Below are 126,871 nucleotides of genomic sequence, written 5' to 3'. Positions count from 1 at the left end.
AATTGTCGTTCTTGCTTGTTTAGTCCCTTGAAAAAAGTTCGTGATGAAACACTAACACATTAAACCTTGGATTCTATCACCCAAAAAAAAAAATGTGAAAATAGCAAAATCTTTGGATTCTATCACCTATTGTGCTTTTCTTCTCACCCTTTTCTGCTTTTTAACTTCTTTTCCTTCCTTTGTCATTAAGCTTTCATTGTAATGAAACCACAACTTTAACCCTCTTCCTTTCTAAGTGTAAATAACACCAACTTTAACAACAACAAAATATTTCAATTTTCCCTAATTTGAAAATGATACTACTTTTTTTTTTTTACTTTACTTATTATTCTGATAAAAAGTTATTCGTAGTTTTCTTAATTTTACGGGTTAAGTATGTTTTTAGTTATTGAACTTTGACCCAAAATTAAAATTCGTCTATGTCCGAAACTTCGATATTTTTTTGTCTTTAAATTTTACAAATAAATAAATATAGTCCTTTTAACCCAATTATATTAACTTTTTTTAGGTGTCGAACGCATTTCCTATAAAATATTGAACCAAAAATGTGTCAAACAGTGTGTAAACAACTTTAATACTAATATGAAATGCGTTCAACACGTAAAAATAAAGTTAACGTAATTGTGTTAAAAAAATTATTTTCATTCATTATTTAAGCTTAAAAACCAAAATATATCAAAGTTTCGGATATAAACGATTTCCAATTTTGGATCAAAGTTCAGGACTATTTAACCCTAATTTTAAATACAAACCAAATAATTTCTTAAAAATAACAAAACAGACAAATGCATGTGCTTTATAAATAAAAAAACGTCTATTTATGGTAATGAAAAACAAAATTTTTGTACATTACTCAAAATACTATATAATGTTGATATCTGCACATGTATGTGTCGGTCCTAATAATAAATAATAATAATAATACGTTGATATCACATGATACCCATTGGGACACAACAATTCATATTCACAGTATAATTATTTAAAACTTAAATGCTTATTTTGTTTTCTCTCTTTCAAATTGAAATATGTTTAGTTCTTCAACCCCTGGCTGTAGATCTCATTTGCTATTATAAATTTTTTAAATTTTTTTCTTTCAAGTTCAAACTAAGTTTTTTTATTTCCTAAATTTAAAAGGAATTGTTTTTAAAAATATGTAAATATTTTTTATCAAATTTCAAATAATTCATTTTAGTCGTATATAACTGTTGTTGTTAAAAATGTATTAACTTTGTTAAAAGAATATTTCAAGACATAAAAAAAAAGTTTCAAATTTGAGAACCAAAATTTAAAATTAAAGGATCAATTTAAGAAAAAAATGACGACTAGTTATTTTTAAATAAACAGGATTCTTTTTATCTGAATTTAAGGAATTAAATAACAAATTATTAACATAATACTGTCTAATTAGTGTTTAAGTGTGTTTTTATTTTTATATATTGGTACTAATCACCAAGCTTTTTCCATTTGATGATACTATATGGAAATAATAACATGTGTGACACGATAACAATACAAAAATGATGTGGTACACTTTTTAATGGGTGATAATTACATGTTAAAAATTTGCAAAAAGTCAAAGAGGGTAAAATAAAAATTTGTAAAATGTTAAAAGTTGAAACTTGAAACATAAGCCAACAAGATGGAACATTATGATAATGATGTGGCCATGATTGTTCAACAAATTATTTGTGTGCATGTCTTGTGGGGACATTTTTTTTTTAAATTATTTTTTCTGCTCACCACATCAAAGATTATGATATAAAGATAATTGTTTTCACGAAAAACAAAAACATAAAAACATCATTAGAATAAAATAACCTTTTCTTCAACAATTAGTTTGTCTAAAAATCAACGTTTTTCATTTTTATTATAAAAAATGTAAATAAACTCATTCACTCCATTACACTTTTGTTTTAATAATTCAAATATTATAATTATTAAAATACAAATTTATTTACATTCTATTAACACGAAAATTCAAATTAATTAGTCTCAAATGTTATAAATAGGATTTTAAGTTAAACTTTTATTACTATCGGAATAAAAAACACATTAAATATTATTAAATATTATGTGGAATTTCTTCACCCACTAATCACTATCACTTTCATATCCAACTACCCAATCTCCATCAATAAAATATAATTATAGTTATAACTTTACTTTGTCTTAGCCATGTACAAACAAAGTGGGTAACACATATATTCTCCCTCACTTTAACTTTTATCATCATAATCAATATATAATCAAATTAATTAACTATTGTTTCACTATTGATGTACTTCTTTTTTTTTTGGTCATTGTGCTTAGTATTCCAATAATTGATGTAACGGAAGTGATCTATGATTTGTACGAGTTAATATTGTGTTTGTTTTATATGTATGTATTCTTCATGCTAAACAATTATTCCAAAGATGGACACAACTATACACGTGAAACTTTATCCCTTTCTCTCTCTAAATGTTTAATTAACATAATAAATAGAAAATAATATAATTGTAACAATAATATATTAATTCAAACTTAAAATAAAACAAACAAACATTAATTTAAATATCGTGATACTATTGTATTCGTAATATCAATAATAATTAACAAAATTTATTTAAAAAATCAAAACAAAAATAAATTGTCTCATTAAAATAATAATTAATTATTATAATAACTAATTTAGATACAAATTTATAAAATAGTTTCTGTAAGCTCTTTCTATTATGAATTGATATATGAATTTGTTATAAATATAAATTATAAAAAATTTAACTATAAAAAAAATTAATTAAAAAGTTAGTTTCGAAATAGATTTTTAAATAGATTTTTTATTATTAAAATTGATCATTGTTTTTTTTTTGTAATGATAAAGAATATTTCATTGAAATTTAGATTAAACAATGTACTTGTTGTAAAAAATTATCAAATATGTAAATCTCAATCAAAGTCACCTTCTTAAAGCTTTTCAACGTAAAAAAAATAAAATAAAAAGATAATATGCATCGTTTTTATACAAAACTTTGAAGACAGTAGATAAATTAAAGAAAAGTAGGTAGCAAGTTTATGATTCAAAAGGAAACTATCTCAAAATTTATAAATTATTTGTTATTACATAAAAATTTATTAAAATGAAAACAAATATTTAAAACACAGATAATTATACTGGTAAAAAATAACCCTTCACACGAATAATTGAACTTCACATACTTACGAAAATATACATTACAAAGATGTAAACATTCAAGTTATGTCCCGATAAAAAAACCACTTATTATTTAATTTCTCACTGTCAACATAATTTATCCCTTAATTTTCATAATCGGTACAATACTTTGTTCATTAAATTATGAAAAATTGTATATATATCAACATCTATACCAAATAAAAAGAAAGTACAACGCTGTAATAATTTTGAAAATCAACGATAAAATTACCATTTCTAGGTTTAACAGAATTTTATTTCCTTTATCACTTTCTATAATTTCATCATCATGAAACACCTCTAAATTAAAAAAAGATAAGCGCAATTTAGCAAACCCTTTAATGATTAAAAAACACAATCAAAATAAATAACTTCAAAAAACCTACATCCAACACACTGTTTTTGTAATTAAGCATAGAAGTTATCTCAACTATTAAAATTTTCTAAACTAATAGAAAAATCCTGGTTGACAATCTTTAATAAGATAGATTCTTTTTCATAAAACTCCAACTCAAAATATTGTTTGAGGAATTAAAATTGAGTTTTGGATCCACTTGTACATGTGGGCTAGTTTTAATTTTGTAATGTCTATATCTAAATTCAATTTTAATAAACTCTGACAACAAATAATCAGTAATTAAATCAACTTTATGTCATAATTTAAATTATAATCTATATAACTATTTACTTATTATAATACTTAATTATACTATTTTTTTCTTACCCAGTGGAAGCATCTATTTATTATAATATTGGTATCAACAAAAATAAATTTATTTATATATATAAATAGTAATACTTAAAAATGGTAATTAATAGTAGCAACATTTTTTTTGCTAAATAATTAATAGTAATAAATAATAAATAATAACAAATAATAGTGAAACGTGGGTTTGTAAATTGGAGGTTAACTAGGGTGTATTTTACGTACTCTTCTCCCGCTCTTACCAAATCTTTGCTTCTGCAACTTTTTCACCGTCTTCTCTCTGCTCCTAAACCCTAGAAAAGGCCGTTACCACAATTCAACCCTGCCCCCACCTGCACTCTTCCTCTTTCCAAACGTTTTCCTGTCGCCTCGGGATTCTCTAACTCCCTCTTTTGTCCGCTAATTCAGCCTCGTACGCCTGCAAGATTGCTCTTTTATTCTCCCCTGTAAGTTTCTCACTACCTTTCTTCTTCTTTTTTTCTTTCTCTCTGTTTTCGACTGTTTCTACGCCCTTCCACCTGCATTGGAGCTCCTGTTAAGTGCCACTGGACGTTGAAGTTTTTCGTGTCACTTGAATTTCAACTCGTGGGTCGTTTTTTGGTTCAGAAAATTATGCTGGTAAAAGAATTTTGACTTTGCTTCGCTGTATTGATTGTTGAATTTTGTCTTAATGATTTTGGAAGTGATCGCAGTGAAAGGGTGTGAGTGAAGTTTTTTTTTTTTTTGGAGGGGGCTGGGGTCATAGCGACTGAACTTTTGTTCAATTTGAATAATTGTAATTATAATTGTAAATTACATGACGGCCATGGTATTTTAAAGATTGCGCTCTACTTTCCTGTTTTGTAAAGTTTTACAACAACCAACCTCATAGGATACCCCAATGTTTTTTAATTGTTAAGGGATTGCAATGCATAAGAGGTGTCACTGTCATGTTTTACAATCAGTTAAGGGGATTTGTGTACGATTTGAAAAAAAAGAGAGAAAGATAGAAATTAGAGGAAGTCTTAAGGAATTTACTCTAAATAGTTATTGTTGAGGTTTGTATTACTAACCTTTTTTTTATGGCTCAGTTTGTAAAGTTTACTAATTGTTATGCATGTGTTTCCTACATTGGCAGGCGGTGTGTTACATTTGAGGGTTTGCCTTGAGTTTGTGTTTCAAATGGCCCCAAATTGTTGATTCCTGTTTATAGAGGAAAAAAAGTGGCAGTGGCGAGCGTCGCAGTTATGAAGGGTGGTGAAAATATTTATGATTATGGTAAAGAAAGGATTTACGATAATGGTAAAGAGGATGAGAGTGTGGACGACCACACTGGTATAGTTGAAGAAATGGATTCCTTTCTGGAGGATCTTGACGAGCGGCTGATAATATCTAGGATGGTGAGTGACTCAGTCATAAAGGGCATGGTTAATGCTGTTGAGGAACAGGCAGCGGAGCGAATCACTGAGAAAGAATTGGAGGTGATCGGGCTAAAGAAAGTTCTACATGGACTTCATGTGGGTTCAGGTGAAACTAAGACATTCTGCTCTTCATTGCATCATCATGAATCCCACGAAGCTGCTGCACATCAGTTTCCAGATAATCTTGTAGAGCCCGATAGATATGTAATGTCTGTAGACAGTCTTCAAATTGCAGTACATGAGGACTTAAGTCAACTAAAGAAAGAAATAAATAAAATTAAGGGGGCTAGTCCCATCAGAACAATTTGTTCAGGTTCTGATTTGGTGGGTTTAAGTGGTATTCTGCAAGAGAATATGCCAGAAAAATGGATTTGTGTTGATAATAAAGCTTTCGAAAATCTAAAGGATGCTGTAGACACTGTCAGAATGAAAGTCACGGATCGGTTATCAAAAGCATCACTTTCTGAATGGCAGCAGGAGCAGGACTTTCAATCAGAAATTGAACGAATGGTGATCAGCAACGGTATCTGGGGTTTGCAACAGGAGTTTGAACAGAAACTGTGGGATCTTTCTGACTCAGAAAGTAGAAATTGTTTTAACCAATATAAAGAGATCTCAAGTTTGCGTGAGGAATTGGATTCAATTTTTAAAACACTCTCTGTTTCTGAAACCGGACACCTTCTTTCTCATGGATCTTTGGAGAATGCTGAGGAATGGTGTCATAATAAGAAGGTTGATCATTTCCATGTGAAGCTTTCCACTGATGATTTGTCGCCCTCAGCTATGGAAGAAAATGGCAAACAGGAGTCAAAGATTAACAAGCCTGAGAATTTGGATTCAGCCTCACTAAAGCACATGTCTAAAGAAGATTTAATTGCTTATATTACCAAAATGAGAAGAAACCATGAATCACAGGTGCAAGAGAAGACTGAAGAGAATTTTCGCTTGAGACGGGAGCTTTTGAAAGAAAGAGGTTCTTCTTTTCCACTGAAGAAGGACAAGGAGTTTGAGCTGTTGAAGAAAAAAATCCCTGATGCCATCGCAAAATTGAATGAAATCCTTGATGGAAATGAGAAAGTACATCAATTCAGTGAAAACATTGAATGTCTTAGCAGTTTAAAGGATAGATTGGATTTCTTAGAATCTGAGAATCATCAACTGAAGGAGACTCTATCGGATAAGAAAAGAGAATTTAGGAGTCTTTCTTCCCAGGTTTCTGCTGCAGAGGAAAAATTGTCACAGGAGCAAGTGGTGGAGAAAAAATTGTTACAAACCATTCAGAAGCTTGAGGATGATATAGAGGATGCACATTCTCAAGTTTCAGTTATTCAAGATGTATATAAATGTTTATTTGAAGGTATTGTTAGTGAGTTTAGATGCTGCTCTGAAGAATTACATCTGAAGAGTAGTTTCATGCAAGAAATGTATGAAGTATTACTCCAAGAAGCTTCCCACAGTGCTCAAGCTTCTAGTGGGTTGGGAATTGAGGAAGCAGAAATGGAGTCAACTATGATGCAAGGGTTATTGGATATTAATCATATTATATTTAAAGAAACTTTGGTGAATGCAGATGAAGCTTTAAAATTGGAAGTTTCTGAAAAGGAGAAACTAAAATATGAAGTGCATACAATTAAATCAGTTGTGGAAGAAAAGGAGAAGTTAATCAAAGGAGCAGCAGATGCTTTGGTTCAAGAGAAACAAAAAGTGCAGTTTACCTCTGAACAACTTGACAGTTTAAGAGCTCAGATTGCCCAACAACATAAATTAATAGAAGAGAAAAGTGAAGAATTGGATGTCACTAATGGCAACCTGGTTGCAGCTTTGAAAGAAATTAAACAATATGATGAGCAAATGCATCAGCTGCATAAAAATCTTGAACAAAGAACGAACAAACTTAGAGAAATTGAAGAAGAAAGAAGAGTACATTTTGCTCTTACACAAAAACAACAAGAAGCACTGAATTTGTTTGAGGCTAAAGAAAGGGAAACTAGGAAGCAAATGGAATCTACCATTAATCTCATGCATAAATTGTTGACGATGATTACTGATTTTGAAGCTAGAGTAAACAAAGATATTTCAAGAAATCATTTGAGGTATGCATTAATTGTGTCAAGGTCTTTTTATTTATTATCACATTAATTTATCATAAACTTATGTTTCTATGACTGCGTCTATTGATTAAAGGAATAATTGGGAATTAACTTAGTATTAAGACATATATTTAATAATCTTTTCAGGCTTGAAAACATAAGATCTGAGTTTCATTGGATCAATAACCAAGCCAACGTACTTAAAACCATGGGTTTGGTGTACAAGCAACGTCTAGAAACAAGATCTTCTGATCTCGCGAAGGCTGAAACAGAGGTATCTCATCCAAAACATTATGTTGTCTTTTTTCACTTTTGTCATGATGGTGTTGGAGACATTGGATTAGGTTTATGTGTTTCTGAATTTTACTTTATTTTATAAGTGTAACCTATATTGCTCCAATGGAGGCTGATATTTGAATATCATTATTAGATAGTACTAGTGGACCCTGCAAGGTATTGGTTTAAGTGGAAACTCTCACTGACCACTTGGGATGAGAATGTGTGATTCACATATCAGGGAAGCACAAGCACCTGTTGGAGAGGTCAAGCAATTGTTGTGCTCTCACGGAAAAAAGAGAAGTCCCATGGGTGGTTCATGAGTTGTACTTGTGGCTTGTGATGATACCTAGTAGTATCACCCTAGGGGAGAGAAAAAGTGTGTGTGTGTGTGTGTGTGTGTGTGTGTGAGAGAGAGAGAGAGAGAGAGAGAGAGAGAGAGAGAGAGAGAGAGAACATGTGCAAAATAAACTAGATTGCAATCAAGGCCTGTATGTGAGTGAATCAGCCTATAAGGTATATGCTGTAAAATTCTGGAGAACCAAGATACAGCTAATTCTCAACTTGAAAAGATATCTAAGTTTCATCTAGAAAACATTATTTTCTGAACTATGATGTATGAGATGCCTAAACTCCACCTTGAGCAAGTTGTATTAGATATTCAGTGGAGTATTTAAGTGTGTTAGTTCTCTCCCCTTAAAACTAGCTTTTAAGGAAAGGGTTCCGCAAGTACTCTGGTGTTATCAATTGGTATCATAGTTGGTTGTTTGTGCCTCAGAGCACGCTACTCACGAAGGGGCTTACCAGAAAGGCTAAGTTAAGTGTCGTAGTGTGTTAGCCACCAAGATGCTGGTTCTTTCTTAGGAACGGTGTAATGGCAGGGATTTGGGTATTATGGGTTTTTAAGTCCCACATCAAGTAGTATAAGATACTTTGTGGAGTTTTTAAGTGGCTTGGTTCTCTAAGCTAGCTTTTATGGAAGAGTTTCCTAAGTTTTTGGGGTTCTTATGTTAACTTTCTATTTTAATCCTCAAATCCTGTAATTGGTCCACCCACCCACCTATATTTGATGTACAGTTACTTGTTGTTTCAGGTTGATCTTTTGGGGGACGAGGTAGATACTCTTCTTAGGCTCCTTGAAAAAATATACATTGCACTTGATCATTATTCACCCATACTACAGCATTACCCTGGGGTAAGAACCTTTTGCTTTCTGCACATCTTTTTAATGTTTGTACTTTCGTCATGATTGAAGTGTTGTATTGAGTCTATCTATCTTCCTGATTATTTCTCCATATCAATGTCTATTTTGAGGATCTTAAAATAAACTGTACCATTCTGTGTTGAGTCAAGACAATAACTACGTAATGTTAACTGTTGTTAAAGGAAAATCCCTGAAGTTTGTCTTTAGGTTCGAGAATTGAATATCTAGCAAATTTTGTGTGTTTAATATGCTATTTTTTGTCATATTTATCTTGGTTATATTTGTTAGAAAAATGGCCAAGAATAATCCCTCCATGACTTGCCAACCTCTTAACTAGCTTTTGTGATTTAGTTAGGTATGATAAAAAAAATGTTCAGTCCTAAACATGAAGGTTGGTTTATGACGACCTACATTGACTACGAGTACAATCAAATCACTTCTGTAGGTCTCCATTTCTGATAACCCGCATTTAAACTCATGTTCACTGGCTTGCTCCCCCCACCCCACACACACAGAGAATATCACTCTTCACTTCATATAATTGTACGATAGGGAGAGATGAAGAGGGTTGAGAGTTGGGCTCTTTATTGATGTTTGGCTCCGGCACATAGCAGAGTGGACATGACTAGTGTAACCAACTGCCAGAATGGCAACCATGAAACTCGAAGGAAATTCTATTGTGGTTTGTGATTATATACAAGGGAAGGGGAGTAGATAGAGGAAGTGGAAGAAGGTGTGAGTAAAAATTAGTGGGAGATTGCAAAGCATCTCAATTGCCCTGGTATTCTGTTCTGAGGTCATTTCCATATTTTCCAAATAAAATTCATCTTAGTTACTAACTAATATCACGCAGTTCTTTAATACATCATTTTCACTTAATCTAATCCAGTTTTTATCTCTTTGCTACTTTAGTTTGGACCTGGAGTGGAGGTTTTTTTTTGTTTCTAACATAATGGGAATCCCTCCCTCCATGGAATGAACATGGATTTGGATCAGAAATAGGCTTAGGATAACCTGTTAGTGTATATCACCGCCACGGGTGAACAAGCTTCTTTTTTAGCATTGGTAAACTGGAACTATGTACAGCTGGCATACTAATTCAACCCCTTCATTCAACTAAGAATTGTGTATTATTAGATAGATAACTATTATGAAGCTCCAAGCAGAAGTTTTTATTGGTCTTCAAAGAAACATAGGGGCATATAATTTTCTTTTCAGTTTGTGTCTGTCCTGTCCAATAATAGTCTTTCTTTGTGAAGAAAGTTTAGAGGTTTTCCGTTCATATGAATAGAATAGTGTGTAGTGTGTGCCGCCTGGTCTTCAGAAGTCCCAACATATAACTATTTAATAATTATCTGTTCATTTTGCAGATTATTGAGATTTTGGAGCTTGTAAGAAGAGAACTGAGTGGAGACTGTAGAAAACTTGTTTAATTGTACTGTTTGGCCAGGTAAATTGACAGACACTGTTGATACAAACTGTATCTTTCCGCGCTCTGGATTGGTAAGACCCAGAGTCGTGATAAGCAAATCACGCAAGCCCCCACATGATCATATTGATCAACCACGCAGGATGTGGAGATTGCAAGTAACTTTTCACGGAGCGCCACTACAGTGTTAATTGGTTCATTTTTTTTCTTCTTTCTATTAGCTTCGTCTATACAGAGATCAGAAGAGATGCTAGAGTTATGATAGTTCCATTTCTTTTTCATTTTTTTGGGTTCACTTCTCATGTCTATAACTGAAGCAATGGCAATGCTATTGCATAAATTATTTTAGTTCATGCTGTCTTATGTTAAATTACTACATTGAGGAGCTATGTGCAAATCTTCCACTAGATACAGGTAACGAGTTGTACAGTTGTTCACATAATATAGCAGCTGGCTGATGTGTAGCTGCTGGGTTTTTGTTCTCCTTAACGCATTTTTGAGGAAAACAGCACCACAAAAGAACCAACAACTTGTGCAGTTGATAACACCGATTTTTCCGTACACGAATTCTGTATCATACTAGGAGACATGCTTAGGCTGGTTGACTAGTATCTCACAAATTTGCTTCCTCTCTTTGTAATTCTTACTTTGCCTTCCATGTGGGCTAATTTATTAGCTTTTGTACATTTTTTTTAATGAATTTCTACATGGCTTATTGATACTTTTGGGTTATAGGCACAAGTGTATGATATTCTTTGGCATTCAATGATTTGTGTTTAAAATGGTTATTACCGTTATTGTGTATTGTTCATTCACATGCACTTCTTGAGATGCTTCTCAAAATGGGACATGTGAGCTAGGTATGGCTAAGTGTAGGTTGTAGCTACCTGTCTTATATGTAGAAAAATTCACTTGCATCTGTTTTGTGATGGAGGGGTAGACAGAAACATGTACCTTGGTATTTAGTAGGGAGAAAAGAAACAGAGGCTATGAAAATAAGGTAGGTAGCAAAAGAAAAGAAGAAAATGGATAAAAATATTAATTATATTTTTAAAAAGTGGAAATTAAAGAGGATGAAAGAAAAAGTCTTGATTATGTTGTAATGATAGTTGGTTATGTTATGACTTGATTCATTATGTAAAATAAATCCGAATGTTATCAAGTTTGCATTTTTTGTACAGTTTTGGACTCCTGTAAAATCAATTTCTATTAGATGTCAAACACAGTATCTTCCATTCATTTTCATGTTTACCAGAAAAAGTAATAAAAGGGGTTGCATTCTTGTGCTATCAAACGAGTGAACTTCTCTAATTTCCTCTGATATCAAAATAAAAAGTACATCTTTTCCACGTAATTTTGGGACACTCAAACATAGCAGTAATTTATGTTCTATGCAACAGTTTGTGGGTTTCTAAATAAAAAAATTTAGTTCAATTTTCGTATTTAATATGTAAAATATGTAGGATATGTACAAGCAGTTGTGTAGCAGTGGTTGGAAGTGGTTATGACTAATCTTCTCATGACATATAATTTATATTTTTTAATCTAATAATTTCTCATATTAGAGATAGTGTTGGCAATACTTCTCATTTACAATAATATAATAAATACTTTTGTCTTTTACTGTATTTTTTTATATTGTGAACGCTTTATTAAATCTTTGACATTGTATGTAATCGTTAGCATATTGGTAATAAATCAAATCAATCGTTTTGTCTTTGAAATAGACTAATCCCTTATTATTATTGATCAAAACACATTTTAGTGTATTAAAAAAAGTCACCGACAAGTTTTATTATGGATTGAGATGTTTCATTCAACATCAAACACTGTTTATTAATGATTGATGATATAATTAGCATATTTTCGATCCTTAGACCAGTTAAACCTTGTCCTTCTCAGAATTGAAATGTAATTGAATACATGTACATGGATTCCCTCGTATTTTTCATGCAACTTTTCTTATAAAAATATTATCATATTGATTATTGTATTGTGGAGTTTTGTTTTTAATTATCAAAGTTTTGTAATTAATGTCACGTCATCAAAATATATTACAACAATATTACGTTGTATTATGTGTCAGGGTGATTTAACATTTTGTAAAATAGGTTATCATTTAATGGCGAAAAGAAAAATAGTAAAATATTACATTAAAGAAAACTAAGATTGTGTTCTCTTGTGTGGATGGAGATGAAAGAGTGTGTGAAGATGAATTTGTGTGAATTTGAGTGGATAAATATGTATGTTTTTTTGAGTGAATTTAGAGGATGAAGTGAATAGATTTGGAAATAAATTTTATGAGATTTAGTGAATGATTTAAGTGATAAGATAAATAAAATAAAAAGTTATAATAGATAAAAATTAAAAATTACTAAAATAACCATATAAATATATGAAGTAATTTTTAAATTAGACAAAATATTAAAATTTAAAAACTATTATTTGATAAATTTAAAAAAATTAAAAAATTTAAATATATTAAATTAGTGTTATTAATTTTATAATAATTATATTATTTAAAATTATTATTAATAATTTATTTTATTATTATTAATTATTATATAGACAAATTTTATTGTTTATTATTATATCTAATTACTTTATATTATTTATTATCATTATATATATATATATATATATATATATATATATTAATAATAATAACATTTATTATATACATAATTAATTATTACATATTATTATTATTGATTATTATATTATATATGTTATTAATTAATAATTATTACATTACTATGTAACCTTACGGAACCGGTTACTAATATATATATATATATATATATATATTTAAAAAGAAAAATAAAATATGTATATTATGACTAATATTTGAAACATCACGGATAGAAATAAAACACAAAAAAATAACACTGTAAAAATATCATTTATTGTTGTAAATCTTCGCAGATCAGGAGGGATGAATTTTGTACACTGTTTCACAAATTCATTCCTTCATTTCCTTTAAATCACTGCAAAGAAACATAAGAAAAAGTTATTTATCCGTCCACCCAAATCAGTATATTTAATCGACTCCCTCAAACAAACACACGGTAAAAGATCAAGATATTTTTATAAAGACCTAGATAATAAATTGAATATTCTATAATGTTTATTCATATATTTCATATAAAATATTTTTACTAATTGATACTCCTATGTTACAAGCTTGGATACCAAAACAAATTAATTATTATATTTAACTTATTGGGAAAAGTATGTGAAGTGTTAGTATTAAGTTACCTTCAGTTAAAGCGAAGACGGATCAGATAATATTTCATGTGTTTGTTTTGCAAGTTTTAAGAGGAAGGCAGTGGAGTGATTAACGAGATGTAGTAAGATTACAATCTCGTCTAGTATGCAGGGATTTGAGTGAATTCACTTAGTAAATGTCAATTTTATCCTCTTTTTTCACGTGCATGTTGGTAAGGTAGCATGGTATGTAATGGAAGATCTGTGGGGTTTGTTTATGAGAGATCTGATCTCCATTGTAATGGAACAGATATATGGGTCCTTAGTTGGGAGAGATCTGATCTCCATGTCATGGAACGGATATGGGTTAAAAAAAAAATCTTTCATAATTTTTTGTTTAAATTTTAGTAGTTAAAAAAATTATGAAAATAAATTTATTCATATAAATATTAATTTATACTACTTATTAAATTAAGGGCAAAATGGTAATCTCACTGATACTTCTATTAAAACATATTTTTTAATTTATCACATCAATCAAATCTCTTACAAATTTTCACAAAATTACTTCTAAATTTACTTACAATCATCTCCAAATTCTTTAAAAAAAAATAACACATAATTCACTCTTAAATTCTCTCAAATCCATCCAATCACTCTCTCCTGTACTTTCCTTGAAGTGAACAGAACTTATAGGAATAATATTTATGTTAGCTCACCTACAATATTATGATATTCTAACTCAAACGTTCATAATAGTCTTGTTTCTTAATGTATACACAATGCCATGAATAAAATGTTAAAAAATATATAATTAACAATACACACAGACTTTAATTAATAATATTTTATCAGTGTCTCGGGTGCCAAAGATTAAACTAAGGTGGCATTTTCATTATCGTATAAAAATACTTTGAACAAAAATAGAATAAATTGAAAATTGAAGAGTGGTGGTAGAGTGAATGTATCTGGATAGCAATGATGATTTTTTTATTGGTACGAACTATTCGAGTTTAGTCTAACCCTAGTAATAGCAATATATTGGTAAGTGTGAAATAATTGAAGTGAAGGGCATATAAAATATGTAGGGTATAGTATAGTAGTGTAAGGGTAGTGTGGAAGCAAAATAGAAGGACCCTTAAAGGGGTACTCCCCGTACGGAATAATAACATGAGACACCGCATTCGGTGCACCGCACTCTTTTACATAACATTATTAAATTTATTCTTAAAATTTCCATGTAAATAAATATATCTCCAAATTTTTAGACTTTCAAAATTAAAGCATTCAATGCTGGTTAGATATCTAAATAAAAATTTCACAATAAGTTCAAATAATTATTTTTTTTTCTGGGTTTTATTTTATTAAATAAGATATTATTTATTCTTTGGATTTGACCATTAAATTGGCTTATGTAAGTGAAACCTCATGAAAACATATCTATTGATTAATACAATTCTTTGGGATAAATATGTTTTTAGTTTCATCATTTCAAATAAATTTTAGAATTAATCTATTTTAAAATTTTAAATCGATTTAATCTTTCATTTTTTAAAATGTGTGGATTTAGTCTTTTTAATCAAATTTTGATAGATTTATTTGATGTTTTGTACGCATTTTAGGATTGTATTTGAGTTGTTTATATTATTTGATACATTTTTTCTTTAATGTTAAGTCAAATACTATTATGAAACGTGTTTGAAATGTTAAATAAACTTAACAAAATTTAATTAAAATGACTAAATCTACATATTTCAAAAAATAATTAACAAAATTGGTCCAAAATTTTAAAATAAACTAATTTTAAAATTTATCAAAAATTAATAGACTAGTTATTTTTAAATAATAGTTATTGAAAAAGAAAAAGTGAGTTATGGGCATGAGGAAGATAATTGCACAATTGATGATGTGGAGGACAATGGCATGTGACCCATCCCATCTCACTATCATCACAAATTATGGATTATGGAACCACCCTTCCCATCAATCATTGCCTTCCCTATTCCCTTATTAATTTTCTCAATCAAGTACTAACCATTTTCTTCAAATTACCTTCTTTTGCATTTTTCATTTAAAACCACTTTTCAAATAAAGAAAAGAAGAAATAGTACTTTCATCCTTTTAATTTTTTAGATATCTTACTTTCTTTCTCTTCCCAAAAAAGCCAGTATCTTAAGAGTTTTAAAATTCCATTAACGGTTTTATTCAAATGCACTCTTTTTACTATCTTACCACTAATTGTGCATGAATCAAGAATTATGATATTAGATATGGACAGTTTAGTTTAAATTTATATTTCATGCGCATTAATTCTAGTTAAAAAACGTGTCTTTATAACAAAACCGTGAGTTTGAAATCCGATTATCAATGTAACTTTTGTATTTAATATCTTAAAATCATGAAATTAGTTTTTCAAATTATCATTAACTGAGTGTAATTTTGTATGCATCTCTGCAGTCATTCAACATGTTGATATCAGGATAATAAATATCTGAAAATAAACCAATGCAAAATTGGTTCGTTACATAAAAAGTTTCCCTTAAACTTTTTTATATGTCAAATCAAATCAAGGGAAACTTTGCTACTGTTACCAACAATTATGACACATCAGTTAGAAGAAGAGAAAAAAAGATAAAGTACCTATTAAATAGTCTCCGATTCTTGGCTTATTGTAAAAGATACAAAACCAAGCACAGATGAATTGCAACTTTTCCAATCTGTTTCCAACCACACCCATGTTCTGATTTTCTTTGTTTGTTTATTCAGGAAAGAGCCCATTTTGGGTGACATCTTTGTTTTTCTAGTATTTTTCTCTGGATTCCTTATCACAACTTAGCTAAGTTGTTGTCTTTCTTTGTCATTCATAGTGCATTGCCACTCCTTGCATTGCTCTTTTGCCCTTTCAATTTCAGATCTGTGAATTGCTGTTTCTGTTTGTTGAGGATTCATTGTGTTCAGCTAAAGCTGGAGGTGGGTTTTTCTTTTCCTCTCTTTGTATTGTAGTGTCTCCCATGGTGTGGAAAACGGACATCCATAAAGGCTTCAACTTTCGTGCTTCCATATTCAAGATCTTGGGAAATACGAGATTGTTTCTTTGATTGGGTAGTGTTGGCTTTCTGGGTCTATATTGTTTTTTCTCTGTATCTGATTTGTTTTGTTAGCTTTCCCTTTCCAAACTCTGCTTCTTTTACTAAAAATAAATAAAAGGTCTTATCGGGGGAATTGTTACAATGGTGAATGTCCTTGGGGAGGGACTCTATTTTGTTCTGATTCTTGTGGTAGTGTCTGTGACAGTGAACACTGTTGATGCTCAAACAAAGTCTATTCTCTTAAATTGTGGTTCAAACTCTTCTTTGAATGTGGATGGTAGAAGATGGGTGGGGGACTTGGCCACCGATAACAATGTCACCCTAAGCACCCCCAGTGTTGTTGCCAACACTTCTACGTTAAGTGGCAGTTCAATCTATGATCCTCTCTATAAGACAGCCAGAATTTTCACTGTTCCTTTGAATTACACAATCAAAGATGTTAAAGGAAACTACTTTGTTAGGTTCCATTTCTACCCCTTTGCGATTGACGACTTCAATGTGAACGAGTCTTCATTTGGTGTTGTGGTCAATGGTCTGAAATTGTTATCAGAGTTTGATGTTCCTGGTAAGATATCCCACAAGAATATGAACTTGCTGAATTCTGGAAGAAATGCCACTTCATTCTTCTTGGTAAAAGAATATATTCTGACTGTGAATGGGGATATGCTTGTGATTGAGTTCGTTCCAGCCAGCAGCTCCTTTGGCTTCATCAATGCCATTGAGATTGTCCCAGTTGTGGGTGAGCTTTTTGCTGGCTCAGTTAGTAAAGTTGGTGGTGGAAACTTCAATTTGTCCGGACATGGGATGGAGACCATGTATAGGCTGAATGTCGGTGGTCCTGAGGTTCAGTCCAACGAGGATCGTGATCTTTGGAGAACATGGGAAGTGGATTCTGGTTATATGATCATAGAAAATGCTGGGTCTGGAATTAAGAACAGTTCTAACATTACATATTCTTCCGTGAATGATACTTCGGTGGCTCCTCTCCTGGTGTATGAAACTGCGAGGGCAATGTCCAACACTGAAGTCTTGGACAAAAGGTTCAACATGTCATGGAAATTTGAAGTAGATCCCGACTTTGATTATCTGATCCGTTTGCATTTCTGTGAGCTGGTTTATGACAGGGCAAATGAGAGAATATTTAGGATCTACATAAACAATAGGACAGCTGCGGATAATTTTGATGTGTTTGTGCGTGCTGGAGGGATGAATAGAGCATATCACTTGGACTATTTTGATCCTGTGTCATCAAAGATTGACACGGTTTGGGTTCAACTGGGTCCTGACACAGCTGCTGGTGCTGCAGGAACCGATGCTCTCTTGAATGGTCTGGAGGTTTTCAAGCTTAGTCGAAATGGAAATCTTGCCCGTGTTGAGAGGTTTGACATAGGTGGAAATCCAGGGAGCAAATCAAAAGCAATGGTTGTTTGGGTGGGAGTTGGAGCAGGTGTAGCTTTATTAGCCATAGTTGCACTTATAGTTCTTGTGTTCTGTTTCTGTAAAAGCAGGAAGAAGGAATCAAGTGACACCAAAAACAACCCTCAGGGTTGGAGGCCATTGTTTCTCTATGGAGGAGCTGCTGTTAACAACTCTGTGGGTGGGAAGGGATCAGCAGGAACCCAGAAGCTATATGGATCCGTGGCCTCAGTCAGAGTTGGGAAGAGGTTTACATTGGCAGAAATCAATGCTGCAACAAACAACTTTGATGAAAGTTTGGTGATTGGAGTTGGAGGCTTTGGAAAGGTGTATAAGGGGGAGATTGAAGATGGTGTTCTGGCTGCAATTAAGCGAGCCAACCCTCAGTCTGAACAAGGGCTCGCTGAATTTGAGACAGAAATTGAGATGCTGTCAAAACTCAGACACAGGCATCTGGTGTCCTTAATTGGTTTCTGTGAAGAGAATAATGAAATGATCTTGGTTTATGAGTACATGGCCAATGGAACTCTCAGAAGCCACCTATTTGGGAGTGATCTCCCTCCATTGCCTTGGAAGCAGCGCTTAGAAGTGTGCATTGGTGCTGCAAGGGGATTGCACTACCTTCACACAGGTGCTGACCGAGGAATCATTCACAGGGATGTCAAGACAACAAATATTCTGCTAGATGAGAACTTTGTGGCCAAAATGGCTGATTTTGGCTTGTCAAAAGATGGTCCAGCTTTTGAACATACCCATGTTAGCACAGCTGTGAAAGGAAGTTTTGGCTATCTTGATCCTGAGTACTTCAGAAGGCAGCAATTGACTGAGAAATCAGATGTATACTCTTTTGGAGTTGTGTTGTTTGAAGTTGTTTGTGCTAGAGCTGTGATAAACCCCACCTTGCCTAAAGATCAGATCAATCTTGCAGAATGGGCAATGAGATGGCAAAGGCAAAGATCACTTGACACGATCATTGACCCTCATCTCAGAGGAAACTATTGTCCTGAATCATTGTCCAAGTTTGGAGAGATTGCAGAAAAATGTCTTGCTGATGATGGAAAGAGCCGTCCCACCATGGGGGAGGTGTTGTGGCATTTGGAGTATGTGTTGCAACTACATGAAGCATGGCTGAACAGGGACACCACAGAAAGTTCCTTCTCTGGTAGTAATAATTCTTTGAGAGGTCCAAAAGATGAAGGACTAGAAATGGTGCAAGAATCTTCAAGCCAAGATGAAGTTGGTTTTGATCACAAACACAAAGCTGAATCTGATTGAGTCCACACAACAAGAGAATGAGTAAGAGAAGTGAGTGCTGCAATTTGAGTTCAGTGATTTCTGAATGCTAGTGAGTAACTGCACTGGAGAACCATGAATGAATTAATGACCTTATAGCAAATATATGCTTTACATATTCTTTCAATTTGTTTTATTGAATTCAACTATTCATGTTTACTGTTACTATTTTTCATCTTATTTTTGTATACATGGTAGTGCAATGGGCAAGTTATTATTGGCATTTTGCCTAAAACAGGTACCAAAGTTTGTTATATGCTCTCCTTTTTATTGAGTATGCAATGAAATTGTATTCTTGGGATCTTGCTCCTTCAAAGCTTAGCAGAATGTTACTGTTTCTCGATGCTTTTTGTCACTGAAATCAGAATGCAGAACCTTTTGTCTGCATCAATTTAGTGCATGCTTTCAAAGGAAAAAAAAAATGTATGTATTAAGATTCTGGTAACTGATTCTGAAGTAATGTAATTTATAAATAATGTTAAGGATACAATCACACTTGACATGCACACTTGCTAATATAAACAATAATATAATCATTGATATGATACTCCAATGACTTATCACCAATTTTATTGTTTTAGTTCTTCCTTGTATTAAGATTGTTATTGTTATGATTACTATTATTATTTTCAGGATTAGTAATTTTGTTAATATTACAATCTTTACTACGTTAATATTATGTGTGTGTGTGTGTTTTTTTTTTTGTTATTATTAAGCTAAACAATGTCGTCACTTGAGTTTGTTCTTTATTAATCTCATAAAAGTTCTCCTACACTCTTTTAAGTTTAAAAAATACTAATAAATTCAAAAAATTGTGTGCATCTCATTTTACATAAGGTATTTTTTATATTCCAGAATGTCAATATTAAAATATATTTTTTAAAGCTCGAAATGATTATTTTGAAACGTAATTTTTCAATAATTCAAAATAGTCATTTTGAAATATACTTTTATATTAAGAATGTCCATTCCAAGACACATTTATACAAATTAGAATATATTTTAAGACGTAAATGATGTACTATATTCCGGAATATAAATAATAAGTTTTCCATTTCTAAATATATATAATATGCACTCAATTTTTTAACATAGCTATTCTAAAAAGTAAAACAAAAAAAAACTTTAGAATAATCGTTACTGAACATAAAAATTTATTCCATTTTTGGAATGGTTATATATATATATATATATATATATATATATATATATATATATATATATATATATATATATATATATTTTTTTTTTTTTTTTTTCAATAATAATTCCAAATGAAAAAAAATATGTATTTTGAAAATTTTAATTCGAAAATGACAACAAATAAAAAAAAATAAAAGGCGATACAATTTTTGTCTCACTTTATTTAGAGAGTAGGAAAACAATGTGGAGAAGAGGAAGAACGGGCCAGAACTGGCCTATGATGCCCACAACAACAAATTTGGATTTCAAATCCATAAATATAAAGCTCTTACTTTTTGCACTTTTATTATTTCTTTTTTCACCCATTATTGTGAAATAACACAAGTAACTTTTTAAAATGTTATTTTAGTCTGGATTAATTATTCTAAAATCAGAGATTTGTTTTGAAAAATATTTTTCACAAAAATGTTTTTTAGAATGTATAATTCGCAAACATTTTAATGTCATGAAATAGTAAAGATTGTAAGAAATAAATTTCATCATTCCATCATCGGAGACGTTGAGAGATTGATCCGTGTACAATAGTAATTTTTTTTCATATATTCGAGACAAAAATCTTGATAAATTTATTGAATTCAGTAATAATGATAATTTAAAATTCATGATTTTTGGAGTAGTTATAATCTATTTTTTTCACTAATAATACATAAAATTATTAATTAAAATATAATTTTCTTAGTTCAATCGATAACATTATCTCGTATATATATGTATATATATATATATATATATATATATATATATATATATATATATATATATATGTATGTATATATATATATGCCCGTATGTGTAAAACTATTTAAATTTATTTATTACCTTTTAATCCATACGAGTGTCCCCAAATACTTGTTTTTATTTTTCATCCCTTTTCATTAATCCAAAAAAAAAAGGAAAACATAAAAATGGGATTCGAAAGTATAGTGAGTTGCTTTCCCTAGTACAAAACCCTACAAGCCACGAACCTGAGATTCGAAGACGCTCTTATTGTTCTTCAGTTCATCGTTGGAATCAAACCAAAGCCCTTCGCCGCTAAAAATGCCTCCCAAATCTGCCAAATCCAAGGAAGCCCCAGCTGAGCGACCCATCCTCGGTCGATTCTCTTCTCACCTCAAAATTGGCATTGTATGCTTCTTAGTTCTCTCGCCAAATCCACTAATTTTCGATTTTGATAGTATTCTCAGCTACCCTTTTCCAATAAAAAATATGGGTCTTCTTCCTTTCAGCATCATATTCTGGTTTTGTTGATTTTGTTTCCATCTTGCTGATTTTTATGTGGGAGTTAGATAATAGTTGTTATGCATTGGGACTGAACTGGTGAACTGTGAAAGCTTAGTTGCTGTTTAGTTGTTTCTAAATGCTCGAACGAGTTAGTGAAATGAGAACTTTGTATGATAAGACTTTATACATTTTTTTTATGCTAGTTATTGTTCCTTGTTCAGGTTGGCTTGCCAAATGTTGGAAAATCTACTCTTTTTAATACTCTCACCAAATTGGCAATACCTGCTGAGAACTTCCCATTTTGTACCATTGAGCCTAATGAGGCGCGGGTCAATATACCCGACGAACGGTTTGAGTGGCTTTGCCAATTATACAAGCCAAAAAGTGAGGTATGTGATGGAACTCGTATCATCTTTATTGAATCTGTTTTGGCCTTGTTAATTGTAGTTCAATTTTGTAAATAATCTGTGAGCTTATGCTCGAGCTGTACCCAACTTACAAGTCTGTCCGTTTCTCCTGACATTCTGTTATTGATGGATTGGTCTATTTATTTATTTTTTCTGTGTTATGACGTGTTTGTTCAACTTGAAACTCAGGTCTCAGCTTTCTTAGAAATCCATGACATAGCTGGATTGGTCCGAGGTGCTCATCAGGGGCAAGGATTGGGGAATAGTTTTTTATCTCACATTCGTGCTGTAGATGGAATTTTCCATGTTTTACGTAAGATGATGCCTACTTTTCTCTGAGGACCTCTTTTGTTATCATTGCGTTTTGAATTTATGACATTTTGATTTCAATTGGTAATTAACCTAGAGACCTGCTTCTTGTTAGGTGCATTTGAGGATCCGGACATTATTCATGTAGATGATACTGTTGACCCAGTTAGGGATTTGGAGATCATTACTGAAGAATTGAGGCTGAAGGTATAATTAGCAACTTTCTTAATTGTAATAAACTGACTTTTGGACCATTAATTTTATTCACAGTTTGCAAAGTATACACCTTTTTAAGGAGCTTTTCCATACATATATGTGGAGCAATTGGGCTGCTTTGCTCCATTGGATATTTTTTCGTCTTTGTGTTATCTTTTTCTCTACCATCAAGGAGGATCCCTCATCCTCCGTTTATCTGTAATTTCTGCTTTTTCATCATTATGAATTTAGTCTTTTGTGCAAATATGAAGTTTATAACCCTCTGCGAGATTTGTTTGTATACTGTAGTATAACTGCTTCCACCTTTTGCATAAAATTCTAGGATGTTGAATTCATGGAAAGAAAGATAGAAGATGTTGAGAAAAGCATGAAGAGGAGCAATGACAAACAGTTAAAAATTGAGCTTGAATGTTGTCAAAGGGTATGGTATCTTCTGAGAATTTATATGATTTATTTTATTCCCCCAATGATGAAATGGCCATCCCTTGTATTATATATCTTATATTGTATATAGTTTGAAGTTTGGTGCATACGTGCTGTATTTATTAAAATAAACTGGCACAAATTTCTTACTTGTATCTCGTATCTGTTTTTTGTTTTGGTGGTATGCACAATGCTTTCTGTGACAGGGTTCTCTTTGGGGTTCCATAGTGTATTATGCATAAAAAAACAGTAGAACCTTCTACCAAATTCTCAAACATAAGGTTTATACTTTGGACATATTTTGGCATTCATTGTTGCTGTTAATTTCTTACAATTGCAGTGTAAAATGTTACTTTTTTTCTGATCAAGAGAAAATGTATTTCACTTTTGTGGTTATTGTTGATAAAAAGACTTTCATCAAATGGTTTCATGGAACTAGTCGTATGATTTGGTGTCTAGAGATTTTCTTGATTTTTATTTGGAGTTACGATACTTTCTGCTTATTTCACATTTCATTTGTTGTTCATGATTGGAATTGAATTTTTCATAATATCCTGTTTATGAGCATTTCTCATGGTACTGTATGAATGAGAATGTAAGTAGTCAAATGACTCAAATTAAAGTTGGTCATAAATGTCTTGGCTCATGTCAAAAAGCACAGTTTTTTTGGTGTCTGTGGATGCATTTATCGATGTAAAATCGATGCTATCACTTAATTGCCACTGTCACATTTCATACTCTTATTTGTTCAATTGTATACATACCAAAAATGTGTGGATACATGGTGGATGAAAATTATGGGGCCAATTTCATGTCTTCAGGTTAAGGCATTGCTTCAGGAAGGAAAAGATGTACGTCTAGGTGAATGGAAGGCTGCTGATATTGAGATTTTGAATTCCTTTCAGTTACTTACTGCCAAGCCTGTTATATACTTGGTAACATTCTCTCTCAGTAGAAAATTTGTTTGGCTTTGGAGTACAAAGGCCTTATTGTTTACGATGTATGCTGGATACTATTTAATACCTCGTCTTATGTTAACTTTAGTACTTTATTTTTGCTTTGAGGTTCATATTAGTGGGAATGAAAATTGAATAATGAGACAAGGTAGTTGATATTGATCTGTTTTTTTTTTTTTAAACCTGGGCATCGCTTCTCTGCTCTGCATGTTTTTATTTACACATATGCAGCACCATAGTATATAAAACCATCCGTGCCCTTGTGATGAGACTAACAATAAGTTTTTAATCGAGAAACATTAGGTAGGTAAATCATTTGTGTTTCTTTTGAGAATATATAAACTGTAATATGTATGTCTTTTGATACTATACTTTACTACTAATTATTTTTAGGAATATAAAATACTTAGTAATGCTGTATAACTTTGAGATATGTTTAGATATATGATGGAGATGTCTCCATTATGCTTGGATACAATTTGACGCTGTTTGACAATGTATGGTCAACTATAGCCAGATGGCTTGGAAATAATATTAATGATGTAATTGCTTATTGTGATTTACTCCAAATTATAGTTTGGTTAAAATTAAAATATGGATATAAGTGTTAATTATTATGTATCAAAGGCATTTCGACCATACATGTTGGCAAATCATGCACTCAGGTCCCATATGTCTCATGTGGGTTATGATCCTATCATTCAAAATCCAGACATACCTTTTATTTGTGAAGACTGCCTGTTGTGCACACTTGCAGTAGTCGTTTTCAAGTTATATTGCACATTTGGTCTCATGTATTACAATTGTGCAATATTGATCTCTCAGGTTTTGTTTGTGCCAATTGGGTCCTCTGTATTGAAAATGTGTGATTTTGATCTCCTAAATTTTAATTGTTCCTATTCAGTCCTTTGGGTATCACAATTATGTGATATTAGTCTCTTTATTAGTTGAAATTTGCTACCGTGATATTAATTGATGCCTAATCACAGTTTTTTTTTTTTGTTTCATACTCATCAATTACAACATTTCTATGTTTGTGCTTTTGTAAACTATTTCCCTAGCAAAGTGACGTGTTACATCATGACATGACACATCATTATTTAGTGTCATGTACTTCAAATCAATTTATATGAAATTTCTAACTCTGTACGTACTTAAATTTATTTCACAGGTTAATATGACTGAAAAGGATTACCAAAGAAAAAAGAACAAGTTTCTGCCCAAAATTCATGCTTGGTATGTATTTTTTTTTTTTTGAATCACTTTACTTTCATGAATTATTGAGCGTTGTCTATCTGTGTGACTACCTTTGTATGAGTTTAAAAGATGTCAAAAGTGGGTACTAAGTATCCTACATATTTATGTGTTAGAAGTGAATTTTATACCTAATTCAACCCCACAAAACCGACTTTTAAGGTGAGGTTTGCACCTACATATATACTCTAAATTGACATTTATTTTTAGTTGTTGTGAGACTTTCAACACACCTCCCCATGCCGAGGTATATACATCTTGTGCGTGAGACTAAACATTATTGGGTGGTCTGATAGCGGCCTTATAGTGAGTGGAGCAATGGACCCAACAAACATCAAATTTCGTTAGGTTAGGCTCTAACTCATGTTAAGAAGTGAATTTTAAACCTAACTCAACTCCACAAAACCAGCTTGTAAAGTGAAGTTTGCACCCACATATATACTCTAAATTGACCTTATTTCTGGTCAGGGTGGGACTTTTAACAATGTGCAAGGTATACACATATTGTGCATGTTTAGTGGCCTTTGTTTTGAAATTTTTGTTACTTGGATGTCATTTCAAAGATATGTGTAAAAGATGGTGCTATGTTCTTAAGGGATAGAAAAATGTATCTATGTGTGGTCTATAATTATGCCTTGATGCACAAAGGATATGGGTTTTCTTCCCTTACATTCCATTCCTGGCTTTGATTTAGGCTCATATCAGTTATACCCTAGGTAACAAGCACAATGCCGGAGTGGGTTTAAGTAAGAATGTGACTGCAAATAGTGAAGGCGTTCTCTGATAATTACAATACAGGTGCTGCATCTCAAGTGCGCCTATGTAATTTATTTTAAAATTCTGCCTAAACAATTTATTATTATTAGAAAAGTTGAACTGAAACTATGAGCTCTTCAACACACATAAAATCTGTTATTTGTGCAGTGTTTGCAGTAAATGAATAAGAGTAATTACCGTCTTGATTGAGTTAGTTACATCCTAATAATTACATATAAAGATAACTGACTTGTATTTTACATATTTTGCATATGCTAAATCTAACATTATTAACAAAGCCTTGAATAATTTCACTATCATTTTATGAAATTACCAATTCTCAAGTTTTAACTATTATGATGTTTTCTATAAAAGAAAAATGAAACTTTGCAAACTAATAGGAAAATTATATTCGATTTTTTTTGTTATATACTGTAATACAATTTTTGTGGCTTCAAAGAAGACAAGTACTACAGGCGAGTGCACAAGTTTGAAGGGATGACTGCTGTAAAGTAAGGATCCACACTAGGTCATGAATGGGTTGTTTATCAATCAGAATACTGACAGGGAACACCTTTAACTGCCTGCTTTCTTCACCCACATAATTTGGCCACATGACAATGGTTTTCAATTCTTGTGGTTGTTAAATTGAAAAGATATTATTAGAATGAAGATTATAGTGTTTTTTCTGTCTGAGATTTGAATAGTAATTTCATACTGGTTTTCCATTAAAAGCAGTGTACCCATTCCATTCAGGAAGAAATGTTAACTAATTATTCACATATTGTTTTCCTTAAGTAATAGTATTTTCTTTTAATTTATTTTCATATGGAGCCTTATTTTTTTGTTTATCCTTATTATTCTCTCAATGCTTGCTATTTTGTAATGTTCAAAATAAATTTAATTAAATTTGACACCTTTGGTCTCCAGGGTCCAGGAGCATGGTGGTGAGCAAATAATTCCTTTCAGCTGTGCCTTCGAGAGGAATCTTTCAGATCTGCCACCAGATGAAGCGGCTAAGTATTGTGAGGAGAACAAAATTCAAAGGTTTGTTCAATATATGTGTTGTGCTGCTGTTAAATGTTTGATTGCAGAATTAGGAACACCTGTCTCTTTGATATGGTTGTTGTGCAATTTTTATATCCTGAAATCTTTATCCAAAAATTTAATCCCCCAAATTTGTTTAATTGTAATAATAAAGTCTTTGTAAGTTCTTCTATACCTAAATCCCGTATATCCTTTTTTTTACTGAAAATATTTACAACTAGATCACTTGGAATCCTTTTCCATGCAAAGCCCGCTGATCAAAGCATTAAATTTTGCTACTATTCTTTTTATCCCTTTCACTACAAACTTTAGTTGAATGCTTGTTAAGATTGAAGAGTTGGTATGTACTTATATTTTATACGCTTCATACTGACTGTTATATTCTTCATTTCAACAGTGCTCTTCCCAAAATAATAAAGACTGGGTTTTCGGCTATTAATCTCATTTATTTTTTCACAGCTGGACCTGATGAGGTAATATATCCACATACCTACTTTCATAGTGATAATAATGGCTGTCTTATGTTTTATAAATCTGCTGTGGGATTTGTGCATCAACCCCGTCGAATTAATAACTTTTAGTTTCTCTGCTGTTAACTGTTGAGATGATCGTGCCATGTGTAAACAAACCTCTTCCTGAGTCCTGACCATTGTGTGATATTCAAGTGCATCTGTCATTTTTCTAAAAATTTTATCATGTAAAAAGACTATTCATTATTGGAATTACTGAATTCTGTTTTGTAAACATAAGTAAAGCTTCCGTACTGTCTCAGAAATACTGTTTCAGCTTAATGTCTTTTCTTTGCTATTGTATAAACAATATTTATGTATCATATTACACCAAACTGCTAGTTATGCGAAGTTAACAGGAACTCATCTTAAAATTATAGGTACACCCACCAAATTGGACTCTTTTAACCACTTCATAAGAATTAAGTAATTTAGTTTAGTTAGTGGCATTAAAATTGTCAACAGTTTGTACAACTTTTCCAAAGTTATCTTTTAAATTTTTGCAACCCTACTCTCTTAATCTCTTTCTACCTAACTAATTGTTTCTTTCTTTACTTAATCCCTTTCCAGAATTTTTCTCTGCTAATTAATATTTTTTAGTGGAATTTTTTGGAGTGAGAACTCAAGAAATTAGTTTACTGTACTTGTTATTTATTGAATAGATTATTTTTAGTAGTTGTTGTGGCCATTTTTGTGACAAAACACGCTGCAATAGACAATTTGGAGGGAGACTAAGACAAATTTTCCGGAAGGTTCTTATAAAAAGTTGTAGAGGGGAGTACTTAGCTTTTATTGTGCAGAGGAAGTAAACAGACTTCCATATATAATTTCGTCGAAGATGCAGTAAGATAGTAACTAATATGCAGAATATTTGTTATTTTAACTTTGAACTAGTGTAACTGACTTCAATTTTTTTTTAACTGTTGACATGTTTCTCTGTTGGGTTACCTTGGTGGTACTTCTTTTACTTATCTGATCATTGCTATTTATGTTGCTGTTTGTCTCACAATATGACATCAGGCGTACTTGGGTTGCTTATGAAAACTTTTTTACTGGCATTTTACTCTGCCAGTTCGCATAAATTTCCTGTGTCTGGGTGCTGTTTCTTTTTTATGTGTATGATAACCATCGTTGGGATGTCTGCAATAATTCTCTTAAACAATTCTCCCCATTGGTTTTCCGTGTCTAACACCGTGTTTTGTGTTGCCTTTCGATGTTAAATAATCCTTTTGGTTATGATTCACTTCTTGCAGGTTAAGTGCTGGCAAATTAGACGCCAAACAAAAGCTCCTCAAGCTGCAGGGACTATCCATACTGATTTTGAAAGAGGATTTATTTGTGCTGAGGTGAGTTGAGTTCATGAACTGCAATTATGGGTTTGGTATTATAATTCTATAACTAAACATCATACAGTCAAATTATCTGTAAAGGCTCAATCGCACCCCCCTGTATAACTAAAGATTATACACCAAACATAACACAATAATTACTCTACGTTTGGAAAAGTAATATTCATTAGAAGCTCCTATATCCAACATTGAAAATAGGATTCCATGAACTTTTGGATGAGATTCAGAATAGGAGTGACATTCCTTTTTTGTAATAAACATAGGAATGTTGGATTCCAAAATTGAATACAAATAGCATTATTCCTTCACACCAAGCTGGCTCCCCGTATGAATTTACTGAAGGTTTAGAATCAATATGAATCATGCTATTTCGAATATTGGGTCCATTGTGTAACCTTCACTGTTCAATTATATTATGCATTGATATTTTTCATAAATCATCTCTCAGGTTTTAATTTCTAATTAGGAAGGGCACAACACAATTCTGTTATTTGAAATTGCAAATTGAATAAATGACTTGCCACTGTTTTCATGACCGATTTGGTATAACCATTCTACTTGAGAATTTATTTGTTCTCTTAACTGGTTAAGTAGTTTAATTTGTCGTGATCGATCCATATAAGCATTTCCATTTTTGGCTAGAGCTACTTTTGATCTTACAATGATTATATTTACAAAGATGTTCAATCTTGCAACAACTGATCTGAGTGCTTGACTGATCAGGTGATGAAGTTTGAGGATCTTAAGGAACTCGGTAGTGAGTCAGCTGTGAAGGTATGAACTCAGTATTTCTTAACAATATAACTGTTTCGATAAACTTCATCATAAACATTTACAAGGAAAAAAAAAAACGTTTTTTCAGAAACTAAAATTACATTAGTTAAAAAAAAAAAACTGTTTTTTGAGATGCTAATATCTATAAATTACGAAGTTTATTTTTCTTGTGTCAAATGTGCTTGGGAAGAAATTTATCCAAACATGTCTTTTTATTGTTGGGTTTCTGACTCTTGATGCTGAATTGGGGTTGAATGTTATACATGTGCATCCGTTGCTTTCAGCATATGAAACTTTTTCATGTGTTTTGTTCTACCATGTGCCACCAAAGATCTAGCATCCCCATTGCCCCCTCTTTATCCTTATTTATATATGTAGATATTGTTGGCTTCTTTTTGGGACCTAACCACTTCTCTGTTTCTTTTAATGTATTATCTGTTAGGCTGCTGGAAAGTATAAACAAGAGGGTAAAACGTATGTGGTCCAAGATGGGGACATCATATTCTTCAAGTTTAACGTTTCTGGTGGAGGGAAGAAGTAAAACCACATTTTCCTTTATATGCAGTTGCCTGCTTTGCATGGAATTTGTGTTTTATGATAGGTGTCATCCATGTTGCACAATTTTTAGAAGTTTTTTTATGATGTAATTTTGGACCCACTTCCAAGTTATTTACTTATTTATATTTAGGCTTAATCTTTGTAGTGGATTTTGACTTCTCAGCCATTTCCATAATTTATTTATGCTGTGCTACTACACCTTATAGCAGTTTTGAATACAAGAGTGTTGATGAGTTTATGTCATTATTATTCTATGCTGGGTCAATTAATTTAATATTAGATAGGTCCATTCTGGTAAATTCTTTTAAACTAGGAATTTAATATTATTTGGAAACGCATTCGATTCAATGTAAAGAACTTTGTTCTTGGAAATATTAATTAATGTGATTTTACAGAAACATTTACATGTTTGGTCAAATATGAAGGCATTGATTTTAGATTAAAAGTTTTAGACATTTTTTCCCGACATTTTTACTTTATTCTTTGAGTTTTATTTTTTATATTTATTTGTAAATTAAATTTCAACATTTTAAAGTAATTATTATTAGACATTATTTCAATTTAAATTGTATACTGCAGATTTAAAATATAATTTATACATTCAAAAATGTTTATTTTATCATAATACGTAGAAATGTATTAAGAGTGATAAAATGGGTTAGGGCGAGCTGAATCACCATTTTTATTATTTTTAATTTTTTTAAATAATTTTTAAAAGGCAATTATTAAAATTTTGTTTAATATAAAAAGTAAATAAATATTAAAATATATTTAATTGTATAAATAATTTTTAAGTTTTAATTGATTAACTAATATTTTTAATTTAATAAATTAAAATAATTATTATATATATATATATTAAAGTACTCTTATAACTAATAATTAAAATTTAATTTGTAAATATTAATTATTTAAGTTTCAAATATTTATATCCTAACAAAATATATAATATAGAAAGTTGTTTTTTAAAATTATTTTTAATTAAAAAAGAGAGTCAACATCTTTAACAGAAGATGTAATATAGAAAATTGATTTTTAAAATTATTTTTAATCTAAAAAAGAGAATCAACGGATCAGAGCATTTTATAGCTGGTTAATTTGTGGGGCTAAATTAAGTTGGTGACCTGAAAATATCAATTCAACGCATTCCATTTTAAGCATGTAGGTGGATCAATCCATAGACTCTAACCCACTTTGTTATCATTAAAAAATACATATCCATGTATGTTTACTTTTTATATGATAACAAAAAACAATAAAATTATTATAATTATAAAAATAAAAAATATAATTTTTTTGTTAAATTTTTTTATTTTAGGTAGCTATTTTTGTTTTAAAAAATTATTAAAATTTTTAAAATAGATAAATAAAAAAGATAAAATTATTATCTCAATTTTAAAAAATAGTCATTTAAGGATAAATTTGAAAAAAAAAATTATGTAGACAATTTATTTTATATAATGATGATATTTAGGTAATCTATGGAATATTCATTTATTATAAATTAATTGTTTAATGCATAAGTTAAAATACAAATTAAAAAAAGGCTCAATGGGTGGATGCGAGTGGTTTTTCCTAAAAGATGGATTTTCAACAGTAAATTAGTAATTGTTTTAGCATATTTTTCCGGATTCAACAGAAATAGACAAATTCATATTTTACTACGAAAAAATTCGTACAGTATTTTCCATGTTTGATACTCATTTTGTTTATTCAATACTCTTCTGTAAGTCTAGGGTTCACAATTCAACAGTAATTATTAACTAATTTGAATTTTTTTTTCTTTTCATCTTCTGTCCATCCCTTCCTTTACCTCTTATTTTAATCAGTCACATAATATATTTATTACTTTTCTCTCTCTTTTCTTATGGGAATACTTTCTTCGTCTATAAGGACAAATTTATGGAGAAAATTGTGAGAGTCTAGCCACTTTTCAAAACTTCTCATGTGGTATATTATAGTAAAAGATATCACCGACACATTGTAATATTATTAAAGTTATGATAGGTTAACAAAATGTTTTTGAAAAAGTTTTGACAAATTTTATTATTCAGGTTAAAAAGTATTATTTTATTATTTTATTTTAATTAAAAATAAAAATTTAATCTACTTTAATTCCATTTTTGGAATCTTTGTTAAGTTTATCAAAAAATTTATTGTCAAAAAAGATAATTTTCAACGCTTCTCATGTTGTAATATTATGTAATGAGATAAAAAGTAAGAAAAACAAAAAGAGTATATTTTGGATTATTAACAACTATAGAAGAACTATTTTAGAAATTGACGAAATATTTTATTTTATTACTACTTTAAATTTAATTCAATCATATAAAATAAATTTATAATATAAAGTTTTTATTTACTTATATATTATAAAATTATATTATTTTAATCGATATTTAAACGTAAGACTAAATATCAATAAATAATTCAATAGTTGGTAATTAACAAATTATAAATTTTTCGATAACAGATGATATAATAAATTCAAAAATATCATTATGATGAATTATAACTCAATTATGATATAATGTTAAAATATTAAACTTTAAATTTAATTCAATTCTATAAAATTAACTTATAAAATAATTTTATTACTAACTATTTTTGACAATGGTTAATTTAATTTTGGTAGCCGATTACTTTGGAAATGATTTTACAATTTCTAAAATAATATTACATCCCAAGTAAAATGTCTACAAGTGAAAAACATGGAAATCTAAAAGCAATTTTATTTTGGCATCAAAAATAAATTATTCGATAATTTTTTTAAAAGCTTTCATTTTATTCCATCAATTTATTACACTTTTTATTTGCATCAACTTTATTTATTATTTTTTTCCTTTTAAGGAACGTAGTATATGGTTTAAAATGTTCACACGGTAGTCCTGCGACAAAGTTTTCTCAAGTGAAAATCAGAACCGTTGGATTTTGTATTATAATTAACGAAGAGCTGTGATACGTAGGGAGGTGGCCAGTGGCGGACCACGGGTCTCCTAATTTTTTTCATTTAATTTTTCATATGTATTTAAATTATTTATTTATATATTATTATATTATTTTTAAGGTTTTTCTTAAATCTCATACATGCATTTTTATTATTATTTTTTATTTTGTATATTTATCTCTCTTTCATCTTTTTCTTTTCACTTTAGTAAAATTGATGAGTTAAAAAAGAATTATTTATTTATTATTTTGAATTGATTTATTTTATATTATTTTAGTATATTTTTTCTTACATGTGAAAAATTTGTTTACTGTATATTATTAGGTGGTAACAAATTCATATTTTTTAAATAAGCAAAAAATGATAAATTTGTATTAGAAAAATTATGATAAAAAATAAAATAAATATTTTTTTTTCAATAAAAAACTTATGATAAATGTACATTAATTAAATTTAAAAAATTGAATGAAGATCCAAAAATTAAAAATTATAACAAAAAAACTATTTAAAACTCTTAAAATTATATATAAAAAATTTAAAAAATTTAATTTTGACACTCTAAATTTTTTTTCAATGCCGCCACTGGAGGTGGCCGGTGAAAAAAAAAAAGTTGCTACAAAGGATTGCGTCCAACGTTTTAATGTTTATCACATTTTGTGTGATCCTGCATTTATTATGAGTTTGTACTACTTTGTACTAACTTAATAAAAACATCATTATTGTTCTGTGGTGCTCTCAAATTCATATGTATAATGGGTACACAGTTCAAAGAGGAAGAACTGAATGGTTAATTTATTTATATATAGCATTTAGTAACACAGTAACACTTTTTAATACTTTTTCTGTCTTTAATATATTAGAATAAGGAGTCCAAATTTTTTACTTAAATTTTTAGTTTTATGAATATTAAAAATACATTACATTAATAAGTTACATTTTTTTAATATAATTTAAAGTTTTAAAATCAGTGACTATAAACGTATTTTAAAGATATAGCTAAAGAATAATACATAATACTCAAAGAATCAAAATTCAATAATAAGTTATTTAAATTAGGTAACTTATAAGTTAATAATCCTAAATTTTACATGAACCAAAACCTTAAGTTTTTAAATTGATTTGAGGGTGTAATTGTTGTGTACTAATTGATATTTATGAGAATTTAATTTTAAGTTATTATAAAGTATTATAATTACTACTAATGATTCTTTATTCGTTATTCATCAATGATATTTATTAATTAAAATTTGCAAAAAAAAAAAAAAGAGAAGTCAATTAATATTTATAAAGCATTTTGTCCTCTAACATAAGAGATTGTTTCTTTAATTGATGTTAACCACAACTATTTAGATAATAATATTATTAATTAAAGTTTTTATATATTTCTTTTATAAATATTGATTAAAAAGCTTATAGAAAACAAAATTTCAACAAGGTTTTGTTGAAAAAATATTCGATTAACAATAAATGAAAAATTATAACAAATTATTGGTAAAATAAATATTAATTAAAATAATAATTGCACTTAACAAAAAAGTATAATTATAATAAATATTAATTAGAAAAATCTAAATCATATGTTCTAAAGGACTATCTTTCTCATGTTGAATGAGAAAAGCAAAAATAAAAATACTGATCAAAATAATAATAATTACATATAACAACAAAAATACAATCGCAATAACTATCAATAAAAAAGTGCTCTAAAGAGTATCTTTTCCATATTGAATGAGAAACCTAACAAAATATTATTAGTCAAAGTAAAAATAATTACATATAACAATAAAAATATAATCACAATAAATATTAATAACAAATGTTTTAAAGATTTATCTTTTCCATAAAGAAAAAAAATCCTAATTAACATTGAGAAAAAATATTAATAGTATACATAACAAGTAAATAAAAATGGCAATAGGTTAAAAAAAAAATTCCTATTAATATTAATAAAAAAAGTAGCCATTTTAAAATTATTTTTGTCTTAACCAAATAATAAAAATACTTCAATCAAAATTGAGTTAAGAATATATATATATATATATATATATATATATATATATATATATATGTGTGTGTGTGTGTAAAATTTAAAATTTTACATTTTAAATAAAATCTAAAATTATTTAATTTTAATTTAATATTTTTTAGGCCATTAGCTAGTGGAATCATGATACCTTTTAATTGCATTATCCTATGGCGATAGTATAATTTTCCCATTTAGAGTGTAAAATATTTTTTTATAGTTATATAAATAAAAATCACATATGTGATACGTTTATTAATTTTATTATCGTCATTTTATAAATTACATAACAATCAATATCTAATTGATTCTTGGAATAAAAGTTTGTTGCGCTAACAACAGGCCATTGAAATAATTATATACCACACAATTTTAAGACTTACTTGTATTCTGTCTATTTGAACACAAGTACAGTTTTGGTTTTGATTTTTTTGAAATAAACTTGCATTTTCAGATTTTAATGAAATAATTATATTTGTCATTTTTAATTTACATAAACATATTGTATTTACTGTTATAAACGAAATAGATATGATCATTTAAAGAAAGTTATTTAAATAAAGAATATATTTATGATAAGGTCAAAACATCTTAAAACTGAAGTAATTGATTTGATACCATAGATATAAAAAGGTACTTGAATGAAATAAATGAAGTATTTGAAATAATGCGTGGAAGTATAAGTAGATAAATATTTATTGAAATTTGAGGGCCCTTCCCCAAAATAAAGGTCACCAATCCCACTTACATTATAAAACTCCACACTTCAAATTACCCAATCATTTGGGCAAACACATTGCCCTCCCAATGTTCTGGGATACCAATTTGGATAACCGATTTAATTAAGTTTCAGCTCAAACTAATATTCGATTTAGAGATTATTCATCTCAAGAGAAGTTGAAGGGGAGTTTTCGACCTTATGATGGATGTTAATGTTCTTATTTCGAATCAAGTTTGTTTAAGTGTCATCGTTAGGAATAATAAGTATGGTCTGTTTTAGAACGTTTAAGTTCTGTCACAGTTTTATTTTTAAAAGACATCTTGAAGATGGAAGGAAATATTAATATTTAAACTTCAATTGACTTTGACTCCCAAATGATATATAATTTGTTAGATGTACTGGAACAATTCTAAACTAATTTGTCTCAACATGAAGTAAAAAACAAACTATTTTGACCATACGTCTGAATCGATTGTGATATAAATATTTTAAATCAGTTTAATAATAATAATAATAATAATAAAATTATAATTATTGTTTTGATTACAATTTTATTTATATAATATTCAATATCGATAAGTCAATCATTTGTTTTTATTTGAAGTTAAAAATATTACCAGTTTTTTATTGAAATTAATTTTGTTGAGTTAAGGTTTGCGTAAAACAAAATAAAAATTAACGGACCGAATTGGTGAGAAAGAAAAATAGATGCACGGTTGATCTCATTTGGATGCGAGTAATAATGGATGAATGCAGTTGAATGAAGTGATATAAAGATTGAGTTATAAGTTTGTGGTAGCCGATTCGATTTGATATTAATATTTTAATATTATAACTTCTTAAGTATAAGAAAGAAAGTTAGAAACCAAACCATACTTCCCTTTCCACAGTTGGATTTAGCAAAAAAGAGCTAAAATTAATTTTATTTAAAAATTTGAAACTTAATTAAGTAAAAAAATAATAAAAAACCAAAATAAGTCATAAACCTAAATATAAAAATCAAATCACAAATTAATTTTTAATATTATTATTCAAACTAACATAATTTTTATAATAATTATCCTTAAAAAGTATACTACACGATTTATAGTTTTGTAACAGTATAAACACTCAGATAAATTTTTACTGATTGATAATATAAGTTTTTTACCTGTAACTGAAGATGAAATATGAAAATCCAGCAGAAAATGAATGAAAAGAAAATGGGCCACATTATAGGCATAGGGGTAATCCATGGTCCTATCTCCTTAACATATCTCCATTATTCTCTCACCAACTTCACCTCTGCTGTGCTGTGCCTGTGACTCTGTCTTAATTGAATTATGTTGGAAACATTGATCAAAACAAAGAAACCCTAGTCAAAGGGGCAGTGGTGGGGTCACCCCTCACTCCTACATGGCACTGTTCACACACTCTCCAACCTTTAACCCATAAATCTTAAACTCTATTTCATAAAATCTTTTCACGTCCACTAGGAAAGTAGTGAGAGACATTGAGATTCCCTCTTTTTTTGGCGGGTAAATCTTAATATTAACACCCCAAAATGGGGGCAAATATATAAATTAAAAAGATCCTAACTTTTCTTCCCGCTTTGCCTTTTTCCCCTTGCCTTGCCTCCATGCTAGCTAAAATTGCAATGCTGAATGCAGATACTACTGAAAACCTCAAAAGGATGAAGTGTATAAGCTGCTTTATCTTAAGGCCTTTTTCATAAACTAACAATTAGGGTTCCATTTTAAGTTGCACCTATAGTCTGTTGTCACATGCATGCCAAAAGACACAGGTTAAAAAGGACAAAGGCATTCTCTTTTTAATGTTTTGTTGTCACAATTCATTAAAGAATATTTTGGGGTCATTTACTGCCCATAAAATTTTAACACTTTGTTATCGGGTTTTAAAAAGATTTCTACCCATCAATTAAAAGCTTTTAGCACCAAAAAAAATTTCTGGGTCCCTTCACCTTTATTGCTGCATGGAGTGTCAACCGGTACTCATTCTCCCTTTTCTCTTTACTCGGTTGTGGCTACAATGCTGATGTACTGTACTTAATTTCTGAATTTTAAACTTTAAAGGTCTAATCTTTGTGCTAACCTCTCCTGTCTGCTTCAAAAGATTGATACTTGAGGGGAGGGATTTCTACTGTAGTCCACATCTTGCTCAAAGGAGGCGTTTTTGGTAAGAAGCATCGTGTTTTGTGTGTCAGATCTCTCAACGTCCACACATTCTGTTTGGCTCATTTCAGTGCATTTTATATTTACTTACTCTATGCAGCTTATGGAGGTCTCTGGTGAAGAAGCTACACTGCAGTTGTAAATTTTTTATTTTTTTGTTGAAGGGCAATGCTTCTCTTGTAACTTCTGGTTTTCATCTGTTGGTGGTCTTTGAGCAAGTAAAGCTTACGACTTTTGGTAGCATTTTTCTTTTCTGTTTTAGTATTTTTGTTCTGGGTTAATTGTTTCTTACTGAATGCTGTCTATTTTTGCTTGCTGAAGGTCAGGACTCTTGTGGTTTTGAAAAATCCCTCCTTTGGGTTTGTCGGTAAATAAGTCCTTCAACAGTGTTGATTGAGAAGCTTGTGAATCCACTCTCTATTTTTGGGACTGTGCTTCTTCGGTTCTTTCTAAAGTTGTGTTTTCTTTCTTCTAGAACCTAAGAAGGGTATCTTGGAACTCTATTTGTACCTTTTGTTGGTGGGGTGAACGGTAGTTGCTTATCCTTTTGAGCTACAAGGGTGAAAGTTCTCTTTCTGTGTTCACTCGAGTGTGAGCCACACAAAAGTAAATATTCTGGAGTCTATAGACTATGAAGTCATTTAGCTTTTTAGTGTTGTTATCTTTGTATTTCTTCTCCGTGGTGGGGCAGCTTCCTTCTCAGGATATTTTAGCATTGCTGGAGTTCAAGAAAGGCATCAAACACGACCCCAGTGGCTATGTGCTCAATTCCTGGAATGAGGAATCCATTGATTTTGATGGATGCCCTTCTTCATGGAATGGAGTTTTGTGCAATGGTGGTAATGTTGCTGGGGTTGTCCTTGATAACTTGGGTCTCTCTGCTGACACAGACTTGAGTGCGTTTTCAAATCTCACTAAGCTTGTGAAACTCTCCATGTCCAACAATTCCATAACAGGAAATCTACATGGCAGCATTGCTGAGTTCAAAAGCCTTGAATTCCTGGATATTTCCAATAACCTCTTTTCTTCATCTTTGCCATTGGAAATTGGTAAAGTAAGCAGTTTGCAGAATCTGTCTTTGGCTGGAAATAATTTCTCCGGTCCAATTCCCGATTCAATGTCAGAAATGGCTTCCATGAAGTCCCTGGATTTGAGCCGCAACTCTTTCTCTGGAAAGCTGCCAGTGTCGTTGACTAAGGTGACCAGCCTTGTATCGCTTAACTTGTCCCATAACAGCTTCACTGGAAAAATTCCCAAAGGTTTTGAGCTGATTCCTGCTCTTGAAAAGCTTGACTTGCATGGTAATATGCTTGAAGGTAATTTGGATGTTGATTTTATGCTTTTCTCGAGTGCCAGCTATGTTGATTTAAGTGAGAACATGCTGTCTAGTTCTGATTCCAAGCAGAAGTTTCTACCGCGACTATCTGAAAGTATTAAGCATCTGAATTTAAGCCACAACCAGCTTACTGGATCATTGGCCAGTGGAGTTGCAGAACCGGTTTTTGAAAACTTGAAAGTGTTAGACCTCAGTTACAATCAGTTGGATGGAGAATTGCCTGGATTTGATTTTGTCTATGATCTTCAGGTCCTCAGGCTTAGTAACAACAGGTTTTCAGGATTTATTCCTAATGGCCTACTGAAAGGAGACTCTTTGGTTTTAACTGAACTGGATTTGAGTGCCAACAATCTCTCTGGTAAATTAGCAGTTCCAATTTTTTCTTTTCTCAATAAAGAATCTGTCATTTTGTTAATGGAGTTAGTTGCTTGTGAATTTACACTTATCATATTTTACTTGTAGAATTGGTTGTTTATGGTGTTGAATGAGAGTCCTTAGCTTTCATTGTAATTGATCTAATGTTCAATTTGTTTTCCAGGGCCACTAAGTATAATTACATCAACAACACTTCACTCTCTTAACCTCTCATCAAATCAGTTCACTGGCGAACTACCACTGCTGACTGGAAGCTGTGCTGTACTTGATCTGTCAAACAACAAATTAGAGGGAAATTTAACTAGGATTTTGAAATGGGGGAATATAGAATTTCTTGATCTCAGTGGCAATCATTTGATCGGAACCATTCCAGAGGAAACTCCTCAATTTTTGCGTCTAAATTATTTGAATTTATCCCATAATTCTCTCAGCAGCTCCCTTCCAAAAGTCTTGACACAGTATCCAAAGCTGATAGTGCTTGACATTAGTTTCAACCAATTAGATGGACGGTTTCTATCCGGTCTGCTCACAATGCCCTCTTTGCAAGAGCTGCATCTTGAAAATAATGTGATCTCTGGTGGCATCAATTTCTCATCTTCTCCTGACCAATCCGATCTTCAGATTCTTGATCTTTCTCACAACCAGCTTAATGGCTATTTTCCTGATGAGTTTGGGTCATTAACTGGCCTTAAAGTGCTAAATATTGCTGGAAATAATTTTTCTGGCTCTCTTCCAACCACCATTGCTGACATGAATTCACTTGACTCAATGGATATATCAGATAATCATTTTACTGGCCCTCTACCAAATAACATGCCAAAGGGGCTCCAAAACTTCAATGCTTCCGGAAATGATCTATCTGGACTCGTCCCAGAAGTTTTTAGGAAGTTTCCTAGTTCTTCTTTCTTTCCTGGTAATTCTAAGTTACATTTTCCAAATGGTCCTCCAGGATCAACTGCTTCACCTGCTGAAAGTTCCAAGAAGAAGCATTTGAACACCATTGTTAAAGTAATAATCATAGTGTCATGTGTGGTTGCGTTCTTCATATTAATCCTGCTCGCAGTCTTCATACACTATATACGTATATCAAGATCTCCACCAGAATATGATACAAGTAAGGATATCCACAGGCATCCTCAACCAATTATCTCGGCTCCTGTTCGAACTACTGATAGGGGTGGTGCTTTGGTTGTTTCAGCCGAGGACCTTGTGGCCACACGCAAAGAGTCGCCATCAGAGGTAATCAGCTCTGATGAAAAAATGGCAGCTGTAACGGGGTTCTCTCCATCAAAACAAAGCCACTTTTCATGGTCACCAGAATCTGGTGATTCATTCACCGGTGAAAATCTTGCAAGACTAGACACGAGGTCACCGGATCGGTTGATTGGAGAGCTGCATTTTCTTGATGATTCGATAACATTGACACCTGAGGAGCTCTCAAGAGCCCCAGCTGAAGTTTTGGGAAGAAGTAGTCATGGTACTTCCTACAAGGCCACTCTGGAGAATGGTTTGTTGTTGAGAGTGAAGTGGTTGAGAGAAGGAGTAGCAAAACAGAGAAAAGAATTTGTCAAGGAAACCAAAAAATTTGCGAACATCAGACATCCAAATGTTGTGGGATTGAGAGGCTATTATTGGGGCCCTACACAGCACGAGAAGCTCATCCTTTCAGATTACATCTCACCAGGAAGTCTTGCAAGCTTTCTTTATGGTAATATGTTTGCTTTTCTTATTTTAAATTTGGACCATACATATTATATTACCATCCTTTCAATCCTGTGTATCTTGTATCTGTAGTTGCATGGTTTCTACTCTGCATTGGATGCTAGAATAAGTTTTGGTTGCAAGTAGCTTTTTAACACAAGATTGTCACTCAATTACATTATTTGTCTTCCGTTTGTGCCTATGTATGCTCTAATTCTGCTGCCTATCATATTTCGTTTTAGCAACTGATCAAAGTTTCTTGGTGTTGTCTATCATTCTAAATATCTCTAGTTTGAACTTAATTATAAATTTCAATTGTCAGATCGACCAGGAAGAAAAGGTCCACCTTTAACTTGGATGCAGAGACTCAAAATAGCAGTTGATGTAGCACGTGGCCTGAACTATCTCCATTTTGATCGTGCCATCCCTCATGGGAACCTCAAAGCCACAAATGTGTTGTTAGACACAACTGATATGAATGCACGAGTCGCCGATTACTGTCTTCACCGGCTCATGACTCAAGCAGGTACTATCGAACAGATTCTTGATGCCGGTGTCTTAGGTTATCGTGCACCGGAGTTAGCTGCCTCGAAGAAGCCAATGCCCTCCTTCAAGTCAGATGTTTATGCTTTTGGAGTGATACTTTTGGAACTTCTAACCGGAAGGTGTGCTGGTGATGTGATATCTAGTGAGGAGGGAGGTGTTGATCTCACAGATTGGGTGAGGTTGCGTGTGGCAGAAGGTAGAGGCTCAGAATGTTTTGATGCTACCTTGATGCCAGAAATGAGTAATCCTGTTGTAGAAAAGGGAATGAAGGAGGTCCTGGGAATAGCCATGCGATGCATTCGATCAGTTTCTGAAAGGCCTGGCATCAAAACTATATATGAAGATCTCTCTTCTATATAGTCTTCTCATGCTAACTGTTTCAACTTTGGCATGTTGTGGGGATTAATGTCTCATTAGTGTCCCATATTTGTTCAAAGCTTGGCCTTTTAACATGTTTGTATTAACCATTTTTTAGCTGTAAAAATGGGGCATGTGCATGGATTTTACTTGATGGTTCTGGCCATCTAATTTTGTCTTGAAATGGATTGTGTTATGAATGATCATTTGTCTTGAAATGGTTAATACTCTGTAGTTAGTATGTACAAACAATTCACGTTTTAGTGGATTTACCTGGTCATTCAGGAGTTGATTGCCAAAGATGTTGGCATGGTTTTCTGCAAGCTCTATTGCTTTTCACTTTCAGGAAGTTGAGAGCCACAAACAGTAATAGTAGCATAGCATGATGCTGATTACTTGAAGCTGTATTGTCATGTAATCACTATGGTTGTGGAAGCCATGGTTTGGCAAATTCAAGCTTTGCTTGTGTTGATTATTGGCAAATTCAAGCTTTGCTAGTGTTGATCTTTTAACCCGTTATCATTTTTTATAATTTTTTTTAAAATTTGTTATAATTATTTATTATTTTTAATTATGCAGGTTAACAATTTTATATTTTTAAATATTAAAATATTAATTTAATAATATTTGAATAATTTGAATGTTTAATTAATTTGTTTATTAAATTATATATTTTGATATTTTAATTTTTAACTATTATTTTTATAATAATATTTAAAGGATTAGATGAACATTTTGATCCTATTATTATAAGAAATAAATCAAGTTAATTCACTAATAAATATATAAAATAAATTATTAACAAATATTTGTAAGTAAGTTAATTTACTTAGTTATGATGAGTTGAATTAGATTTTATTGAACTGATATTTATTTGATGTTATTTTAAAAACTTATTTGAATTGTAAAATTGAAATTTAATTAAAACGATGTTTGAAATTTTATTTTCGTAAATTTAGTTTATTATGTCCAATTAACTTCTTTTGAATGTTATTTCGTTTTATTATTTTAACATACAAGAAAATGTCATTTTATTTTACAAATTAATTCTAAAATTGTAAATTACAATCGTGTTTTTGTTCAATGTTTCATTTGTTTGTTTAATCTATTTATTATCGTATTTATTTTTTCAAATTAATCCTAATATAAAAAAAACAATTAGACGAGTTGTGGGGAAAATGTATTCTAAGGATTTCAAGAATAAAATCTCATATTTCATAAAAACATAACTTTTATATCTATTATTTATGTGAAATATTTTATTACTGGATAACTGTTACATACCTCTATGTAAAAAAGTTTGAGTCTCGATACTTAACCTAACTTCTCAAATCTGACACAGCTAAACTTTTTATTTTACTGTAAAGAATATCTATAATATAATAATATTTTAATCTATTTATTTTACTAATTTTAATCTATTATTTTAATTATCATTGAATATCTATTTCGATTCTTTTTAATAATGTAATATGATAGTTTAATGATAATATACCGTAAATGAAAGATAGAAGATAATTTTTTCCCTTGAATAACGAATTTTTTTAAATAAAATGATGCATCATTAGGAACTTAATTCGTTAATCATTTATTTATTGGATCGGGTGGGTGGGTGGAATCGGGTCGGGTAAGACCAGTTTAGATTAAATAAATAAAAAACCAATTAGGGTTTGGTGGGGCATGAGAAATTCAGAAGAAGCGAGTCTGTCTATTTAGAACACCTCTCCGCAGTGTTGGCTCCGTTCCCGGCGTCTCAAGTTAGCCATCTACGGTGCGTCCATTGTCAACGCACAGTAAGCCTTTTTTTTTTTTCTTATTAGGATTATGTTAATCAAATTATCGTTTATTACAATTCAAACTTTTAATGCATTTTCTGTATGTTGTTCTTTGCTTTGTATTGTATTGTATGTATTCCCTGTCATGTGACTTCAATGAGAATAAACTTCATACCGTTATCCTGTGTTCTGTACTCAATTATGTAGTCCCCAAACCACACCTTTATTGGATTTGTGTTCGTTATGTTGCTAATCTGTATTTTATGTCTTGGGTAATTCGTTTCTTCTAGTCTATGTTCTGCATTCTAGCTGTTTGATGATGTTCCTTACACTTAACAGGTTAATTGTTTAATACTAACAAAAATGAAACATAAAATCAAAGACATCTTTTAAAAAAAGGGTTATGTTCCTAAACTTGAAACAATGTTCTACTGTATGAGAGGATTATAGTTCTATTTCTTTCGGGTTCTTGTTTGACCCCCTACAAGTTCTGTTGCCGGATTTTTCCAAATTTCCTGTATTGACGCAATGCTTGTTTGGTATTTATATATGTATGGAAATTTCAGATTCTATGCTGGGCATATCTTTGGAGGATCTGTGTTTTTGGTGAGATTAATTTTGTAGTGATTAGCCTTGTCAAGCTGTGTAGAGAATGCCTCTTCAACTTTTTGAGGGCAGTGATTCCGAAAATGATGACATTTCAAAAATCAATATCGACGAGGGGTATGCTCGTAAATTTGAGCACAACAAGAAGCGGGAGGACCTCCAGCGGTTTGAGGAATTAAAAAAGAAGGGTGTTATTGATTCACCTTCATCCTCCCATTCTGGAGGTGAGGAGGACTCCGAGTCTGAGCCATTAGATGATGATGATGACGAAGAGAAACTTCGTAATTCTACAAAGTTTGACAAGGAGCTCTTTGGTGCCTTAATTAGGGTGAAGAAACAAGATCCTATTCTTAAGCAAAAGGATGTTGAGCTTTTTGATACGGATGATAGCAGAGATGATGAAAGTAACGAGGAGGGGAATCTTAAATCAAAAGACCAAAGGGTTGAAAAGCCAATGTATTTGAAGGATGTGATGGCAAAGCATTTGATTGAGGAGGGGGCAGATTTTGGCCATGAAGAGGAAATAGATGAAAGGGTAAAGCAAAAGGCTAAGAAGGTAATGCCTTCCAAAGATGAGCATTTTGTTAATAAAGATGGGAAGAAAACTTATGGTGATGAGCAGGAGGAATTGAAAAGGGCTTTTCTGAGAGCTGTAGAAAAGGAGGGTTTGGAGGATGGTGAAGAAGAGTTTTTCACTGTAAAGGGGAAAGAGGGCGAAGAGGATAAAGTAGATAGTGATCACAAAGAGCTTGAGGAGAAGCTGGATGAATATTTTGGTGGAGATGTAGAATCAAATGAAGAATCCAAGTTTCTGAGAAGCTTTTTCAGTAACAAGATGTGGGTTGACAAGGATCTGGATGTTGGAGTGGACACAGATCTTTCTGAGGATGACATAGATCTCGAAAGAATGGAAGAATATGAATATAGGTATCAGGAAAATCCAGGAGATAGGGTGTTGGGTCATGCTCGGAAAGTGGAGGGATCAGTGAGGAAGAAGACAAATACAAGGAAAGAGCAGAGAAAGAGCAAGGAGGAGAGAATGGCTATAGCACAAAAGGAGAGGGAGGAGGAGTTGAAGCATTTAAAGAATTTGAAGAAGCAGGAGATACAGGAGAAGGTTAAAAAGATAATGGAGACTGCAGGGATTAATGATGATGATCTAATCCCATTGTCTATGGCAGAAATTGAAGAGGAATTTAACCCGGAGGAGTATGATAGAATGATGAAGAAGGCATTTGATGATAAATATTACAATGCAGAGGATGCTGACCCGGACTTTTGTAGTGACAACGATGACATTGAGAAGCCGGATTTTGAAAAGGAGGATGAATTGCTTGGGCTTCCTAAAGGCTGGGATGCTAGTGGATCTAATGGTGGGTTTTTAGCTGCAAGGGAAAAAGTGTTGAAAGAAAAGATTGAGAATACTAGTGATGATGATCTCCCAGAAGGAGGAGATGAAGGAGATGAGGAAGAAGAGAAGATTCCCGAGGAAGGTAGTCGGAAGAGGAAGCGCAAAACAGCACTTTTGGAGAAAGCAAGACAGGCAATGATGGATGAGTACTATAAATTAGATTATGAGGACACAATAGGGGACCTGAAGACAAGATTCAAGTATGCGAAAACAAAACCAAATAGATTTGGCATGAGTGCCTCAGAGATACTACTGATGGATGACAAGGAATTGGGTCAATATGTTTCCTTGAAAAAGCTTGCTCCCTACCGCGATGAAGAATGGAAACTAAGCAAACAAAAAAGATACGCGCTGAAGATGAGGGCTAAGGAGCTTCTACGTGCAAGTTTGGATAAGAAGAAAAGGAAGAAGTCAAAGGTTGATTCTGGCAAGAAAACTTCGTCAAAAAGTGTCGTGGAGGAAGAAAAAGCAAGCCCTGGAGAATCAAGTGTTAATACGGATAATTTGTCAAGGAAAGCCAAGAGAAGGCGGCAAGGGGCTAATTTGAAGTTATCACAGTTGAGGCTTAAGGCTTATGGTAAAATCCCCTCAAAATCCAAGCATGGAGGAAAGCACTAAAAGTTATCAATAATTTTTGCAGGTAATGATTTGTCAAGCACTAGAATTCAATGGTTTAGTGAAACATTTCCTTTCTGTTTAACAAGAAATTTTATTTAAAAGTAGTTTGATTAATTATATTCAGTCACAATTGAAGTTAAATGGTATCGAGTTTATTTATTTTATTCTTGAAAAAGATTTGTCCCTCCTTCCACAACCTCGCCCGTTAGTAACTTTTGGGTGTTTTGCAGAAGGAACCAACTAACCGAGGAATTTATGATTTAGAAGAGAATTGGAGCTTAAGTTACAAAATACTGTGTGGTGGATGTGTTGGCCAAAGTGTTTATGGAGAGAAGTTTTGTCTGTCGTTATATTTTCTCCGAATGATTAGAGTAAATGGAATTTGTCAGTAAACTGTCAATTGGACCAGCAATTCGTTTTGACCAAACGATGGTGCTCGTTTCTGTATTTTTTAACATAGCATTTGGAATTTTTGCTTTAATATATGTTTTTTTCTCGTGGATTCATAAGTTCTTTCTGATTTAAGTGAAGTTGCAACCGATTCTACAACTTAAGTGAACCCAAATTTTACCACAACTACAGTTTTATGTAATACAAGTACACAACCAACGAATTAATTTACTGATCGCGGGGCTCATCCAGGCCAGAGTAGTAATGACGAAAAGCACACGAAAAGTCCTTGGCTTCATGGCCATTGCTGCAGAGCTCAGTATATCTGCACAAAACAAAGTTCATTAGTAAATAAACTGCTTCATATTATAATTTGCACTCAAGTAAGATGCCAAAGAAAACCTGTTCCCATTGCTCTTTAAAGAAGTTAAAGCTATATTGTTCAAACAGGAAATTATATATTTTGGTTCTACTAAAAATCCAAATTATATTATACTTTGACACCAGTAAAACGTGTGATTTTTTTGCAGTGGAAATGCGTTTATACGAAATTAATGAATTGAAATTTTTGGATATTAATTTGATAGTAAAATAGTAATTGGTATTGCAGTGATAATGGCATGTCATTGCATAACTCGAAAGTGTTAGTTCAAGCTCAACTAGTATACAAGGTATATAAAGCACATCTGATAAATTTTCCCATTCATTCCTGATAAACTATTGACATATGAGGACCAAACATTCATGAATTTGGGAAATTCATCCAACATTTTCGTGTCTAATTATTTACCAAAATAATTAGTTAAAAAATGTACACTGATAGAGCTGTGTCCGTATATGGCCCTCATATTCAACATAAATTGATTTATCCAGTTGGTAGTTTGCATAATTTGTTTTGCTTTAATAAAAGCACTGTTTGCACCTTAATGCACCTTCATATTATGTTTTAAGGTACAAAAAACATAAAATGCAAAGAGTTGTACATGAAATGCAAACTCTGTGCATGCAAAAGAGGGACTTACATCTTTTGAGCTTGTGATGTTAGTGGGAATTTGCATCCAGCCAGTTTTGCTGATTCTACTGCTAGGTTCAAGTCTTTTGCCTGGAACACACACAATTAATTTGGCTTACTTTTAAGAACCTAAAATTCAAACTTCAGCAAACACTTACAAACTTGTTTATAGAACTTCAAATTAAATAAATAATAAAATTGATCACAGAAAGAAAAAGAAAAGAAACCACAATAGACTTCGCATTCAGTCTAGAAACAATTTTTTTGTTATAAAAATCTATACTAGCAAGTTCTACATATTTTTGAATATGGAATCCAACATGAGGTTTCACAAAACAAAAAAGGAAGAAAGGATCCCGAAAAAGGTATAATAGATCGCCAGGAGCGAAGTGAAAATAGTAAAGGAAAAGAGAAGCAGCATAATTCAAACATCATTCATACAAGACATGCAAAAGCTCTAAAAAATAAATTTTTGCAATGAAAAAAAATAAAAATAGCTGGTAGTTCCTAGGAAGTAGCCTAATAAAACAGAGTAGAACATAGATTTGTCACAAACCAAGTTTACAGAGTAGAACATTGAGTTTTGTCATAAACCAAGTTTTCAAAATGGCATTTGATTAAGGTAATTTTACTAGTTTCACTTGGAGCTGTTCTAGGTCTACAATCTAAAGGCATCTACTAAGTTCATTTTTTTTTCTGTTTTTCTGGACAAAAATCGCAAATTCTTACTTACTAATTAATAATTTAACATGTATTGTGTTGCTAAAGGGAGCATGTAAATTTCAGAAAGAACATGACCCAAGGTAGGGAGGGGTTTTTCAGAGAGAAAATAAAAGATTGGTAACTTATGCCAATGAGTGGCTATTCACTAACCACTCATCCTTTGAATATGACCAACTAATTGAGTACTTGATCATTCTGAATTGAAAACGATTTCAACAAGAATAATTTGTAATTCTCCCAAATAAATTTCAGAATAAATAAAAAATTGATCATTATTATTCTTGTAATTATGTGTCCTTGCTCTGGGTTGAGCTTATCCCTCCTAGCAATACATTTTGCGAGTTTGTACTGTCGGAATATATTAGTAGGTCTAAATGACCGCTCTGTCATACTAAAGATTTCCAAATGGTACAATTAGCCTAATTAAACATGTGCAGGTAGAGTTAAAGGTTAGTTACTTACCATAAGCTTGGAAGCAAATCCTCCTATATAATCCCTTGACGAAGGCACCCCTTCCATCAGCCCAGGAACTGGGTTGTAAGCATCACTGTAATTCATGCAACTAAAACCTATTAATTTGATACTATAAAAACCAAAACATTAACTTCTAAGAAATTCCTTAAAGGTTGTGAACTAATCTATATATGAAAAATTTATTGCTGAAAAAGGAAGCATAATTTTGTTTTCGGGAGAAAACTACAAGCAAAGGGTCTCAACGAATATAACAAGACAACAGATACGAGGACAGTCTTTTATAGGAAAAAAATACCAAGAACGAGTTTGGAATGTGTCCTTTGCAGTGAAGCTGAGTAAAGACAACTAGTTATGTGTCTCTCAGATGATGTACTTCAACATTACAGCCTTTTGAATTTCATGTTACTTTCATTTGTATTAGGGGAACAATACTCCTTACCGATTAATTTATATTTACAGTATGACAGTTACTAACTCTAAGGCCTTCAAGAGTCTTTGCTACCACATTTTGTCAATGATGGTGGTGATTATAGTTCCGTAGACAATTGACTCTTTGAGTAGAGAGAGAAAAGAACCACATACCTACTCCAACATCGAGCACTGGAGCAGTTAAATATATTTGTCAACGTGCTAGCAGAAACACCTAGAGATTGGCCTAGAGCAAGAGCTTCTGATATTCCAAGCATGCTCACAGCCAAAGCCAAATTATTGCAGATTTTTGCTGCCTAATAACAAAACCCAAGACTAATACGTGACTTACAGTTAAACAGGCATTTGGGAGTACCAATAAGTAATGTGTAACTTACGGAACCACTTCCTGCTCCACCACAATATATTGCACTTTTACCCATTGAAAAGAGTACGGGTTTTGCAGCAAGAAATGCTTCCTCAGAACCACCAACCTGGGGAAGGTCCATTACATGTTCATTACTCAATTTTTTCCAAAACCTTACAACTTTTTTCTATGACTGTTTTAGCAGTGTTACCTCATTCCCAGGGGCAATTCATAACATTACAACCTTTTTCAATTAGCCAATAGTACTTTTGATGCATTATATATAATATTGCGGCAGGATTATGATCAAAATTTAACATCAAATTTTGAACGAACACACTAAACTTCAGTGAACTCCTAGTTTGGTCACCTGAGCAACAAGTTGGTACTTGAATGATACTCTTTTGACACCAGAATAGTCCAACAGTTATTGCAAACTTAGAACAGATTGAGACTACAATTAATGACCCTACTTTTTCAAACACCAAATTGGGAGTATACTCTAAAAATTAACATCTTCAATGGGAATTGGAAAAGTTAGTGATACAATGTTCGTTTGGTTTCTGGCATCAAACAATTAAGCCACAATTATATTGTAGTTTTATGTAGATTCTTAGCATGTTAGAATAAAACATAACAATACCATAAAAGTAAGCGTCCCAGCTTCAGCTGCAGTTACACTTCCGGAAACCGGAGCATCTAACTTGAAAGGTCTTTCCCAATCACCTGCACAATATATAATCATTGAGTACCACAACACTAAAGGAGTAAATTGTTCAACAACCTAGTGATTGATTGAAACGCTAGAAGAGGAGGATGTTAGGACAGCCCCTCTGTACATTAATAAAGAATAATATAACAAGACAACTTATACTCTAGAAGACTCTGTCTAACACCTACACATTTATATTTTCAAAATGAATACAGATTTCATTCTATTTGCGAGGCAACAACTGGTGATAAAATGTGAAAATCTACTCATGCTAAAAGCTAGACAACTGAACACAACAGAAAGTGGTAGGCAATTTTCAGTTTGGGATCAGTTAGGTTATCGTAGTTCTATGCTTATTTCACACATTCCTTAACTGCAGATCTGTTAATAACTTCAAAATCAATTAAAAAGTTGAAGGAACATGATGCAACATAATGACTGAAATTAGATTCATCCTTATGAGAAAGACAGTTGAGACTGATTGGAATAACGTTAGAAACATTTGCCACGTGTGATTGATCAAAGAAACAAACTCTGAGGTGACAACTGTTAAGAGCTTCAGAAAATAAATTACAGAATCTTTATTAAATATCTGAATGGTAATATGACAATCGAAAGATTTGCCACATATGATTTACAAAGAAAATAAACTCAAAGGTAGAAAGTGTTAAGAGCTTCATAAAATAAATCAAAGGATCTTTATAAAATATTTGAATGGCAAGATATATATAATGCAGAACCCCAGCTTTGTGATTTTAACAATAGACATGATACTCTGGGTTTCTGTGTAGACCAAAATGAACAAACACAATGAGATAAGTGTTCAACACATTCCATGAGGAGGATAAAAGTTCCAATCAAGTTTTAGACAAATACCAGAATTTTTGTGAATTGGATACCATAGCCATATACACAAGTGAAAGACATTTTCATAAAATGGTCAAGGATTTTCCATTAGCAACAAATTATCATGAATTAGTATGATAAAAATAACTCTATGGTGCTAAAAGGAGTAAGAAATTCATACATTCGAAATTTAAGTTACAACAATTTACTTGGTTAACATTTCACTTCATGTTACCTTTCTTTTCTTTTAGAATATAATTAGAAACTGTGGCAGAAAGACTTCTTGATGTTTCTGGATCAATAGTGGATGAATCTAACAACAACCATGGCCTTAGGAGTTTTCCACCATGAAGCAAACCATTTGTTCCAGTGTAAACATCAATCACCTACTTAAATTAAATATGGATGTTATTTTGGTATCAGAACAAAGTCATATAATAATATTGGGAGCATTAAGACAATTCATTGAAACCTGAAATATGCTAAATGAGATATTCAAGTGCACACCTTAGAAAACTGTTCAGCTAAATAACAGTTTACAATTCAAGGAAGTCTGCTTTAAATATTGATGCCACCATTTATGTAAAGCTAAAGCTAAATGGCAGAAAGGATACAATCAGACTATACAATAATTTGACACAAGAATTGACTATTAAATAAGTTCATTTATATGCCTCCAAATATACATTACAAATCCAATGTTATTTCAGTTAATGTGCTACACTAGGTTAAATAGCAAGGAATTGATGACAAAAATGAGAAAATATTAGGTTTCATCATGTTACAGAATCAAAAGCCACTTTTTCTGTATATATGACAGCATTATAGGTTACATCAAACATTTTTTAAATTCTTTTTACCAAAGAAACTATATGGAGAAGTTGACAATCTTATAATCTGAGCCAGTTTACAAAATATTTGAAATCATAATTCAAATAATAAGTGGTTGAAGAACGATCCAAGAACATGAAGCCATGAAAGATGTAATGCATTTACATGTAAAGGAGTGCCTTTTGAAACTAATGACCGTACTCACGTGGGCAGAAGTAGGTAACATTGTGATTACAACATCACTTGCTTCTGAAACTTCATAAGGTGTTTTCTTTGTGGGGATTCCCATCTGAGAGAACATGTCGAGAACATCAGAGTTTCTGCCAATTTTTAACAAATTCAATTAACAACACTACAAGCATTCTGTCAAAATAAGTAAAATTTGAAACAACTGAAAGGCTGAGATGGAGGCCCAAATAGAAAATGAGTAAGCAGTTTAAGGATTTACAGGATGATCTTAGAATATTAGAATGTATTATAAGTTTATATTTTAATTTCCCTACATATAGTGACACTTGTGGGTCATTTTTCAGTTATTGACATCTTTCAGGTGATATAAGTGTATTCTTCGTATACCAACAATAAAAAATATTAATCTTTAACTATTATCTTCTCAATAGTTCTTTAATGGATGATAATTAGTTTTACAGTAGTGTAACTCTCAGCTTTCTAACAAAAACCCAATTATATTAGCAGTGCCATTAACTCAGACTCCCTCTGAATCATACTCTCAAATCCATGTCCCAAATATCTATATTTTATAAATTGCCTCTACAAATGAAATGAAAAAAAACATAGTACTCTCCGAGGACAAATTTAAGAACAAGGGCATGATAAGATCAGGAAATTGGAAATGCTTAAAAGATTACAGGTCATGAACTGTAAGACTGAATCCAGCTTTGATCAGATTATTTGCCATTCGGGACCCCATATTTCCAAGCCCAATGAATCCAATATTCTGCAGTGCATCAGCGAAGAGAAAAGGTGAAAATTTAGAAACCAAGCATCAACTTAGCAAGTAACAAGTCAAACAAAAGGGTACATACTCATGCCCACATTCAGTGTTTTTGCATACTCAATTTCAGCTTAGAAAGGCAAAAATTAATGACAAAATTAGAGAAAAACCTGCAAGTGAGGAGGGGGACCCTGTGCCGAAGAGAAAGTGCGTAATGAAAAACATTTCGAAAGAGAAAGCAAAGATTTCACCCTGCAAATCGCCATAGATACCCTTTCTATCTGTGTTCTTTTAGTTCAATTTCCTATAATGACACTTTTTTTCTTCGCAAAATCAAATGAGACACTCACAGTGGAACGAAGGAACCACATGCTTTAATATAAGATCAATTTAAGTACGAAACAAACTTCAGTGTCAGCATGGATTTGTTGAGATTGACATCTGAATTTTGTGTCAATTTCTACGTTAAAGTTTAAATCCATTACTAATTAATAAAGGCAAGTGCGACAAATACACTTTTTTTTTTTATTAAATTGAGGATATGATGTATTCGAAGCATAGTATTTATTTATTTTTATTCGACATTCTATGCTATGATTTATCATTATTAATAATATCCTTCCATTTACAATCACATTTTCTTAGTGTTGAAGACAAGGTTTTAACGAATTAAAAATTTATAATATTTGTACAGATTATCCAATTTGATATTAATAATAAGATTAAGTATATGTTTCTATACACTATTCTTTCTAATCCCCTTTACAAAAAACAAATGATCATTTAAAACGATTTTTATTTAATTTTTTGTAAAAAAGATATGGGATAGTATTTTAAATATACTCTTTATACAATTTACGAATTTTTATCCTTATTTAATTATTTATTTTAATTTATAAATTTTAATATGAAAAAAAAGATAAAACAAAACTTATGGATAAGTATGAATCATTCACGCCGCATGACGATAATCTCGTCCACCTTTCAGACCATCATATTATAATCTTGTTTGCATATTTCTTTAATATTCAATTCTTTTATTTATTCCTTCCAAAAAAAATATTTTATTTATAAATTGCGTTGGGACAAAGAAAAGCGAGACCAGAAAAATGAATCACATCAAATAACTTAAATATTAATGCCTAAAAATGAAGCATTGAAAGTAAATTATAAGAAAAAGTTAAAACAATTACCTAAGTATGGAAAACGTTAATAAACTTGCTAATTTTTTATAGTTATATGCTTAAGATCTCTAACTATGTTAATTATTATTTTTATGATGAATAATGTGTAGTGTAATGATTAAGACAAACTTATCTCTCTACTCTTCTTTATACTTCATTTTTTTTACAAAATACGAGGTTGGCTCGTAATTAATTGTAGTAATTTAGTATCAATTTAATCTGAAGATGTACTTGCTATCAATTTAGGTTTGTAAACTTTATCGATAAAAGCAAACCAGTTCTCAGTATGTACAAGTTCATTGATTATATTTGCATGGGTTTTAAGTAAAATAAAATAGAAAAAGACTACGTGAATAAAATAAATCAAGATAGTAAAATGAATATATCTAATAATTTATTTAACAAAAGAACGTGAAAGAACAAACATTTACCGTAATTCCTAGTTTTAGTAATATAATTAAATTTAAGGGTTAAATATGTTTTTAGTCTATTTTAAAATTTTGAACTAATTTAGTCATTCATCTATCAAAATATGTGAATTTAATTATTTTAATTAAATTTTGTTAAGTTTATTTGATATTTCAAACGCGTTTCATACTAGTATTTAACTTAACATTAAAGCAAAAATATGTCAAACAGTATAAACAACTCAAATACAATCATAAAATACGTACGAAACATCAAATAAACCTAATATAATCTGATTAAAAAAATTAAATCTACGTATTTCGAAAAATGAAAGAATAAACTGGTCCAAAATTTTGAAATAGACTAATTCTAAAATTCATTGAAAATTAAGAGAGAAAAAACATATTTAACCCCAATTTTAATAATGTGTATATGGAGTGGTAGATTTTAATAGAGATTACTCGTTGTTGATCTTCTATTCTATTGTTTAATCTAGTGTTTTCATTTTTTAATATTTATTTTTTCTGGGTAAGGAAAGTTTTATTGGTAATTAAAAATAATGCAGTTGTTCTGTATTATTTATCTATATAGCAGGAGGAAAATAAATTCATTCATAACCTCTTATTTTATACGAAAAAAATATTTGAATAACTTTATATAATTAGAAGTACCTGGAGCCAATCTTATATATTGAATTTCAGTACTTGATCAAGTTTTAAGGGGTTGTATCGAAACCACCACCACCAGAAGAATGTAAAGAAAGTGTTTGATAGGATATTTAAGTTGAAATTGAAGGTCGTGAAGTAAAGTGTTTTCTAGGTATCAAAGAATACGCTTTAATGGTGTCATCCAACTTGACTTCAGAGGTTCATTCATAAGTTGACATACAACTCTATTCTTGTGGAAGGCTTTCAAGAATCACATCTTTGTGTTCTTGAATTGACACCAGATCTCTGTTCTAAGTTGCCATGCCTATGATCGAGTTTGTTTGTGGAAGTATTCATGAATTTTGTTTCAAACTTCAAAATTAAGAAGTTACTCTATGATCAATGTTTTAAAATAGGTATAATTACTGATTTGATATTCTAACTTGTTGGTAAAGTTCAATTTGGTACCCATACTTTTGGTTTGTTCAATTTAGTACTCAATTATTTAAAGAGATTCAATTTGGTCCTTTATGTTAAATTGGAATTAACACAGTGTCTGTATAGGACACGTATCAAACCATGAAATTTTGAATTTTTTTTTTAAAATTTTTTTTAACTCCAATTAAAAATAATTTAACATAAGAGTTTTGGTACAAACAAAAAATGCAAAAGGTTTCTCAATATTTTCTTGAGATGCAATCCAGTGTAAGCAATATTTGACCAGAAGTTAATCCATGATAGATAGATAGATATATGATATAAAATATAAGGTGATGCATGTGTTGTTCATAAAATATAGCAAATATATAAAAGATTGAATGAGTCCATAGTCAAGACCATTGCAATTGAATTAACAGAAAACATATCGATGAGGTGTTTGCTACAAATACAATATCTGTCGTTGAACAGTCAAAACAAAAAATAAAAGAAAGTGACGCAAAGGAAAACGGAGTAAAAATAAGAGAACAACATGACAAATATTTATCGATGTTCATTTATAATTAAGTTTTCTTTAGAGTATATTAATTGTGTATAAATTATAAAATAATAAGTATTTCATTGGATAACTCTCACAAATTGCTGAATCATACTGACTGAAACTTTGTATTTTGCATGCAAATATTACAAAGAGTTAAATATTTTCATAATTCATAAATCGAAGACAAAATTAAAATTTGTCTTTATTTTAAACTTTGATACATTTTTAATCTCAAATTTTAATTTTATGAATAATAAAAAAGTAAATTCAAGAAGATTATGAAAAAAAAAAACTGAATTAGAACATAAAAATTGTGTATAATGCATCAACAACGTTGATGGTGGACTTAAAGATGCACTTCAAGGTGTTGAAAATAAAGAATGTTTTTTCCAATGTGAATGATCTTTGACATGATAAAAGGTTGATGAGATGCAAGTGATCAAGATCATTGGTGATGAGGAGAGTGCCTCTAGATTAAGATTAATATTTTAAGCTTTTTAGAAGATGAAATCAAATATATTTTTATAAGAATTGTTATTTTTTATATAAATCACCATATAATAACCTTTTTCAATTACTTAATAATGTGATATTATATCTAGATGTGATGATTCCCAAAAGTTGTAAAAGTTAAAGGGTAAGAGTAAACATATTTTTGATGATTAAAATTTAAGTTTCGTAAATATATAGACAAAAACATGTTAAACTTTTAATAATATTGAGGATGTTTAATAATTTATTTTTTTACAGATATTAGCTAATATTGATTATCAAATAAATATTTGCTAAAGTTGAAATTAACCGTAATATTATATAATTACAATTTTCTTTAATACAAATAAAGTATTTTTATAGTTGTGCATCTTCTAGAGTTATTTTTATCCACAGGAAATTGCATTCAGATTAGAATATATTAAATAGGTTTAGTTGACTGAATATGAGGGGTGACTTACAATAAATAAATCTCTCATTAATGTTGGATAGTTACTTTACCATGATAAAAATGTTCAAAATGTCAATGCTTTTTCGTTTTTCTTGCTGTGTTGCTACTAAATTCGCACTCAATCAATTTGGTTTACTTAATGAAAATCATTCAAACATAAACTATCAAAATTCATTATCCATGCTTTTGGCAAACGTCATGGCTTAGAGCATAAGAAAGCAAAACTCTGCATCTATTGCTATATAAATCTTTGTTCAAGGTTCACAATTGAACCACTGTAGCTGAATAATCATTTCCTAGTTACCCTATTCTTTCAGGTATGTCCCTTCATCTCCCACTGCCACTATTTTCCACTTCTTGCAACATACTTTACATTCATCTGTCACAAAAAGTTCTCAGAAACTTGAATCTCACTACCCCTGGTTTACTTCTGTTTGTTCATTAATTTTGTCTTTTTATTATAATAACTCTTTTGTTCTAAGATTTAATACAGAAGAAATATAATTTATGCATGATCTTTATTTTAGTTTTCTACTGTGGTTAGTGGTTTTCTGAAGATGAGACACAGTTTCCTTAACTTTACTTACAGTTAACTATATATAGCTGATAAAGATTATGCAAATGCTAACAGATATTCGACATGAGATTGGTTTCATGGGGACTATTATTACTCTTGGTTTCATGCACAACATACTCATCAACCGCTCTGGGGAAACCTGAGAACAACATAAAAACATCTGTTTTTTTATCACCCAAGTTTGAGCTAGGTCCAGGGTCAGTTGCAAACAAATTTTATTTTGATGTTGATTTTCCAAGAGGCCATATTGCACTCAAAAGTTTCAATGCTGAAGTGGTTGATGAGGCAGGGAAATCAGTACCTCTGCAAGAAACATATCTCCATCACTGGATTGTAGTAAAGTACCACCAACCTAAGAATGTGTCACACAATAACAACCAAACAGATATTGTTGAACTGAGAAACAGTGGGTTGTGCCAGGAAGATGTTCTTGGGCAGTATTTTGGGCTTGGATCTGAAACAAGAGGAACTGCCACTGATATTCCAGACCCTTTTGGGATAGAAATTGGAAACCCTTCAGAAATTCCATATGGTTATGAGGAGAAGTGGTTCTTCAATGTGCATGCCATTGACACAAGGGGTGTGGAAGATAGGATGGGGTGCACTGAGTGCAGGTGTGACCTATATAATGTTACAAAGGATGGGAATGGAAAACCTTTGAGTCCATATTACAAAGGAGGTTTGGATTGTTGCCCTGATAATTCCCACTGCAGGTTGAAGAAAGGCTTCAAGGGTCCAAAGAGAAGCCTATATCTGAGATACACAGTGAAGTGGATCAACTGGGATAACTATGTGGTGCCCCTTAAGATTTATATACTTGATGTGACTGATATTTTGAATGTGTCCAAAGGAATGAGTCCAAAGCATACTTGCAAGGTAAGTGAATCATTTCTCTAGAAACATATTCTAAAGGATTACTTTACTCTGCAAGTTAGGTTCAATAATTGTATTAACACCTCATGCTTTGCTTTTTATAAACTACACCTATTTTTTCTCTCTCTGTATACTGTTTTTACACATTGACTTTATTAGATGTAAGTAACAAAGGATTTATATATTTGGTTCAGATTGAGTATCAGGTTGAAGCTTGCAGCAAAGGCTACAACAGTAGTAGTGCTTGCATTGATGTAAGGAAAACAAGCCTCCCAATGCAAACTGGTGGTTATGTAATCTATGGTGTTGGTCATGTACACTCAGGTGCAACTGCTTCAACTCTATATGGACAGGTGCTGTTCAATAATTATAATTTTTCATTCTAAACAGATCAATATTTTTTATATTAGTCAAATTAGTAATAAGAAAAATGATATAAGCATAGAAAATGGTGCTGCGTATACTTTTACCCTTAAAACTAGTACTTCTGATAAAAATGCAGAAAATCATTTTAGGATTTAGTTCATTTACTAGTAGTAGCTCTCTCTTTTTCAATCTCTTTTATTGTTATACACTTCTTTTGCTTGTCCTGATGCACTATTCCAACATTCTCCAGCAAATTTAATTAAAGGAAGAAAGTATTTACATTCTTTGAGCCCGTGTCATTGTAACATGATTTGTAAGATGTTTGTTTATACCCCAATGGAAAGAAATTGTGAGATGTTAACTAAGTCATTGAAATTTTGCTGTGAAAATAATTCAGGATGGGGGAGTGATTTGTTCTTCAATACCAAAATATGGAAATGGAAATGAAGCAGGAAATGAGAAAGGGTATGTTGTAGGAATGTCCACATGTTATCCTAAACCAGGTTCTATCAAAATAAAAGATGGTGAAACCGTAACTCTAGAGGTTAGATACAGCAACAGCCAAATGCACTCTGGAGTAATGGGGCTTTTCTACATCTTGGTGGCAGAACAACTTTCATATTAACACAACCTTTGAAATTTCTGTGTCTTAATGATACCTGTGATATCATTTTGGAAGTGGATCCAAGACACTATTCTATCATATCTATATGAATAAGTGGAATAAAATAAAGGTAGCACTGTGATTTGTAATATAATAGGTAAGTACTAATGTATTAAGTTTATATATATATATATATATATATATATATATATATATATATATATATATATATATATATATATATATATATATATATATATATATCAGCTGGTTCTTTTGTAACATGTGATTGTGTTGTGTGTCGATTTTACCTTGTAAATTATATATAAACAGCAAGTCAAAGTAAAATTTAAAGTTCTTTCAAGATTAAAAGGTAATATGATGATAAATTAATTTAAAATAAAAAATATACATATTGGAAAGCGTAAATAAAAAATCTCCTCTGCATATTTCATATCATCCAGATATAATTGTTATGGAGCTGTAAATAATCTGAATTATTTGTGAATTACACACAAAAGACTCAAGTTTGATTTAGATTAATTTTTAAAATAAGTCAAAAATTTAAATTTTATAATTTCGACAATTATAAATCATGAATATCATTAATAGATAGGAAAATTAAACTTACAGGCTTAATAGCATATCACATTTATATTTCTAATTGTAGATTGTTATCCAGTTAAATATCTTATAATGTAGTAAATTGATAAAGTTAATTAAAAAAAAAAAACTCAAGCTAAAGGAATTAAATTGTAAATTACATATGCAAATTAAACTTTCACGTTTCCAAAAAGTTCATCTTTTCGTAATTATGTAAAAATGAATTAAGCTTAACTAACTAAGTGAAGCTTGACTAATTATTTATTTTGATAAATCAATCCTAAATTTCTAGTATTTCACTTTACCCATTCGTAATTGTTATGATATCATGTACTCATATTTTCCAATGTTTTTCTTGGCACTGTCGCAGTTCTCTTACCACTAACAACGCAGCATTTCAAGTGACTGGTATACTTGTCCATTAATTCTTTAGTTGTTTCTATTTCTTGTGGAAATGGTATTTTATGAAAAGGGTGAAAATGTTCTGAGAGATAAGTTGTGTTATTTTGGTGGTAGAGTGTCAGGTTTTGCAGTGATCATATTCAAACTACTCAAAATGAGTTTATTGGCCCAATATCATCATACTAACATGCCTATTTTACCCTTGCACACAACAAAAGACTAAAGAATTATAAACAAATATTACAACCTACAGTGCCCCCCTAACCTCCTTCAAGGAATTCAAGATTTCCTTGCAAACTATCTTCTTGGCTGTGCCCTGAAGAGCAGAACCAGTATATTCATGTTGGTGAATAACCCCATCTGCTTCTACTTCCATCTTAAATCTGGTTACACCATCCTTACGGGACACAACCTCTTGTATAATATTATAACTTCTTTTTTGGCATAGTTCATTCAACTCTCGGACGGGATGGAGCTTCAATGTTTCAGGTGTGACAAGGGGTTCTAAAAGTGGCCTTATGCTTTGCCACACAACCTCCATATTGTACCCTGAATCAACTAGTATTGCTCCAGCCAGGGACTCTATAATGTCTCCAAGTACCTATCAAACAGTAGGAACAAACTTATGAGTTTTGTAATGGCTATTGCATTGCAGCAGAACATCTAGGACAGAAAATGGAATGCGCTGCAAAACTCACAGAAAGCATATACCAACTGTGGGAAGATTTTTTCATAAACCCATAATGCAGGTAATTTTTCCTACCATCACTTAGACTTTCTCTAAAAAGTTTATCCACCACAATAATCAGAATTTATTTAGTTCAACATTGTCAAGGATACTCTGAAGTGAACTTGTCTATAAAATGCAGGAGTAAGCATTATTCACCCTGGAATTTATGGTAGATACACCAGATAAGGCGTGCATATTTTAAAGTCAAGTGCACTTTCAAGGAACTTTTTTCTCTATTCAAAACACCGATGACAATGTATGTTAGCATTCACTTTACTAAACAATAATAACCAAGTGGATCTATGAGCCAAATTTTAACAACTAACCTTAGGGAGTGATGTCTCTGACCCGTATCCAAAAGTTGATGACGAAGACAACTTATCAAAATTGACAAGTGTAACAGCAATATGCTTATGCAGTTCTTGTGAGGCATGAAGTACATGCTTGTGTAACCCATGGTTAATAGCGGACCACGCATAACAATCATTATTCACAGAAGCTGACCTCATGTCAGTTAACTGCCCAGGTGACATGCCAGGATATTTATTGTACAAATGCCAAGTAATGAGATAATCCAACACTGAATCTCCGAGAAATTCTAGTCGCTGCAGGAAGAGGAGCATATTATTCATGAATTGCGATAAAAGAATCAAAAGTAAGAAGAATATGAGAAAAACATTGATTTATCAAGAAGGATGTGTACAATTACTATTTATTGGGTCCCACCAGGCCAGTCTGTATGGAGTTGGTGAAAGTTCATTCATGCATAATAAATACATGCTAACGTCCCTATCTTGTTCCCATATAATGAACAATAACTACAGTACATACCTGATAACATCTAGGAATTTCAGGAAGCATGTAGGAACCATGGGTCAAAGCTTCCACTAAAAGAGTACGGTCATGGAATGAGTACTTCAATTGTGATTCTAAATGACTGACATGCACCAGTTTCTCTGGTTGAATGTCAAAGTGTCTCTCATAGGGCATTTTATTAAAGCTAACTTTAATACCAACCCAGTCCATAAACAACAGAGCAGCCTTTTCACCACCACTGCTGAGGAAGGCACCAATTAGTGCCTCAACAACATCAGCAATGATCTTTCGATTTAATTTCCTTTCTCCCATAACATAAACCTTTTTCCCCCCACTAACCAACTCTTTCAATTTAAAATCTTCAGATTTATCACCTGGAATGGTCCAGGTATGAGGATCAAAAGGTTCATTTTGTATGAAGCCCTGCAAATCAAAATAGTGCAGAATTAAGAATTCTGAAGTTTCAAGATGATAATGCAGTCCTCATGATAACAATGCAGAATTCTACAACCATATGAACTCATTCGAGAATGGATCAAAGAACATCTAAGCAATAAAATCAACTCCTCATGGCACAAGCTACAGATTAGAGAGAAAATTACTTGTAGAAATTATTAAAATATTAATTTAATCTTTGATAAATTCTGGAAATCAATGTTTATTCCATTGAAAAGCTCTTAGATCTTACAAAGAAAAAGACTAACACCAGCCCACAGCCTAGCTCTCTTTACACCCTCAAGCTTACACTCCATGCCAGTTTCTTCCAAAAACCTGTACCATTTCCATCTGCTTACTCAGCATACTCACATGCCTGCACCATTAGGGAGCAGATTTCTCTGCTCTCCTTTCTTTTTCAATAGACTATCCAAGTCTTGGGCCCACTTGGACTGTGGTCCAAAACCTTATCAGCTTGGGTTTCCTCAATTTTAGAGCTCACAATGCTCACTGCTAAAGAAGCAAATAACATACAAAATCTCGTTCAAACAAACATGATAATCATCCAAACAATTGCAACCAGTTAATTAATTTAAAATTATAATATATTATTAAACTTAAAAATCAATCAATCAAACGTTGAAGAGAATAAAAGCATACAATAAAACCATAATATAAGTTAAAAAAATGCTGAAAGGAAGCATCACAACAAATGTACAGCACAAAAAGTGGAACAACAAAATCAGAGAGAATGAGAGAGAGTACCGGAAGTCCAGACCTACACCCTAACTTACATAGGGCAGCGTTAGAAATTATTTTTTTCCTTTTTACACTAAGGAGACCTTCGTGGTGATTTTGATAAGTGTTAAAAAGATGTTGGCTGGCAGCATATTTTAAAAAAGAATCTCCAAGAGTCTCAAGAGACTCATAATGAAAGGCCTCCTTGCAGCTTGTAGCAGTTATTGCTTCTAAGACCTACAATGCAAGTCACAGATACAATTGGTTTTAAAATGTTAGACAACTGGACACATAGCAATAACAAATATAATCGACATTCAGAGAACACCAGTACAAAATAACCAAAAGATACTAACAGAATATTTTACACTGACAAGTTTCTTCTCAATCTCTTCATTGTGTATTGATTGATGTAACATAGGCTTAAAAGAAGGACGGTGCAGAAGATATTACTTAGTTACCTTTAAGAATGCCTTGCTTTCTACGCCAGCTTTTTACACAACAGCTATATATATATATATATATATAGTACATTTTTTGTCTATTAAGAACAGTTAGCAGACAAATATAAAATTTCCTATTCTGGATAAAAAGGACAAATAAACTACTAGTCTAGATTGTATTGACAAACAGTTCTAACACACCTTGATTGTAGGAATTTCATTTTGTGCGCAATGATCCAAATGCATCTTTTTCAAATTGAAGGCTCCAAGCAATGATTCAAGCCGATGCATGATTGAAGGAATAAACGAGAAGGTATAAATGATACTATCTTTTATTGGTGACATGACTATAGAGCACAGTTCAGGGGGTAATTCAACAGAGGCTTTGCTTGCTTCTGAAATGGAAAACATGAAGTTAAGATTCAGATTAGATCACGCATTGTCAGAGCTTGAGTTGAGACAAGCACTAAACACAGCCACAACTTTTTTGAACACATAATACATACAGCTATAGTTTGGAAATGAATAAATTTAGGCATTATGACATGGATAACTAAGTTATTGCTAATAGAAGCAGTAACTGCAGATACAAATTTGGTTCATATTAAGAACATAATATTAGCTTTTTAAAAAATCAAGCCAATACAAAGGTAACAACTAAGAATAATAGACTCACGAAAAGAAGCAGAGGCCGTTTTAATCCCAAAAAACTGTTCAGAAGAAATAAGCAAACTAACAAGCCAGCCAGATTTCCTTTCAATTATAATCAGAAGGCATACAGTGGCAGATACATGGAAATCGACTTCAATAGATTTTGGTTACACATGTAACCCTATTTTTAAGATTATTGGCATAATCAACCTCCTATATATCCACTAGAAGCAAAACTGTTGTATTTATTGAAAAAAAAAATGCATTTCTGGGCAACAAAGACTGGTCATCATTGGTCAAATCCCACAATGGAGAGAACCAGAAAAAAAAATTATTAAAAATACAAGGTCCAACCTCCTTCCTTCCCTTGTTTGTATCCATGAATATAGTTTTTAACTGGAAATTTGTGTCTTGCTTTAATGAGTTTTTGATCTTCAAATTGCAATTGAACGTGATGTCTGAAAAATTGGAAAAAGAATAAGAATAACACACTCGAGTAGATAGAGTAACCTGATAATACACATAAATCACAAATTTACTTACTTTTGTTTGTAGTACTTCTTGTATGTAGTAACTCCACCATCCCTTAGCTTCATAGGCGAGTTTCCATTCAATTCTGTCGTACCAGTTGTGATATAAAAATGAATCTTATCACCAGCATGTGAAGTAAACACCAAAGCATCTTGTAGTCTACAAGGGCAAACTATACCACTTTTTGTCCTTATGCGGAGTGGATGATACTCACACATAATACTAGATGGATTTACCGCACTGATAGCCAACCAATTAACAATTGATTTTTCCCCTTTGCCAATAGCCGGAAGCAAGAGATAATCAATCTCAACAGCACCTTCCAAACAGCATTTGTCTAAACCCATTGCAAAATTATTCATACTATTATCTATCAAAATTCTAAGCAAAGTGACCTGAAATTTCTTACATAAAAGAACCTGGAAAACAAAAAACAGACAATAAATACAATGACTTTTCTTAACACAATTATTGAGGAAACATTAAAGGACAACTAAACAGCATACCAGATCTGGCGAAAGATCAATGGTTCCTTTGTATATCAACTTCACCGACAAGCTACCTCTGTCAAAACCCATATCGAATTGTGTGCATCCAATTTCTGGATCAAGCTCAATTCTTGTGGCAAGAAAAATATCTTGAACAGAGATATCATAGCTAAAATTTTGACTGAACTCCATCAAATAACAATGGTATGTTGTCTGACTATTATTTGACACGGAATTTACCAATCCAAATGGCACATAAGCTGGTTGGTTATCATCATAAGGTTCATTCCCTGAAAGAAATTGTTTGATGTGGAATTCATTCAAAGAATTACATGGACAGATAGAATTTTATGATCATGAATCAATATTTAAAAACCAAGGTATCAGGAACAAGATAAAAGGTTTGTAAACTACCAAATTCCTCCATCTCTGCTTCTTCAATGAAGATATCAGGAACAAGATAATCTGTTAGAGCTCCAATCTTATGCAGTTGTTTGCATGCTTCAAGGCATGCAATATTCTTTAAGAGTTTTTTGTTGCCTTCAACTCGAATAGGCTGCAGAGGGCAGCTCTTGGGAAGATACAATGTGTTAGTCTCTCTGTCCCACCTTGGAGTTGGTTTGAAGTACCTGACAGTTTAATCTAGATGGGTTAAATGATGGGCAGGATAAAAACAAAGCAGAACAATCAGAAATATAAAAAAGAAAGCATATCTTAGGTACATTAAACTGAAGGAAGAAAGCACGTGTAATAACAGCAGAAAATGAACCAACTAACCCATCTGCAGGGAGTCGTGAGCAATACAAGTATATTAAACTTATGCTAGAACTAAGATTTGCAATTGCTCCGGTGCTTGCAACACGATAATACTCTTTATCATATTCTTCACCTTCAAAAGGATCACAAGGAAGGGAAGAATGGCGCAAAGACTCCTTCCTCATAATATCTGCACTAGCAAGATATTTCTCTAGCCGAGAACGAGTAACTGAATCTCCACTGTAATTTCAGAAAAAAATCAAGGTTGTTTAGGGATAATTTGTTTCAATTAGTAAATTACACAGAATTAACACTATGACTGTCTCATGCAAAGTGCCAGAGTAGTGATGATACTGAGGAAGGAATAATGTAAGAAACAAATACCTCTTAACAATTAATATGTAATCTGAATTTCTCATCCTGGCACGGCCTCTGGACTGTATGAAACTGCACACTGTGGGAGATGGATCAAATCTAATGACTAAATTACAACTTTGTACGTCTAAACCCTCTTCAAGAATTGATGTTGCAACAATGATGTTGACCTGCACATTACTATGTTTTATTGACAAGACACTGCATATGGTTATTACAATACAGTGGATTGTTTAAGAAAGCAACATACCAATCCCATTCGAAATTCTTCCACAATTTCATTTTGTTTTCTCCTCGACTGATTTTGCAATCCAAAATTATGTCCTGCAATGAATTTAATTTTCCAGCTACTGTATTTTGGAAGAAGGGTATTCAATAGATCCTGAAGGACAACAGCTGTAATGATCCTTTCCACAAAAATTATGCATCTCATGTCAGTCAAAGCCCTGCAATTGTAGAAAAACAGTAGATCCTTCAAATAAATTTAACAATAATATCAAAATGGCATAACAAATATCACTACATAAAATCAAATCAATTTAACAGTAATAAACTATGATCACTACATACAATCAAACACCAATATCCTCATCCCACAGTAACCACATATAATCAGTCAATCAAAATAGTGGACTGTAGATCAACTGATTAGGATAGAGTATAATAAAGATTAAAAAATAATAGGTCACAATACAAGAACTTCATAAATAAATCAATGAGGCAGAATTTTTTAGCATCCATTCGTTAGAACTTACGCACAAGAGGATAGTCCACCTAAATAGACTAGTCCATAAGGTAGAGGAATCTCAAGGCTTTTAGTTTAAGTAAAATATCAAGTTTTTAATCAGCTAAATTTTAGAGTCCTAACAATGTCACTCCCTTTAAGGGTTGTTGTCCACAATGACTTTTACTCATTCGACATCGACCCATCCAATTTAAACAACTTAAACAAGGAGAGTCTACAAACCAGAATATCCACAATAATAGCCCACATTACATGAATTTATAACGTGGTAATTATTAAAGAAGAATCTTTATCCATGATTATAACCTGTACTCAAGTAGAGAGTCAATAAGGCAACAAACTTTGGAGGTCAACAGCCCCATCTCCACATCGGAATCAACATTGTCACCAATGGACCACTGAGGATCTGAGCAAGACGAAAACATTGGTAAAAGTTAATTAACACCATGAATGCAAGAAAAATATTTATCATTAAAATTTCACCATTAGTCTCCATGATTTTTGAATCATTACCACATTGCAAGTAACTTTTCAGTGTATGTACAACAGCCAAAATAAAGTTTTTAACAACTTTATCCCCAGAGTGTCCCCATGAAAATGAATCAAATTCATTGGAAGATAAAAATTCTGCTGCCTGTCACACAAAAAAAAATTGACAATTATGATTTATGAAACCTTGATCAGTCCAGAGTCAGAAAATCTGTGCAGGAAAAAGGTGAGAACCTTCAAAGCCAGCCAAACACCAAGCTCATCCAGGCAAAACATTAAAGCACAAAAAATCTTTGTTATTCTTTTTTGTGCAGACTCAGCAACTGATTTAGTGAAATCTGAACTTTGTAGAGTGAGTTCATGCTGAGAAACAGGATATCCATTGTCAGTTACCCAAAAAGAAATAAACTTAGTACCGGCTACAAATAAAAATGTGATTCTGACTAATAACTAAATATAGGAAGATGATCCGGCTAGAAATTGGGAATTGATTCAAACACAACTTGTCATAGGATGGAACAGATAACTAAGGGGCAACTCGTATTTCCACTTGCAAAGCGTGGGGAATTTTTCTTTTCCTTAGTTGTTTCAGAGCATGTTTAGAAACTGATGTCATTAAAAGTACACACCTGTTCTTTTAACATCTTGAGTTTAATTTCCAAATCTTCAAATAATACAAATTGAATTCCACTGTCCCTGTAAAACTTGAATATTGGCGTTGATGTTGGTATGAACTCTGTGATGACAGCTTCACTACATGTATATACCTTCATTTCAAAATGTTTTAGCAAAACCAAGTGGTTTCCATATAAGCACAAACGAACATTAATCACATGAAAATAAATTATTCCAACCATATTGTCTCATTTCTTGAAATAAATAAAGAAACAACTTTCTAGCATAGGTATTGGTTACAATACCACTAGACTTGTTAAGATAGAACTGTTTTCTAAAATCTAAGAAAATAACTACCGCAAGAAATAAGTATATAAAGTATCAACAAAATAACACAAGTTAATATAAATGTCCTTATGATACTTCTTGCAATAAAACTTGTCATGGAGACCATATGGATAATCTTTACAATGTATCTACATGTGATTATCTTTAAATTACACCAATTTAAACAATTATATCAAGAAGATAGCAGACAACACTCAAACAACAGAATAACAAGCAGAAAGAAAGCAAGAAAAACTGCTTGAAAGAGGGAAAGAATAAAAAAACAACCTTTGAATGCATTAGAGTCATTAGTTTCCGTACATTCTCTGACCAGGATGAATCAGAATTGCCAACTGATAAAGAAATAAAATAAAAAGGGAATTCAACATTACAGAGAAAAAACTAGTAATGCAAGGAGCAATGTACTTTCTCTGGGCTGTGTACCTTTTGACTTAATTGGAGAAGCAGTCATCCCAAAAATTCGAGGAAGGTCAAAGATACCAGACTTTAATCGACGATGATAAAATTCCTGCATGAAATCAAATCTTACAAAGGTAACAAACTAACTCAACAGAAACTAGAACCTCATGATGCTGACACAAAACAGGGGAACAGCAACGTACAATACAAGTTTACATTGAACTAATTGTCTGCAAACCTAACAAAACAAAATAAAAATAGAAAAGCACAATACTACAGGGCAAAATCAGCAACTCAAATTAGTATCTGGTCATAGAGTAAGCCCCTGTTTAGGATAGCCTTCAGTTTTCAAATTTTTAAAACTGTATCCAGTTTCAGTTGAGTTTTTAATTTTACTTTTTTTAATTTTTGAAATTTAAGAACTTGTAGAATCAGAGATGGATAAAATGAGTGCAACAATTCTATCCTACCCATTATGAACTCCCTCAAAATAGACAATGTTTTATATAATAAAAATTAAAAGAAATCCTTGCAGGCTCAATTCATAAATTGCAAACTCTTGTTTTTAGGTTCACAGGAATAGCAAAGGCCAATTGAAAAATCCCAAAAATTTCCAGCAAAAACGCACAAAAAAGGAAAATGTAAAACAAAAATCTTTCCTTTCCATGTTTTTCAAATTTTTTACTTGGGGAAGGGATGGGCGGTGACCACCATTGATGAAAGGGAACTTGCTCATTGTTCCTTTAATAACAAAAGGGTACAAATTAAAATCAAATTCTTGTATAAATTTCTGAATTGATGAATATATAATGTAGTACATACAGAAGCAACACAATTCAATAATTTCTGTTCCTCTTAGTCATTGCCATTACCAAAACCTGCCAGAGCAAAGGAGAACAATAGCAAAACAGAACCAAGAAATAAGATGATTCACAACACCCATTCTTAGCCGTTCAAAACGACTACAGAGTGCCTCAACGAAATGGTGATTTTGGTGGAGGCTCCACACATTCTAGTTGATAAAATTAGAGAATGATATGAAACTTAAAACAAGAAAGAAAAAACTTTATTATTTTCAAAATTAGGTAAAAAAAAACAATTCAGCTCTATTTCATCCAAACAGATTTTACTTTCAGAAATATAACAGAGCTAAGATGGCCAGTGGTACAACAAATTTTACGAAACCATGCATCAGATCAAACAACCTTGTTACAGTTGCAGAATTCATGTTAAATATCAAGTCCTTTTAAATAGTACCTTTGGAAAATGCTGTAGTTCAGAGTCCAAACCAGTTGCAAGCACAAAGCGAACACAAGTTTAATGCACTTTATATGATAATGTATAGCAACCAATATCATGCTTGGGGAAATAGTTCAATCAAGTGGTTATTAATAACAGCTTATGACATTGGCTTATTTTGATAAGATTCACGGTGAGGAATATTCAAATAAGCCAGTAAAAACTATAATGAAGCTATAAGTTACTTCCATAGGCTTGACAAAACACCTGCGTTACTGTTTTGATTTAATGACCAAAGAAGCCCAATTTATTTTTATTAAACAGTTTCTAAGGATGTGTGCACCTACATGCTTGGGGAAATAGTTCAATTAAGTGGTTATTATTAATAAAAGCTTATCACATAAGCTTATTTTTATAAGATTCAGTGTGAGGATTATTCAAATAAGTAAAAGCTATAAGAAGGTTATAAGCTACTTTCATAGGCTCAAAACAAAATGCATACATTACGGTTTGATTTAATGCCAAAGAATCTTAGGTAAAAACTCATTCAAATGGCAAATCCATGAGTGGACCTAGATGTCATTTTTATTAAACAGTTTCTAGAGATGTTTGAACATTGCAGATATTACTGTAAAACCTTCTTAAGAGTTGTTCACAGGCCTAGTAGCAGACCCACATAATGATGGACAGTCTTTTGTCTGCAACTATGCACAGCAAAGTAGAAAAATATTTGAATGCCACCAACCAACCACAGCTCATACACCGGTGCATGGTGAAAGAATGTTTAGTTTCCCCCCTTTACACTTGTCCACTGATCTTTATCACTCATATTTGTAATCTTTAAGGTCAAAGACTTAGTAAGGTAGAAGGTATATAACAACATATTAATGAAGAAGTCACAACTCAAACATATTGTAACAAGAATTAGAAATAAATTCAACAACACAACCAGTTAAGAGAGAAGACGGAAAAGATATAACACTTACAGTCATGATGCACGCATAAGGGTGTTTACCCCTAGCATGATGGCATTCATCCATTATTAAAACCTTAATCATGTTCAGTTTGAAGAAGCTATGCCTCAAGCAATTCAACAATATCACAGGAGTCATGACAAGCACCTGCATTCAAAAGAATTAGTGATAGTAATTACCAATTATCCATGCAGCACACAAAAAATAAATGACATGGACATCATACTAAAAGTAAGAAATGAAGCAATGTGCTTCATATTAAAGCCAATAGAATTCTTTAAAAAAGAAAACTTTTGTCTTCTTTTACATTTAATTCAAACATAAAGAGAGAAGACAAAATTATCTTTAAGCATACTATAAGCTTTAATCCAGTACAGACCTCAAAAATAAAGAGGAAAATGTAAAAATTAGATGACATACAAACATGAATTCCAAAACTGGCAAAAAAAATAGCATGCCAGATGGAAAAATGAGTATCATATTCAAGCCGATAGAATATTGGAAGTAAGTTAAGAAAACAATTTTACTATTTTCCATTTCTCTCAAACATAAAAATAAAGACAAAACTATGTTTAAGTACACCATAAGCTTTAACCACGAACAAACCTCTAAAATAAATAGAAAAATGTTAAATTATACAACATGCAAGAAAGAATTCCACAATGACCAATGAAAAGAGTGTGACCAATGGCCACCAATTTACCAATTTAAGCAATGAAGAAAGTTGAGTATTTCATATTCTCTTCAATAGTGGCAGGTGCACACTAAGTTCAAAAACTGAAAACAACAGGCACCAAAATGGGGGGTGTTGTGGAGTATTACCATTATTATTTAACTTCATGATTAGGAAAGGTTTATTTGGACATGATTTATACAATTCCTTATTTAGTTTAGTCGTACTTTATCAGTTTTAAATAGCATGCCACTATAGCACTGGAGTGGAGCAGCCCCTATCCGACACAAGGGGTGCCATGGTGGAATGGTTTAGTGTAGGAGCTGGAGCAGACCAAATATCTGGCTAAGAAACAGCTGTAGGAGAGCTAAATATTGATTCCAAAAAAACCCTTTTCAACAATGGCATTAGGGCTTTTTGGGAGGTTATTTTTGGTATTTATTTAAAGCGGAAATAAAAATCTATGTCTAAAAAGAATTATAAATTACCTTAGTCATTGATAATTGATAAATCATACCTAGGTAAAGAAACTTGTATTTGATTTGTGTTCAGTATTTACTTGTATATTTTGTTCAAAACACCAATGACTTCTAATTGTTATTCCTGAATGCCACTAATTTTGACTAATATTTGTCAGTTTTGAGAATTTATAAGTATATATTATACATTATTTAGATTATATAAAAAAATTCAAAATATATCCCACTTTTTTGGACTGGCAATGTCTGCATGGTGCATGGCTTTTGTTTTATTGTGAGCTATTTTTTTTAATTTTCTTATGTTTAATGTATCTGCAGGTCTATAAATACAATTTCCCACATATGCATGAGTCTTACAAGTCGAGTTACAATCTTTGACAACCCCCTCCAATCCTTGAGTTTTACAAAACTGTGCAAGCATTAAATGATTGAGTGACAACTAAAGTAGTGGAACAGTCAAACAATAATTTCAAACATGTTTCATCAAATCATTTCATTTACATTTAACAATTTAAAATTGTTTGAATTTTCAATGGAAATGATGAAAGACAATAATATATATAACGAATCACTGAATCACGTGACTTGTATCAATACAAAATAGCACAAATTCGTTCATGTATTGTACGATGCGAAGGCATTGATGATTCATCTTATAATATAAATCAGTTGGTAGCTAAATTATTTTGAAACTAGAGATTAAAATCAAGAATCATAAAATTCAGATAACTACTGAAATAAACATTCAGCTACCTTTTTAAATGGGGGCAAAACAGGAGTACACCATGCATGACACAAATAAATGGGTTATGATCAAGCAAAAAAGAATCTGTAAAAACGAAAAGGCAACTTTCAGTTTGGATAAAAATGCAAAAACCCACCTCATGTTTCTCCGTTTCTTGTTTCCAGGTAGCACCATCCCAATAGTCAACTCCCATATCACCCCAATACATTCCCACTTTCAAGTCAGTATGCATTTTCACAGCTTCAGCTTGCTAAATTTACAAGTGAACAACAATAAGTCAAAAGATAACATAGAAAAAAAAGCACAGTGAAAGTAGTGGCCCATTCCATAGCTCCTCAACCAGCACATTGCAATCAAATAATGAATCTCAAATTTGAAACAGGCCTCATAAGATAGGGACTGACATACTTGAGAGACCAACACAACTTGGGGAACCAAGAACACTGCGATGAAAGGAGAAGGCTTTCGTAGATGATGAGCATAGCTACGAAGAAGCATGATGGCTATCAAAGTCTTGCCTGAACCAGTCTCCATGTACACTATAGTATTCTCACGAATAGCTTTGTCCAATGCTTCAAGTTGATAGCTACAGGAAAAAACAAAAAAAAAATCAATCAAACATAAGTGAACAAAGAGATTATTACAACATAATATATTCAACAATGCAAACACTCAACACTAAATGTGTTAACAATAAGTCTGCGTATTAAACTTACCTTCTAGCAAACGGAAGAACATCACCAGTAATCTGTCCCTGCTGAGAATGGGTATTTGTTCCCATTGAGATAACCTCTTTCATGGCTTTCTTTTGCTCTTTGATCAACCTACATTCAAATTCCAACGAAAGAAAAACACCCAGTCACAAAAAATTATCCCTCTCCAAGTCAAAGAAGATGCAAAACAGCAAAACAAATATAAAACCATAATTCAGAGACACAAAACAAACATAGGGTAGTGCAAAAAGGCTCAAGCTTTCCCCTTTTAGAAGGGAGAGTAAGTTGGTTAGTGTATATGCTTATTTAATATATTTTCAAAATCAAACAATACACTATAAACATTCTCATTGGACCATTTGATGTACAAAAAGAACAAAATTCGGAAAAAATGAACTGGGCGAGAAAAACGATAAAACAGATAAATGTACCGCTGCTTCTGTTTTTCTTTTCTCTACCGCGTGCTCTGGGAATGACCTGTGGAGTCCATACTTCACTGTGAAAAGGGTTTATGCCAAAGAAAAAGGTGGTCAGATGAACGAAGAACACGCATCAGGAGAATCTTTAAAATTTAACAACAAAATAAAAACTAAAACACTATTTTGGAATATTATAAATGAGTGAACATTAATTTAGGTATCTGGATATATTTTTATTTTCTTTATACATTTGAAATTATAATTATTATTTGAAATTTTAATTTATTTAAAAATGCAGAGGAAATAACATTTTTGACAGGAAAATCGATAAAAAGTTTAAAATGTGACACAACTGCAAATAATGATATACATTACTTGGAATACTTATTTTTCATCTTCCTAGTTACAGCGTGTTTCTCTATACTTTTTTAAAGTAAACAATAAATATATAATACTAATATGTAGTGTAGCATGTCACCGGAGGATGTAAATAATTTGAAAGATAGATAGATAAAAGGGTGAGAAAAAAAAAAGAATGACCAAAGTTGCAATATAAAAAATAAATAAATCGTGGATACTAGATTAACGTATTTAATTAATATGGCATATATGATGATAAAGATAAGGTGTCCGTTTAATTTTTCATGATAAGAAAACTTATAAAAAACTATTATTTTACAAAAACCAAAAGTATATTTAAACTTAGAAAGTATATTTTTTATCAAAATTAAATTATATATTATTCAATATAAAAAATAAAATGTGTGTATCATCTCTTTTAATAGATAAACTCTAATAAACAAAACATCACATGATAATAATATAAAATAAAGCATGCTACATAAAGTATATAAAAGTTAATCTTTTACGATCATTCAAAATATGCTAAAACAGAAGTATCATATGTACATAACAATGTCATAATCCTATCTCAAAATATAAAACAATTTGGCAAAAAGAATGCTCCATTGAGCAAGGAATTACAAATAACACGGTTCATCAAAAAATGCTCAAAAGAGCAATAACAAATCTACCTAAACTAAACAGTCACATCCTCATCCGCACCAGGAGTTTCTACATCTGCTCACACCAACATAGGTGATCATTGCAAAAGGGAAAATCAAACAAGAAAACAAACACAGAGAGAAAGAGTAAGCTAGGAAAAAATATTTTTTTTAACACAAATAAATAAGCAGATTTTACGCAAATTGTTAATGGCAATGAGTTTCACCCTACCACACACAAGATTGGTCCATGGTCATAGAATGCAACCTTGCTTGAATCCTCAAGTCAATACATACACTACTTTATCATCAAAAAGGATTCCTCCATGAAATTTTCGCACCAAATCCACATGCTATCTCATAATATTATCATCTCTTGCCCAACATATGAAATACAATTTCAAATATCACATTATACATGCACAACATCATTTAGCATGCCTTTAAGGAGTAAAACACCCAATCATGAAAGAGAACAAGTAATAAAAACACATATCTACACCGGTTTCGCTCAAGCGGGAAGGTCTCATTTAAGCGAAAACTCGTAGAAAACTCATAGTGCCATTTCTCGAGCTCTCGCTTAGGCGATAGTTGCTCGCTTGGAGGAGAATAACAAGTTTATCACCTGCTCACACATGCACAATCAGAATCTCAAATCAAACCACATACAGTTCATTTTCATACACTTACAAGTATCTTTCAAGCATTTTAAATAAGAAACAGAACCAAAAACAGGCAAGATATTTCAAAAACATTAAAAACCCTAGTTTTTCTTACCTTGACTGAGAGTAGTTAAACTTGAGGAGGAGTAAACCCTTAGTAAAAAAAAGCAGACTTAGAACAACTTAAGGAGCTAAAAATATAAGCAAAAACAAATGAAATGAGGCTCTGAGAAAGACCCCAAAGCTGAACCAACACCATCAAATTGAAAAAGAAGGAAAAACACAAAGTTTTGGTGTTCAACTTACATGGAAGAAGGAACGTCTCGTTAGCTCGGAAGAGAGTTTCACACCTGCCCTAGCTCAACTTCTGCTTCAAACAAGAGAGAGAATATGAGTTGTTTTAAAAGAAGGAGACAAAATGGAAGCACGTGAGTAACTGGAAAGGGTCCTAAGAAGACAAATGGGGTCCTAAGAAGACAAATGGGTTGACCTTGGACTTTCTAATTAAACCAGGCCCAAAAGAATTTTAAAACAGAAGTAGACTTCACATCGTGCATCCTAAATTTATGTAATTAATTAATATGACATATGATGATAAAGATAAAGTGTCATTGTATTTTTCACTATAAGAAAACTTATAAAAAACCATTTCTTTATAAAAAACTAAAAATATATTTAAACTTAAGTGTTTTTCTTTTTCAAAATTAAATTATATCTTTTACTTTTAAACCATCCAACAAAGTAATAATTAATTATGTATACTTAGAGTATTTTATTTTTTTAATGTACACATTTATTTTCCAATTTACTCTTTAAAAATATTGTTTAAATTAAAATAATTATTTTGTTAATTTTACTTGTTTAAGTAATTGTTTCTTTAAATTTGAATTACATAATACAAAATCTATAGTGCAGATTATATGTAAGCCTTTTTTTCAGTTTCCTGTTTTGGGCCTGGCCTTTTCGGAGGCCCAAGGCCCTGTCCTACAGAAGGACCCCATACCCTACCATTTCTCTCATTCTGGTTTTTGTTCCCTACGCAGAAGCAGGTCCCCTCCATCCCACAAACTCTAACAGAGGTCCTCTGCTAGGGCACAGCGAATCCCCTTTCGAACTAACTAAGTTCGTTTTGGCTTCCAAGTAAGTAAACATCTGGGAACTCTCTCGGTCTTTCCTTTTTCCGTTTTGGACACCTGAGTTGGGTTGGGATCTAACCCCGTACCTTTGTTTGGTCATGGTTTCGTGGTTGCAGCTCCTTGTAGTAGTTTCCGAAGCTGTGGTGTTCCGTGGTGTGGACCTTTTTGTTTGCTAGCTCTTAAAAAGGTAAGGGAAACTAGTTTTAACCGTTCAAAGTTGTTTTCGGGTGTCTTTTGGTCGTTGTCTGTTTGTATGCGTGTAAAATGTGTTTCTGATGGATTATATGGAGTTGCATGTGTGTTTGGGGGCGGATCTGAGTGGTTTCCGCCACTGCATGTGGGTGGACAGGGGGGAGCTCTGCGATTCTCGCCCAAGCGAGCTCGCCTCGCCTAGGCGAGAGTTGCAGGACGTTCACCCTGGTTCTCCCTCGAGCACTCGCCCAGGCGAGATGCTGCACTTTTGGGCGACAGGTTAGCTCGCTCAGGCGAGACAGCGTCGCCTGAGCGAGAAATCGTGAAATCATTTAAGGCTCAACGTGGTAGGCTCGCCTAAGCGAGAGCCAGTCGCCTGAGCGAGACAACTTCTCTCGCCTGGGCGACTGCTCCTAGCTTGAGCGAGGCTGCGACGGCGGAGGGCTCCAATTCTGTTTTCTCTCGTTGTTTGATGGGTGAAGTTGTGATTTATTTAATTACCCCTTCGCTTCAAATCTTAAGGCATGTGAATATATGTATATACATGGTTGCTTGAATCTTATGAACTAAAAGTGGGTATGTTGGCATGAATAATACATGGATTTTGTTTGGTTGGTTGGTTGGTTCAGAACTTGCATGAGAATTTAATGGATGACCAAAATGAGGTGGGAATTGTATGAGAAATATGATTATGATGGTGTGATTGGCGTAATTCCATGAGTCGCCGTGGGGAGGCTCTATGGTGGCGTGTGGTAGGCGTAATTCCATGAGTCTCGTGGGGAGACTTCATGGTGGCGTGTAGTGTATATATTAGGATAAGGATTCAAGTAAGGATCGCATCCCGAAACTCTAAAGGGTCAGTGAGTCTCAAGTAGAGCAAACTGACCCAAGTGGTGAGAGTAGCGGGAGGCCCTAGTCTTTGGCAGGATAATGGCCTTAGACGTTTGAAGGCTAACCTCGTGAGTGGTAGGGTGAAACCCATTGGCAATGGCTCTGCAGAGCAGTAGAGGCCACCACGAGTGCAGGCATCCAGTGAATCTGATCTTAATATATGTATCCGGATAATTGAGTCATAGTGTCCTGTTTGTCTGCTATAACATGATATTCTGTGTTGTGTGCTGCATGTTAAGGAATGTTTAAATACTTGCCTGTAGTAGCATGATGAGACTGATTTACACTAGCTTACCCTTGCTTTTCTTGTGTGTGTTTCCGTTGTATGTTCTCTTTTGCGATGATCACCTTCTGGTGGGAGCAGATGGGAAGAAAGATCGGGATGGATCTGAGAGAAGCAGTGGTGCGGCCTAGATTCTTTGTCAGGACGTATTAAGAGTAGTTCCATGGCCATGTGGCCTTTTGTATCAGTTGCCAGTGGCAACTCCTTTTGCAAAACTGTTGGAGTATGTTAATTTTCCTTAATTGTGGCATGGTTGTATGCCTAGGTTTTTTTTTCTAAGTACTCCTATGGATGACTGTAATAGTTGTTTCTCGTTCGTTTCATGTTCATCTGAATGCTTCTCGTTATTATAACTGTGTGATATTCTATTCGGTAGATTAGTCTATTAAAATGGGACGTCACACTTTTATGGTATCAGAGCCTTCGTTCTTAAGTGTCTGTGGGCTATGTGTTTGCTTAGCTTTCGTTGTGTCTTTCCTGTCGTGTTTAGATGAGTTTCCAGTCTAACCCAGTTTCTAATGGTTCTTTCTGTGTGTCCAGTGATATGGCACCCCCTCGTGTAGCTCCTCCTCAACCTTCTCAGGGCGACGGGCAAGATCTGGCTAGGGCGATCGAGGCTATGGCTGCAGCCTTGACGCAACAGAGTAATGCTATGATGCAACAGCATGAGGCGGCGATGCAGCGCCAGGAAGCCTCTCTTGAGTAGCAGCACTTCATGATGCAGCAGATGGAAGCTGCTAGGCAGGCTGCAGAGGACGCTCAGAGGCAGCATGTGGATGCTCTCCGTCAGTTAGGGGAGAATGCTGCTGGTGCTCAGATGTATGGTCCTCATCCCCAACCTCCACCCCCGGAATGGAGTTTGGAAGATTTCCTGAAGCACCAACCTGCCAAGTTTGATGGCAAGAAGAGTCCTGACCAGGCGGACCAGTGGATGAAAGATATGGAGCGCATCTTCGATGCTAAGAGGTGCCCCGATGAGAGCAGGCTTGCTTTCGCTGTTTACATGCTCACCGGAGAGGCTGAGCACTGGTGGGCCAGCATGAAGCTGGTGATGGAAGAGAAGCATGAGGATATCACGTGGAGAGCCTTCAAGAAGAGGTTCTTATCGGAGTATTTCCCTGATAGCGTGAGGTACGCTAAGGAGGTAGAGTTCCTCCAGCTGACACAAGGGAACAAGTCAGTAGCTGAGTACGCCGAACAGTTCAAGCACCTGGGGCGCTTCTACACCATGCCACTAGATGAAGAGTGGCGATGCAGAAAATTTGAGAATGGTCTCAGAGGAGACATCCGCCTGATGGTAGCTCCACTGTCCATCAAGGACTTTGCGGCCTTAGTGGAAAAGGCCAGGGTCATGGAGCGGATGAAGGTAGAGGTAGAGGCTCAGCAGCAGCCACAGCAGAAGGTTAGCGGACCATCTGGGTCCAGGCCACGAGTCGAAGAGAAGAGGAAGCCATATACTAGGCCTCATCCACAGCCGCAAGGGTCTAGAGGTTTTTCTTCCCCACCCAGCAGGATCCAGTGCCACCACTGCGGAGGACCGCATGTGAAGAGTTTCTGCCCACAGCTATCCGGGTTCCGCAGGTGCAACCATTGTGGCATGGAGGGCCACTTTGGTAGAGATTGTCCCACTCTGAGGAGAACAGTGGCACGACCTTCATCACAGACTCAGAGCCAGACTTCTAGTCAGACTCAGCTGAGGAGGGGAGGCAGCAGGCCTCAGGCTACCGGCAGGGTCTTTGCGATGACCGGGTCAGAGGCGGCAGGTTCAGGTAACCTAGTTATTGGTTGTTGTGTGATATCTGGAAAACCATGTTGCGTGCTTTTTGATTCTGGAGCGACACACTCTTTTGTGTCAGAGTCTTGTGTGCGGGAGTTGGGTCTGCCGGTGTGTGAGCTGCCGTTTGATCTTGTGGTATCGACTCCGGCATCTGGGTTAGTTAGGACTTCCTCTGTGTGTACTAGATGTCCAGTTGAGGTAGAGGGGTGCATATACAAAGTCAATCTTATATGCCTCCCTCTGCAAGGGTTAGACGTGATCTTGGGAATGGATTGGCTCTCTGCCAATCATGTTCTCATAGACTGTCGGGAGAAGAAGTTGTTGTTCTCAAACTCAGAGGAGCCCGAGTTCTTGTCTTCTAATGAGGTTATGAAGGAAATCCGGGATGGTGCGCAGTGTTTTATGGTCTTTGCCAGGATGGATGTTGAGAGAGAGGAACGGATAACAGTGATACCAGTGGTCAGAGAGTTTGAGGATGTGTTCCCAGAAGAGGTACCAGGTTTACCCCCTAGGAGAGAAGTTGAGTTCTCCATAGACTTGGTACCAGGAGCCGGTCCTGTGTCGATAGCTCCTTACCGTATGGCGCCAGCAGAGTTGGTGGAGTTAAAGAAGCAGATAGAGGAACTGCTTGAGAAACAGTTTATACGGCCGAGTGCTTCGCCGTGGGGAGCGCCTGTCTTGTTGGTAAAGAAGAAAGACGGTGGCGTAAGGTTGTGTGTGGACTATAGGCAGCTGAACAAGCTGACTATCAAGAACAAGTACCCCTTGCCGAGGATAGATGATTTGATGGATCAGCTTCATGGGGCGTCGGTATTCTCCAAGATTGATCTCCGATCAGGGTATCATCAGATTCTGGTGAAGGCAGAAGATGTTGAGAAGACTGCTTTCAGGTCCAGATACGGGCATTACGAGTACGTTGTCATGCCATTCGGTGTGACTAATGCTCCAGCTTTGTTCATGGATTACATGAACCGGATCTTCCGCCCGTTTTTAGATAAGTTTGTCGTGGTCTTCATAGACGACATTCTCATCTACTCCAGAACGCATGAGGAACATGCCGAGCATCTGAGGATAGTGCTTGGTATTTTGAGAGAGAAACAATTGTTTGCCAAGTTATCGAAGTGCGACTTCTGGATGAGAGAGGTGCAGTTCTTGGGGCACGTTATATCAGCTCAGGGTATAGCCGTGGATCCAGCTAAGGTAGAGGCAGTGATACAGTGGGAATGTCCCAAGTCAGTGACTGAGATTCGAAGCTTCGTGGGTTTAGCTGGCTACTATAGGAGATTTATAGAGGGGTTCTCCAAGATAGTGGCACCCTTGACACAGCTAACCAGGAAGGATCAACCGTTTGCATGGACTGATAGGTGTGAAGGGAGCTTCAGAGAGCTCAAGCGGAGGTTGACGAGTGCTCCGGTGTTGGTAATTCCGGATGTGAGTAAACCCTTTGAGGTTTTTTGTGATGCCTCTCATCAGGGCCTTGGGTGTGTCTTGATGCAGGAGAGGAAGGTGGTGGCTTATGCTTCAAGGCAGTTGAAGGTTCATGAGAAGAACTACCCTACTCATGATCTCGAGTTGGCAGCAGTGGTGTTTGCTTTGAAGATATGGAGGCACTACTTGTATGGTGCACAGTTTCGTGTGTTTAGTGACCACAAGAGCTTGAAGTACCTCTTCGATCAAAAAGAACTGAATATGAGGCAGAGACGGTGGATAGAGTTTCTAAAGGACTACGACTTCGAGCTTCTCTATCATCCGGGGAAGGCGAATGTGGTGGCAGACGCACTGAGTAGGAAGACAGTGCATGTGGCGCACTTGATGATAAAAGAGATGGAGTTGCTTGAGAGTTTCAGAGACATGAAGCTACAGTTTGAGTTGGAACCGGAGTTCATTAGATGTAGCACCTTGATTATATCTAGTGACTTCTTGGGCTTAATCAGGGAGAGACAGGCAACGGATGTTAGTCTACAGAAGGTGAAAGAACTACTGGGGACGGATCAGGCCAAGGAGTTTGCCTTGGGCAGTGATGGTGTGTTGAGGTTCAGAGGCAGAGTTTGCGTACCAGAGGATGTTGAGTTGAGGAAGTTGATCCTTGAGGAAGGACACAGGAGTCGTCTTAGTCTGCACCCTGGCATGACTAAGATGTACCAAGACCTCAAGGAGAACTTTTGGTGGCAGGGCATGAAAAAGGAAGTGGCACAGTTTGTATCGGCCTGTTTGACTTGTCAAAAGGCGAAGGTGGAGCACCAGAAACCCGGTGGAACGCTTCAACCTTTGGATATTCCGGTATGGAAGTGGGATAGCATAGCCATGGATTTTGTTACCCACTTGCCTCGCACCGTGAGAGGACATGATGCTATATGGGTGGTGGTGGATCGGCTAACGAAGAGTGCTCACTTCTTGGCTGTGAATCTCAGGATGTCTATGACCAAGTTGGCTCAGCTCTACATCCGAGAGATAGTGAGACTTCATGGAGTGCCTAGTAGCATAGTGTCTGACAGAGACCCTCGGTTCACTTCCAGGTTCTGGCAGGCACTGCAGGAGGCTATGGGTAGCAGGTTGAGGATGAGTTCTGCTTATCATCCTCAGACGGATGGCCAGTCAGAGAGAGTGATTCAGTCCTTGGAAGATTTGCTGAGGACTTGTATCTTGGATCACCTTGGCGTTTGGGACGAGGTGTTACCGCTGGTGGAGTTTACCTACAACAACAGTTACCAAGCGAGTATAGGGATGGCACCTTATGAGGCTTTGTATGGGAGGAGGTGTAGGACTCCTTTGTGTTGGTACCAGGACGGTGAGTCGGTTTTGGTTGGACCAGAGTTGTTGCAACAGACTACAGAAAAGGTGCAGTTAGTGAGAGACAGGTTGCAAGCATCTCAGAGTCGGCAGAAAGCTTACGCAGACAGGAGGAGAAGACCCTTAGAGTTTGAGGCTGGGGAGCATGTATTCTTGAGGGTGACCCGAACCACTGGTGTGGGGAGGGCTATCCGCTCAAGGAAGTTGTCTCCTAAGTTTTTGGGCCCGTATCAGATCTTGAGGAGGATAGGGCCCGTGGCTTATGAGATTGCATTGCCACCCCAGTTGGCTAATCTACACCCAGTCTTTCATGTCTCACAGCTACGGAAGTATGTTTTTGACCCATCGCATATCTTGGAGGCTGAAGATGTGGAAGTCAGGGAGAATCTCCAGGTAGTGGTACAGCCCGTGGCTATAGAGGATCGCCAAGTTAAGGAGCAAAAGGGAAGAGCCACCAGTCTAGTGAAGGTCATCTGGGACCGGAGGACAGGTGACGCTACTTGGGAGCTAGAGGAGGACATGAGGAGTTCATACCCACATTTGTTCGGGTAAGTCTAATTTTTCGAGGACGAAAAATTTTGTTGTTGGGGAGATATTGTAAGCCTTTTTTTCAGTTTCCTGTTTTGGGCCTGGCCTTTTCGGAGGCCCAAGGCCCTGTCCTACAGAAGGACCCCATACCCTACCATTTCTCTCATTCTGGTTTTTGTTCCCTACGCAGAAGCAGGTCCCCTCCATCCCACAAACTCTAACAGAGGTCCTCTGCTAGGGCACAGCGAATCCCCTTTCGAACTAACTAAGTTCGTTTTGGCTTCCAAGTAAGTAAACATCTGGGAACTCTCTCGGTCTTTCCTTTTTCCGTTTTGGACACCTGAGTTGGGTTGGGATCTAACCCCGTACCTTTGTTTGGTCATGGTTTCGTGGTTGCAGCTCCTTGTAGTAGTTTCCGAAGCTGTGGTGTTCCGTGGTGTGGACCTTTTTGTTTGCTAGCTCTTAAAAAGGTAAGGGAAGCTAGTTTTAACCGTTCAAAGTTGTTTTCGGGTGTCTTTTGGTCGTTGTCTGTTTGTATGCGTGTAAAATGTGTTTCTGATGGATTATATGGAGTTGCATGTGTGTTTGGGGGCGGATCTGAGTGGTTTCCGCCACTGCATGTGGGTGGACAGGGGGGAGCTCTGCGATTCTCGCCCAAGCGAGCTCGCCTCGCCTAGGCGAGAGTTGCAGGACGTTCACCCTGGTTCTCCCTCGAGCACTCGCCCAGGCGAGATGCTGCACTTTTGGGCGACAGGTTAGCTCGCTCAGGCGAGACAGCGTCGCCTGAGCGAGAAATCGTGAAATCATTTAAGGCTCAACGTGGTAGGCTCGCCTAAGCGAGAGCCAGTCGCCTGAGCGAGACAACTTCTCTCGCCTGGGCGACTGCTCCTAGCTTGAGCGAGGCTGCGACGGCGGAGGGCTCCAATTCTGTTTTCTCTCGTTGTTTGATGGGTGAAGTTGTGATTTATTTAATTACCCCTTCGCTTCAAATCTTAAGGCATGTGAATATATGTATATACATGGTTGCTTGAATCTTATGAACTAAAAGTGGGTATGTTGGCATGAATAATACATGGATTTTGTTTGGTTGGTTGGTTGGTTCAGAACTTGCATGAGAATTTAATGGATGACCAAAATGAGGTGGGAATTGTATGAGAAATATGATTATGATGGTGTGATTGGCGTAATTCCATGAGTCGCCGTGGGGAGGCTCTATGGTGGCGTGTGGTAGGCGTAATTCCATGAGTCTCGTGGGGAGACTTCATGGTGGCGTGTAGTGTATATATTAGGATAAGGATTCAAGTAAGGATCGCATCCCGAAACTCTAAAGGGTCAGTGAGTCTCAAGTAGAGCAAACTGACCCAAGTGGTGAGAGTAGCGGGAGGCCCTAGTCTTTGGCAGGATAATGGCCTTAGACGTTTGAAGGCTAACCTCGTGAGTGGTAGGGTGAAACCCATTGGCAATGGCTCTGCAGAGCAGTAGAGGCCACCACGAGTGCAGGCATCCAGTGAATCTGATCTTAATATATGTATCCGGATAATTGAGTCATAGTGTCCTGTTTGTCTGCTATAACATGATATTCTGTGTTGTGTGCTGCATGTTAAGGAATGTTTAAATACTTGCCTGTAGTAGCATGATGAGACTGATTTACACTAGCTTACCCTTGCTTTTCTTGTGTGTGTTTCCGTTGTATGTTCTCTTTTGCGATGATCACCTTCTGGTGGGAGCAGATGGGAAGAAAGATCGGGATGGATCTGAGAGAAGCAGTGGTGCGGCCTAGATTCTTTGTCAGGACGTATTAAGAGTAGTTCCATGGCCATGTGGCCTTTTGTATCAGTTGCCAGTGGCAACTCCTTTTGCAAAACTGTTGGAGTATGTTAATTTTCCTTAATTGTGGCATGGTTGTATGCCTAGGTTTTTTTTCTAAGTACTCCTATGGATGACTGTAATAGTTGTTTCTCGTTCGTTTCATGTTCATCTGAATGCTTCTCGTTATTATAACTGTGTGATATTCTATTCGGTAGATTAGTCTATTAAAATGGGACGTCACATTATACACGCAAATTTATATTTTAGATTTTACAATGTGTAAAACTAATATTTTAAATTCTGATTGAGTAATCTAAAATATTTATGGATAGCACAATCCAAACCTATAATTAAAATAAGAAAAGAAAAATTACGCTGTACTTGTCTATTAATTTAAATAGAAAATAATTGAAGTTATAAAAAAATATTTGATACAAAAAGAAAAAATAAAGGTGTTGGAAAAATGATCATATTTTTGAAATTCGTTACCTGTTTTAAACTTAAGAATTTTTTCCTATATTCCGATTTTTTCTTCCTGTGTCCGGATAAGTAAGTTAAAAAATCAAGGGTTAAATATGTTTTTAGTCCCTTAACTTTTAGTGAATTTTGGAATCAGTCCATTTTGAAATTTTAAACCAATTTAGTCCTTCATATTTTGAAATACGTGGATTTAGTCCTTTTAATCAAATTTTGGTAAATTTATTTGACATTTCAAGCACGTTTCACAATAGTATTTGACTTAACATTAAAGCAAAAATGTGTCAAATAGTATAAACAACTCAAATACAATCCTAAAATGCGTACGAAACATCAAGTAAACCTAACAAAATTTGATTAAAAGGACTAAATCCACGTATTTCGAAAGATGAAGGACTAAATTAGTCCAAAGTTTCAAAATGGACTAATTCCAAAATTCACTAAAAGTTAAGGGACCGAAAACATATTTAACCCAAAAATCAAATTTGTTTTGCTCTTCTTTTCCTTTCTTTTCCAGATACACCTCCATACTTTCATCCACTTCCACCTTATCTTTTTTCTTTTGCCTTCACTCACCCTTTATTTTCTTCTTTCACCTCCAACTCCACCCCATCATTTCTTTTACCTCAACCCGAAAAAACATTCTCAAGTATGAATTAAAACAAATAAAAATATTACAATAGTACAAGATGTAAGGAAAAAGATGAGAATCAATAATAAAAGAATATAAATTTTAAATTTTATAATCTGAAACTTGGAATTGCATTGGTATAATTAGAATTTTAAAATATATGAAGATGCAAAAAGAAATTATCATTGAAACTTTGAAATGTATTAGACCTCAAACTTTCAAAATAAATAATATAGTCTTTTTAATTCAACTTTCATTTGAATTCAAACATGTTAAAGTTGTATAAACAATTTAAATGCAACTTCATAGTTAAAAAAATTGACACAATTTGGTATGTTATGTAATATAATAATTTAACAACTTAAAGGATTATTTTTTATCCACGTTTATTTTTCCAAATTTGTCCTCTAGATTAAAGTTCTTTTAAATTAAAATACTTATTTTATCATTTTTTAAAATTTAATAATTTTTTAAATTTAACCATTTTTTAATTACAAAAGTGCTTATAAAATAAATAAAAATATTAAAAATAAAAATATTAAAAATTACTCATATTTAATTTTATAATATATAAATGTATGTAAAGGATTTTTTGTGTCCACTTTGGTTTTTTCACTTTTATCTTTCAGATTACTTTTTTATTTAAATAAACAAAAATCGTCTGCTAAATAAATAAATATCATCAACACAATAAAAAAGAATTATCTATAATTAAATTGTAAAATTTATTTATAATTATTTTTATGATTATAATTTTATTATTCTTGGTTATCACATACAAAATAGCACATAAACATATATTTTCACTAGTTATAATAATAATAATAATAATTTTTTTATTTTTTTATTATCATTTAGAAAATGAAGACACTTACATTTACGTTTTTTTTTGTGTTTTCACTGATAAAAGTAAATTTAATCTATTTTATATTAAAAAAAACTCTAAATATGTTTTTCTAAAACTATGATAAGACATTTTCCGAACCTAAATTTAATAGCAGATAACGACTTTTTAATAAAAAAATTCTTTCTGTATAATAAATACAAATAATAATTTCCCAATTTTTATTTACGGTCGCAACAATATTTTTTATTTTGCAAACAAATATAAAAGTATATTAAATTAAAAAAAAAAAGTCACTTCTCCATTTTTAATGAATGTTTTATCACCAAATCATTTTCACTTCTTGTTTTCTCAAACCTTTCACTCTCTTCTTCTCCTCTCATTATCACGTGCTAAAGCAGGACAATGGAGTGTATCAAATCAAAGGCCTAATGGACAAATCAAAGACCTAATGGACAACCACCACACCTTCACTTACAACCTCCTTTTTTTTTCCTTGGCTATGTCAATGCCAAACCTCGTACAAAATCATAGGTTTTATTCGAAACCAGATGAAACCTTGGTCCAAGGTTTCACCGGATTGAGGATGTGCTTCAACGTTGAGTATGTCATGGTTTTCACTGAGGATCAACTTTTGATGTTAGAGAAGGACCACATGGCAGGGCTTTACGACATCACTGTGATAATATGGCTCGAAGACACACACTTCATTTTTATTAGTTTTATTTGGTTCATGCATTAAAGTTTTTATTTTGAAGTTTTGGGGTTTTTTAGAATGTAAATTAATTCCTATTAGCATGCAATGTAAACGAATTATTTTTCTTGTTTTTCGGTACAAGAATCTGGAAATCATGTGTTACTGCATTTATTTGTTCATGAACACGATAACAAGTTTTTAGGTTAATTAGGATGTGAGATTTAGTGAAGATAAGCTATTACTGGTATGATTAGGGTTGTATGAGTTTCAATGTTGTTTAAGATTTCTTTATTACGTTATATTCCGACTAAATTTTTCAACCCTCAGCACCAAAAGCACGTTGACAATTTGAAAAGGGTTTTTTCGAATTTGGATTCTTTTATGAAATTTTACTGTTTTTTAGTTTGTGTTTTCAAAATACATCGATAATCGTTAATTTTAAAATTTTAAAATATATTAAAATATTAAAATAGTATTTCTTTTTAATATACGACCGTAAAAAAAAAATTCAACAGAAAAAACTGAACTCGGTTTTTTCTTGTGAAAGTACCTTCAAATGCTTTAAATTTATTTAGGCAATATAATAGAATTCGAAGACTAACAAATATGATTCCAAATTTTATTTTAATTGTAACATTAAACATGAAGAGCATTGATAATATACTCTTAATTTCTTTCTAGATCCAAATGCCACTTCAAGAAAAAATTTAGGGTTTAAAATGGCATAATGGTATCAATACCCATTATAACATGCTCTGTTACGAATTAAAGTGAAATATAAAGACAAATTATGTACTTACAATCACAGTTCTTTCTATCCTTGTTACAAAATGATCAACTAACGATATGAGAAATACACTATATTGAAGGACGGGTTTTACGTAAACTTGGTCAAATCATCTAAAAAAAAGAACAAATTTTAGAATCATATCAGATAACAGATTCAATCCACATTTTAATAAGTTGTGAGAGATAGAGTTTTCACTTTACTTAAAATAGGATATTGACACTAAAAAAAAATTTAAATAATAACTAATTTTAATGATAAAAAAAATTAGATAAATTTAAATATTAATTTATAAATTAAAAATATTTATAATTAAAATAGTTTTTATTATGAATAATTGATGTTAAATTGGTAATTAAATAATTTTTATTATAATTTTATTTTTAAATTGGTCATTAATATTAATTATAAAGATTATAGTTATCAAACAAATTGATTTTCAAATAACTGTGATCATTTTTTTCATTGATAGTCAAAATCTTGATAATTAATATTAGTGATCAATTCATAATAAAACCTATTCTAATTACTATTTTAAAAATTAATTATAAATTTTTATTCAAAATAAAAAAATTTAATTATCAATAATTTGTAATTTATAAATTAATATTAAAATTATAGTGATTAATTATTTTTTATCATTAAAATTAGTCATTAATTATTTAAAAATTTTCGAGTAATGTTATAACCGGAACATTAAAATCAAACTATCTACACTCATGTAAAAAATTTCATCTACCAAATGTTAACCTTGCATTCCAGAATACTCATTACAAAACCAAAATAAAAAAAGAGGAGAGAAAGATTTCTTTTGGAGAAGAAGAGAATTACTGCATAAAGTGTATATTAGATTAATAATTAGATTAATCTACAATATGTGTTGTTAAATAATTCTCACTACTTGAATCAAAATATTATATTAATATTACAACACTTGCATAAAACCAATAAATTTTAGCAAGTCTTTTTACAACCGACAATAACTGGTTAAACCTTGTGTATACACAGTAACAACTTTATCAAACTTATCTACCCAAATGTTATCCTTCCTTCAGGGAATTCAAAAGTTCCTTGCAGACTATTTTTTTGGCCGTGTCCCTAAGTGCAGGACCGGTATATTCATACTGATGAATGTCCCCATCAGCTTCTACCTCCATTCTGTAATTAGTCACACCATCTTTGCGAGACACCACATCATATACAATTCTATAGCCTCTTTTCTGACAAACTTCATAAAATTCTCTGATCGGATGGAGCTTCAATGTTTCAGGTGTTACAAGGGGTTCCAAAAGTGGCCTTATGCTTTGCCACACAACCTCCTTATCATATCCTGAATCAACAAGAATTGCTCCAGCTACAGACTCTAAAATGTCTCCAAGTACCTACCACACCACAGAAAAAATCTCATGAGTTTTTGCAATGATCAACACATTGTAGCTCATCATCTGAGTTAAGAGAAATGTGCTGCAAATACAAGTTCACTTTGATGGTGATGATATATGCTATGCTAGCATAAACTCATGCTTAGACAACTAACCTTAGGGAGCGATGTCTCGGACTCGTATCCAAAAGTTGATGACGAAGACAAGTTCTCAAAATTGTCAAGTGTGACAGCAATATGCATATGCAGTTCTTGTGACGCATGGAGTACATGTTTGTGCAATCCATGCTTTATGATAGACCATGCATAACAATCATTATTCACAGAAGCTGATCTCATGTCAGTTAACTGACCAGGGACATGCCAGGATATTTATTGTACAAATGCCATGTTATCAAATAATCAAGCACTGAATCTCCCAGAAATTCTAATCGCTGCAAGGAAGGGAGCATATCATTCACAAATTGCAACAAGAGAAAAAAAAATTTGTAAGAATACTAGGAAACAAGATTGATCATGAGGAATGTGTAGAATTATACCATTTATGAGGTCACAATAGAATTCATGAAAGTTCATTCATACATAATAGATACATACTAAAGTCACTGTCTTGTTTCGGTATAATGAATAATAAGCACAGTAAGTAAGTACCTGATAACATCTAGGAACTTCAGGCAGCATGTAGGAACCATGGGTTAGAGCTTCCACTAAAAGAGAACGGTCACGAAATGAGTACTTTAATTTAGATTCTAGAAATTCCACATTTACCAGCTTCTCTGGTTGAATGTCAAAGTGCCTCTCATAGGCTATTTGATCAAAACTCACTTTAATCCCAACCCAATCCATAAACAACAATGCAGCTTTTTCACCACCAGTGCTGAGGAAGGCACCAATTAGTGCCTCAACAACATCAGCAATGATCTTCCGTCTTAATTTTCTTTTGCCATAAACATAATTCTTTTTCCCCTTGGTAACCAACTCTGTGAATTTAAAACTTCTAGAATTATCACCAGGAATAATCCAGACATGAGGATCAAAAGGCTCATTTCGTATGAAGCCCTGCCAATCAAAAGAATGAGGAATTCAGAATTCTGAATTTTGGATTTGATCTTTGATAGCATTCATAACATAACAGATGCAGAGGATAAAAAATGGAATAGAGAGAAAGTACCGGAAGTCCAGAACTGCACCCTAACTTGCAGAGAGCAGCATTGGATATGATCTTTTCCCGTTTCAAACTAAGGAGACCTTCATGGTGATTTTGATAGGTTTTAAACAGCTGTTGACTGGCAGCATATTTTAAAAATGAATCACCAAGAGTCTCTAGAGACTCATAATGAAAGGCCTCTTTGCACCTTTTCGTAGTGATTGCTTCCAACACCTACAATTTAAAATGCAAGCACCATTTGTGTAAACATCTTTAAAATACTTGACAGCTAGAAAAGAAAAACAAGAAACAGAATCATACATACATATTTTATTAAGGACAAATGACAGAAAGACATAAAATTGTCAATTCTGGAGAAAAACATCGAAATATAATAATTTCTAAATATAACAATGAGCAGTTATAACACACCTTGGTTGTTTGAATTTCATTCTCCGTGCAATGATCCAAGTGCATCTTTTTTAAGTTCAAAGCTCCAAGCAATGATTCAAGCCGATGCATGATTGATGGAACAAATGAGAAGGAATAAATTACACTATCTGTTATCGGTGACATTACTACAGAGCACAGTTCTGGGGGTAATTCAACAAAAGCATGGCTTGCTTCTGAAACAGAAAACACAAAGTTAGGAGTCAGATTGGATAATATATGGGTAGTGTTTGAAGACAAGTACTAGATGTAGCTGCAACTGTTGGGGTACATAATACAAGTATAATTCGGCATCATGATATTGATAAATAAATACAAGTATAATAGAAGCAGTGTGATACAAACCATATTCATATTAAGTTTATAACAATATTTCTGTGTGTATTAAAAAAGAAAATCAAAAGACATTTCATTCATATGTGGACAGCAAAGACATATAATTGGTCCAATCTCACCAAGGAGAGATTAAGGAACAAAATAAAACAAGCAAATTGAAAAATCAAGGGTCAGACCTTTTTCCTTTCGCTGTCTGAGTCCATGACAGTAATTTTTAACTTGAAAACTGTGTTTTGCTTTGAGAAGCCGCTGATGTTCAAATTGCAATTGAATACCATGACTGAAAATTGGGGAAAAGAAAAAAATAACCACTCTAGTGGATTAAGCAACAAGAGAATAAGCATCAATCACAAATAAGCACTTACTATTGTTCAAAGTACTTCTTGTATGTAGTAACTTCACCATTCCTTAGGATCATAGGCGAGTTTGTGTCCAATTCCGTTATACCAGTAGTGATATAGAAATAAATCTTACCAGCAGCATGCGAAGTACATACCAATGCATTATGTAGCTTGCAAGTGCAAACTAGACCACTTTTTGTACTTATGTGGGGTTGATGATACTTACACGTAATACTAGATGGATTTACAGAATTAATAACTAACCAATCAATGGTTGAATTTGGACGTTTACCATTAGCTGGAAGCAGAAGATAATCAATCTCAAGATCATCTTTCAAAAAGCTTTTGTCTAAACCATTTGTGAACTTATCCATACAATTGCCTATCAGAATTCTAAGCAAAGTGACCTGGAATTTCTTACACAAAAGAACCTGGAAAGAAAAAAACAATAAATACAGACTTTTCTTAACACTTCCAAATATGCCAAATACGATTAAAGGACAACAAGACAACATACCTGATTCAAGGAAAGACTAATGGTTCCTTGGTAACTTAACTTTACCGAGACACTACCTCTGTCAAAATCCATATCAAATTGCATGCATTCAATTTCTGGATCAAGCTTAATTCTTAAGGCAAGAAAAAGATCTTGCACACATGTATGATAGCAAAAATTTTGACTGAACTCCATCAAATAACAATGGTAAGTTGTGTGGCTACTATTTGACACACAATTGACCAATTCAAATGGAGCATAAATCGGTTGGTTTTCGTCATAAGGTTCATTCCCTGAAATAATGTTTTCATTAGGAATGCATTCAAAATGAACAAATAAGTTTAAAGGAAGGCAGTAATATAAGGAGGAGAATGAATAAGTCATGCAAGTTACCAAATTCCTCCACCTCTGCTTCTTCAATGACAATATCAGGAACAAGATTATCTGTCAGAGCTCCAATCTTGTGAAGTTGTTTGCATGCTTCAAGGCATGCATTACTCTTTAAGAGATTTTTATCACCTACATGAATAGGTTTTAGCGGGCAGCTCTTGGGCAGATACAACGTTCCCGTCTCTTTGTCCCACCTTGGAGCTGGTTTAAAGTACCTGAGAGTTCAACCCAGATGAGATAAATGATGAAAAACAAGATAAAAACAAAACAACCAGAATGAAGCAAAGAAATCATATCCGAGGTTCCTAAAATAAAAGAGATCAAACATTTGATAAGGGAAAAAAATGAAATAACTAACCCATCTGCAGGGAGCCGTGAGCAATACAAGTGAATCAAACTAATGCTAGAACTAAGATTTGCAAAGGCATCAGTGCTTGCAACGCGATAAGTTTCCTCATCAAATTGATCACTTTCTAAAGGATCACATGGAAGTGAAGAATGACGTAACGCCTCCTTCCTCATAATATCCCCACTTGCAAGGTATTTCTCTAGTCGAGAACATGTAGCTGAATCCCCACTACAATGTCAGAATAAATTAAAGGAGTTTAGGGAAATTTTACTTTAACTATGTATAGCTTGATAATTAGCACATGTGTAAGTACTACAGCAATAATGATACTGAGAATTGTAAAAAAGGAACTATACCTCTTAACTATTAATAAGTAATCTGAATTTTTCATTCTGGCTCGTCCTCTGGACTGTATAAAACTACACACTGTAGGAGATGGATCAAATCTAATAACTAGATTGCAAGTTTGAACATCTAAACCCTCTTCAAGAATTGATGTTGCAACAATGATGTTAACCTGCACATTCAATTTTGTTGTAGTTAAGACCTGCATTTGGTTATTATAATACAGTGGATTGATTGCTTAAGAAATCATCATACCAAACCCATTTGAAATTCTTCCACAATTTTATTTTGTTTTTTTCTTGACTGATTTTGCAATCCAAATTTGTGTCCAGCAATGAATTTGGTCTTCCAGCTGTTGATTGTTGGAAGTAATGTATTCAATAGATCTTGAAGGACAATGGCTGTAACGACCCTTTGCACAAAAATTATGCATCTTATGTCAGTCAAATCCCTGCAATTGTAGCATAGAAAGTAGATCCATAAAAGAGATTTAATCATCACGATAGCATAAAAAAGCTTACAACATTCAATCAGACAAAAACAATAGCATTATCTATGCCACTGGAACTGAATATACAATCAAAAGGTAAACTAGTTAGAGTAATGAATCTAAAAAAGATTAATAAAGAATGGGGTTAAATATATTATGCCACAGTGCAAAATCTCGGGTACAATAAGATCTTTGTGACAAAATTAATATAGGGTAAAGTGTTCAACGCCCATCCCAATCTGAAGCTAGCACTAACAGGCTTAGATTCCTAAATCTATGCTCGTTTAAGACTCACGTTATATCCCAAACTCTACCTGGTGTCACACAACATTTTAAAACCCAACATTATTTCAACTTTATACACTTTACCCTATATTAATTGAGTCAACATAGTATTGATTGGGACATAATTGAGCTGAAGAATGAATATTGGTGACAGGTAAATATTAGGTTAAATCCATCCAATGAACACCCCTATCCAGAGCTGAAGAATAAAGGAGAAATATGAGACTTCACACTATCTAACCAAGTGACCAATAAGAAACTTAAACCATCTTAACAAGGACAAGGAGAGCTTAGAGGCCAGAACATCCATAAAAATAACCCATATTACATGATTTCAGAACCACATCATAAATCTTTAAAAAGAAACCTGTTCATGATTATAACCTGTACTCAAGGAGAGAGTCAATAAGACAGCAAACTTTGGTGGTCAATAGCCCCATCTCCACATCAGATTTAATATCGTTGCCAATAGACCACTGAGGACCTTAGCAAGAAGAAAGCATTGTGTACAAATTAATTAATGCTAGAAATACAAGTAAAAGAGTTATACTTGAAATTTCACTATTTTTCTCAATGGTTGTAGAATAATTACCGAATGGTAAGTAAGTTTTAAGTGTCTGCACACAAGCCAGAATAAAGTTTTTAACGACTGTATCACCAGAATGTCCCCATGAAAATGATTCGTATTCATTGGATGACAAAGATTCTGCAGCCTGTCACATAAACAAACAGCTGTCGTCAATTATATTGATGAAACCTTGAAGAATCATGAGTCATGAAGTCTGTGCAGAAGAAAGGAGAGAACCTTGAAAGTCAACCAAACACCAAGCTCATCCAGGCAAAACATTAAAGCGCAAAAAATCTTTTCTATTCTTTTTTCTGCAGATTCAGCAGCTGATTTAGTGAAATCTGAACTTCTTAGAGTGAATCCATGCTGAGAAGCAGAATATCCATTGTTAGTAAACTCAAGAAATAATAAACTATGACATAAAGAGAGTAGCACCACAGAAACTCATAGTTCCATTTTTGACACATGGGGATGTTTCTTTTTATTAATTTTTCGAGTTTATATCAAAAGCTGATATCCTTAAATGTACACACCTGCTCTTTTAACATCTTGAGTTTCGATGCTAAGTCTTCAAATAAAGCAAATTGACTTCCACTGTCCCTATAAAACTTGAATTTTGGTGTTGATGATGGTATGAACTCTGCGAGGACATCTTCATTTACACACGTATACACCTTCATTACAAAATAGATGTCATACATAGCAGGACTATATGGTAGCACATCAACAAAAACGAGTAGTAAGCACATGAGAATAAATTATTCCAACCATATAGTCTCATTTCTTCAAATAATTAAAGAAATAACTTTCAAATATAGGTACAGGTTCAAATACCTCTAGGCATGTAAATACATTGGGTCACGAATTGTCACATCTGTTTCCTAAAAACTAGGAAAATAACTGCTAAAAATAACAAGAAAGTATAAAACAAGTTGACATAAATTTAATCTTTTTGTTACTTTCTCACAAAATCTATCACTTGGAGGCTCAATCAATGATAGTCTCTGTACTGTATCTATATACACATGGTTATCTTTAATTACAACAATTATTTATAATTTACACCAAGAATATAGTGGATAACACTCAAACAACACGATAACATGAACAGAAAGAAGAAAGTAAATAAAATTTTACAGCAGAGGGAGAAAAAAAAGGGCAACCTTAGAATGCATTAGTGTAATTAGACTCCGAATATTCTCTGACCAGGATAATTCCGAATTTCCAACTGGATTAAAAAAGAAAAAGAGAAAGGAACTCAACATCAGAGAAAGAAAAAAAATCTGGCAATTCAAGGAGGTACAAATTTTCTCTAAACTGAATACCTTTCGACTTAATTGGAGATGCAGTCATCCCAAAAATTCGAGGGAGATCAGAGACACCTAACTTTAATTGGTGATGATAGAACTCCTGCAAGAGATCAAATCTTACAAAGGTAACTAACAAACTCATGATGCAGATGAATAACAAGCAAAGATCAACTTACAATACATGGTTGTAATTGTCCTCCAAAAAAAAAGTTACAACTCTTATAGAACAAAATAAAATCAGAAAAATCATGATAGTATTGAATAAAGTCAACAATTTAAACTATAGTCTCAAGTAATAAAGTAACACGATCAATGATACATCAAATTTTCAGAAGCCATGCAACAGGTCACACCACCTCACTACATCCATTGAATTTGCTATGATGGGTTTTTTGGTATTACTCTTGGTAGACACACGGCTTTTTGATGCAGAGCATTTAGCTATTATGAATGTTATTGAAATTGTTCATTGAAAGAAACAGTTAAATTTGACGAATGAGAGTGATAGTACAAACCTAGTCCATCATGCATTCACTACTTCTAATATTGTTTCATTAAGACAACCTAGATGGGATTGTGAATAGCACAGTGATGCTAGTGCATACTTGTTTTTAAAAACAACATCAAGTCCTTCTTCAAATTATCTTGGAAAATGCAGTAGTTCAGAGTGCAGATCAATTACTGACTCGGTAAGTTTACTACAATTTATGACAACGACGTATTGAAACCAATGAGATATTTGGAAAAACACAAATATTCAACAAGAGTCACAGTGAAGATGATTCAAAATAAGCCAAAAAGATAACATATATTATCATGATAAAAATTAGTAAGAAATTCAATGACGCAAAACCAGTGAAGAGGAAAGAAGGAGACATATAACACTCACAGTCATGATGCAGGCGTAAGGGTGTTTACCCCTAGCATGATGGCACTCGTCCATTATTAAAACCTTAATCGTGTTCAGTTTGATGAAGCTATGCCTCAGGCAATTCAGCAATATTGCAGGAGTCATGACAAACACCTAAACATTGAAAAGAATTTCTTACAGTAATTACCAACTATCCATGCCGCATATAAAAATAAATTTCAGAAACAGCATACTAAAAGTAACAAATGACTCAATGAATATCATATTCAAGTCGACTGAATAATAGAAAAAAAGAAAGCATTTGTCTTCATACAGCTAAGAACAGCATCTTTCAGTCTTGATAGAAATGCAAAAATCCTCACCTCATGTTTTTCCATTTCTTGTTTCCACGTAGCAGCGTCCCAGAAGTCAACTCCAATGGCTCCATAATACGTTCCCACTTTTAAATCGGTGTGCTTTTTCACGACTTCAGATTGCTAAAGTGAATCAATAACAACAAGTTAAAAAGGCAATGAATACAAAAGGCTAAGAAGCAAAAGTAATGATCCATCACAACACAAGACAATCAAATAATGTATCTCAAATTTGCAAAAGGCATCATCATCACCAGAGAAAAAGTGACATACTTGAGAAACCAACACAACTTGGGGAACCAAGAACACAGCAATAGAAGAAGAAGGCTTTCTCAGATGATGAGCATAGCTGCGAAGAAGCATGATTGCTATCAAAGTCTTGCCGGAACCAGTCTCCAGGTACACTATGGTATTCTCACGCAAAGCATTATCCAATGCTTCAAGTTGATAGCTATCAAAAAACAAAAACCAATCAAAATAAATGAGAAAGAGATTATAAAAACAATAATAATACATCGCACTCAACACTAGAAAAGTTAACAGCAAGATCTGTGTATTAAACTCACCTTCTAGCAAAAGGAAGAACATCACGTGTATTGTTCTGCTGCTGTGTGTTGTCATATATTTCCCCCGCGAGTGCTTCTTCCATGGTCTGTTTGTCTCCTTGATCACCCTGCATTCAAATTCCAGTGAAAGAAAAACACCCCATTAGAGAAACGATCTTCTCCACATCATGGAAGATGCAAAACGGCATAAAAAGTTAAACCCATTACTCAACGAACTGATTAGAATATGGGTAGTGCAAAAGACTCAAGCTTTCCCTCTTAGAAGTTTGAGTGTGTATTTAACAGGTTTTTGGAAACAAATGCAGATACTACTTCTTCCACAAGCAGCTTGGGAGAGAAGGAATGCACACGTTGCAAAAAAAGAAAGGCATGGGGTCGCTTTGACTCTGACTTTAAACCAGTTTGGGAAACAAAAAGCGTCGTAGGACAATAATGAGAAGGGTAATGTGCCACTGTTTTCACTGACACGTCAGAGAGCAATATTTGGTTTAGCATTTTTTTTACTGTTTGGTATAAATAATGGTCGTGTCTTGACCACAACAGAGAGAAATATTTCTTCTTTGACAGTTTTCAGAAATTCAAAGTTGAATAATGACTACCTCTCTATTTTCGTCACTGTCTTCTCTTTTTCTTTTTTCCCGTCGTGATGGTATCGAGTGTGGATTCATGATTAAATGGTTAAATGAGAATTGTATCTGAAGACAAAATTTGGAAAAATAGAATAAACACAGAGAGTATGATGAGAAAACTTTGAAATTTAAGCACGAGAAATAAAATACATGATAAATTAAATTTATGTTTTTAGCAATTCAAATTCATATCTCAATCTTTAGAAAATAAGATAAAATATATTGTCACTTGTGTTTTTTTATCTAGTCATGTCTTGTTTTATTATTTTCTCTTTTTTCTTCTATACCAAGTCAAAAACAAATCTATTTATTGATTATCTATTTCTTTTATTCATCATTAAATTTATCTAATTTATTCATTACAAAAGATATATATAAAATAATATCAGATCCACAAATAAACAATTAATCATCCATTTATTATCTATCAAGGTTTTTTTCTATTAATAAGTAGTGAGCGAAAATTAATTTAACCAAATTTTTTTCCTTCTTAAAAATTCAAAAACTATTTTCTAAAGTATTAGTTCAAAATATATTTTTCACTTTCTTAAAATATTTTTTTTATGTATAGATTAGATATCCATCCAACAGAATCTGTTAGTGGACGGATTGGATCGCATCTTTATTAATAAAAAAATTGAATTGAATTGAATTGAATATTTAAGTGATCAAAATAGATAAATAAAAAATTTATTCAAATTATTATAATTGGGAATAAAATCTATCATGTTAAGTTTTTTATCTTTAATCTATATTTATATATAAAAATATAAAAAAAAATTTCCTCTTTTATGTCCACATTTCATAATTTTAACTTTACCCTTTACAATATAATTATTTGTTAAATTTTTAAAAATTAAGGGTTACTTTTATAAATATTTATAAAATTATTTACTACTTTTATAAATTTTTATAAAATTATTTACTTATCTCATTCTTTTTTTTTCCTATTCATCAACAATTATTTTTTCATATTTTTTACTTTATTTTCGGTATATAATTTTATTTTGTTTATTAACTTAATAACATTACAATATCATTTATTACTAATGTAATATCATGCATATTAGAAAAATGTATACACAAGCGCGCACATGTGTTTACGCTAGTTAGCGCTTAATATATATATATATATATATATATATATATATATATATATATATATATATGTGATTATTGTATTACAAATTTTGTAAATTAGTTGTTAAAGTTATTAGGGTAAATTTGGAAACAAAATCGAGTTTTGACACATTTTTTTATTGTTGATTGAAAATTACAAAGATATATAGGAGACTCGTTTCTTGAACCACAAAACAAGAACTGTTATGTTTTCTAGTCAATCAATCTTCAAAACAGTGAGTTAAGAAACATGTTATTGTCATTTTTCTGATTACAATACTATATACAATACTATAGATCCATTTTTCTACTTTTATAATTATTCTTAACTTTAACCCTAATTAACGAAAAAAAATTTCCTTACCAATGAGAAGTTGCAAATCTTCGATGTTGAGTCTTAAAAAGAGTAATTGACGACTTTGTCCCTCCACGATGAATGTGAATTGTGAATGAATAAGGTGAATCACACTAAAACACCCCGACAGTAGTTCTTAGATAGATATAAAATCTAATCTATGATTTTCGGAATAATCAACTCTTCACAACAATCACTGTTTTTGAAGACATAAAAAAGAAAAAGAACTATGATAATAGATCTAATTTGCAAGCGGCGAACTAGGTTTAGAAGAAAGTATTGTTAGATAATTCTTCATATATATATATATATATATATATATATATATATATATATATTTGTTTATTTATTTATTGTTTTATTGTAACTTACACTTAGGATAAAAATATTATAATATGTCAGAGAGTTTTCAATTAAATAAATGATATATCATAAAAGAATAAAAATATAATGAAAAAATATGATTAAAATATCTTAATGAAAATAATAAATCACATGACTTGATTATATCTAGTTTATATATCAATTTTATAAGATTAAGTTAGAAATTTATTTATTTAAAATCATATTACAAAATTTATTCTAACAAATGTCAGGTTTTACAGAGAGAGTTTCATTAGGGAGAACAACACCAATGAGATCTGAGCATAACCACATAGGACACTGAAACCACTCTCAACCCAAAACCTTAAAGCAATGGGTTGATGGGTCTTGATTCTTATATAGTGTTCTACTTTTTCATTTTTGGTCAATGTGGGACTTAGATTCACACTTGAATTTCTAAGAACAAAATGGTTAATGTTATTCTATCATCCTATCATACTTGAATTAAATCACTTTTAAATATTTAATCATATACATGAAGTATTTATTGTAAATTTAAAATTTCATATCTATAAAAAAGATTACGATATATTTTTTCTTCATAAACTCTTAACACATGCCTTAAATTTAAAGTCAAATTCAAGAAAATAGTGTATCATTCAACACAAATGAAATCACATCACCTCTTATTAATATCATAAACAACATTAAAAATATAATCATAATATATATAACATGTTAATAATATTAGGATGATTGAGTCAATTAATCTAACTCCATCAAATAAATAAATAACTTAAACACTATAAATATATTAACATTTTTATGTATGTTTTCTTCATTAATTATGAACCTATTACATTATTAATATTGTATAAGTTGTTTTATTTCTTAATTACATATTTATTACATTATCAAATTGCACATACCCCCACCCATCCACTCAACAAAGAGGCAATAGAAGTAGGTATGAATTTTATTAGAAGATAAAAATAAATTAACATTTTTATGTATATTTTTGTTCATTAGTTATGATTTTAATACATTATTAATAAGTTGTTTTATTCATTAATTACATACTTATTACATTATTAAGTTGCACATACCCCACCCACCCACTAGACAAGGTGGCAATAAAAGTAGCTATGGATTCTATTAGAAGATCAAAAGCATGAAAATGTATAAAAAGACACATGATAACATACTGAAGAAAATAATTGGGTCATATAAAATCCTCTGGCCTCATGTAAAAATATGTAGTCATATATAAATAAGATGCAATTAATACGAATATCATTTCAAAAAACAATCTCTTGAGATTCTATCACTAATAACTATTTATCATTATTGATATCGAGTTATGATGCAAACATTACAAAAAAGAAAAAATATTTTAAAAACTTTGATTCGTAAAATAAAATAATATTATTTGATTTTCTTAATTATCATAATAATTAGTTAAATTTATTTATATTTGAGTTAGAAAAAAATACACTATGGGGATGCTTGTTATGGGATAATTTTGTTTTATAGCAATGATTGTGATTTTCTGAAAAATTATTAAATTTATTTGATATAATTGTTTTGCTGCTATGAAGAAAAAGAAAAAAAGAACTCTTTCCGAATAAAAAATAACTCATATTGTATAATTATTTTTAAAAGATATCTTAGATGAAGTAAAGAGAAAAAAAAAAGAGAGAGAATGAATAATGATCTGTGAGATTGATTCGAGTTTATTTCTTAACAAAATATTATATATTTTCAATATTCTATTTGAAATAAATTTAAAGAAATTATTCTAAAAATTATATTTTGAAATTTCTATCATGAAAATAATTTTTTGAAAATTCTTAAATAGTTTTCATCGAAATCACTTCTAAAAAAGTAAAATAAAATATCATTTTAAAAATTGTGGAGATGCAATTAAAAATTATAGGGGTACAGAAATAAAAAGACTCTGAAGGTATAATAAAGAGTAATATAGGCCCAATTTTTGAAGCCCAAATATAAAAGATGTCACAAGTGAAAAACGCCGGCCCAATAACCCCAACGGCTAGTAATTATAAAACGGCTACTTTCTTTTACAAATTTTTCTTTCACCTTTCTTTTCTTGTTTCATTTTCTTTTCACTTTCTATCGTTGAAGCACTCATTGCCGGTGTGCTTTTCCCACTCTGTTAAATTGGTTCTCTTTCTCTCTTTCGCCTTCAAACCCTTCAACTAGAAGGAAGAAGAAGAATAAGAAGTGGGGTTCTCTTCTGTTGAAGAATTCAATCTTAGTCATCTGGTTAAGAAAGCTCTTGTCACCATGCTGTTTGAAAGAGGCTCGCCGGCGAGGTGCTTCATGACGCCGCCGCCGCAGCCGCCTACGCCATGGAAGACAATACGTTCACGCTCTCCCAGTGTGCCATTTTCAGAGAGAAAGAAATCACCAAACTCTGTGAATAAAAGTGATCTTTTTCATATAATTCACAAGGTCCCTTCTGGGGACTCACCTTATGTTAAAGCCAAGCAAGTTCAGGTAACGTGTTCTTTTCTTCCTTTCTGTTGTTGAATTTGGCTGCTACTTCTTTTGGGGGTACATGCTGTTCTTGCATGTTCCTTCACTTCTTGGTCTCGAGGTTATTTTCGCGGGAAAGAAAGATTTTGTAACGTTCATTTTCTTTTGTTCTTTGGTGTTTCTTTTTTGTTAAAGAATGTGATGTGATAGAATCCAAGGGTCTAAGTAATTAAGACCCGCAGTGTTTTGCCATTGTAGAATTCAGGTTTTGGGTGTGAATAGGAACTTGAATTGTTAAGGGATTCATTGGTTTATTTTCTTTCTTTCATTGGTTTTATTAAGGGATCTGAAAACTTGACTGTTAATCTGATTTTTCATTTACAGTTAGTAGATAAGGATCCGGGAAGAGCAATTTCCTTGTTTTGGGCTGCCATCAATGCTGGAGATCGTGTTGAAAGTGCCTTGAAGGATATGGCCTTGGTGATGAAGCAACTGAATAGGTCCGATGAGGCAATTGAAGCCATCAGATCTTTCCGTCATCTTTGTCCTTCAGAATCTCAGGATTCTCTTGACAACATTTTGGTTGAACTGTTTAAGGTAAAAGTTGGTGGATCCTCTTTTGTTTGTTGCTGTTTTTTGTATCCTTAAATGAATTAAACTTTAAACCGCTTATGTCTGTTTTTACAATCTTGCACAGTGGGGTAATGCCAATGTTGCTGCATGTATGTTGGTATACCTAACATAGTGGGATAAGATTACTATTGTTGACTTGTTGAATGTATGTTGGTGTATATTTGTATATTGATACACCTCAACTAGTGGGATATGACTGTTGTTGTAAGTTTTTATATATGTTGGTACACCTCGCCACATAGTGAGACAAGACTAAAATTGTTGTATGGTATGTTGTTGATACAGAGATCGGGCAGGGTTGATGAGGAGATCGCCATGCTTCATCACAAGTTGAAGCTAATTGAAGATGGCATAACCTTTGTGGGAAGGACTACAAAACAAGCAAGGTCTCAAGGGAAGAAGATTCAAATAACTGCTGAGCAAGAGATATCAAGGTTTTTCTTTAACATCCGTTCTCTTTTTTCATTTTTCATTTTAACTTTATGGACCTTGCACCTTTTACTTGACTTTGAATTTTTCTGTACTCTTGCAGGATACTGGGTAATTTGGCCTGGGCTTACTTGCAAAAAGAAGACTATAAAACTGCTGAAGAACATTACCGGTGAGCCTTTAAGATGCAATGAAAATGGAGTTTATTTTTTATCTTTTTCACTTTGAAGAGAAACCTAACAGTTCCTTGTTTGTCTTTACAGGAAAGCATTGTCTTTTGAGGTTGATAGGAACAAGCAGTGCAATTTGGCAATATGTTTGATGCATATGAACAAGATCAAAGAAGCAAAGTTTCTACTCCAGGCAGTACGCACCGCTACAAAAAATAGAAAGATGGATGAATCGTTTGCTAAATCCTTTGAACGCGCTTCTCAGATGCTGATTGAGATAGAGACATCATCATCATCAGAGAATGCATCATCTTTAACTAGAAAGAGCTCTGATAGAGTTAAGAGTAGGACAGAAAACCAGTCTGACACATCTGAGGGGGATGTATCTCATGCCAGGAGGAGATTGTACCAATCCCCTGATCCTGGTAGAAGAGACCTGAATTTGTATGTTCCTTGCACAAAGCCAAAAAGATGTTCATGGGGCTTCAACCATGGACATCGAAGGGAAGCTTGGGGAGATGTCCATTCAGATTCTAAATCTTCATTTGGGACTCCTTCTACAGATAAGCATGTCACAAAGATGCTGAACTCAAGAGAAAATGGTTTTTCTTCACCTGCCAGTGAAAAGTGGAGGGCAAGTACACTGGAAGATCCTGCTATACTAAAGCATGAAGATACAACAGTAACAAGTTCTGATTTGTTACACACTTTGAATACAGAAGCAGCAGTGGAGTTTAAATCTTCTGCAGGAGACAGTGGCCATAGATCTTTGATGTCAGAATCTTCACACGCCATGGTTGAGAATGATATCGATGACTTTGCTTCTGGAAATGGAAAACCACATGAGAAGAAGAGTTGGGCAGACATAGTAGAAGAAGAACAAAACCAGGAGAATGACTTGTTCAGTTACATCAATTTTGATGGTGAGGACGGTGTAGAAGTGTTTAATGATGAAAATGAAGACTCCAACATAATCTTTCAAAGTCCTTGGCCACAGAATCAGCCTGAATGGTCAAGCAAAAAGCTTGAATCTTTGGAACAGAAAGATGGATACTGTGCATCTGGGAGTGCCGTTTCGTCAAGGAATCCAACAGCAAGGCGTTCTCTGTGTTTCAACCCGGAACTGAGTTCAGAATCAGCATATTCCATTTGCACATCAAAATCACCAAAAAAAGCTTCAGACTTGGAAATCAGGGAGTCATTGGTTGGGGAGAAGAAGCTAACAAGGAGAAGCAGGTTACAGGTGTTTCAGGATATTACTCTTCTCCCTGAAACCCCCCGATTTGTCTAAGATTTATTTGTCTCTACACAAGTATCCTCATGGATGGGGAAGGATCACATTGTTGGCTTAAATAAGGATCTTATGGATGGAGAAGGATCACATTGGTAAGAGTTATTGGTTTAATTACAGGATCATGGATCACATTTATTGAAAGAAGTTGTCCATTATGGTAGCTTATTCTTTCATTCATACTTTTTTTTTATTTGTAACAAGTTCTGCAGATTCATGTTCATCTGCCACAATTCCGGGTTGTATTGAAACTGGTAGAGTGCCAATATTTCTTGTACACTCACAGATTGTTCTTCAATTTTCTAGTTTCATTACTGACATTATGCACTGCTCCTTCTACAATGAATAGAAAAAAATGTGCTTCTCTTTGTTCTATATTAGGATTTGGAAATTATTTTCATCTTTATCGAAGTGTACAAGTTTCTGCAGTGGGATTGAGACTGGAAATGGCTACTTCTGGTACACTCAATATTTGCTTGCTTTTCAATTTAAGTTTATCATAGACACCACTTGCACCAATTTTCTCACAATCAATGAAAGAAAACTAGTATGCATTGATCATTCTACAATCAATCTCTGAAAATCCCCTTTTTTTTGCCTTTTATAATTCAGATAACCAGTTAGTGAGACATGCAATTTTGGTAGAGGTGTCAAACTACGGGTTATCTCATTACATAGAGTTAAAACGAATTAAGTTAACTCTAGAAATTTAGTAATCTGACTGAAACACCATAAATTGATAGATTAAGTGAATTTAATTATTTAAGCAAAATTTATTCTGTGAACTTATTGTGGAAATTACCTTTAAAGATGACTACTACTAAATACATGAACACTTTAACAATAGATTAAAAATAATATTAAAAGAATAATTAGAAGTTAATATAAATGTAAAAGAAACTATTAAATCACGGAATACTTGCCATGGATAAATTATTTTAGGATATAATTTTTGACATTATTTATCATTGAATGATATTAAAATAATAGTTTCAGACTCCAAACGTATTTTAATTAAATTATATAAAAACCACCTATTTCATTGAGTAAACTTGAAATAATGAAAATCTTTTTTTTTTATAAAAAATGATCGTGCAATACTAATTAATATTATTTTACAATCAATCAAAACGTTTTTATGTGGAGATCATGCCCAATTTTTACACTTGGATAGCAAATTCAAGTTCTTATTCCTTTAAGTGAAAGTTTAATTTTGATATGTTTTTTCCTGTAAAATTTTTTACAATGTAAAAAACTTTAGAAATCATTCCACCATCATTTTGAAAAGTATATTTAAAGTGTTTTTCCATTAATTAACAGTATAATTTTTCATATTAGCAATATATTAAAATTAAACCCTTACAACGACTATTATAACATTAATAGTTTTAATTATACATCATTCTATAAGTGAATAAGAGAACAATTGTTTATGCTATCAGTATATTTTAATTAACTTAAACAGCTTTTACACATTCTTTGATTTTCATATCAAATAAAATTAGCACAATCTTTTTTATTTTTCTAAACTTTCCGAGTGATGACAAAAACTTCAATACTTGAAAAATCAATCATCAACTCGTAACCTTAAATCGAAGCGAAGCGAACGTAGCAGAGTGGTCTCTCTCAGTCAGTCCAACTCCGACCACAGAAACATTTCAACAACGTTGTCTACCACCATGGAATTTGCACTTACAGCTTCTAACTGGAACCGTTCTTTGATTCGAATCCAAAACACTAGGCCACGCTTCGGTGCCACGCGCCCCACTGTAGTACGGTGTTCTATCAACTCGTATCGTTTGTCCAAACTCACTCCCTCTGAGCTTCAGAGTCTCAAGAGCCGACCCCGCATCGATTTCTCTTCAATTTTCGGTGTGGTGAGTAATGGGCTTTTCTCTTTCCCTTTCCTTTCAGATGGGTCATGCTCAAAATTTTTCCTTTTCTTGCCCCTTTCCAGGTTAACCCCATTGTCGATGATGTTCACAAAAGGGGGGACGTTGCAGTTAAAGAGTTCGACTCTTCTTCTTTGAATGCCATCTATGATCTTGTTATTGTTTGTGTGTGGTTTCTTACCTTCTTTGCTTATGTAACTTCTTCACCTTTGTGTTTTGTAGGTATACTTCAAAGTTTGACAAAGTTGAACTTGAAAAGATTGTTGAGGTTGTCTCGGATCTCCCTGACCCCGTGGTATGTTTGTTCAATTTGCATACCTTGTCAAGGCATGTTTGATTGAAAAAGAAGTATTTGTTTTAATTATTTTGCTTTTACTTTCAATTATAAAAATGTCGCCTTATTGTATTTCTTATATTCAACTGTTTGTATATCAAATACTGTCAACCAATTAGAAATTGTCATGCATGATAAGTTTATTGAGTTTTTGTAAAAACTACTTTAAAACTCTACCTAGATTGGTTGACATTATAAAAATATCTCAGTGCATAGGAATTGATCTTTAACTATCTTAAATACAAATTTTTGAAAAGAAATGAACAAAGTAAAAATAGAAACTCTCTCAGTGCATAGAAATTGATCTTCAACTATTTATTAGTTTTTTGGTTGAAGGATGTTCCTCTTATTTCTATCCACTTTCTGTTTTAGTGATGTTGGTTTGGGTGCAATTATTATAATTTTGGTTTTGTGCCTTTTCTTTTGCAGCTTGATCCTCCAATTAAGGAAGCTTTTGATGTCGCCTACAACAATATTTATGCATTTCATTCTGCTCAGAAGTCGCCTGAGAAAAGTGTTGAGAACATGAAAGTATGTCTATGCTCTTGCTTATACGCTGGCTGGCTAGGTTGGGTGGACGACCAGGGGCTTAATGATTTAAGGCTGCATTGACACTGAGCATAATTAAACTTATTCTTCTGTGTTATTAAGTCAAAATAAGAAATATTTGGTGGTAGGATATAATTAATGTAGCTAAGCCTTGCAGCATTATCTAGGAATAGTTAAATAATACTAGTACTGGGAAGATAGAATGCATATAGTATCTTTTTCAGTTGTAATTATGTACTTTTTCTGTCCTTTGTAAGTCTCTATCTTTTAATTTTTTTTAAAATTGTTTTTATGTCATGTCATGTCATTTGGTTATTAGGCCTACATGTTTGTTTGTTCTCGGGTTCTTCTTATTACCCAATTTATGTGAATCTTGAGTTTTCTGAAAATCCCAGGGAGTCCAATGCAAAAGAGTTGCAAGAAGTATTAACTCCGTGGGTCTTTATGTTCCAGGGGGAACTGCTGTATTACCTTCAACAGCTTTGATGCTTGCAGTTGTATGTTGAATAATATTTCAGTACCTCTTATGTCTTTGAATATTGTATAATTTTGATATTTACCTTGCCCGATTTAGCTGATGGTTAATTATTTTGTATACCAGCCTGCACAAATTGCAGGATGTAAAACCATTGTTCTTGCAAATCCTCCAACTCGGGATGGCACTACATGCAAGGTGTTTATCTATTTTGTATGAAAGTTGTAGTTATGATGTTCTTCTTGTTCTGACCACTGTTTTTCTGCAGGAGGTATTATATTGTGCAAAGAAGGCCGGGGTAACTCACATTCTCAAAGCTGGAGGAGCACAGGTTCGAAGCATGATAGTATAAGATAACATTTATCTGGTTTTGTCATCTGAATCTACTATTCGTTATATTTATCTTTATTCTATATGTTTGTATCATTCTTTATAAATTAAACCGTGATTCATATGCCATTTCTCTTCATTGTAGGCCATATCTGCTATGGCTTGGGGAACAGAAACTTGTCCAAAGGTGGCTAGCCTCTCCTTTAACCAATCTTTGTTGTTTGCTTCTCCATGATAGTTAATGGATTCAACTTTATTTCGTACTATTTGTTTTCTCTGTATTAGTAATTTAGTATATCATATTCAAATAGCATTCTATTCACGATTTGATATAGTGAATCTCATGCCATGATAGAATATCAAACTTATCATAACACCCCTTCGTACTTGTTTGATCATTTTAATTTTAATTATGAATGTGATGAAATTTGCAGGTTGAAAAGATTTTTGGCCCTGGAAACCAATATGTCACTGCTGCAAAAATGATACTTCAAGTAACCATGATTTTATTACATTACAATATACGATCTATTTTCTCTAATACATTTTGTTTGTTGAATCTTAAATCTTCTTCATCTCTTTACCTTTTGAAAGTCTTCTGCAGAACAGTGAAGCCATGATTTCCATCGATATGCCGGCTGGCCCATCTGAAGTTTTGGTCATTGCAGACGAGCATGCAGTTCCTTCTCATGTGGCTGCTGATTTGCTTTCGCAGGTTCAATAAGTTTTAATAATACCTCCTATTTGTTTTACTTGCAAAACATTATTCATCAATTCACATTCATTATGAAAATTTGTAATCTTTCATTGTCATCAGCTTAGATACAAAAGTCATGTTCTAAAGTAATTTGCATGTTATTCTTAAAAGCTTTTATTTCTAGTTTCTACAGAATGATGTTAGTTTCCAAAATTCAATATAGCGTGAACTCATAATACGTGTGACATATAGGAAATAATAATTAATTGAAGATTAATCACCATGTTGGAAAACAACCAAATTATAAACTATGGAGATGGGGTATAGAAGCATTTTCTTGTTTGTTTGTTAAGAATCTGATTATGATTTAGGGTTCTCTTAGTAGCCATTGAAGGTGCAAATACACTACACTAGAGTAAACATCTTGAACACTTTTCTTCGATTAAATGTCAATCTGCACAAACTTAAAATCGTACATAAACCTTAAACAAGACCCAAACCTCCTAAAAATCCAGCTCTGATTAGAAACAGTATATAAAAAATGAATATGATGTTCAAAGTCACAAACGGGCATGCTTCTCCATCATCCAGCCAAGATATGACTTGAGGTTGATAAATCATCCCTTTTTGTCTGCATGCATTCTTTGAAGATGATTCGTAACCTTGTAAGCTTCTTGTATACTGCCAATGTATATACTTCTAATTACAATTTTCAGGCTGAGCATGGCCCAGACAGTCAAGTGGTTCTTGTGATTGCTGGAGATGGTGTGGATCTGAATGCAATACAGGAGGAACTCAGCAAGCAGTGCCAGAGTCTTCCTAGAGGCGAGTTTGCCTCTAAAGCTCTGAGCCACAGTTTTATTGTGTATGCGCGTGATATGCTTGAGGTCAGTCCTGTTATCTTGTTTCTTTGTTGACCTACTAAAAGCAGAGTGACTTGATCAAGATTAAGAAGTATCAAGGTAGAGAGAAGAGAGAAGAGAGGAGAACAATTTCTTTGGAATAACTAGACCAGGCTGTTAGGTTTATGTGCCTGTATTTACTCATTGTATAACCAACGTGATTATGCATAATATTGATTATACTTTTGTCGAGGAGCAACATAAGCCAGTCAAATTATCTTATTAACCCTACAGTGGTTTCCAAAAACACTCTCCTTGTTAAGAGAAAATCAAGAGAAGAATAAGTAAGATAGGTCCACCCTAAAAATACAAAGTAGCTTATTATGCACCTCTTTAAATGTGAAGACGCTCTCTTGATAGGTCATAACTTTCTCTGAATATATTTTATTTATTTTTCAATCAACTAATAGTTATTGTTAGAGTTCCGAAAGTAAAAGTTAGCTTAGCATCTTTCAGGCTATCAATTTCTCAAACTTATATGCACCTGAGCATCTAATTATCAACGTGAAGGATGCAGAGAAGTGGGAGAGTTTTATTGAGAATGCAGGTAATGCTGCCTATAGATTTCCCTTTTATTGTTGTGTTTTTTTTATTATTGAGGGATGATGGGCTTTTATTCCTTGTCAAAGATACTTGTGTCTGCAATCTCTTAGAGGATCAAATTCCTTTCTGATAACCTTATTTTGTATCGTTCTAATGGCATGACAGATCCTAGATCTAAATGTTTGTTGCTGCCTCTGTAGGTTCTGTGTTTTTAGGGCCTTGGACTCCTGAAAGTGTTGGTGATTATGCAAGTGGCACAAACCATGTCCTTCCTACTTATGGGTATGCGAGGATGTATGGTGGTGTGTCATTGGACTCCTTCATGAAGTACATAACTGTGCAGTCTCTCACAGAGGAGGGTCTAAGAAAACTTGGGCCATATGTAGCTACCATGGCTGAAGTTGAAGGCCTTGAAGCCCACAAGCGGGCAGTCACCTTGAGACTTCAGGACATAGAAGCCAAGAAGGTTTCAAGATGAGTAATGCTTCAATCCATTGTTCTCTTTATCTCCTGTAAGCTACCAACTTAGTTTTTGCAAAGCCTAGGGCAATTTGCATGATGAGATTACCTAGATTTAGGTGGTATTAATAGCTAGAGGTTATCATTTCAAGTTCATGTAACTATTATTGGATTCATATTACAAATACCACTGCCTAATTAGGTGATCTTAGCTTTTGATCAATCAATAAATGAATCCTATATATTTGCTGGACCATTATTTTCCTGATAAACCTCTATGCCAAGAGTGAAGTGAACTCTTATAAGACTAAGGAAAATATTTTCTTAATGAGTGTCTTTAACACATGTTAAAACATTTGTTACCATTTATTAGATTTTTCTATTACATAGAACTTAAATTTGTACGATTTTATAAGTTAATCTGACTAATCTAATTACTGTGTTACCAATGATTAGCCGAAAAGGGGTGTATTAATTTCTTTTGAATGATTAGTACGAGGGACATTTCTTCCCCTATCTTAAATATTTAATCAGCACTTACCCTCATTCTCAAATGGATAATATGGAATGTAATTGATATTCTTTTTTGAAATGAAAAAAGTATTGGATATATTTTTTTTTAATACAGTTCAACTTGGTATGCGTTCATTTACATGGTAAAAACCGAAAATCACCTTAAAAAAATGCAATGCAGAGATATTTTACTTCTAAAGGGAAGCATTAATTATCTTTACTGATCACTTCACATGTGCTCGTCCAAACAGGCTGTTAGTCAAGTATTTTGGATTTGTTGGATTTGTCATCTGTTGCAATGCTTGAATTGCCGTATGTTTAAATGTTTGGATAAGTTTTGAAACATAATAAGCATAGAAGCAAAACTACTTTTCCAAGCTCAAGAGAACATACTTTTTAAAGATGGACTAGCAGAAAATAATAAGAGAATGTGTAAAATGGAAGAACATTTCATTTCAATTCCGGTGGTTTACACTATACAATAACATCCTCACTCAAAAAAGAAGAAAAGTATACTAGAAGGAAGCAAGCTATTGTCTTTTGATATAAATAAATAATCGGTTAGTAAATGGGTAGAAGCACAAGAATCACCAATATAAAACCTAGGAAAATTAGTGATGGTTCATCCACCAAGTTTTCTCTCACTATTTATGTAATGGATAAATCTATGTAAGTCTTTTCCCCACAATTTTTCTTTTATTTTTACGAGGTCAGATAATGGGAAACCCTGCCTAAGATGATGGCTCTGTTATTATATGAACTTGAAACAGACCCTATCACAAAGAATGATACCCTTCTTTATTGAACTCCCAAGCGCAAAGTCCAAAATCCCCAATGAAGGATGAATGCTTGAGTGTGTTACCCAACAAACATGCTAGTCTACCGAATCTCGACCATGCTGCAACCAAGTTCATCGATGGCCATAATCATAAAATGGTTGGCCTCAACCAAACCGCTATCGAAGATTAAATAGCATTAGAAAAAACCTGTGTACGCAAAATGAACAACAAAAACTTTGTTCCTCTATCATCTTAAAGGGCTAACAACCCAGCCTGTAATAGGATTCTGCCGCCGAAATCTCAACTTCCCATGTCCACCACTTTGCAATCGCTCGAGCACTGTATACGTAATTGAATCTGGGGTCAGCCCTTGCTGCTTAAGTTTTGAATAAAGGTCCACTGCCTCAGCAGTTCTTCCACACCTTTCAAGACAGTCAAGCAAAATATTATACGTGATCAAGTTAGGAGTGCATTCTTCAGCAAGCATTTCATCAAACAACCTACATGCCATCTCAACTTTATCCGTCTTGCCAAAGCACTCAATAAGTGTGCTATAGGTCACCACATCAGGATTTAATCCTTTCTCTTGCATCTCTTTAAATCTCATGTGAGCTTCATCAATATCCCCATTCTTTCCAAGACAATTGATCAAAGAGTTATAGGAAATGACATCAGGCCTACAATTGCTATTCTCTAGTTCTTCAAAAATTTTAACAGCAAGGTCTACTCTTCCAGCCCTACCAAAGCTGGAGATCAAAATATTGTATGTAAATATATCTGGTGGGGGGCCATCCAGTTTCATCTTTTCATAAAGATCATGAATATGAGATATTTGTTTCAACCTGCCAAGAGCTGTGAATGCCGTGTTATACATGATAGTATCAGTGGTTATACCCTTTTCATGAATTTTATTCAGAAGGTCTATGGCTTCTGTCATTTTGCCAGCACTGCATAAACTCTCCAACATGGACATACAAGCATCTTTGTCACCTTTGTCATGAAAGTTCCACATGTTGCAAAATAACCTATGTGCTTCCGAAGCATGACCCAATTTGCTTAAAGTCCTAACAAAGTATGAATATATCTGCTTGTTTATATATTTCTTCGATATATCCACAATATTGTCTAGCTCATTAAGCTTCCCTTCAGCAACCAGAAGATTCAAAATCACACTGTACGTGAACTCATTAGGCTGACAATCGTTCTCCACCATCTTAGAGAAAAGCAGAATGGCCTTGTCAACCATTCGCCCTTTGGCAAGCGCCTCAATCATAGTATTATAACCAATCAAATTAGGAATACAGCCTTTTGCTAGCATTGCCTGGAAAAACGCCAGTGACTCCTCAGTTTTGCCTGCTTTCCCAGTCATTCTGATCATAATAGTGTAAGTGAACACATCTGGCTCACAATATCTCCGCTTCATATCCTCAAAAACTTTATATGCTTTATCCACCTGCCAAAACAATGCATACACATGATAACTGACGAACAGGAGCAACAGATGTAAAATGTACTTCTAAAAACAGTTTACAACACTAGTGGAACTCAATTAGATGTTCATCTATCTATTTATACAAACCTAACTTAGAGCCCGCAGAGCAACATCTCAATTGCAAACTTCAGACAAAAAAGAGCACATATGGCAAGTCCAGAAGCACTTATTTACAACTTATTTGAGTTAGTATTATGATATAAACAGTTGTGTAATACTCAATTTGAATAAAGTTTACATAACATAAGCACTTGTAGGAGAACAAAAATTAGGTAGAACGAATTGAGTTTATCCCTAAAAGCTAAATTCATCTGCACGCTTAACTTTTTATAAGTTTTTACAGTGTCTTAATCAACAAAAAAAAACAGAAAGAAGGGAGAACAGAAAGCAAGTGCAAACCTTTTCATCCTTGGCCAAAGCATCCAAAAGCATGTTGTAGCCAAAAATGTCCAACTTATACCCACGCCTAACCATATCCCGATAAACCTGAAAAGCAGTAGAAGAATCCCGGGACCTCAAGTAGGCCTGGAGCAAGCACTTGTAGGTGTAAGCGTTGAGTCTGAGGTCCCACTTCTTGACGAGTGCAACGCAGCGTTCCAAGTCCTCGCCGGAGCCGAAGAAGCCGACGAGGATGTTGACAGTGGAGATGCAGCCGCGGACGGCATGGCGGTGCATGTGGCAGAGGAGGTCGCGGGCCTGGTCGAAGCGCGCTGGGTTGGTGGACTTGGAGAGAATGAGGAAGAGGCGGTTGTAGGTGAAGGACTCGTGACGGAAATTGGGGGAGAGGGAGGGGCAGAAGTGGAAGAATTTAAGGGCGAGCGAAGGGTTCTTCAGGTTTTTCAGTATTTCGGAGGCTTCGAGGGGGGAGAGAGAGAGGGAGAGAGACTGGAGGTAGTCGGAGAGGTCGGAGAAGGGGTCGGAGAACGATGACGGCGGAGGGGAGAGGAGGATTTGGGTGGCTTTGCAGATGAGGTCACGGCGGGGGAGGAGGTAGCCTCGCGGGTCGGAGGGGAGCGGTGGTGGCGGAGTAACCTCCGCCGCAACGGAGCGGCCAGTGGGGGCGGTGGAGGTGATTCTGGCGGTGTACTTTGTGGCGAAGCAGCGACGGAGATGGAAGATGTGTGGGCTTTTCATTTGCGGTTGTGTTTGGTGGGATTATTGGGACAGTGTTGGGTTCTACTTCTTCACCATGCTTGCTTGCTTCCTCTTCCAAAATTCAAGCTTTTGCAATTTGCACAAGAGGAATATTTTAAAATCAACGAAAAGAAAAAAAATTTAGAAAAAAAGATGCAATATTTTTTGTATTGTTGTTTATATTAATTCTTCAAAAATCTATGTTATCACATTTGTTTTTGTAACTTTTCTGTCCTAAAATCTTAAAGATGCATACATTGTTACATTTATATTTGTTTATTATTTTACTTTTTTAAATTTGTTTATTTGGAACTAGTGTAGAATTTATGCTCTCGAACGAATTAATGTACGTATTAAAATTAGAATTATTAATGTTATTGCAGTATTTTACTTAAAAAGTTTGAAGAGATTTTAATTGTGAAATAAATCATATTATAATAGATAATTTAAATACTGGCATCCATACAGAAAAGTTGCATGTTGTTTTTGAAATACAAGTGAGATGACTTTAACGTGGGATGTTTCGGCCATGTTATCAAAAAATTTAAATTTTCTTTTGGAAATAAAAATAAGTATATACTATACAATAAGCAAATATACACATTTTTTAATACGAGAAAATGTAATAATTTCAAATGCAATCATTTGTTAATTTCTTTTTGCAGCATTGTTATAAGTCGCTAACAATATAAGTTATCCTTACAAATTAAAAAAAAAAAGATTTTTTTCAACTCGAGCAGTATCACTGAAACATAGGTACAATTTAAATTATTTCATTTTACGGATATTATTAAGCAAAACTAAGTTAATTAATTTTATCGGGCACTAGTAAAAGTTTGTTTCTTATATATAAAACGTGTGGCAGTATAATTTTTTAGATAAATTGGATACCCATCCACAAAATATTTGTTGGCTCAATGAATTCTTATAATAATGAAATAAAATAATTTTAGATATATTTTACTAGATATTAGTGAATTAATGCGTTACTTTTATGAATCTATTATAGTCGAAATGAAAGGTTATCAAATCAATTTCATCATCCATAAAATCAATTGCCAACCGTATAGAAGTGGAACTGTATGCCAGTAAATGGTGGGCTCGTGTTATATGAAAATATGAAAATAATGCTGTGCTTGTTATTTAGAAAGGAGAAGATAAAAATGTCTCTCTGAAAATTCATTATTTTACAATAAAATTGAAATTATTTGGACCAAAATGTCAATCACAGGTTACACCCATTATTGTAATGGCTGGAATAATCACACATCTATGACTATCTACGCCCTGACTAAACACGGGGTACAGTGCTTCACATTCAAACAATAATACAATAATCCCCTATTCTCTAATACCCAAATCCTGACTGATTGGACGAGTTTCCAATGATTCATGAATATAATTTGCTACACCGGTGGTCCATTAAACACAAGTAACTAATGGTTTAACATTAATATAATCACGCACACAGATTAGAGGCATCAAGAAAAAGACCCCCAATTACAAGGTTTAACGGCACCCGGGTTCTCCGTTGGTTGAAAAGATCGGTCTTGGTTCGCGTCCATGCCTAATCAAGCTTGACGTTAGAATATAGAAGCGTGTCCCTTGTGAGCGGCATATTCAGGAGGTAGCATATCTGCCAGCAAACAAATTAGTAAAATATTATACACCAGTTTTAAAAATACTCATCCACCTTTGTATTGTTAATGACAGATTCTTTTAAGCATCAATCTCAAATCCACCATTGTGTCGTATCTAATTAAAAGGTGTTTCTTTCACTTTTCCATGTTTGTATCTAATTATATTATTATAGGATTACTCTTTATTTTATCTAATACTTACCCCCATAAGTGTTGAAACGAGCAATAGAATTCCTGTTACCCAAGCAAGGGTTCTCCTAACCAGCACCACTTCTGGCAATGTTGCATTGGGTGCACTTGTTTCGGCCAACCATCGAGCAGTGTGGTGAGGAGTAAAGATTACATCAAACTTCTTTTCCAACTCTTCTGTAGTAGCCACATGACAGTAGATTATTCCAACAATTTGACCTGCTCAGTAATTGATCATTAAGAGGTTAAAATAAAGTAAATGAACTTTTTAGATCAATATTGCTGACATCTGAAGATCAGAAGAATGAATGATTAGCTAAGAGGTTGCTAGTTATTTGACTAGGTTTTCTATATTAAAGCAAATCATTGCCAATATTGCAAGGCTTTAATGTAAAATCAAAATCATACACTGGCAAAATTCACCTTTATATGCTTCCTGCAATGAACTAACTATCTTTGACAAAGTCGCATATAGCACTTCAATTCCATGCTCAGCAATACTTTCAGTTTCATATTGCTCTTGCAAAACCTGGCCCATGTTAGTCAACAAAAAAAAATTAAATTTCATCTCAATAGCAATAACAGTCAACACATATCGCAGATAGATATGAAGAAAACATTATGCCATAGACTGAAGAATAAAGTGGAAACGTAAGTGTATATTTTATTGATTATCAGTTATGTTCACAAACTTAACAGCAAAAGGAATGTTCACTGTCTCAAGTATGCAATATTACTTTTGTTTTCTTTTTACATATAGACATAGATAAAGAAATAAAAGTAATAATATGTAATCAAGGGTCCTTTTATCATGGTAATGAAATTAGGAATTAAAAATTTACTATGCGGGGAGACCCTAAGTATTGGAGAAATATGCCTCGAAGGCATGTGATACATGTAAATTGAGAAAAAGTATTAGGAGGAAAATTGACTCTAATACCGTGTATTGAAAGAACTGTTTCTCTTTCAGAGTTGCATTCATATACATATAACTTATCATGTCGCTAAGTTATCAACCAAATAGAAACAAAATGTTAATTAAGTATGGGGAAAAATGTGTAGCTTGGCAGGATACAAATTTTCCCAGTTAGCATAATTTATGTTAGGAACAAGTGCATTGGATAATGCCCAGTTCGGGGGTGAATGCGAGGGTGGGAGGGAGACCTTAAGATGTCTCCCACCATGGGAAACTGTTTTAATGCCATTACATTTATTCCTTTGTAATGAAGGGTTGTACTTTTTCTTTTTTTCTTCAACTTTCCCAATCTCCCCTTGAGCAGCCCCTTTTCTCTCATCAATCATCCAACTTCTGTCCTGGTGGTGATATCAACACCAAAGTGGCAACCAACAACAGCAGGAATGACACCAAAGCCCACAAACCTTGACCACAAAAGGTTGCTTTTGTCCATTAGCGCCACAATGGCTGTTTTGTGTACCACCCCACTGATTCTCAACACACTTTCTCAGCCATAGCCTGCCTTTCTAATCAGATCAGACTCGACACATATTTTCCCTAACCACAATCACCAGCCTGGCAATCTCGGATAAGATAAAAAAAAATAAAAATTCCCATCCGGAAGAAAAATAGACCTCAGATCTAATAGGAAAAGTTAGATTGGAATTGGGATGTTGACATTGTGCTCGTTCATGAAGGATTCCATCACCACTGCATCGAGAGCGTGAAGGGAATGCCACCACCACTGTCTTTGTACTCCAAAGTACATCACCTCTTGTCGATGGAAGACTAAATTAGGGATTCCAACACACATGAAGTTTGTGTTTCAGGGTTGATGGATTTGGTGAAGTACGAGTGGGAAAAAAAATAATTGAATTGAAATAGTTAAGAACTGTATTGAATTAAACTTGAAAAAACTAAGTTGTTTTCAATAAAAATCTGAACTAAAACACTTTGTTAGTTTAGTTTTAAATACTAAAATAGCAGTTAAATAGGAGTTTAATGCACAGCTGAACCGAATTGTTTTATGGTAGTTAAAAAATGAAAACAAACGAACAAAAAAGTGTTATTGTGTTTTAGTTGTACAATATCAAATAACAAAACAAGATAAACAACATCAAACAAGATAAACAAATTCTTTCTATTTGGAAAAGTTCAAGTCACATAACCGACATCCTACAGTTATACAGAACTAATTACTGCCAGTTATCTTCTACACATAATTCTAGAGTTTCTAATACAGATTTGTTTTCTGTAGCGATTAATTTCTACACAACTATCATAACTGCCCCTAACTCAGTTTCTGGGAAAATAGTGCAAGTTGCATGTCAGTTATTCCAGAAATTCAAAGGAAAAAATGGTTAAAAACAAGAAAGCGAGTGAAGAAGAACATGGCATACCTTAATGCCATTGAAGCATCCCATTAACAGCTCGGCTGGACTCTTTGTACTCTGTGATAAATCACCATGCCATTGAATTGCTCTTTGGACGTCATGCATAAGAGACATAAGACCAAAAACAAACATCCTTTCAGCTTTCTGCAAACGCACATGTGGAAACCCCCAAAGTCAGTCTTAACAACTTCACATTTAAGCAGAAAATATACCTTAAAATCTTCATCATACCTCTGACATACGGAAATTCACTGAGGCACCATTTGCCAATGGAATAGAAAGCACTCCATTTAATGGCACAAAGGCATCAGGAACATACGATCCATCTATCAAAGATGACTAAGAAAACAAGACAAAGTCACTTTCACATATAACATGACGATCAAATAATATGGAAATAGCTGATAGACATAGATAATATAAATCAAAACTAACAAAATCTCTGATTTCTTTGTCAGTCCAGTTTTCCCGTTGATCATCCAAAGAAACAACAGAAACATGGCTTTCATCTGCATAAATTAAAACAACAATGAAAATGAAATGCTTCTTACAAAAAAATATTAAATGCCTAACACCATTTTCATCATATTCTATTTCTTTTCAAAAATGTACTTTTTAAAGCCTCACCTGGGAGTTGAATGTCAACTTTATCTGAATTTATACTCCAAAATGAATTGCTGAATATTGGACTATCCTGGGCCATTTTCCCAAGACCTGCATGCATAATTCACTACAGTTATCTTTTTATGAAGGAGAGAACATAATATAGAAATTGATTATTGTAGTTAATCCATGGCCAGAGACCATTGATTCCATTCACTTCCAGCAAAAATACAGCACGAGGCCTCTTGAATGGGTTAGGACTCAGAACGTTGTTCAACTGCAGAAAGACATAATATTATCATCAATCAAACCTAATATAAGTATGATGTAACATGACTAATGTGGTGAAAACAGAACACCACTAATGATTTCAAATGACCTTGGATGAGCTGGCAGCTGAAAGGGTGGAAGGAGGAGCAAAACCAAGCAAAACTGACACAGCAGCGCTGACATCCTGAAGCAACAATGAAGGTCGCTGCAAAGTGGAATTGTACCACTCAGTGAGATCACCATTATTGATTTAAGCGTTGAACAGAATGCAGTAATATCAATCGTGAAACTAGGGGGAACACGGAAAAGATGAAAGTGAAGAGAATATTCACCTTTAAATTCAACGAAAATCAATGTCCCCCAAAATGAACAAACGTGTAGATAAAATTCTAATATAAGTTGCAGTAATACAATTAAAACTGTCATTATAAATATTATTTGGAAAAATTTAAATAGGACGCCCACTCATACAATATAAACAAGAGAAGATGTTGCAATTCAGTTCTCACATCTAACGAGAGTTCGTATTCATTCGTCAAGTGTCACTTCCCCCAACGTTGCCAACACTAACAATTAGGCGGAAGGCTCATATTACATGATTTATTCATAAGACTCCAAAATGGATTTTAATTTTTTTTTTGTTTAATTTGTACGCACCTAAATTTTTAAATCTACTCGAAATCGAAGTTCGGTAGAACCGTATTCAATTAAACAACTGATGTTCGCATCGATCAGCGAGATGAATCGGAATGTAACATAAAATGCAGAAACAAGACAAAAGAAGAATCTGAACCTCGTCATCTGATGATCTGGCGCGAAGGAATTGATGACTGGAGCTATCAACGAAGGTGAGTGAACCAGAAGCCTCACCCTGCGATAACACAAACAACCGAATAAAAGAAAGAGGAAATCGTTAGATCAAAACCGCCGTCGAGTGCGTACGGGCTTGCCAGATTGAAGAGATTACAGAGAAAGAGAAACTAACCCTGATTTGAGGAGAGAATAAGGAAACAATGAGGAAGACGCTCAAAATAACGGAAACGCGAAACTCCATCGCAGAGAGAAAGATAGAGAGATCCAGAGGTTCTACTTCAGCAACGTGCTTATTGTTTCTTGCAATAATGAAACAGCCAATCGTACTCAGAAGAGACACAGGCTCGTTTGGGCTTTCTCACATCGAGTTCGAGTTTCTTTTAGCACCCATCGTTTCTTTTCTAATCTCCACATCAGAAAAGTTTCAATATTTTCTTGGGTCAAATTTATTTTAAATTCATAAGTTGAAAATATTTTATGAATTATGTATTTTGAAATTTAAAATATTTTATTAAATTTTAAGATTTTTATAAATTTAAATATTTTGAATCGAGTTTTTTTAAAATATTTTTAGTCTGTTCAACATTCAAAATTTTTATTTAAGTAGAAATTTTAAAATTAATATAAGATGAAATTACTGTTAATATAAAATAACAATAAAAAAATACTTCTATTGATTTTATTAAAATTGTGTTAGATAATAAAAAAAATTGTAATGCCGGTGACAACAATTCTTTAATTTGTGATTTTGTGTTTGAATTGGAAAGATAATTTTATGAAGAGCGAGAGGATGAATTTGAGATAATGGAGAGTGAAGTGTGTTGTTATTTGGATTAAAGAGAAGATTATATGATTTGAGTGTATTTAAGATGAAATTTTGTCTATAATATGATGTGTACGATAAATTAAAAAAATTAATAGATAAAATTATATTATTACCATTTTATCTTGAAGATAATGATGATATAAATTTAAATATACATAGTGAAAATTATATTAAAATAAAATTGAAATTGTTATTTAAAAGTGCAAAAATATAATTTTATTATTATTATTATTTATTGTTATTATTATTATTACATGAGTTATTGATTAAATATATTTTTTTATTGAAAAATTATAATATAATTCTCATACGTTGACTTACATCCTTTACTCTTGACGTGACTTAATGTAGATCATTGATTCTTTTAAAAGAAAAGATAATAATACATTGATCAATATTTGACACTGAGCCATGTCAAGATGTCAACTATAAGAATAAAAAAAGAGAGTCATAGTATCATTGTTATTTTTTATTTTATTTGAAGAAATGGTGAGAAAGTTTGCCATGTGTGTTATTTCCATAAAATAAGTATTGAAATTGGAGGGTAAATTGATGAAGTCATGTTGCAGAAGAGTAAATCAGCTTATTACCGTGTTGCAAGGATGCAAATGTATGCATCAATGGGTTTATATATATGGGTTATGGTTATAGTCATTCAGAGATTGTGGTTCCATATGATTATGTGACATTAGTCTTATACATATAAGGCATTTGACACCACTTTCACGCCAAAATCTTAAGACAATGGTGTTATGAGTATTTATTCTTATATAGTGTTTAACTTTGTTCATTCTATCCAATGTAATACTTTGACTCACATTTGGACTATTCCCAACATGCATAAATACTAAATCCACTCATTCATTTCCACTTAAAACTATTGAAACAAATACCTTAAGCATTTGTATATCTATGTGCATATCCAATAAACAAGTGAAAACAACTCCTTCATTTTCACTTAAAACTATTGAAACAAATACTTTAAGCATTGTATATCTATGTGCATATTCAATAAACAAGTGAAAACAAATGGACACTAAATAATGACATAAAAGTCACATAATAGTGATCTTAACTCTTATATCTTTTAAAAAGATAAGCAGTGACGGACCTTCATGGTGACTAAGGGGAGTCATGGCCCTTCAATTTTTTTTCTTTTATGTTTATATATATATATATATATATATATATATATATATATATATATATATATATATATTAATATATAATTTTAAATATAATTTTTAAAAAATTAATATTTGTAATATATATGATATTTTGTATACAATCTATATTTATATATAATGAAATGTTTTTTTAAGCTATCCACATTTATTTTTCAATTTTGTATTTTAAATAAAAATAATTTTTATTTAAAAATATAAGTTTCCACACCTAAAATATATATATACTCCATTGGTTCCACACCTAAAATATAAGTTTCTTCCTATGTTTATCCCCTCTTTTGTAAACTACAAATTACTCATTGCGATTACTCTATTTTGTAATATCTTCCATACAAAATAACATATAAATGATGGTAAAGCCTTAGTTTTTCAAAATAAATCAAGCAATTCAATGTCTTTCCTTTTGTTACCATTTGTTATTTTCTTGTATTTTCTAGATTATGTTCCCTTGAAATTAGTATCTTCATTGTCCTTCTTTAGATATTTTACTTATATCCCTCCAGAATGAATCATGTCTATTGTCACTCTTATTATTTAGACTTCTCCACATCCATATTTCGGTTCCAAAACATATGACCTCACTTTTCGGTTCTTAATCTCTACACCCATTTTCTTAATAAAGTTATATTAAAAAGTTTAATGTCTTTCTCTCCAAGTCCTCATTTTTCCTTAGTTTACATATATTTTTCCACTTAATCCATATTATTTTCCTACCTCCACTCTTCCATCCTTATAAAGAATGACTCTGAAATCTTATAATCTCATTCCTCACTTCTAAGTGCATTTTAAATAAATGATAAGTAGAATATAGGTAAGACAATTATGATTGATTTTAGGTTTAAATATTCTTTTGGTCCCTGTTTTGATTTAGTTTGTTCAATTTGATCCTTGTTTTGTGCGTTCAATTTGGTTCCTGATTTGTTAAATTATGTTTAATTTCGTCCTTTTGTTCATACCATTTAAATTGATAACGACATAGTGTACACACTGACATTATTCACATGATGTGACATTGTTCACATTATGACTGGTTGTGTTTTGTTCAAAATAAGTTCCTATTTTAGTTTAATTTGTTCAATTTATTCCTTATTTTAGTTAAATTGATTCAATTTAGTTTCACTTTTTATTTCATGATCTTTCGTCACTAACACCACCACCACCATTACCACCCTACAACCACGAATCCAAACCACCCTAAAACATATAAAAAAGTGAATGAAAGATTTATAACATCCATGAACAAGAGATGAAAGCAAAAATGGAAACTCAAAAACGAAAATCAACACAAAAATATATACCTTTATATTGATATAGGCTCAAACTACCAAAAACTTAATCAGAAATTAGGATAAAAAATATCAAACTTTTCCAAACTTACAAAAATCAGAAATAAGGATCGAAATAGTATTTAAACCTTGATTTTATTATGCAAATCCTCCTTACAAACGATAAATGCTTTCCTTTTTCCATTTTAAAAGATTTTTCTTTATTTTTTTCTCTATCATACCTTTTTCAAAACATGGTGGTTTCTCCCAACCCACATTTCCATATATACAAACCAATAATTTGGATTCTTTGCTGATTTTTATGTGTTATTTATCTATTGTGCCTTCAAAATACACTGATGATCATTAATTTTGAAATTTTACAATATATTAAAAATATTTTTAAAATACCAAAGTAGTATATTTTTAATGCTTAGCGATAGATAATACTAAAAGCTCACTAAAAAAATTGGACTCACGAACCAATCATCGATCATTATGGTCTAATCTAAGATTGCTTAAATCCTAATTCTTATTATTTAAGTCCATTAATCTATTTTATAATACACGGATAACCACATACTTAGTTATCTATTGCATTAGCACAATTTGTTATCTAAATATAATTTTATTAAGTTAAAAGGACACTAAGATATTACAAATAAGATAAATACAAAATATTTGTTGTTAATTAATTGTATACTTTTATATGCTTAATTAAGTAATTAACTAATTCTAGTCTTAAAGTTTATAATTACACCTGGTCGACAAACAAGATTGGAAAAATACATCCAAACTAAAAGAGGACAAAAAATATATTAAAAACAAAAATACATAACTGAGAAAGATAATATCAATGTTCTGGCGTCATTAACACTTTTAATGAATTATGTGGTTTCGATAAGAGTACGGATAGACACACACCAAAAAAGTTTCGTACATCAATTTGACATTAATCGGACTCTTTTATATGTTATAATTGATAAATAAGTTTAAAGATTAATTTAATTTATAA

General features: G+C 32.9%; 12 protein-coding genes and 1 pseudogene across 20 annotated transcripts; 8 read left to right on the top strand and 5 right to left on the bottom strand.

The window, feature by feature from the left end:
- The first annotated feature begins 4,130 nt into the window (after window positions 1–4,130).
- LOC114187841 (WPP domain-associated protein) lies at window positions 4,131–11,033 on the top strand. 2 transcript variants are annotated; one of them, XM_028076221.1, is made up of 5 exons: window positions 4,131–4,348; window positions 5,020–7,395; window positions 7,540–7,666; window positions 8,762–8,863; window positions 10,243–11,033. In XM_028076221.1, the coding sequence occupies exons 2-5, from the start codon at window positions 5,129–5,131 to the stop codon at window positions 10,303–10,305; spliced, it is 2,559 nt and encodes an 852-aa protein (XP_027932022.1). In that variant the 5' UTR covers window positions 4,131–4,348; window positions 5,020–5,128; the 3' UTR covers window positions 10,306–11,033. The 2 variants fall into 2 exon arrangements, with proteins under 2 accessions (XP_027932022.1, XP_027932023.1); XM_028076222.1 differs by having other exon boundaries at window positions 4,131–4,520.
- A 5,140-nt stretch (window positions 11,034–16,173) lies between these two features.
- Window positions 16,174–19,588, top strand: LOC114188395 (probable receptor-like protein kinase At1g30570). Its single transcript, XM_028076981.1, has one exon. It carries the CDS (start codon window positions 16,739–16,741, stop codon window positions 19,286–19,288), a length of 2,550 nt encoding a protein of 849 aa, XP_027932782.1. The 5' UTR covers window positions 16,174–16,738; the 3' UTR covers window positions 19,289–19,588.
- Window positions 19,589–21,389: 1,801 nt separating this feature from the next.
- On the top strand, window positions 21,390–30,534 carry LOC114188730 (obg-like ATPase 1). The gene is made up of 12 exons (XM_028077359.1): window positions 21,390–21,634; window positions 21,952–22,119; window positions 22,327–22,450; window positions 22,562–22,653; window positions 22,985–23,083; window positions 23,907–24,020; window positions 25,213–25,277; window positions 26,982–27,098; window positions 27,496–27,571; window positions 28,861–28,953; window positions 29,680–29,730; window positions 30,173–30,534. Exons 1-12 carry the CDS (start codon window positions 21,548–21,550, stop codon window positions 30,269–30,271), a joined length of 1,185 nt encoding a protein of 394 aa, XP_027933160.1. The 5' UTR covers window positions 21,390–21,547; the 3' UTR covers window positions 30,272–30,534.
- A 7,279-nt stretch (window positions 30,535–37,813) lies between these two features.
- LOC114187983 (probable LRR receptor-like serine/threonine-protein kinase At4g20940) lies at window positions 37,814–42,710 on the top strand. Of its 4 annotated transcripts, none has more exons than XM_028076449.1 (6): window positions 37,814–37,966; window positions 38,092–38,154; window positions 38,251–38,368; window positions 38,472–39,844; window positions 40,025–41,569; window positions 41,885–42,710. In XM_028076449.1, the coding sequence occupies exons 4-6, from the start codon at window positions 38,782–38,784 to the stop codon at window positions 42,466–42,468; spliced, it is 3,192 nt and encodes a 1,063-aa protein (XP_027932250.1). In that variant the 5' UTR covers window positions 37,814–37,966; window positions 38,092–38,154; window positions 38,251–38,368; window positions 38,472–38,781; the 3' UTR covers window positions 42,469–42,710. The 4 variants fall into 4 exon arrangements, with proteins under 4 accessions (XP_027932250.1, XP_027932249.1, XP_027932252.1 ...); XM_028076448.1 differs by having other exon boundaries at window positions 37,836–37,966; window positions 38,052–38,154; XM_028076451.1 differs by lacking the exon at window positions 37,814–37,966 and having other exon boundaries at window positions 37,977–38,154; window positions 38,477–39,844.
- A 1,430-nt stretch (window positions 42,711–44,140) lies between these two features.
- On the top strand, window positions 44,141–47,379 carry LOC114188960 (protein KRI1 homolog). Of its 2 annotated transcripts, none has more exons than XM_028077643.1 (3): window positions 44,141–44,236; window positions 44,807–46,897; window positions 47,106–47,379. In XM_028077643.1, exon 2 carries the CDS (start codon window positions 44,893–44,895, stop codon window positions 46,873–46,875), a length of 1,983 nt encoding a protein of 660 aa, XP_027933444.1. In that variant the 5' UTR covers window positions 44,141–44,236; window positions 44,807–44,892; the 3' UTR covers window positions 46,876–46,897; window positions 47,106–47,379. The 2 variants fall into 2 exon arrangements, with proteins under 2 accessions (XP_027933444.1, XP_027933443.1); XM_028077642.1 differs by having other exon boundaries at window positions 44,147–44,258.
- Window positions 47,345–54,045, bottom strand: LOC114188962 (probable 3-hydroxyisobutyrate dehydrogenase, mitochondrial). Its single transcript, XM_028077645.1, has 10 exons — window positions 53,764–54,045; window positions 53,508–53,596; window positions 52,844–52,958; window positions 52,043–52,193; window positions 50,893–50,975; window positions 50,281–50,376; window positions 50,057–50,199; window positions 49,463–49,547; window positions 48,288–48,367; window positions 47,345–47,590 (listed from the first exon to the last, which is right to left on the bottom strand). Exons 1-10 carry the CDS (start codon window positions 53,857–53,859, stop codon window positions 47,494–47,496), a joined length of 1,035 nt encoding a protein of 344 aa, XP_027933446.1. The 5' UTR covers window positions 53,860–54,045; the 3' UTR covers window positions 47,345–47,493.
- A 3,890-nt stretch (window positions 54,046–57,935) lies between these two features.
- LOC114188961 lies at window positions 57,936–60,328 on the top strand. The gene is made up of 4 exons (XM_028077644.1): window positions 57,936–58,071; window positions 58,386–59,207; window positions 59,399–59,557; window positions 59,968–60,328. The coding sequence occupies exons 2-4, from the start codon at window positions 58,395–58,397 to the stop codon at window positions 60,193–60,195; spliced, it is 1,200 nt and encodes a 399-aa protein (XP_027933445.1). The 5' UTR covers window positions 57,936–58,071; window positions 58,386–58,394; the 3' UTR covers window positions 60,196–60,328.
- Window positions 60,329–61,237: 909 nt separating this feature from the next.
- Window positions 61,238–77,006, bottom strand: LOC114188104 (endoribonuclease Dicer homolog 2-like). 4 transcript variants are annotated; one of them, XM_028076629.1, is made up of 25 exons: window positions 76,953–77,006; window positions 76,762–76,799; window positions 74,993–75,057; window positions 74,565–74,685; window positions 74,257–74,434; window positions 73,985–74,098; window positions 71,964–72,098; window positions 69,763–69,847; window positions 69,607–69,671; window positions 69,006–69,143; window positions 68,611–68,739; window positions 68,371–68,521; window positions 68,194–68,293; window positions 67,393–67,588; window positions 67,152–67,312; window positions 66,789–67,007; window positions 66,426–66,640; window positions 66,030–66,301; window positions 65,536–65,942; window positions 65,347–65,450; window positions 64,543–64,736; window positions 63,926–64,135; window positions 62,741–63,148; window positions 62,236–62,514; window positions 61,238–61,780 (listed from the first exon to the last, which is right to left on the bottom strand). In XM_028076629.1, exons 4-25 carry the CDS (start codon window positions 74,645–74,647, stop codon window positions 61,427–61,429), a joined length of 4,197 nt encoding a protein of 1,398 aa, XP_027932430.1. In that variant the 5' UTR covers window positions 74,648–74,685; window positions 74,993–75,057; window positions 76,762–76,799; window positions 76,953–77,006; the 3' UTR covers window positions 61,238–61,426. The 4 variants fall into 4 exon arrangements, with proteins under 4 accessions (XP_027932430.1, XP_027932431.1, XP_027932428.1 ...); XM_028076630.1 differs by lacking the exons at window positions 76,762–76,799; window positions 76,953–77,006 and adding an exon at window positions 76,015–76,018; XM_028076627.1 differs by lacking the exons at window positions 76,762–76,799; window positions 76,953–77,006 and having other exon boundaries at window positions 74,565–74,672; window positions 74,993–75,174.
- Window positions 77,007–90,332: 13,326 nt separating this feature from the next.
- Window positions 90,333–99,508, bottom strand: LOC114188808 (annotated as a pseudogene).
- Window positions 99,509–103,718: 4,210 nt separating this feature from the next.
- On the top strand, window positions 103,719–107,060 carry LOC114187480 (protein POLLENLESS 3). The gene is made up of 5 exons (XM_028075741.1): window positions 103,719–104,113; window positions 104,477–104,689; window positions 105,011–105,159; window positions 105,258–105,326; window positions 105,418–107,060. The coding sequence occupies exons 1-5, from the start codon at window positions 103,901–103,903 to the stop codon at window positions 106,613–106,615; spliced, it is 1,842 nt and encodes a 613-aa protein (XP_027931542.1). The 5' UTR covers window positions 103,719–103,900; the 3' UTR covers window positions 106,616–107,060.
- Window positions 107,061–108,161: 1,101 nt separating this feature from the next.
- On the top strand, window positions 108,162–113,059 carry LOC114187955 (histidinol dehydrogenase, chloroplastic-like). Its single transcript, XM_028076402.1, has 13 exons — window positions 108,162–108,492; window positions 108,573–108,625; window positions 108,730–108,802; window positions 109,271–109,372; window positions 109,786–109,887; window positions 109,992–110,063; window positions 110,134–110,196; window positions 110,341–110,382; window positions 110,630–110,689; window positions 110,800–110,910; window positions 111,609–111,779; window positions 112,251–112,341; window positions 112,538–113,059. The coding sequence occupies exons 1-13, from the start codon at window positions 108,295–108,297 to the stop codon at window positions 112,813–112,815; spliced, it is 1,416 nt and encodes a 471-aa protein (XP_027932203.1). The 5' UTR covers window positions 108,162–108,294; the 3' UTR covers window positions 112,816–113,059.
- A 683-nt stretch (window positions 113,060–113,742) lies between these two features.
- LOC114187954 (pentatricopeptide repeat-containing protein At1g51965, mitochondrial) lies at window positions 113,743–116,817 on the bottom strand. Its single transcript, XM_028076401.1, has 2 exons — window positions 115,980–116,817; window positions 113,743–115,541 (listed from the first exon to the last, which is right to left on the bottom strand). Exons 1-2 carry the CDS (start codon window positions 116,712–116,714, stop codon window positions 114,336–114,338), a joined length of 1,941 nt encoding a protein of 646 aa, XP_027932202.1. The 5' UTR covers window positions 116,715–116,817; the 3' UTR covers window positions 113,743–114,335.
- Window positions 116,818–117,870: 1,053 nt separating this feature from the next.
- LOC114189116 lies at window positions 117,871–122,956 on the bottom strand. Its single transcript, XM_028077823.1, has 11 exons — window positions 122,751–122,956; window positions 122,559–122,636; window positions 121,875–121,970; window positions 121,697–121,772; window positions 121,520–121,606; window positions 121,328–121,401; window positions 121,124–121,231; window positions 120,899–121,036; window positions 118,967–119,072; window positions 118,557–118,762; window positions 117,871–118,350 (listed from the first exon to the last, which is right to left on the bottom strand). Exons 1-11 carry the CDS (start codon window positions 122,817–122,819, stop codon window positions 118,282–118,284), a joined length of 1,107 nt encoding a protein of 368 aa, XP_027933624.1. The 5' UTR covers window positions 122,820–122,956; the 3' UTR covers window positions 117,871–118,281.
- Between the last annotated feature and the right edge of the window lie 3,915 nt (window positions 122,957–126,871).

Source organism: Vigna unguiculata, chromosome 6, assembly GCF_004118075.2.
Source record: "Vigna unguiculata cultivar IT97K-499-35 chromosome 6, ASM411807v1, whole genome shotgun sequence".
NCBI lineage: Eukaryota > Viridiplantae > Streptophyta > Magnoliopsida > Fabales > Fabaceae > Vigna > Vigna unguiculata.
This window is presented reverse-complemented; position numbering and strand designations above follow the sequence as displayed.

Excerpts from the sequence above, each read along its gene's own strand:
- LOC114187841 (XM_028076221.1), top strand. The coding sequence starts at position 5,129 with ATGAAGGGTGGTGAAAATATTTATGATTATGGTAAAGAAAGGATTTAC. Across the intron at positions 7,667-8,761 it reads TCGCGAAGGCTGAAACAGAG|GTTGATCTTTTGGGGGACGA; the intron begins GTATCTCATCCA and ends TTGTTGTTTCAG. Across the intron at positions 8,864-10,242 it reads TACTACAGCATTACCCTGGG|ATTATTGAGATTTTGGAGCT; the intron begins GTAAGAACCTTT and ends TTCATTTTGCAG.
- LOC114189116 (XM_028077823.1), bottom strand. The coding sequence starts at position 122,819 with ATGGAGTTTCGCGTTTCCGTTATTTTGAGCGTCTTCCTCATTGTTTCC. Across the intron at positions 121,971-122,558 it reads CCAGATCATCAGATGACGAG|CGACCTTCATTGTTGCTTCA; the intron begins GTTCAGATTCTT and ends TCCACTTTGCAG. Across the intron at positions 118,763-118,966 it reads ATTGCAGGAAGCATATAAAG|GTCAAATTGTTGGAATAATC; the intron begins GTGAATTTTGCC and ends ATTACTGAGCAG.
- LOC114188960 (XM_028077643.1), top strand. The coding sequence starts at position 44,893 with ATGCCTCTTCAACTTTTTGAGGGCAGTGATTCCGAAAATGATGACATT.
- LOC114188961 (XM_028077644.1), top strand. The coding sequence starts at position 58,395 with ATGAGATTGGTTTCATGGGGACTATTATTACTCTTGGTTTCATGCACA. Across the intron at positions 59,208-59,398 it reads GTCCAAAGCATACTTGCAAG|ATTGAGTATCAGGTTGAAGC; the intron begins GTAAGTGAATCA and ends TATTTGGTTCAG. Across the intron at positions 59,558-59,967 it reads CTTCAACTCTATATGGACAG|GATGGGGGAGTGATTTGTTC; the intron begins GTGCTGTTCAAT and ends AAAATAATTCAG.
- LOC114188962 (XM_028077645.1), bottom strand. The coding sequence starts at position 53,859 with ATGGCGATTTGCAGGGTGAAATCTTTGCTTTCTCTTTCGAAATGTTTT. Across the intron at positions 50,377-50,892 it reads CTGGGACGCTTACTTTTATG|GTTGGTGGTTCTGAGGAAGC; the intron begins GTATTGTTATGT and ends GACCTTCCCCAG. Across the intron at positions 49,548-50,056 it reads AGTGCTCGATGTTGGAGTAG|TGATGCTTACAACCCAGTTC; the intron begins GTATGTGGTTCT and ends CATGAATTACAG.
- LOC114188395 (XM_028076981.1), top strand. The coding sequence starts at position 16,739 with ATGGTGAATGTCCTTGGGGAGGGACTCTATTTTGTTCTGATTCTTGTG.
- LOC114187480 (XM_028075741.1), top strand. The coding sequence starts at position 103,901 with ATGCTGTTTGAAAGAGGCTCGCCGGCGAGGTGCTTCATGACGCCGCCG. Across the intron at positions 104,114-104,476 it reads TTAAAGCCAAGCAAGTTCAG|TTAGTAGATAAGGATCCGGG; the intron begins GTAACGTGTTCT and ends TTTCATTTACAG. Across the intron at positions 105,160-105,257 it reads GCTGAGCAAGAGATATCAAG|GATACTGGGTAATTTGGCCT; the intron begins GTTTTTCTTTAA and ends GTACTCTTGCAG.
- LOC114188104 (XM_028076629.1), bottom strand. The coding sequence starts at position 74,647 with ATGAAAGAGGTTATCTCAATGGGAACAAATACCCATTCTCAGCAGGGA. Across the intron at positions 68,522-68,610 it reads GTGTTTGGCTGGCTTTGAAG|GCAGCAGAATTTTTATCTTC; the intron begins GTTCTCACCTTT and ends TTTGTGTGACAG. Across the intron at positions 63,149-63,925 it reads GGTGTAGGTCTGGACTTCCG|GGCTTCATACAAAATGAACC; the intron begins GTACTCTCTCTC and ends TTTGATTTGCAG.
- LOC114187983 (XM_028076449.1), top strand. The coding sequence starts at position 38,782 with ATGAAGTCATTTAGCTTTTTAGTGTTGTTATCTTTGTATTTCTTCTCC. Across the intron at positions 39,845-40,024 it reads GAGTGCCAACAATCTCTCTG|GGCCACTAAGTATAATTACA; the intron begins GTAAATTAGCAG and ends TTTGTTTTCCAG. Across the intron at positions 41,570-41,884 it reads TCTTGCAAGCTTTCTTTATG|ATCGACCAGGAAGAAAAGGT; the intron begins GTAATATGTTTG and ends TTCAATTGTCAG.
- LOC114188730 (XM_028077359.1), top strand. The coding sequence starts at position 21,548 with ATGCCTCCCAAATCTGCCAAATCCAAGGAAGCCCCAGCTGAGCGACCC. Across the intron at positions 22,451-22,561 it reads TGGAATTTTCCATGTTTTAC|GTGCATTTGAGGATCCGGAC; the intron begins GTAAGATGATGC and ends GCTTCTTGTTAG. Across the intron at positions 25,278-26,981 it reads CTGCCCAAAATTCATGCTTG|GGTCCAGGAGCATGGTGGTG; the intron begins GTATGTATTTTT and ends TTTGGTCTCCAG.
- LOC114187954 (XM_028076401.1), bottom strand. The coding sequence starts at position 116,714 with ATGAAAAGCCCACACATCTTCCATCTCCGTCGCTGCTTCGCCACAAAG. Across the intron at positions 115,542-115,979 it reads CTTTGGCCAAGGATGAAAAG|GTGGATAAAGCATATAAAGT; the intron begins GTTTGCACTTGC and ends TTGTTTTGGCAG.
- LOC114187955 (XM_028076402.1), top strand. The coding sequence starts at position 108,295 with ATGGAATTTGCACTTACAGCTTCTAACTGGAACCGTTCTTTGATTCGA. Across the intron at positions 108,626-108,729 it reads GGGGACGTTGCAGTTAAAGA|GTATACTTCAAAGTTTGACA; the intron begins GTTCGACTCTTC and ends TGTGTTTTGTAG. Across the intron at positions 110,690-110,799 it reads CTGCAAAAATGATACTTCAA|AACAGTGAAGCCATGATTTC; the intron begins GTAACCATGATT and ends AGTCTTCTGCAG.